Source organism: Glycine soja, chromosome 10, assembly GCF_004193775.1.
Source record: "Glycine soja cultivar W05 chromosome 10, ASM419377v2, whole genome shotgun sequence".
Classification (NCBI taxonomy): Eukaryota; Viridiplantae; Streptophyta; class Magnoliopsida; order Fabales; family Fabaceae; genus Glycine; species Glycine soja.
In genome coordinates this window covers 42,204,547-42,310,922 of record NC_041011.1, presented here as the reverse complement: position 1 = coordinate 42,310,922, position 106,376 = coordinate 42,204,547, and the positions used below count along the sequence as shown (strand labels likewise).

The 106,376-nt window shown below is 31.9% G+C and overlaps 9 protein-coding genes across 12 annotated transcripts; 5 read left to right on the top strand and 4 right to left on the bottom strand.

Annotated features, from left to right (window-relative positions):
* The first annotated feature begins 17,087 nt into the window (after positions 1-17,087).
* Positions 17,088-22,238, top strand: LOC114370293 (transcription factor bHLH155-like). Of its 2 annotated transcripts, none has more exons than XM_028327597.1 (10): positions 17,088-17,434; positions 17,657-17,746; positions 17,923-18,019; positions 18,122-18,163; positions 18,399-18,458; positions 19,341-20,876; positions 21,100-21,201; positions 21,310-21,453; positions 21,564-21,689; positions 21,819-22,238. In XM_028327597.1, the coding sequence occupies exons 1-10, from the start codon at positions 17,319-17,321 to the stop codon at positions 21,939-21,941; spliced, it is 2,436 nt and encodes an 811-aa protein (XP_028183398.1). In that variant the 5' UTR covers positions 17,088-17,318; the 3' UTR covers positions 21,942-22,238. The 2 variants fall into 2 exon arrangements, with proteins under 2 accessions (XP_028183398.1, XP_028183397.1); XM_028327596.1 differs by having other exon boundaries at positions 17,091-17,434; positions 21,298-21,453.
* Positions 22,239-25,413: 3,175 nt separating this feature from the next.
* Positions 25,414-28,144, top strand: LOC114370674 (aluminum-activated malate transporter 10-like). The gene is made up of 6 exons (XM_028328069.1): positions 25,414-25,856; positions 25,980-26,120; positions 26,262-26,534; positions 26,712-26,833; positions 27,048-27,191; positions 27,498-28,144. The coding sequence occupies exons 1-6, from the start codon at positions 25,538-25,540 to the stop codon at positions 27,987-27,989; spliced, it is 1,491 nt and encodes a 496-aa protein (XP_028183870.1). The 5' UTR covers positions 25,414-25,537; the 3' UTR covers positions 27,990-28,144.
* Positions 28,145-35,695: 7,551 nt separating this feature from the next.
* On the top strand, positions 35,696-42,732 carry LOC114371134 (plant UBX domain-containing protein 10-like). The gene is made up of 4 exons (XM_028328562.1): positions 35,696-36,687; positions 41,342-41,512; positions 41,686-41,889; positions 42,237-42,732. Exons 1-4 carry the CDS (start codon positions 35,896-35,898, stop codon positions 42,465-42,467), a joined length of 1,398 nt encoding a protein of 465 aa, XP_028184363.1. The 5' UTR covers positions 35,696-35,895; the 3' UTR covers positions 42,468-42,732.
* Positions 42,733-46,035: 3,303 nt separating this feature from the next.
* LOC114370016 (protein yippee-like At4g27745) lies at positions 46,036-48,054 on the bottom strand. The gene is made up of 3 exons (XM_028327303.1): positions 47,761-48,054; positions 47,507-47,633; positions 46,036-46,392 (listed from the first exon to the last, which is right to left on the bottom strand). Exons 2-3 carry the CDS (start codon positions 47,597-47,599, stop codon positions 46,165-46,167), a joined length of 321 nt encoding a protein of 106 aa, XP_028183104.1. The 5' UTR covers positions 47,600-47,633; positions 47,761-48,054; the 3' UTR covers positions 46,036-46,164.
* Positions 48,055-48,668: 614 nt separating this feature from the next.
* LOC114370015 (mavicyanin-like) lies at positions 48,669-49,691 on the bottom strand. The gene is made up of 2 exons (XM_028327302.1): positions 49,383-49,691; positions 48,669-49,256 (listed from the first exon to the last, which is right to left on the bottom strand). Exons 1-2 carry the CDS (start codon positions 49,573-49,575, stop codon positions 48,862-48,864), a joined length of 588 nt encoding a protein of 195 aa, XP_028183103.1. The 5' UTR covers positions 49,576-49,691; the 3' UTR covers positions 48,669-48,861.
* A 3,027-nt stretch (positions 49,692-52,718) lies between these two features.
* On the bottom strand, positions 52,719-62,722 carry LOC114369332 (serine/threonine-protein kinase BLUS1-like). Of its 3 annotated transcripts, none has more exons than XM_028326545.1 (19): positions 61,880-62,722; positions 61,758-61,802; positions 61,408-61,489; positions 61,211-61,279; positions 60,703-60,873; positions 60,556-60,621; positions 59,205-59,273; positions 59,052-59,114; positions 58,704-58,978; positions 54,858-54,994; positions 54,657-54,751; positions 54,542-54,580; positions 54,391-54,450; positions 54,136-54,228; positions 53,961-54,012; positions 53,818-53,873; positions 53,579-53,643; positions 53,431-53,482; positions 52,719-53,254 (listed from the first exon to the last, which is right to left on the bottom strand). In XM_028326545.1, the coding sequence occupies exons 1-19, from the start codon at positions 62,422-62,424 to the stop codon at positions 53,192-53,194; spliced, it is 2,097 nt and encodes a 698-aa protein (XP_028182346.1). In that variant the 5' UTR covers positions 62,425-62,722; the 3' UTR covers positions 52,719-53,191. The 3 variants fall into 3 exon arrangements, with proteins under 3 accessions (XP_028182346.1, XP_028182344.1, XP_028182345.1); XM_028326543.1 differs by having other exon boundaries at positions 59,052-59,120; positions 61,880-62,721; XM_028326544.1 differs by having other exon boundaries at positions 54,136-54,225; positions 59,052-59,120; positions 61,880-62,721.
* Positions 62,723-74,110: 11,388 nt separating this feature from the next.
* Positions 74,111-77,394, top strand: LOC114370680 (metal-nicotianamine transporter YSL1-like). The gene is made up of 7 exons (XM_028328073.1): positions 74,111-74,234; positions 74,401-74,819; positions 74,936-75,108; positions 75,405-75,499; positions 75,639-75,773; positions 75,867-76,171; positions 76,275-77,394. The coding sequence occupies exons 1-7, from the start codon at positions 74,116-74,118 to the stop codon at positions 77,204-77,206; spliced, it is 2,178 nt and encodes a 725-aa protein (XP_028183874.1). The 5' UTR covers positions 74,111-74,115; the 3' UTR covers positions 77,207-77,394.
* A 191-nt stretch (positions 77,395-77,585) lies between these two features.
* LOC114370681 (protein HLB1-like) lies at positions 77,586-85,629 on the bottom strand. Its single transcript, XM_028328074.1, has 13 exons — positions 85,066-85,629; positions 84,661-84,783; positions 84,304-84,487; positions 81,388-81,471; positions 81,137-81,187; positions 80,905-80,934; positions 80,014-80,076; positions 79,818-79,883; positions 79,577-79,705; positions 79,386-79,421; positions 78,915-79,034; positions 78,585-78,776; positions 77,586-77,881 (listed from the first exon to the last, which is right to left on the bottom strand). Exons 1-13 carry the CDS (start codon positions 85,479-85,481, stop codon positions 77,771-77,773), a joined length of 1,605 nt encoding a protein of 534 aa, XP_028183875.1. The 5' UTR covers positions 85,482-85,629; the 3' UTR covers positions 77,586-77,770.
* A 9,067-nt stretch (positions 85,630-94,696) lies between these two features.
* LOC114371031 (methionine gamma-lyase-like) lies at positions 94,697-97,714 on the top strand. Its single transcript, XM_028328430.1, has 2 exons — positions 94,697-95,585; positions 96,969-97,714. Exons 1-2 carry the CDS (start codon positions 94,835-94,837, stop codon positions 97,544-97,546), a joined length of 1,329 nt encoding a protein of 442 aa, XP_028184231.1. The 5' UTR covers positions 94,697-94,834; the 3' UTR covers positions 97,547-97,714.
* Positions 97,715-106,376: the final 8,662 nt, after the last annotated feature.

The following is a 106,376-nucleotide window of genomic DNA, read 5'->3' as shown; positions in this document are numbered from 1 at the left end:
AATTGAGAAGGAAGAATAACATATACTGTAAGTATATCATTCACCTTCTGTCATGATTCATCAATAGCTTATTTGATCGAAAACTTTAATTGTTTGATAAGAAAATAAATTAAACTTATTGACATAAATTTATTAAAAATTATATCAAATTTATGCACAAAAATATTTATTACTCAACAACTAAAATATATTTAAAAACATATATCATAGTTTATGAAAAATTAAAATTTTATTTATTTTTAACTTCATTTAATTTTTTTTTTAATTTTGATGAGAAAAGGTGCAGAAATTCACAGATATTTATCTTCAGTCAATTTTACGTTTATAAGTAGCAAATATAAGTCTATAACTACTCTCCTATGTTCAGAAAATTTGACATAATTGATTAATAACTAACTTTTAACATACTGATTAAATTTTATTAGATTTCTAATTTTGAATATTTTTTTGGTACAATTCTAATTCTTTGAATATTTTTTTCTAATTTTGAATATGAAAAAATATTAAAAATTGTTCTTTTTTTAAAAAAAAGAATTATGTAAAAATATATTATTTTCATTTCCTGGAAAGAGGGGATAAAGGGATTTGGCTTGTTTTCATTTGATGTTATGTTGAAAGTGATGGCCGTCATTGGTGTGATAGACGTGAAACGCATGTTAGATTCTGACATTGGTTGACGTCTGTAACACAACATAGAGCAGTATTTTATGTTTGTTATATATATATATATATATATATATATATATATATATATATATATATATATATATATATATATATATATATATATTGATTAGTCCGTATCAAAGATTAATAAAAGGAAAAGACATGATCATCCACTCATTTTGGTCGATTGGGTTGGAATAAGGATATAGAAATAAGGGGGGAAAGTGATAATTGATAGATATAATAGATTTTGTGAAGAAAAGGGAAGAAATAAATATAAAAAATAATGAATTTTACTAGTAGTAATGAAAAGATTGAGTGAGGTTGGACGTTAATGCAGGAAACATCAAACGGAACTGTTTTGTGGGGAATAACGGTCTGAAATTGGTGTCACCAGTTGATATTTAAGTATAGGGTAAATTGCTTTTAAAGGATATAACCATATTTTTATTGGTCTGATATTTTTTCGGGTCATATATGATAAAATTTAAGGTATAAAAATGAAAAAAAAAAGATAAAAAAAAAATTGAATATTATTTTGAATAATACTTAAATGAGCAAATCAATATTTATATGAATACATCAAGATTTATATAACTAATAGGAGTAAGTTGTTATATAGTTAGTTACAAGAGTAACTAACTTAACTAAATTAATTAATGCTAATAACACTCGTAATCTATATCTCTAATAGCCTCTCAATAGGAAGGTGTTTAGGAGTGGATAATACAAAAACAAATATATCAAAATACAATGAAATTAAGTAAAGGAAATAAAGTCTAAAAATTGAAATATAACTAAACATGCTGTAAATACATTAACTAAAACAAAAATATAGAAACAAATCAAAATATAGGTGCAGTCATTTTGCATAGTTCCTAGAAGTCTTCAACCAACATCAATTTTCTCATTCTTCTTTCAAGAATCCAAAGCAAACATCAAAGGCCAAAATAAGCAAATCAAAGTTTAACCACCAATCAAAGGTAACAACAAGGTCATTTGGTAGAAGCTCAAATCACCAAAGCTTAACCATCAAGAGCAAAAGCTAAACAATGCTTAACCACTCAAGACAGAAGCAACCAAGGCTTAACCATCCATGACAAAAGCTAAAATAGTATATAACCACCATGGATAAAAGCAAACAAAGGAACAATGCTTAACCACCACCACACATGGCAGAAGCTACAATCATAAAAATAAGCCCAAAGGCTGAAAACAATAAGCCAAAACAGGTCAAATATCAATGAAACAATGAAAATACAAATCACCAAAAAGTCGATGTGCATCTTTCTGAAATAGTGCAAGACTTCAAACAATAGCCAATATATCTTCAAAATCTTCAAAAGCATTTAATCAAACACCTTGTAAGAAAAACTGGGCAATTCTAGACATGGAGAGAACCTCGAGATCTACTAAACTCAAGGGCATCAAATCCGACATCAAGCCTGAGACAACAGTTCCATATGCATACTCGCCAGAAATCCCCACTCACGGAGGAGGACGGTTGACTCACGGTGGCCAAAAATCGCCTCACGACAGCGGAGACAAAAAAAACAAAGGGGTTTTGTTGCGAGCATAAAACGGTGGTTGAAAATCATTGTCACGACAGAGCACGATGGTCAGCAATCGCCTGCATGGCGACGGTGACAAATGTTTAGGAGTTTTGTTACAGAGGTAGTGAGGAACTGATTGGTGGTGATGGTTTCACGAATCGTGACTCAGATTGGCCAGAAATCAGAGAAAAGGAAAAATGTTAGGATTTTGTGTTTTGGAGAAATTTTAGGAAAATGTAATCGAAAATTGAAAAGGAAAATATGAGGAGAAGATGAATAAGGATTGAATGAAGGTAGGTGTTAGCTGAAATCGGTGACTTATGACAAAGGACAGTGGTGGTGACGATGAACAAAGAGGTTGATTGATAGTGGCAACGGAGAGGAAATGGTATTGCTCTGATATCATAATAAAATTCAAGGTATAGAGATGAAAAATAGAAAAAAAGAAAAATTGAATATTATTTTGGATAACATTCAAATGAGCAAATCATTTTTTATATTAATATATTGAACCTTATATAACTAATGTTAGTAAGTTGTTATATAGTTAGTTATAAGAGTAACTAACTTATAACTAACAAATGCTAGTAACACTAGTAATCTATATCTCTAATAATATATGAGGCATTAAATGAACACAACATAAGCTTCGAAAAAAAAGGTTTTCCACTTGCTTGATGAGAGAGATTTGTACAAAGGAAGAAAACCAGAGAAGATCCACATTCTTTAAAATGTGTAATCACATATTGTGATGAACTTTCCTTATTACAAATCCTGTACAATATATTCTTGATTAGCCTATTAAGCCACATTCCAAGCTCATTGCAGTAGGCAAGATAATGCTCTTTTCAATTATTTTTTTAGTATTATGATTTATGATCTTCAGGTTTGCAGAAGTAATTTAAAATAGTGGGAAAACAAGAATCATATGATTATAACAACTTGATTCCTTTGTGGACTGCAAATACTTATACTTCAACAATAATATAATCAGTTCAGGGATAGCAAATACTATATATGTATCTTCCTGATAAATTACTTCCTCGTATATCAATATGAATGGGCATACAGAGGCTTTGCTCTGGCCCATATAATTATCAGCAGCTTCAAGCTAGATAATTGTGACAGAATTTTCTGGTAGCAAATTCTATTGCACAATAATTTTTGAAAGGAAATTTTATGTAGTGTCCGGACAAAAATTTTCATCTCAAATGATTTTTTCTCTTCTTGCAGTTATAGTACTTTATAACGTTATTTACAACCTTTTGTTATTAATTTCTTTCAGTACATTTTATATACAAATTTTATTTAAAAATTCTGTATGCTTTCTATGCTTGTCTTTTAAATTTCTTGATAGTTCCAGCCGAATGTAACTCTATGTGATAGAATTGCTTAAGAATCTATATTTCTTTTTGAGAGAAATTGCTTAATCAATAAAGATCATCTGCGTTTGTTGTTCGTTAATTTAACTCTTTAACTGTTCAGCTAACATCATTCCAAAGAAAAACGCACGCACAATAATAACAAAGGAAAAAAGTATATATAAGTTTAAAAACAATCGAGACAAATTGGTTTTCAATGGTGAACCTTTTATTCTGTTGGAGATTTTGGATACAGCTTGACTGCAAGCAGCGGAGCTTTGCTATGAATCTATGATCTGTTGGATTGACCCTTTCCAGGCAGTAGGAACATGGGCCTCAAAGGTACGAAGACGGTAATTCCTTTCTGCACCTCTATAGTTACTTCATGCACTTTTTAACCTTTCAGAAATGTAATTTAACATTTCCAATTAGTCTTTTTGAAATCTAATCCAAAATGTAAGTTTTTACTTTCCAGAAATACTAATTCAGAATGTAAATTACATTCCGAAAGGAGTGCAGGAAACAAATCTGGAACGGAAAGAAACAAATGCTTACAAAGACTATCACTTAGGAAATCGGGCTTCAATAAATCTCTGTATTAATAATTTTTATTTCTTACAATAATATATAATGCTATTCAGTTTTTTATTTTATGCTAAAAAATATTTCTTAAAGGAAAAATATTTTTCATTACTAGCATATCTTATTAAAGTTGTGTATATATTAAGTTAAATATAAATAAAATATATTTTTCAAAACTATCATTTTAAAATTTACATTTATATAAACTAGAATTATAAAAGATAATTATTTGAATATATTTCTTGATTAGGGGGAGACTAATCAACTAACACACAAAAATATTTACCTTTGCGAACTAGAAATAAAAAAAAATGGACTCGACGAAGAAGAATGCCAGGTTAGCAAAACAATGTTGTCTTTTTGTTGTGTTCAGCGTGTTGTACCATTTGAATTAGCAAAACAATTTCTTTTTTTTAGAAATTAAAGGTTTCATTGGTGGTATTTTGGCCCTTGGTCTTGAAATCCCACTCATGATGTGGCAGCGTATCATAACACCCATCTTCTCCAGTTTTGCCAATGGATTGGCAATTGGAAAGAATTTTGTTGGAATACAACTTGACCCTCACCAATTAAGAGCAACCAAAAGGATAATGGGGCTTGTAATCAATGCTCAATTATTTATCCTTTAGGCGGAAATTCAGAATCATCGATTGACTAAGAACACAGTGAATCCCAGCTGGAAAAGTGATCACACAAATCACAATATTATTGAGTTGACTTTGTAAAGAAGTGAATCCTCAATTAATTCACCAAATGCCAGCATGATCCTAACAAAAATTAGCATCAAACTACATATGTTTTGAGACTCATTAGAGGAGCTTTTATGATTATTATTATACTTGTGTTTTAACAACATTTATCCACCAAGTTAAGTACAGAGCTAATTATAATTAACATAGTTGTACAAGATTAAGCTCTCTCTCTCTCTCCCTTTACCAAGTACAAAAGTTTCAAAACTTTTTTTTTTCTTACAAAAAAAAAAGTTTTAAACCTGTAACTAGGCATGACAATTCTCCCTGCAACTCGGGGATTCCCGCAGGACTACCCCATTTGGGGCCCTGCAGTCGGAAAAAAATTTCCTACGGAGACGGAGATGGGGATGAAAAACTCCCTGCAGTTAATTCAGGGACGAGTACTATGCTTCTCGCCCCACAGGATTCTCGTATCCCCGCGTATATATAATTTTACTTATATACCCTCATAACTTATAATATGTATAATATAAATATAAGGGTTAATATATTATTTTATTAGTAAAAAAATACAAAATAAAATTATCATATATATAAGTAATATCTCACAAGTCACAAAAACACAAACATTATCCAAATCCTAAAACGCCGCATCAAACATTCAGACTTCGTTTCACCATTTCACACTGTCTTCACCCTCTTCACTTCTTCGCTTCTTCATTGTTCATTTCGGCCGTGAACTCGTGAAAGTCTTCGTTGCACCTTTTTCTTCTTTGAGTCACACCGTGCATTTCTGAGTTTCGCAACTTCGAATTGTTCTTTCTCTGTTTTATTTATTTATTTATTTATTTCTGTTGTATTTTCAATTCTTTGTTCTGCTGCTAGCTTATTGTGATGTTTTGGTTTGATTGATTCATTGAGTTTAAAATTTGTAATATAGTAATAAGAGTCAGATCTGTGTATTTACAATTTTATATGACTTATATTTGTAAATTTTGTTACTTGTTGTACAGAAAATGGGTATGCCTATTGATCTATTCGTTAATAGTATTGCTCCATTAGAAACATAACAAGTTTCTAATGATGCACAAAGCAATCCGGTGGAAGAAGCAGAAAATTCTCCAAATATAGAAGAAGTTGAAGATGTTGAAAGAAGTCCAAATAAAAGAGGATTAACTTCCGCTGCTTGGACCCACTTCAAAAGAAAGAAAATAGAGGGAAAATGGAAAACTATATGTAAATATTGTGAAAAGAAACTTGGTGGTGATACAAGATCAAGTATGAAGCATTTGCACGACCACATTAAAACCTATAAGCTTCGAATAGTGAGGGATCCAAAGCAATCAATACTAAAAACTCTTCAACAATCATCATCTTCGGTAGGAGATAGAGGCAAATCTATTTTAGTTGGAAACTATACCTTTAATCAAGATGCTCCTAGGATGGAATTGACAAAAATGATTGCATTGCATGAATACCCTCTTGCTATGGTTGATCACATTGGGTTTCGAAGGTTTTGTAATGTTGTCCAACCTTTAGTTTTATTGTTTTTATTTTATAATACTGTAACATTAATATGTACTTGAATATTTCTTGGATGCTTTTATGCTTGTGTGATTTTATTACTATTATTATTGATTTATTTTGGTATTTTTAGTCATGTTTTAAACTTAGAATTAAACCTTAAATTTATTATTGTTGAAAAATTTACATAAAACAAAAAAATTATATTTTTTTTATAATTTTTGACATTTTTAAATGTAAAACAGGGTCCACCGAGGTTCTCGCTGGGAGCCGAGGAACGGGAATGGGACAAAAAACACCCCACCACAAGAAGCAAAGGATGGGGATGGGGGAGTGGGGGAGTACTCCCCGCCCCCGCCCCGCGCGGGTGCCATACCTACCCATAACACATGTTTCTTGAGCTTCGTATATATCAAATTAAAAAAAAACATTTTTAAATATTTATTTAATTAAATATTCTTAATTTTTATATTTTTGTCAATCAACATCACACAAATAAAATGCTTACAACATCACTAATTAAAAATTTCTTCTATTAGTTAAATGATTTTTTTTATATTTACATAAACTAAGTTGCAATTCTATAACTTTGTAACTTTCTATTATTTCTTATTACTAATTAATTGTTATTGTTTCCCCTCCCGTGTTCTCTTTACTCGTTACAAAAATTAAATTATATGAAAAGATTCATTATTTTTTACATATATGTATTACTTATAAAACATTATTAAAAATACTTGTAATTGTTAGCACCAAGTCTTTAAAATGTTACGTACAGTTACTTAATTATAAAACTTTAATAAATAGTTTTATTACTTAAAAGTTTAGGAAAATAAAACGAGGGTTAATGACTCAATGAAATATATTAAACTATATTTCAAACATATTTGTCTAAGGTATTAGAGATATATAGATAAGTTAATTAGTTTTTTTTGTGAAGAGTAAAAAGTTGATTAGTTTGATACAAAGTATTTAAGTGACTACGTACTCTTGAATATGGTAGTGAAATGTGTTGTGCTGCACAATGATAGTTTGCAATTCATGTAAAGAGAAATTTTAATTTGTAGGTTTTATATCATATTTAACGGTTGTCTATCATAGTTTAATAGTTTTTAATAAATTTGAGTTAATTAAAGTATATGTGTTAAGAAACATGTAATAATGTGTTTAAAAAAGTGTCTAAGAAAATTTATTTATAGCATTTCTTAATATATAATTATATATAGAATAATTGCATTATGTAACATATGTCACGCTGTGCTGGAAAGCTCTATTCTACTTTGCTTTAGGTGTAAAGTTTTTCTACTACTAGGAGGACAATGAAATAGAATATTTCATTAGAATTTGACACGTGTGCAAGTAAATATATTTTTTATTTTGTTAAATGGAATGCCACTCATTCACTTGACAATTGACATCTTACAATGAGTAGAGTAGAATGACATTTATTTTCAGGTTTGCTTGGCAGGAATCACCCGAGTACTCCCCAGCTCAATGCAATTAACTTCTTTTCCAATTTCAACTAATTCTTCAACTCTTTATTTAAATCTATTATTGTTCATGTCATATATTAAAATTAATCTAGCTCTAGTTTCACTAATTTGAATCTAGCAGTAAAAGATACAAAAAGAAAGAAACTAAGCTGCTCAATTGCTTGAATTGAAGTTGAAATAAATTAATCAAACAGAAGAAAAAAAAAAACTATAGCACTTTCACTTTCCTAACATTAAAAAGAACAAAACATTTATCATAATAACTTATTAGAAGGAAGTTGTTTAACCTTGAGCACCGTGGACCGAAAGAGAATAGTTACTTGTTAGGGTGAAACAAACTAGCAACACAACTTTGAAGTTTCTGTGAGCACAACATGGGAAAAGTGACTATGGCGAACCTTAATGTCTCACTTTCTTGGACAACATTATTAACATATAAATCACTAAAGCCTGTGCTTATGTCGTGAAGCAGCTTGGTGGAGTGGACCTGATCGTGTCAGCTTTGGCTCCCACCCCCGTGAAAGTGTGAGATTCTCTTCCCTTTCTCTTTGCATTGCTATTTTTATTGGATGTTTTGTCATACAATAAAATAATTTGTAATTGAAAGTTTACAAAAAAGTTTCAAAAAATAAAAAAAAATATATGTTTTCAATTTCAATATTTTCATGAATTCTTTTTTTTACCTTAAATTTCTTATCATTCAATTTAATCCTTATACTTTTTAAAAAAAAATATTTTTAGTTACTTTACATAGATTATGTTGGCACCATTTTCTATGAGACAAATAAATTATAATAGTCATTCTCCATATAAATTTATGGAAGTAACAATCAATAAACAAACAAAATCAAAAGACGATCCAAGAATAAAGTTGCAACAACAATAAAGAAAAAAATGAAATCCTTAAAAATTATATGTGTTTAGGAAAGACATATTAATAATTTATTCTTTTTTTAAAATAAAAATAATTTTTTATATCATTTGAATCAATTAAAAAAATGCACTCTATTTGCAATGTTACACCTAAGATTTTCAAGTTAAGAAAAATAATTTAAGTAAATAGATTATTGAATGTAATAAATAATTTATATTTTTTATTAAAAAAATAGTATAACTAAACATGAAAATATTTAATTTAAGTTGACGAGTATTTTTAAAAATATTTATGACTAATTAAATATATTTTAGTCATTTCTATGCTATAATAAATTATAATTCATGGATATGAACAAAATTTTCTTCAATAAATTATAATTCATGCATATGAAAAACTTTTTCTTCAATCAAACAAACCCTAAATGTGAATAGATTTTTAAAGTTGAAATATTTAATAATTTTCTTATTTTGAAATATAGAGATAAACTTTTAGAGGAGTGGCGAGTGCAACTCTTCCTTGGTAAATCCATCCAAAAATACCATGATTTTTCAATCTATTTAAGACCCTACCTCAATTAACTTTGCGGATAAAAGATGTTGCCAAACAACAACACTTACAAATTACAATACAAGCATATCCACTTCCAAATTTTCTGAACTTTGAATGAAACCCTTTGAATTATACCCATTTGATTACAGTTTGGTCAAATATTGAGTGCAGTGATTATTAAGGCAAATATTTAAAAATTTTGAATGTATTAAAATAATAGTAATATTCGTACTAAAATTATTTTACCAATATTTCAAACGTTTTAATTATTATTATTATAAACATTATGGTCACGTAAAAATGATTTTGTTATGAAATTATGACATTGTCTCTCGACACTCTACTCCCAGCCTCAAAACCTCACAAATTTGTGTTCTTAAAAAATCCTGGGATAAACTTTCATAAACTAAATATGAAAAAGAAAAAAAATCAACATTATTTTAGAAGATTTAGGTTCATTTAATATAAAATTTGATAATATTAATTTTGAACCATTAAAACGTGTCTTTAAATTAATTTCAATGACATGTTTTTCATTTTAATGTGTGCATGGTGTAAGGAGCTGAGCTGCATTTTTTTTTTGTGTAAAACAAAATATTATTAACATATCCTTATTTATTTGAAAGTTATGGAAAATAAGTCAAAGGAGAGTGTGTTCAGCGTCAACTAACTTCTAAGTTTTTTTTTTTTTTTAACGTATAAGTTTGTCTATATTAACTAAATTTTTTTTTTCTCTTAAGAAAACCAAATTGTTAAATTAGAAGTATTTAATAAATGTATTTATTACTCTAACTCATGGCATAGTTAAATTAGGAGTATAATATTAGAAGATCTTAAATGTTCCAAGGAAAAAAATTATTGAATGTTAATCGGTTGATAACACATTGATATTGTAAGAAAATGACATGAATTCAATTATTACATAAATGTTAAAAAAGTATATACTAATAAATTAGTTTTTTTTTTTCTCTATTATAGTTTCATAATCAATCTTAAGAATTGAAGTTTATAGATATTCTTCAAAGTAATATTAAGAAGTCAAATATGTTAATTATAATAGAGAGAAAAAAACTAATTTATTAGTATATACTTTTTTAACAGTGTTATACTTTACGAAATTATTAGCACAAAATGTACGAAGTAGTGGTTACTTGCGTCTTATTGGTTAACAATTAAATAAAAAGTATTTGACGGAATTAAAGGGATAATCCTTGATTTCACTATTCGTACTTTTCGTGCACAATAGTTTTCGTACTATTCAGCAATTTCATTTTTGTTTTGATAAAATTGATAGAATAAAGATATATCGTTAATATAATTAGATAGAGTCTTTTTTATAAAAAAATATTAATTTTTTTATTTTGATAAAATTGATAGAACAAAGATATATTTTTAATACAATTAAATAGAATTTTTTATTGACAAATATTAATTGTTAATGGTTAGTTTTTAATAAAAATAATCAAATTTATGATATTTTTTCTATCTTTCTTATTCTTTTATCATCAAAATAATATATAAAGTGCTAATAGCACATTAAGACTATCAACAAAGATCCGTTTAAAAAATTTATACACAACCGTAAACCACCAACAAAACATATAAATACAATATTCAATGTTTCAAACAAAGGTGAAGCTATAAACAAGACGATTTATTGAGAGGAATAACAAGCAAACAAGAAAGGAAATTGAACAACGAGAAATACAATCACATGTGCCCCCGTTGGGGTAAAGAGAGAACATGGCACGATAATAAGAAATAACTGATCATAATAGTTTTCTGTCTTATTCCAAGAAAATAGGACCCATTGCCCCTTACTCAAAGGGCAAAGCATTTTGCTTTCCACGCATAGATAAAAACTAAAAGATTATATAGGTAAGCTGCATTATTTGAATTTGACGCATTATCATTCAATTGAGAGACTCAAAACAAATCTATATACTTCCTTCAATTCATATTGTGTAGGACCTTATGTTGAATTGGCTGCAATATCTCCAATATATATAATTCTTTCTTAATTAAGTATTCCCTTTTATTTAAATTTTTAAAGCAAAAGGAGAAAAAATTGTTTTGAATTTTGGAACATGTCTAATAAGGTGTTATTTTTACTTGACAAACATAATTAAATAAAAGAGGACAAAATTTGTACAACATTTTTTTACTCAATTATGTACAATATTTGATGTTATTTATATTTAAAATTGGAGCTTTACATTGATAGTGTGTATTAATTTCTAATATTGACGTCTATTATACAAATTTTAAGTTAAAATTATAATTTTAATAAAATAAAAATAGCACTAATATTATTATACTTAAATTTGGACCATCAGAATATGTGTGAAACTTATTTGTAATTACAAAATTCGCCTGAAACATTGAAGTGCATTAGTTACAATCTCAACGAACAAGCTAGAAAGCTATTTAACAATCACAAAAGAACTTATGCATATAGCTCCTATAAAATTGTATGGTCATAAACCTCTTCCGAATGGCACAGATACGTTAATAGAACTTAAAGTTATGATCAAGCATGAATTGAAAATGTCCTTTGAAAACCGTTCATGTTGCATTTGTTGATTAGTTGGTCGTCATTGATTGAAAATCATAGGGTCATTGAACATATAGCAAGGGCAAAGGAGTTTGTCTTTTCATATGCTCTCCTCAATACAGTAAGAATTTTGTAGCTCCATTTTATTTTTGAGTATATCTAGGAATTGGTTAGGAAATTAAAAAGAAAAACATTTATTATAAAAATTATATGAAAGTGTAAAAAAAGTTATAAATAATATGATTTTATGTATCTTAACAAAAAAAAAATTCATTTTTTAATTTCTTAATCAATATCATAAGAATACTAAAGATACTGATTAATATTTTTCTTTCGGCTCTAGTGTTATGGTGTTTATGTATAAGAAAAGACAAGGAAAACAAAGGAAACCCCACAACAAAGTGATTGCAAAACGCGAAGTTCCTTTACTATTAAGTCTTTATATATAAAAATGGTTTTCTTCGCATCGCTAATGAAAGCCTTCTTTTTTTTAGTGAGCAAAGGCTTATAATTTTGTCCCCTTCAGCCACCACACGCTTTATGGTTGAGTGGCAAGCTACGACATCAAAAGTTCTACTCGTTTTAATAGCTGACCGTAACAAAAATATTTATTATTTATTAATATGTTGGGATCCCTCCTTAATTGGTAGGTTCTAAAAAATTCTAGAACCTTTTAGAAAAGTGTAAAAAAATTTATAACTGGAGAATTCTAGAGTAGTGTATAACTCTCTAGAAACTTATGAAAGAATGTGAAAATCTCATAATATTCGGGAGATGTGTGCAACCTTATGGAAGAATATGAAAGGGAGTAGAATAGTGTAGAAACTCCTAGAATGTGTAGAGCATTCTAGAGAAATAATCTTCACCCTAGGATACAAGTAATCTCCACCATTCATTGTGGAGGTGGAGTAGTATAAATAAGGGTAGGAGCCTTCATTCCTAACCATCAAAGACAAGAGTGAATCCACTCCTTAGAGTGAGAAAACTAGAAAGTTAGAGAACCTCTTTGAGAGAGAAGAGTGAGTCAATTTTATAAACACATCCTTCTTGAGTTCTGACCTTTTGTATATGGGAAGAATCTCCATATTGGAGAATTATAATCGTGTGCTCATAATACTACCTTTAATTATTAAATGTCTATCTTAATTTCACGACGTGAAAAAATCCAAATTTTCCCAACATAATATTAGAATGGTTATTTTATATAGACATCAATGAATTATGAATCTTAATCTTGAATATCAATCAGTAGTGAAGATCTGATATCGATTATTTTGTATATAAAATTTTAATTAATCAAATCATATCAGTTTATGAATATTTTTTCTTTTTTTATGAAATGAATATTTGTTCTAAAATGTTGCATATTTTTATTTAAAATAATCAAAGACATTAGTAAAGATTAATGAATATAATCAAAAGTAGAGGTTTATGATTATAAATATGTGAATGTGGAAACATGTCTAGAAAAAAAGGCATACAATTGTTTTGTGAAATTTTAATGGCAACCAGATTAAAATAAACTTTTTAAATTATAAAAGATGAAAACAAAATTTATTAAGAGTTTAATCGTTATACATTGTAAAGTGTCAATAAATCATAATTCATAAAATCTGTGACTTTCAAGATTGTTAATTAAACATAATTTTTTTAAAGATAGGACATTTTGTAATTCATCCATGATATAAAAGATATTTATACTGTAAGTACAAACCTATTAAATTCATTTACTCAAAAGACAAGGGATAAATAAGTATATTTCCTTTCATATAAAAGTGATTTCAATTTATATTTGTCTAAGTCAATTTATTATTATTATCAGACTAATTGATGTTAGTTTTGTCAAAGGAATAAATTAATGTCATCGTTATTATATTAAAGAACTAAATTTGTATCACATATTTTTAGGAATATAGTAACGTTTAATAAATTCAACCAATAAAAAAAGTATGTTTAAAGAAGTATTATCAACAATTTTTAATAAAAAAATATTTCAAATTAAAATTGAAATAGAAGTTGATGCTTCAAACAGTGCAAACTGCAAAGTTTACACTCGAATGAAAATGAGCACAGTATCGCCACCCGAAGCAAATAATAAAATAATGAGTGGAGCATTTTATTGAAGCAAATAAACAAAGTAATGGAACTATGGAAAATGGAGGCATATTTTTTCGTGAGGAATCAGAAGCCGATCCCTTTTGCCTTGGAACTAGGAACGGACAGTACCTCTGATCCCTGAATCAAGTACGAGTAGTATGTCACCAATATTTTAGCTACAACATTTTTAAATCTTCTTATAAACTTTTTTGTTTCACTACTGTATTATTTTATTTTATATAATAAGTGTTAAATATTTCTCATGTTTCCAAAAAATGGAATGTATATTATTGCAACATTTTATTTAATACTTTTTTCTATAAAATATTAAGAAAATATTCAGAAATATTTATAAGAAAATATAACTTACATAATTATATATAATTAATATTGCTACTCTTCCTGTTCTATTTTTTAAGCATCAGATTTTTTTTTTCATTTTTGTTAAAATAAAATAAAAACAGTTTTAGGTATAATTTTTAAAATATTATAACCGAGTAAAAATAAATATTTCTTACCTTCATAAATGAGAATACAAATTTTCGTATAATTTATTGTGAAATTAGTAAAATTCTTCATTATATATTTAAGGTTTAAATATGTTATTAATCTTTGATAAATTTCTGAATTCTATTTTAGGTTTCTATTTTATTTTTAACTTGTTAATCTTAAAAAATTATTTTATTTTTGGTCTCTAAATTTATTTAGATCGCTCATTGAAAGGTGAAATAAAATTATTTAAATAGTGTTTTATGAAAAAACAAGATAATTTTTTTAAGAGGGACTATAATGATAAAAAATTATTAGAGATTAAAAATAAAATTTGGAAATATATGAAGGAAAAAAATATATTTACCCTTATTTGATCATAAATATATTATTCATAAGAAAAATAAATAATAATAATATAGTTATATTGTTTTTTGGAATTCTATTTTCAAGAGTTTCATTTCTAGAAAATAGTTTAGTTGTGAATAAAACTAGGTTTACGAGCTTGAGCCCACAAATGGCCAGTTTAATTGCAAATAAAATATATATGTTTTTTTCTTTAGGTTTCAAATATATATGTTAGAACTAGTTAAAATTATGGTCTATTTAAATGTAGACTTTTTTGACCGCGTTTGTGTTAACTTACGAGTTTTTTTTTTTAGAGAAAGCTTATGAGTTAATAAGTCAACTACGGGTATAACAAAAAAAGTCAACTACGGGCCTATTATTATTTTTAGAATATTATTTAATGTTTTTGTTTGAATTTGATGTTTGAGTGGTGTAAATGAAATTTTTATATTAAGACAAATTAAAAGAGTAAAAGCAATATATAATTTAAGTTTTAAGTTCAATACGCTTGTGACAATCAAATTAAAGTTCTTACAGTCCAAAATACACGTGTCAACTCGATAGAAGTCCATATTACACGTGTCAATGTCGTCAGTGATGTTTCATAAAAGTTTAGTTATTAAGAAACATATCTTTAAATCCATTATTATATTAATTACGGAAATTAATTACATTAATTAATGAGTTAAAGTTTGAATTTTACAATTTTGACATTTTTGGTAAGCTTAATTACGTCCTTAGGGATGTGTTTATTTAGTCCCTGAACTTTAAAAAAAAATTAACCCCTAAATTTTGATAAATTATTTTTTTTCTCTGATATAATAAATTGATACTTATAATATTTTTAACACTTTGTGGTAATTTTTAAATTATAAACGTAAAACTTGTGTAGACAAATTATTTTTATTTTTTATATTTTAAAATTTAAATTAATCATATATGTAATATCATATTTATATAGAAATTAGTATAAAAACATTTTATATAAAACTTACTTATTAATTCATCATGAAACTTGTGTATGTTATTAAGAGTATATTTGGTTGAGAGGATAAAAATAAAAGAAAGATACTTTTATGTGTAGAAGATATGAGATGCAAATGAAATCCACATTTATTTATTTTCTATTTTTCTCTCTATCAAATACAAACAAGAAGATCATTGTAATTTAAAGAGTGATCTTGAGTTGGAAATCTGACAATGCAATTGTATTCAAATTTTGTAAGAGAATATTATCCTGATTATTTTATCTAGCTAACCCATATAAAATACATTAACCAGAAAGAAAAGTATCATTAGTTATTGTATGGGTTTTAAACATTGAAGCCAACCCGCAGAACAAGAAGTAAAAAAATGCAGAATATGACACATATGTCAGCATTCTTGCTTACAAGTTACACCTAGTATTTTTCTTTTTTGTTGAACAGTTACCCCCACTAATTAGTACTACTGCCAGATGGTATCGGCAGTTCAATCCATGTAACTAGAGCGTGGGGCGCAAGATACTTTATAATACAACAATAACCCCGTAAGACTATTGATTAATTTTGATCTACTCCTATGCATGGCATGAACAACTTTTTCACAATATGATAAGATTCTCAAATTCAATGCTCGTAAATTGCAATTATTCCCTTCCATTAGTATTAATTATGAATAATTATGATATAATCATGAGCATGAAATGAGAAAATATTTCTTCTTATCTAAACTTTCAATTCTACCATACATGCGTATCTGTATGATAAAAATCCAATGATGACCATAGCTCTTCTGCATTTAATTTCAGGATATAATAGTTTTCCATTTTTATTCTCCGGATATTATAATTATAAATTAATACTAGTAAATTAGTAGTATTACAATTTATAGGTTTAAATTCAATAAGAAAAATGATCGATATGATAAATTGGCAAGCCTCATTTGGCCAAGTCTCATAATTCTTTATTAATAAGTTGTTGGATACATCTAAATTTAATCCAATTTATATTACTTGTATGGAGAACAAAACAAATCACCGTATTTATTTATTTTACTTTTTTGGCGGTGAATGCGAATATTTATAATTATGAACAATTATAAGTAGATGACATAAAGAATGAAAGTGAAGTTGTGGGGAATATTTGTAGGCGATGAGTGAGTGGGACCAGTGGTGGGGAAGTTGATGTCGTAAGCTGTGTTGGAAATTGGAAGCTAGGGAAGAGAATAGGCTCAATAGAGTACGGGTTATAGATGTTGGTTTTGTCCCTAAAGAACAACAAATACATTATAGTATTAAACTATTAAATATGTGTCTATATTATGCTCTTAGATTTGATTGAAAGTGAGAATAGGCCAAACCTGACAACATTTTTGTTCAGACTTTGCCTTTCCTTTTCTTCCTGTGTTTGACATTTCTGAGTGAATATTCGCTTTTACTGGCCCTCCCTCCCTCCCTCCCTTCAATTCACCAATTTCTGTTTCTGCTATATAGATTATAGACTATACTTGTTCATGCATCGATAGATAATTATAACCATTTAGTTAGTGGCAAATGACGATGGCAATGACAATGCCTCTTACTCTACGGAATAAGCTCAAGACTCTTTGTACTTGTGGTGATGGCTGGTCTTATGCTATTTTCTGGCGCTTTCATCCACGGAATTCCTTGTAAAGCATTTTTTTTTCTTCTGCTCTTCTCTTTTCTATTATGTTTTCTTTTCTCATTTCCTGTTTGAGGGTACTAAGAAGTAGAAACGTTTCTTCTTCTGTTGACAAAATGCTCCAAAAAACTATTCAACTGTCACATCTTAGTAACGAATGCTTTCACATTTCTCTGTCATTTTGATCTTTCTCACCGTGGATTGCATTGCATGTTTGAAATTCATGTAGGTTGTTGACTGTGGAAGAAGCATACTATGAAGAGCATCTGGGAGAAGAAATTGCCAACATGCATCCGCAGGTCCACCTTCTGGGTGAAGGGTATGCTCAAATTGTTGTTTAGTTTTGTTTTACTTTTTCCAAAACTACATAATTTTTCAGTTTTTCACTAAACCAGTGAGATAAAAGTGGAGATTCATTTCAAATGCAAAACCCAAATGCATGTACTTATCAATGAAAGACAAAGGGCTCTGATACAGTTGCCATGTCCTATCTAGAATTGTAGGTGAAGCCGCTTCCACGGGCAAGCACAGTTGGGTGCACTCAGATGGTCAAACTCATGATTGGAATTTGACTGGCCAAAATATTTGTGAGGTATTGTTTTCAACTGTTGAAATTGTACCATTTATTTCAACTTTCAATTGCTCTTGTTTTTTTGTCCATTTATCACTAAATAATTTTCTTTCTTTTTTGCAGGATGATTCTGAATTTCAGCAACAGTTCTCCTCTGGGATAAAGGTACTACAGGGGAACGAAAATGCATTTTAGTTGAAGTTCCAAGCTTCATATTTTTTTTTCCTCTACCCCTCACTTTCAACATTTCTTCCAAAGGTCAAATATAATTACTTTAGTTGAAGTTACCAAGATTACATGTAATTAGTGTCTTAATACCATATAAAGTATGCTTATTTGATTATCTTTATTCTTCAAAGTCACTGATTTATGTATATTGATAAACATTTCTGCTTTGTAGACTATTGTGGTGGTACCTGTCAAAGCATGGGGAGTGGTACAGTTTGGATCCAGAAAGAAGGTTAGTATCATGAAAGAACATGAATTTGTGATATTATGCATAAATGAGTTTGTGCAGGCAAGTTTTATTATGATAAAACGAGATCTTGGAGGACAATGTGCTCTGGTTTTTGTACTAACTTTGAATTGATAGATGTTGATTTGCCATAAAGGTTTATATTTAATGTGATTTTTATTTTAAACAGCAAGCATGCTCTTGATTGTTTAATATTTTTTATTTGGTGGGCTCTAGTTTAATAGTTAATATTATTATAAATTATTTTTTCAGATACAGAGAATCTTAAATCTTCCCTTATACACTTTATTTAGGTTTAACTATTTAAGCCTTATGAGTCTTGCAATTGTAAACCAAATTAAATCATTCCACAATGTCAAGGCTTGACCTGATTGTCGACTGGCATAAGGTTGTTGAATTCCCGTTAATAAGTGTAGCTCTTTATCTGAAAGACTGGAGAGTAGAAGTTTACACCCATGTCTCATCTGGAAGAGTATTCTTGAATGACAGAGAAATTTAAGACACACTATTATAAAAATAGCATGCCCGTATTGTTACTTATTTCATTCTATGCTCCATGTTTTGAATGCAGAAATATTCTTGTGGAATAGCATTTTCTTAAATATACAAGAGCTTCCAACATTGACATACTATTTAACATTTAGCCACTTATTTGTTAAGTTATGATGCTAGTGACATGCACCATTCACTATATGTTTTCTATTGGTTCAATATTTTATCTGAATAGTGTACCCTATCAATTTTTACTAGCTCACCTTTTGTTATTTTCATCATGGTTGATTATTAATTAATGGTCTTCAATATTTATCTATGCTGATGTATATCTGAGTGCTAATGGATCATATTATAATACTTCCATTATTGCAGATCTTAGAGAAAGTGGAATTTTTGGAGCAAACACAAAGCGTGCTAACAGATATGGATGATGATATGGGTATGTTTGACATGCCGGGAAATTCAGTTTTACCACTAGATTGTGAAAATAATGATTTAAATGGGTTGTGGGATTCCATTTCTTCTGCAAATCCCAACAATTCCTTCCCTTCCCAATATATGACTTATGACAAAGCAATGGTTTCATTGCAAGAAGATTCTTCTTATTTTAGTGACCAATTGAAAGGTACCATGGAAGCTCAAATTGTATTATCAGATAGGGATAGTGCTGATGTGCTTTTGAAGCCTAACTCTTCTACAAACAAATTAATTGCCGAAAACCCCTATTTTGGTGTATGTGGTAGTGAATTATCTTCTTTTAATTTGTTGGAGCAACAATTGGTATCCTGTGTAAGTGCACAAGAAGATGCAGATGCGTGTTTTACAAACCAAAATGATTTTGCTGCCAGCAAACTTCTAGTTCAGGATTCAGCATTGACCTCACTGTGCAGTATGGACAGAGGGTCATTTCAAGGCAAATTACAAAATTCACTGGATAACCAATATCCAACTCAGTCTGGTGTTGTGATAGATGTTGATTTTTCCTCAAGTTCAAATGCATTGCATGGACTCTCTGAGAACTTAGAGCCAGTTGATATGTCAGAAGAAATTTTGAATTTCAGCCCTATGGAAGATCTTTGCCAGTGGTTTGGTCCTTCTCCCGAGGATAGTATCTGCGAAGCAGTAATTGCCTTGGATAACAACTTTTCTGAATCAACAGAATTTAATCCCACTTCCTTTGATCTGGTTGGAAGTAGTTCTTTAAATGATATTTCAGTGACATGCCTAGCAGAGCATAATTCCAACTCAAATGGGAAAGAAGCATCTGTGGTCATGCAAAGCACTGAAAAAGGTCTCTTTGATAGCATGGAATTTGATTTTAGCTATGATCAAGGTGATGAATGGTGGGGGAATATGCTTTCACCAGTGGTGAGTGGTGTTACTGATACTGGCTTCTCTGAATGTGTATCAGAGTTGAATACTACTGATGCATTGACTGGCACCCGGAAGAGATTATTCTCAGAGTTAGGAATTGAAGAGCTTTTGAGGGGTGGAGCAAATTACAATCCTTTTAATAGTTCTGAACTTGAGTATGAGTTATCACCCAATAAGAGCGAGACGGTAGAATCTTCATCAGTGAATAGAAATCCAATACATTTCACCAACTTTCATTGGCCTGGGGCTAGAGCAGACTTGACACAGCGACTTTGTGACTTAGACAACACAAACAATCTTCCAACCAAGAAAGATAAATTCCCAAAATTACAAACAGGCATGTGGATTGATGATAGTCATAGCATTAATATTGGGAAGGCTGTACCAGTGCACCCTCAAAAGCCAGAGGAACCCAGAAAGCCATCCAAGAAGAGGGCTAGGCCGGGGGAGAGTACTCGACCGCGGCCAAAAGATCGTCAGCAGATCCAAGACTGTATCAAAGAGTTGAGACGAATTATCCCCAATGATGGAAAGGTAAATGAAGCTTTAACTGATCTTTGCTAAGAATAAATGGTGATTATTAGAACAACCTAATATTTCCTCTATATATGATGCAAAATTTTCAATTTCATTAAACTTCCACCATTCTGCCTTTGTGATTTGTGACATACATTTATAATCTTAGCTGCATTTTTTTGTTTTTTGTGCTGCAGACTGTTTAGATATTAAAATGACAAATGTTTTCTTGATTTGACAGTGTAGCATTGATTCTTTGTTAGACCGCACCATCAGATACATGCTTTTCTTACAAAGTGTCCTCAAGTATTCAGACAAGCTACAGGAACCAAATGAGCCAAAGGTAAACTGATCAAACTACTTTTCTACAATATTTTCTTTGTAAGAAGAAAATAAACATGTCAGCTCCAGATATGATTGGACTTGCTTGGATGTTAAGCTTATTGAGCAGGCAAAGGAAGTGGTTTTAAAAGACAGTGGTGCGGCGGATAGCAAAAACGGGGGCATTACATGGGCATATGAAGTGGCACACCAAACAATGCTATACCCAGTTATAGTTGAGGACATGAGTCTACCTGGTCAAATGCTTATAGAGGTATGATAGAATTGAGAATGTATGTTACTGTGTTTTATATATCATCTGCCATCCTTCAGTGTTGGGTTTCCATATGCAACATTGAATTCATTGACATTGCTTTCTTGCAGATGCTTTGTGAGGAGCAAGGCTTCTTCCTTGAGATAATTGACAAGATTCAGCGTTTCGGGCTGAATATCTTGAAAGCCAAGATGGAAAGAAGGAAGACCAAACTTTGGGCACGCTTTATTGTTGAGGTAGATCCAATACTTGATTGTAATAACAGAATACAAATAATTAACATTTAAATGATGGCATGTGGTTGCAATTTGGAGTTTTCATTCTCATTTTATAAAAAGTAACACTGGTTTACTTTGTGCAAACAGGCAAACAGACCCGTGACAAGGATAGAGGTGTTTTTGTACCTAATCCATCTTCTACAGGAAACAAACACCTCTGGCATTGATTCTTCTAATAAGCATTGCGATGTTATTGAGGCCAATATTTAGGAAAGAAGAGGATTATCAACCCATTTCCACAGGTCCCAGAAACAGGATCCATGTGTGTACATAGGTGATAATAGGTTAGGATACACTTAGCAAAAATTGTAGGTAATCTGTGTTAGTGATGAAATGAAATCTTAGGTGCAAAGTTATGCATAATGAAATTTCTGAGAATGCAAGAGGTGGTACATCTGCCTGCAAAACATGTTAATGAAGCGAACAAGATAATTCAATTGGTCTATGCTTTAACTCCGCCGGTGTTCACGCTGTTTCATTTAATAATTATAATACTTTAAAAGAATAGAAGATGTCTCGATCTCTTGTTGAAATTGCTTACATGATTGGTTTTTCCTTGTTATTTTGTTGACTTTGACATAGTGGCAGCAGCTTCTTTTCGAATTAACTTAGGAAATTCAAATCTTTATCTTGTCAACTTTGTGTTTCTATGAGCCAAAAGTAGTGATCAATAATGAGCATCCAAATAGGCATATTTGGATTTACTTTTACATCTTCTAGGATTTATTGTTAGATTCCTATGTGTCCATGACATGAAGATGCTAAATAAAATAGTTGGAACGGTATCTCAATTAAGTGCCAAATATAATCAAAATGATTTCCTATTGCTGTCGCACTTAGTTAGATTGATTTACAAATTACAAAAAACCCTTCTCTGCAGAAGTAATGATTGTAAAAGAAAAGGTGGACAAAGGATTACAAAATTAATGATATGGTTCTTGGTGTAGTGGTTAAATCCTTTTACGAAAAAGCTAAACAATATACAATGATGAGATGACGAATCATCCAAACATATCCGAACACATGCATTACGAATTAACTAAAAGAGGCAGCATAGTTGTGTAGCTGCAAGACAACTTTAAATAACTTTGGCCAAGGGTAATGACCAATGTTAGGACTTGTACAAATGCTGACCCAATAAAGCTACTTAGATACTTGGTTTGTCTTTTCACTAAAGAGTGCGGATCCGGGAGTGCTCTACAATGTCATGGACCATGGACCCACATTCATATCAAAATGTTTGAAAGCTTTTAATTAAAATGAAAGTTGTACTCATGACCTAATTCATTCTGTTCCTTCTGTTGAGTTAACTGGGGAATCTAAGCTATATCCTGTTAGATTGTCTTTAAATGCAGCACTAGTTAGAGGGTAATCAACGCACATCCATAGGAAATGCTTTCATCTCGCATATTCAAGGAATCTGGGCAACATGCAATTTATTATTAGATTCACATATGTCTATATAATCTAGATGAAAGTATTTTTGGGTAAACATTATTAAAGTTGATTTTGAATGAAATTGATTATGTAAAATATTTTTTATTAAAATTTATTTTAAAATAATGTAATTTATATTTGAATGTTTTTACTTTTAAAAGTTAATAGCTAGCAAAGTCAGTGTAAGCTTGTTGATCTAATACAAAAGTTGTCTAAATTTATTTCAATTTAAAATCAATTTTTGACCTAAAATCAAATCCTTCACATGTCAAACATGTATCTAAAATTATATCAGGTGATATTTTAATGTAATTCTAAAAAATCTAACGAAAATCACACACACATTTAGAAGATCGAAAACAAATAGTTGTAGTGGTACGTATCTCAATTGTTTTCCTTATAGCAGCAATTATTAGGTATAGCAGCTTGTCTGCTTGCAATACATCTGCAGAAGTTTAAGCTAATTAACAAATGGCGAACAAAAGATCGTACTAATCACAAATTTGGTCCTTGATAGGTGTAGTCTTCGAATCCCTTTAAACTATATATATATATATATATATATATATATATATATATATAGCTAACATGATGTGATATGCATATTCCTCCACATAAACCCGGACGCATGCTTTGTACGAATAGTTAACTAAAGTAGGCAAAGTTATATGTTGCTGCAACTGACAATTTTAAACCCTTGATTAATTAACCAAATTAGGACAGGAAGAAAATATGGTGACTCAAGTACGTTATCTATATATTTATTTATAAATCAACTTTTGATAGTTGGATTGACTTTTCAAAATTAAAAATAGTGCGTGAACACCGAAAAGTAGTTAGATAAGGGCTCTCCCATATATATATATATATATATATATATATATATATATATATATATATGTGTGTGTGTGCGCGCCTGTCATTTCAAAATGCTAAGAGAAGATATATGACCAATATGGAGTCCCCATTGTAAATTCCACAACCCTCATTTGTCTAAAAATGTTTTAAGGTTTTTAAATAGAAGGTCCTACTCATGGCCTAATTCATTCCGTTTTCTTTAATTCTTTTCCTAATTCCTAATTTTATTATCCATATTTAGACAGCAGAAGAATGATCTGATAACCGAGCCACTAAGAATCAGGTGACGGCATATGTGTGCGGTACAACAGGCATGCAATGCTAGACTTGGTGGACCAAGTCACTATGCTACTATGAGATTGCATATATAAGTTGCAACGTATACCCCAGTTTCTCGTTTTAGTTAGGTCAATTGTAAAGGAAAAACATTATGTGAATTAGCGTAAAATATGTGCAAGTGGCTATATAAATTAGGAGTGGAAGTGACACAACAAGTTTATTCGTTTTTAATTCATCTAAATTTGAAAAATGTAATGCATGCATGCCATGTTCGGGGATGGACACCAAAACAATCATTACTAGCTAGATTTTTGTATCACTTTATTTTTGCAATAATATTGAAATATGTGACATATGCATGTACAGTATATGTTTTATTGCCCATTTATAACAAAAGAAAAAGTAAATACATAATTCTCTAAAAGATATACCTTCATGCTTTGAGTTAGAAGTTTTTTTGTTTTCTTTATTTGATACTATTATAATTAGTTAGGACCTTGAACTCTTCAATACTACCTAAAGGTATTTTTATAAATTTTGATTTTTTAAACTAACTTTAAGATTAACTTTTATTCTTAGCTTAATCACATTTAAATCTTCTAGTTCCTCCTCAAGTTAGAAGTTCGGTAATGTAAAAACATTTTCAGTTTTTTTTTTTAATATTAACAAATTAGTTCTGTTGGTATTTTAAAATGGCAATAGAGAAGTTAATTCGACACGTTAAATACACATGAAATGAAAGAATTAGCTTGTTAGTATTCAATCTTTATATTTTGTTTGCATTGACACAACTTGCATTTAAATTACGTGCTTCTGTTTTTCCGCTCTTACGTGCATATTTATATATAGAAGAAGATATGATCATCGATGCATATAATATACCCAACAATTTGAATTGGGAACATTTACCTACTAAAAAGATAGAAGAATACTTGAGTGGGATTTGTGCTGTTGTTACATCAGCTACGTCTCCCTATTTCACTTGAACTAAAAATAAAATGTCTTGTCCTGATCATTAATATTAAAATATCCTCATGTTGAGACATGCGAAGCCTCTCTTTATATAAATACAAGGTTACTTCTCTAGCTCTGCCATAGTTTTGTGTGGCATAAGGAAATTATTTAGGGCCTTATTAGCCACACTAATCTTGGTCTGACAATATTTTCCACCATACAACTTGCTAATTTCATAAACACATAAACAACTTTAGTAGTACTCATTAATCAAGAAGATGGCTCGTGGCAACGATATGGCGAAAGAAGTAGAATGGAGGATCAAGGTAGAAGAAGACGATGACACACTGCAGAAAACAATAGTTGGTTGCATGTGGGCAGTTACAGCAGGTCTGGCTTTGAAGTTGTGCAAGTTTGTGAAGAAAGCATGGGAGGTTGGGGTGAATGACCCAAGAAAATTCATCCATTGCTTGAAAGTAGGGATTGCACTTTCAGCAGTTTCTCTCTTCTACTATTGGAAGCCTTTGTATGATGGAGTTGGAGGAAATGCTATGTGGGCTGTCATGACTGTGGTTGTAGTTTTTGAGTACACAGCCGGTAGGTAGTGCTACATTATATGTATATATAGCTGGCTAGCTAGTTACTATTTTAATTGTAACAATTCATATATGTGACATACGTCCCTCGTAGTAGTTAATTGATGACAATCTCAAATTGCAGGTGCAACTATATGTAAAACTGTTAACAGAATGTGTGGAACTTCCCTTGCTGGATTTCTAGGCATTGGTGTACATTGGGTAGCAAGTAGGGCAGGAGAGCAATGGGAACCCGTAATTGCTGGAGTCTCTGTCTTTCTTTTAGGTATATATAATACTAACAAAATAAAATTTTATGTGCATAAACAAATAATATATATATATATATATATATATATATATATATATATATATATATAATTGAAGATAGTTAAATTAATTGATGCACATGTTTTTGTAAGTTCAGCTTCTGCAGCAACATTCTCCAGATTCATCCCCTCCTTAAAGGCTCGTTTTGATTATGGTATTTTGATATTCATCCTCACATTCAGCTTGGTGTCAATATCGGGTTACCGGGTTGATGAATTGTTGGTCATGGCACAGTACAGAGTGTGCACGATTATAATTGGTAGCATAATGTGCATAATTGTCAGCGTTATCATTCGCCCCATTTGGGCTGGTTTCGAACTCTTTGTTTTAGTCACAGGGAACCTCGACAAACTGGCCAACTCCTTGCGATGTGAGTTTTCTATGTTGATTATTTGCATTTGCTTGCATATTAAAATTGTTATCATATTATTTTAATTTCTTCCACTGTGAGAGAATATAGAAATTCTTGATTTTTCAGCCTCATGCACTACCACTAGGTACGCTATATATATATAAATATATATAATTGTATGAATATGTATTTCAGGTTGTGTGGTTCAGTACTTCGGTGGTAGTGAAGCCTCAGAAGCAGAAAGTGATGAGGTGTCTGATAAAAAATTGCTAGGCTACAAGTGCGTGCTAAGTTCCAAAGCAACAGAAGAAACTATGGTATACTTAGTTATCTAATTAGTGCAATTTATTTTGTGTAGATAGTGTTTACATATCCCATATATATGTGAATAACAAAAGATAAAATAAAATAATCAACGGGAGAGTTATGTGTTCGTGGCGCAAAGCTTAACGAATACAATAAAATCAAAGCAAAATTAAAATTATCATCGTATTTATAGTGTGTGTGACTGAACAATTATCGTTACTGTAGGCAAATTTTGCTAGATGGGAGCCTGCCCATGGCCGCTTCAACTTCCGTCACCCATGGAGGCAATATGTTAAAATTGGGGCATCGATGCGTAGTTGTGCTTCCTGTTTAGATGCTCTTATTGGATGCATAAATTCAGACAACCAGGTATAATACCTGAATTTTTAATCAAATTATATATCAATCAAATCTTAAAAAACTCATGGAAATCTTTTAATATAGTTATTTTAATCTATACCTTCTTTGGTGCAAATCTATTTTTTCATAATGCAATTGATAACCGTGTTGATTAACTTAGATCGCAATGTTAGTAAATTAATACAAATCTTCATGCATATAGAAAAAAGAAAAACCCTCAAATTTGGTATTTCAGTTAGTTATGCACAAATAATACACGTGTATATATATATTCCTGAGCTCATCCAGTTAATGTACTTTGATTAATTTGAGCAGGCTTCGGATGACATGAAGAAGAATATGAGCAGCATCTCCATGAAAGTGGGTGCCAATTGTGCAAGTGTCATAAGAGAGCTAGCAACTACAATAAGGAAAATGAAAAAATCATCTAAACTTGATATTTTGGTTACACAGATGAATAGTGCTGCACAAGAGCTCCGAAGTTTGTTAAATTCTTGTCCATACTTGGTTAACCCACCACATAATTCCAAACGTAGTACACGAACAGAAACAGCTTCACCTGATGATCTAGCTCCAAAAATAGAAATCCCACTTATGGAAATTATTCAGGTTGTAACTGTAGCTTCTTTGCTCATTGAAATTGTGGCTCGTGTGGAAGACATTGTGGAAAATGTTGAAGAACTATCAGATTTGGCTAATTTCCAACCAGAAATGAATGTCAAATCCAAACAACATACATCGGACAGCAAGGTCTCCCCTGACCAACAGAATGATGGGGAACCCGTTAGAACACTCCAAATGGTCTAAAGATATATGAATCTAATATAATATATATGAGATCTATTTTGCATATTCTTTGATCCATGAATATATATGAATAATGTATATGAGATCATTTAGTCTACAGGCCCCTCAACACGTGTAAATTTACCTCCGAAAATCCAAACTTACGCCCCTATTAATTCAGCTTATCAATCATACATGCATGTGTTCCTAATAACTATATCGATGAACGAGAATTTATATTACTAATAGCGAAAATAAAGATATTATCGTATCTGTCTGTCGTTATTATGTTATTGTTAATAAAAAATTTGTTAAATAAATATAAACATATAAAAATACTTAAATAATTGAGTCTGTTTCTCTTCGGATGAATTGCATTTCCAATTCTTTCTCTATTTGTCCTTCTTCTTCTCTCTCTTCTACCAACAAACATTTTCCAGATGCACTCCCTATCTCATGTCAAATTGAAGAGTAGATATCATATTATCACCCTTGTCTGATGCAACAATATAATATTTGTAATCTGGTAAATTGATATGAGACACTATGTTTATGCATAAAATACTTTTCTTTTGGAATCTGTAAACTTTTACAAACTTATTTTATAAAGTGAACTGTTGATAATAATACATAGTTCTCAAGAAAAAAGTTTTATAAAAATGGAACAATAAAAAAATAGTTCTCACATGATTATCATTATTTTCTGTCACTGTGGCAACTTCAACCTCACTCTTGCTCTCTCATGCTACTTTCAAAACCTTCTACAAATTTAACACCCCAAAAATAATAAAAAATATTAAGAAATTATTACAAAAAAGAATTTAGAAAAATTTCGGAGAAAGAGGTTAAAATAAGAAAAACTAATTTGATGGTCTGGAGAGAGGATAGCAAGTAGCAAGTAGCCACCCTTCAATTTACTATGTAACCATTAATCAATGGCTCTAAAACGAATGATGTAAGAGAAAATATAACAAAAATATTCACTAAACATTATTAAATTGATACGTGTAATGATGTAATTGCTAAAAGCACATGTGTCCTTCACCAATTTAAAAATGTTTTCTTTCAATGAGTTAAATTTTACTTGAAAGTATTGTAGATTGAGAAAGATATATAACAATATAGAAATGAAGTGTGCACTGTGCACTGTGCACTGTGCACTGAGAGAGATAATTGAGAGAGAGAAAGAGAAAAAAACAAAACGGAAATAAAAAAATTGGTGATGGGAGATTCATTTTACGGTTAATGAAATAGATAGGCCATGGGGGAGGAGGTTACCAAATCAGAACTGTGGGCAATTGCTTTCATGGGCAGGCCAAAGGATTCTAAAAAAAGGGAATTAATTGTTACCTTTGTAATTTCATTAGTGATCGAAATGGAAAAAGATTTCCAAAAAAAGTGGAGAAAAAATAGTAGAAAATTTTAGATTTGCATGGTTATTTTTTATTTATTAAGGACATAATAACCTTGTAAAAAGAGAGATTAAAAAGTGGTCATCAATCTCCTTTTATCTATTGTTATAGATTATTATTATTTAATAAGCATCACTACTTTTATAACCGGTGTAAATCTTCATTTTACTTGTAAATTCGACATTTCTTTCATAAAACAATATTGGCTCAAGATTAGATACAATTGTTCTAGGATAAATTAAATCTTCATTTAACTTACTTATAAAGTTGATGTTGCTTCTGTAGGGAATATTTTGAAATTGAGAATTGAACCCAAAGAACTTAATTGAAAGAATTTTTATTACCAGTCATTCAATACATGTTTGCATATTAACTAGAAAGCAACCCACTTAGCAAAAATAAAGGCCAATGGTAATAGAAAATAGATAAACTTAAATAGAAAAAGTATCTAAATAGAAAAATATCCCTAAGGACTAGGACATTCCCGGTAACCAATATATTATTCTAAACAGAAGAAGTACTGCATTGAACCCCTTCAATCCCTCCCTTAAACTAAATGTTGTATAACAATTAGTTTATATTAGGAATTTTTCACATACTCCCAACAACTTTCAAAGCATCTGAAAAACTTCAAGCTTTAATGGTTCATTATGTCAGCCACTTGGCCTTGACTTCCACAGTGAACTAACTCAATTGTACCCTCCTTGCTAAGATTCCTTAAAAAATGAAACCTCACGTCAATATGCTTGTTGCGACCATGCATAATAGGACTTTTAGATAGCTTGATGGTTGAGCTATTATCACACATTATAGTTATGCAGCCTTCATGAGATTGTCCCAGCTTCTCTAAAATTCTCTTCATCCAAACTCCTTGACAAGCACAAACTGTTGCAACCACAAACTCAGCTTTTGTGGTGGATAAAGTTACAATAAACTATTTTTTTGAACACCATGAGACAACACCTGAACTCATTAGAAACACATAACCAGACGTGCTCTTCCTATCTTCCACATCTCCGACATAGTCGCTATCTGTAAATGCTAACAGCTCACCATTCCCTCCCTTCTTATAATGAATCCCATAGTTCACAGTTCCTTTTAAGTAATGAAGTGCTCTTTTAGCTACCTACAGATGAGTCTATGAAGGTTTTGCCATAAATCTACTTATGAGACCGGTGGCAAACATCAAGTCAAGTCTTGTGGCAATGAGGTACATTAAACTGCCTACTAACTGCTTATAATATGTTCCATCAACAAAGTTTCTATCTCCTTCTCTACTTATTTTGAAACCTGGAACTATTGGACTGCCCACTGAATTACTTTCCAACATACCAAACCTTCTCAAAATCTCAAGTGCATATTTGTTTTGGCATATATAAATACCATCAGACTTTTGCGGCACTTCAATTCCAAGAAAAAACCTCATTTTCCCAAGTCAAACATATCAAACTCTCTTAACATAGAGTTTTTAAATTCAGACATCATGAATTCACAATTACCAGTGAAAATTAAATCATCAACATAAACACTTACAATGATGATTTTTCCTTTTTTGCTTCTCTTAGTGAACAATATATGCTCGCTGTCGCATCTTTGAAATCCATCACTAATAAAGTGTGCTTTAATTCGACGGAATCAAGCTCGTGGAGCTTGTTTTAGTCCATACAAAGCTTTGTGTAACTTGTAAACCAAATGCTCACTATTTTCTTTTTCGTATCCTCTTGGATGCTCCACATAAACATCTTCACTTAGCTGACCATGGAGGAAAGCCGACTTGACATCTAGTTGAAAAATCCGCCAATTTTTATGCGCAGCTAGAGCAATGATCATCCTTACTGTGTCCATCCTTGCCACCGGTGCAAAAACTTCTGTGTAATTCACTCCATGCTTTTGAGAGTACCCTTTAGCAACCAAACGAACTTTGTATTTATCAATCTTTCCATGCTCATTGTTTTTAGTTTTATAGACCCACTTGACTCCAATTCTTTTGGCCCCAACAGGTAGCTCAGTGAATGTCCATGTTTGGTTCTTCTCTATGGATTTGATTTCATTGTCTATGGCTAATCTCCAATTTGCACTCTTCACAGCTTCTTCAAAACATAATGGGCCAGTTGACACCATTAATTCCATATGAACCTCATCATTAGATAAACCTTCACCACTAACATAATCACCCATCCATGTAGGTGGTTGCCTTTCTAGAGGTTGCCTTAACTCCCTCACTCTCACTTCACTCTCACTAGAAACATCTCCAACTCCTTCATCACAAGTCTCTCCTATCTCTCTGTCATTATTTTCTCCATTTTCATTTTCACTCTCATCCCATTTTATATCTATTGCTATTTGTTTTCCATCCCAATCCCACCGTTTTTCTTCTTCAAAAATCACATCTCTACTCACGACAACTCTCCTAGCAATTGGATCAAATAACTTGTAGCCTTTTGATTCCTCATTAACTCCTAATAGTACACAAGTAAGGCTTTTATTATCAAGTTTAGTCCTCTTTGCTTCTGGAACATGGGCGTGTGCTATGCATCCAAAGACCCGTAAGTGATCAATTGAGGGTTTCACTCCACTCCAAGCCTTCTCTGGTGTTATATCCTTCACTGCCAATGTAGGACACCTATTTAGGACATGGATAGTCCAGTTCACCACTTCAGGCCAAAAGGTTTTTGGAATATTCTTATCAGACAACATGGAGCCATGACTATTCTATTTTTCCTTTCAGTGACGTCGTTCTGTTGCGGAGTAAAAGCAGTGGTTAATTGTCTCTTGATCCCACTTTCTTTGCAAAAATGATTAAACTCATTTGAATTGAATTCTCCTCCTCTATCAGTACGAAGACATTTAATAAACATATCTGCTTCTTTCTCAACCATAGTTTTAAAGTATTTGAAAGAATTTAAAGCCTCCGACTTCTCCACCAAAAAATGTACCCATGTTTTTCTACTGTAATCATCAATGAACAACAGAATATAACTTTTGTTGCTATTAGATGCCGGTGTGCTTGGACACATATATCTGCATGAATAAGTGCTAGCTTCTGAGTTGCTCTCCAGGTACTCTTCTTTGGGATGGATCACGGTGTTGCTTCCCATTGATGCAATCAATGCATGTCATATTTGAGATAGGGAGATGAGGAAGTCCACATACCATATTCTCGGACAACAATGTTCTCAAACCCTTGTAACTCAAATGCCCATACCTCCTATGCCAAAGATGGGGTAAATTTTGAGTTTTTGTGAGAAGGCACTGATCGGATTGTTCTTGAATGGATGCTTGAGATTGAGGCAGCAAAAAAAAAATCCTATTAGCACTCATGTTGGTCTGAATTATCAAGCCTTTTTCTGGATGAAAAATCTTGCACATCCCTTCCTTGATCAAAATAGCCAAACCTCTTTCCTACAACTGTCCTATGCTTAAGAGATTATTGTTTAACTCTGGAACATAGTATACCTCAAGAAAAACAAAGTTAACTCCATTCAACAGTAACTTCACGCTTCCCTTTCCCAGCACATTCATCTTAGTGTTATTTCCCAATTTTATGGAATGCCAAAATTTTTCATCAAGTTGACTGGACATAGTTTGATCACCGCACATATGATTAGAACATCCTGAATCAAGGAGCCACGCATCTTCTCTTTTAGCTTCATACAACTCAACATAGGACATCAAAAGCATTTCTTCTGCTTCATCAACCTCTGCATAATTTGCTTCTTTGTTCTGAGGGCATTCGTATCGAAAATGCCCCAGTTGATGGAATTGGTAACACTCTACAGTTGCTTTGTTGAAGGTTGTTCGACCTCTTCCTCTTCCTCTTCCCCTATAGGCAACACGACCACGACCTCTTCCTCCTTCAATCGACACTTGCAAGACTTGTTCCTGACCTCCATTACGCCTCTGAAATTTCTGTTCATGTACTATTAAAGAGCTTTGTAACTCATCAACAGTAAGAGCATCGATGTCCATCGACACCTCTATAGAACATACAACATAGTTAAAGAGCGTAGAATTTTTTCCACCACTTTAACATCCTACATATCTTCCCCATAGATTCTCATTTTGTTGGCCACCATCATGACCCTGGAGAAGTACTCTGTCACTCCTTCACTAGTCTTCATCTCAAGAATTTCAAATTCGCTATAGAGAGCTTGAAGATGAGCTCTCTTGACCCTTGCATTTCCTTCGAACTTCTTCATGGCATCCCATATTTCTTTAGCAATATTCTTCTTTAGAGTGGTGTCGAGAACAGTTGATCGATTTCCTGGAAAAGATAGTTCTTTACTTTAAGATCCTTCAGCTTCAACTCATTATTCTTCTTCTGTTGTGCTTCTATCTGTGTTGCTCCACTTGCTGGCTCGACATAGCCAGGCTCGATTAGTTCCCAATATTCCTTAGTTCGTAGGAAATTTTCCATTAACATGCTCCAATGGTCATAGTGACCATTAAAGCGTGGAATGGCTAGCTGTACAAAACTTCCTTTTATAGTCATCTTCTCTGCTGCTACAAGAAATTTAAAGATTGCTGCTTTGATGTATCAGGCCTAGTAGGGGCTCTAATACCAGAATGTAGGAAATGTTTTGAAATTGAGAACTGAACACAGAGAACTTAACTGAATGAATGATTTTTTATTAGCAACATCTCTGGCTTAAATAGCCATTCAATCCAAGTTTGCATATTAACTAGAAAGCAACCCACTTAGCAAAAATAAAGGCTAGTGGTAACAAAAAAGATAAACTTAAACAGAAAAATTATCTAAACAGAAAAATATCCCTAAGAACCAAGACATTCCGGTAACCAGCATATTATTCTAAACAGAAAAAGTACTGCATTGAACCCCTTCAACTTCTACGAAATCACCATAATGTAAGTAAAACCAACTTAAGGCATGAAGTCATTGCGATGACAAAATCACCATTATGACTTAATCAGATGAATATATATGATTTCCAATACAAACAAGGACTAGACATGAGACGCGAGATACCTTGTCAACAACCATTATAAATATGAGAATACTTGCTAAATGTAACCAATTATGCTAATTTTAGCTTAAATACATATTGATAAAAAAAAAAGACTTTTATCTCTAATCCTCTTTGATTCTTTATTTTCTCTATTCAATTGAAAAGAAAAAAAGGAGAGTATCAATTGTATATAACAAATTATACTCATTTTAGCACAAATGTAGATTGATACAAAGAGAGTTTTCTCTCTAGGAATCTTAATCTAAATCTCACTTGGAAAAAAATTAGGAATCTTTAAGTTTAATTAATCATAAATTAAGGATTAAAAATATATAGTTCATAATCCTATTATACTCCTTTAAAAAAAATCCTATTATATTATTTATTTTAAATCAAAATCTAGACTAGCTTGTTAAAATGCCTCAATTGTTTTAATTGAAGTTGACAAAATAGATCCAACTCATCCGGTTAGCCCGAGTCTAGTTGGAGAGAAAAAAGTTGTCCCAAATTAAATTGAGCCTATTTGGACTAACCCGATTAGTCCGTTGGATTAGATTAGACTTAAGAAACATAGACTCAAATTTCAGTGGACCTACTTTGGCTCGATATTTTTTTAAATTTTATTTTAATTTTTTAATTTTTATAAATTTAGATTAGAAATATAAAATGAATCAAGTTGGGCCAAACTGATGGACCTATCTAGACTTCAAGAAATAAAACTAGTTTGATCCAATCTAATTTTTCATGTTTGACCGACTTGAACCACCCCTCATGATTTTATCCAATTCTAGTTTTAATTTTGTATGAAATAGAAAAATAAAAAAATTCAGTTATTTTTTATTTTGATGGGAAAAATGAATGAAAGCATTATCCATGTAATAATTTCTTTTTTCATATTTATACAATAGTAATTGAGTCATAATATATAAATGTTTAAGGGGAATATTAATATCTATTCTAGTTGGCATGTATTAACATTTAATATTAACAATTTTGGACTAAAAACTAGAATCTTTTATTTTTTAAAATTTAATTCAAGAATATATATATATATATATATATATATATATATTATTTTAAATATACAATTAACAATACTACAATTAAAACTATATTAAATCAAATTATTGAATCAAAATTGAATCTAAAAGAGTTCTCGAATTTGAGAGTCTTAAATATGTAAATGCGTTGAATAAAAAAGAAATATCAGGTTTGACTGTGCAGAAATATACGTGGTCTAAACCAAAAAATTGAATCTAGAAACAATTAAAGTTATTAGATGATAAAAAAATAAAAATTGATAAAATATATTTTGTTTTATGGATAACAAAATAGATAAAATATTTGCTCTCAAGAAATGGACGGAGTCCGTGAATAATTTTGATGAAAACCGTAGTTGGGTGGAATAAATTTGATAGAGAAGAATGATCGCGAAACTAAGCCCCAAAGAGAGGAGATAAAGCAAAAAGCAAGTGGGACTGCCACGCTAATTGATATCTCTCTCTGCGTTGGTGTGTTGGTGTTTAGGATTTGCATCAACGAAGAAAGATGGGAGATGTAGCAGATAAATTGGCGTATTTCCAAGCGATAACCGGTTTAGAAGATCCAGACCTCTGCACCGAAATCCTCGCTGCACACAATTGGGACCTCGAACTCGCTATATCTACCTTCACCTCTTCTTCAAACCCTTCCTCCACCGACACTCCCCTGCAACCCCACCCTAACGACCATGTTCCCTCCGCATCCAATCCCCAACCCCAACCCCAACACCAACATCCTCCACCGCCTCCCGGTTTGGCTTGGAAACTCATCACCCTACCCGTTTCCGTCATTTCCGGCAGCCTAGGGTTAGTTTCCGGCGCGATCGGCTTGGGCCTTTGGGCCGCGGGAGGCGTCCTCTCCTACTCTCTCGGCCTCGTGGGCCTGGGCTCGCCCTCGGGCTCTGGCTCGGGCTCCTCCTCGGCCCCGTTGGTTTCCGTGACGGCGGCCGCTTCCGAGGCGATGGATTTCGTGGCCGCGTTCGAGAGGGACTATGGCTCCTTTGGGCCCAATTTCGTCGGTGAGGGCTTCATGGACGCGCTTCAGCGGTCCAGGAACTCGTTCAAGCTTCTCTTCGTTTACTTGCATTCCCCCGATCACCCCGATACGCCGTCCTTTTGCCAGAGGACGCTCTGCTCTGAGACCATTGCGGCGTTTGTGAACGAGAATTTCGTGTGCTGGGGTGGCAGCATTCGCGCCAGCGAAGGGTTTAAGATGAGTAACAGCTTGAAGGCTTCTCGCTTCCCCTTCTGCGCCCTCGTCATGGCCGCCACTAATCAGAGGATCGCGCTCCTTCAACAGGTTCATTTTTTTATTTTTTTATTTGCTGAAATTGCTTATTTGTGTTATGTGTATGTCTAAAATTAAACCCTAGGTGAACTGAGTTTTAAGTATAACAATCTCTATTTCATTATTGTCTTGCCTGGTTTTAATTATTGCGAATTTATCGGTTTGGCAAATTGGAGTGAACTGGGCCAACTGAAACATATATGAAATGAAAACTTTCATGTTTACTGCCATAGTTAATCTTTGGTATGTTATAGTTTCTTCCTTGTGCTTTGGCCTTATTTAATTTGTCCCTGCATGATTTATTTAGTGGTGACTATATACCTCATAGTAGCTTTAATAAGCTATGTAAGCTATATTCCCTTTAAGCAGATTGCTGCTGTCATGGCCTTCTCCACTTTTGAAATTTGATTGATATGGATGTACTGTTCTCCCCTTCCACCAGCCTCCATGTCCTCTACTCCTCTCTTCTTGACAACCATCTGCTGTCAACCGTCACACCCCTGCTGTACCCTAGTTCTCTTCTGTTGTTTTTGTTGCAGTGTTTTTAAGTAGCAGCTGTAGTGCTATTGCATTGTGGAATTACCTATGTAGTCAATAGCGGCACTTTAGCAGCTATTCATGGATAGCATTCACATTGTTGCAGGAGGCATAACACAATACCTAGTTGTGATGTGGGTTTATGGTTGTGCCAGGTGTGACTGTGTTTTGCGGTGGGGTCGCGTGTAAGCAATTGCGATGTCAATGTCAGTGAAAAAATTGAAATAGCCCATTTTTTACTGTTTTGATTTCTCTTTAGGGTGTTTTTAATTTGTTAAACCTTTTTGGTTTTGACCCTCTTATTAATGTGTCTCTTCCCTTTTTCATGGTAAGCATTTCACAAAATTGCTCCTGATAATATTTTGTCCCTAGGTGAATGTGAACATTTTCCAAACTGCCCGTAATTTTAAATTAAGTGAATGTGAATGACTTGCTCTTGCTTTTAAGTTCCCACTTCCCTCTCACATGCTTACCTTCCTTTTCAATTTTTTTCGTCAGTTCTCCGCCTATTAAGTGAATATGAATTATATGGTTGATATAAAATTATAAATTATGCATATTGTTTTCTAGACTTTGCAAAAGCAGCCATCCCACTATAGCGTTTTTTGGGGGTGTCCGCTCCGCACTGGTATCCGGCATTGACTATATTGGGAGTTACTTGTATCTGCTATTGTGAGTCTGACTGCTATTGCAGCCGCTATTGGTGTTGTGGTTGCAGTTTCTGCCCTGTATCTTATCAAGAGTCTCCAGCCAATTGGACTTTTGAGTTAATATTATGCCAATTTTTATTCATTTTATTTTCATTTGCATACGACATTTTTTTATACATATATAGTTGATATATATCATTTATTTCAATTGCTAAGCGACTTCTGCTATTTGCCCACTATATGATATAAAGGATTATTGGCTTTCTGCCATTTTCCACATTTCCTTTAGCACTGCAGTTCAGCTTACATATTTTGTCATATAATTTTTTTTCAAATTGTATCAATAATGTCTATTTCTCTCAATTACTCATTATATAAATCTATGCAAATAGTGTTTTAGTATATGGTTTGCCTGAACCAAGATATGTTTTGTTTAGTCTTTCTAGTATCTGTCTTGTATTAGGAAATATAAGATTAGCTCCTCTCGCCCCTTGCAATATGATAATGTTCTTACTTGATATGCCTTGTGTGCTACCCGTTCCAAGTTCAGGTGCACAAGCATATTGACGCAATTCAATGCTACTGGTTGAGTGCCTGAGCATGAAGAAAAATGTTGTCTTTAGGATTTTAGCACTTAATGTGACAATTATATTCATAATCTGTTATGATATGGATAAAAAAAAGCCACTAGGAGGTTTTATCCATAGTTGTCAATAGCGGCTGAGCAGAGCGGAGCGGCCCCCATCCGCGACAGACACCTCTATAGCGGAGCGGTTTCGTTTTGCGGTTGGAGCGGCCGCTATCGCGGTGGCGCTGGGCGGAGCGGCGCAGTTTCTGGAACAGTTTTTCGCGCCGCTACTTCGAAGCCTCCACCTTTTCCTCCTCCTCCTCCTCCTCTGCCACTCTCCGTCCTCCTCCCCCTCACGCGCCAGTGCTCACCATAGTGTAGAAGATGTGTTTTCCAGAGAGGAAGTGGGGGCGGTTGGTGAGGACGACGTCGTTTTTGGTGAAGCATTCTTGGAGTAGTGTTTGGGAGGAGACGACGACGAGGCGGGAGCCGAACCATAGGGACGTCGTCGTACTTGTCGGAGAGGGCTCTGAAGGTGCAATGGAGGGGGCGCTTGAGGTGGTGCCGTGGTGGAGGTTGCTGATTATGGGGAGAGTGATGGACCTGGTGGGAGGTTTTGGAACTTTCAGGAGGGAGAAGCTTTAAAAGGAGAAAGAGAAAAAAGAATAGGAGAGAGTAGGGGGGAAGTGTCCACGCCAGCAAAAAAAATTAATTTTAGCTTTTAGAGGAGAAAGAGAAAAAAGCATAGGAGAGAGAGTAGGGGGAAGCGTACTTACGAGCAAAAAAAAATTAAATTATTTAGGTAACATCTACTGCAAGCTATTCAGCAAAAATAAAATAAAATCTATTGTAAACTTAATTGTCATATGACTTGAGTAAAAATGTTTTGAAAGATAAGATGAGTATACATTTATAAAAAAATAATTAATGTTATATAATTTTATTAATTTCAAATAAAAAATATAATTAGTTTTTAAAAAAATTATTAAAATTTGATATCATAAACAAAAAAATCATTAAAAATAAAAATAAATAAAAAATATTTTAAATAACATAAAATAAAATAAAATAATTTATATTTAAGTACGTTATTTTTTCTTATATATTATTTAGTAGGAAAACTAAAAACTTATATGTAAAAGTTGATGCAAGTGTTACAAACTCAATTTCTCTAAGCATAATTATTTAATTTGTTTTGGAGGGTATTTTATCATTTTCATTAAATTTTTTTACTTTATGTTTTGTAACTTTTGTTTGATTAACTATGTTTTGAGTTATTTTTCTGTTTTTTGAACTTTTATATATATATATATATATATATATATATATATATATATATATATATATATATATATATATATTATTAATTATTTAACATATATAAAAAAACATTAGAATAGCGGTCATCCCGCTATCCGCTATCCCATTTTGGGGGGTCGGCCGCTCCGCTCCGCCGGTATTGACAACTATGGTTTTATCCCAAAAAAATGTTGAGGTTATATTCTTACAGAGTAAAACTCAAGGATTTAACTGTCACTTTTGATGTTGTGTGGCCCTCTTTATTGTCAAAGAAAGGAATGATGATAAGGGGCAAAATAATCTTGCCAGTTGCCCCACACAATATTAAATACAAACAATGACAGTGAAAGAAACATCCTTTGCAGAGTCCTTTTATTGGTGATAACCACTTTCCGTTGTTGTTGCTGGTATGCTATCTGTCTCAATAGATTGAGGTTGTTATGAAGCTGAATAGAATGATCTACATGAATTCCATTTTTTATTATATATTATGGATTCCAGTGCTAGAACAATAGATCACATTAATCACCATGAGAAATACATTCTTAGAACAAGTATCTTTTACTTTATTGTGTAGCAAGAACTGATTTTGGCTAGATGAAGATTCACCCGATGTGTGGAATGAGTTTTTGGTCATTCAGTGCCTTGAAGTAGATAGGTTGATCCATGTAGCTAATCCTGCCTAGTGGGATAAGGATCGGGTGTTATTGTTCCTGCAAAGTTTTTCTTGTTGCTTGACTTGATCCTTTGTCACTAGAAAATATTTTCTTCCTCCAGTTGGTGTGTGAAATACTTGTGCTTAATAATATGAGGAAGCTTTTGATTGGTGATGCCAAATGGTTATGCCACAAGTATCCTCAGGAAATTTGTATAGTTCAATCATCAGAATTGTTAGAATATATGAAAAATATCTCATAACAAAAAAATTATATCTTAGAATATTTTAGAATTTAGAGTAAGTACACTGAATTATGTCTTTATTCAGTAATTAGTAACACTACATAACGAATAATCATCTCCAAGCCCCATACATATAAAACATCATGCACCAACTGCCACACCATTCTATGACTGCCTAAATAACTGCATAAAGACAAAAATATTACATAAAAATAATAATTCAGAACCATAACTACCGAAGACACAAATACTGCACAAACAGTAATACTTCAGGCCTTACAGTCAAAGTCTGCTTCTTGTCCCTTCTCACATAAACTTTCCAATGTCTTTCAGAGTATCTTAGAGTTATGTCTTGGGATTAGTTTCATGATTCTTAGTTTCGCTATTATCTTGTTTCATTATTTAGTTAGAGTTATGATCTAGTATCAGTATAAAAGTTAATTCTTCATGTTTTATATCACATTGTCAGATATCATATCAAATCAAGTCAACATCAATTTTATTGTATTTATCTATTTATTCAGTCTCTTTTATCTCCTTTTCCTCCCTCTATATGGAAAGCCCCATAACTTCAACTAGTAGTTTTTTTTCTATTAAGACTTGTTGCATTCATATTCTTCATTGTCTTGCTAAAATGGTGTGCCCGATATTATAGTTGATAAAGTATTCTGATTATGATGCTTTCATGGTTAATCTATTTTATGTAATGCAGGTCGAAGGTCCAAAATCCAGTGAGGAGCTGCTAGTGACCCTGCAGAGAGTGCTTGAGGAAAGTTCCCCTGTTCTTGTTGCGGCTAGGCTTGATGCAGAAGAAAGAAGAAATAATATGCGCTTAAGGGAGGAGCAAGATGCTGCATACAGGGCTGCACTTGAAGCTGATCAAGTATGCTTTTTGTAGTGTATGGTTATTCTGCTTGTTTCCTATCATTTTTTGTGGTCTCTACTCCATGGCTTGTCCTTTTTTCCTATCTCAACATCCCTTGCAGAGGCCTTTATTCAGAAAGAACTGGCCTGTTACTGTTGCTGTGGATTAATGTTGTACGTATGCATGTCCAGGCTAGGGAACGACAGAGAAGAGAAGAAGAAGAACGTCTTGCAAGGGAAGCTGCTGAAGCTGAGAGAAAGCGCAAGGAAGAGGAGGAGGCTCGGGAAAGAGCAGCACAAGAAGCTGCCGAGAAACAAGCTGCATTAGCTAACATACGTCAAGAGAAAGCTCTGTCTCTTGGTGAAGAACCTGCAAAAGGACCTAATGTTACACAGGTACAGTATCCAAAGATTTAGCTTAGATTTTGTTTCTTATTTAGTGCCTTTACTCTGCTATTGGCATGTTTCATTAGTTGATTTAGTTCGTATATCTGTTCAACTTATATAGTTATACTTGTATTTGAGATCTTAACTTTTAATTCATATTATATAATTGCACTTTTTAAAATTCATAGATGGTGTCACTTATATGCAAGGTCTTTACTTCTAGTCCTGTAATTTTTAAATTGCTTTAGCCTGCATCTTTAGTTTCTCATCTTTTTCAGTTCAGTTTTTGTTTAATTATGTTATAATTTACTTGACATTGTTTTTTTTTTTTTTCACTTCCTGATCAAAATTACTAGGTTTTGGTACGGTTTCCAAATGGTGAACGCAAGGAAAGGAGGTTCAACAGCATAGTGACAATTCAATCTTTATATGACTATGTTGACTCACTTGGATGTTTAGAAGCCGAGAGTTACAGTCTGGTCTCCAATTTTCCTAGGACTGTTTATGGACAAGAGAAGTTGACATTGTCATTGAAGGAAGCTGGATTGCATCCTCAGGCCAGCCTGTTTGTGGAGCTCAGTTCATGAGAGTAAAACTTTGCTTAATATTCTTATGAATACAACATGAGGCCTGAAAATAGGGATTTCTGCGATGTTTCATTCTTCTGTTTAAAAGAATTGACTTGCTGAACAATTATAAACGTTAGATAAATAGGTTGTCATGGTTTATGTAGTTTTGGTTTCTCTTATTTTCAATTCAATCAGTCAAGCAGATAGCGTTACATGGAGACGAGATGATCTAGAATAATATATATAATATACATATTTGGAATTTGGCCGTTCCCTTGATTTGGAAGCTCCTCGTGCTATTTATTTGCATAATTTGTCTCTTCCTATCAAATATGATGATAGAGCATTGGACCAGCTATCGGGCTCACACCATGGGAAGCCCAATGTTGGGAGGTGTATTCTCATAGGTTCTTGCTATTTACACCCCCATTTGAGCTAAGTGCACCCCTAGACCCCCTTCTACCTCCCCACTACTCACTATACCATTGTTTCTAAAAGATGTACACCCTTTTTACTTTTTGGAAATGTATTTTCAGAATTAAATATATCTATTTTGGAAGTATATCTCCAAACCTACAATTTATAATTTTGGAGACACTTTCAAAATGGTATGTTATTCTAGAAAGACATTTTTGGTTATAACGAATCATATTTCAATTAAAGTACTTTAAGAGTTGTTGAAGGTTGAGGCTTGAATTGTTGACATAGACTTGGATTAGAAAATAAATGAATGCATTTAAAGGAAAAAATTAATGTCAAAAGCTTTGTTTTATAATTAAGGTGTATAATAGATGGAGTTAGTCATGAACATACCTTTAAACATAGTGTCACATGAAGGAAAACACAAAAATATTGTATGCTATTGATGAAAATATGGTATTATATAATAAATATATGGTGAAAATAATTTAAAATTAGGATTTAAAGAATAATAAAGATAGAATGAAAATAAGATTTTAGATAGGATTTAAAGAACTCTAATGATATAATAAAAATAAGACTAACAAACATAGATATAAGATAAACATTTATTTTGTCGATATTTTTTTTGTGTTTCTCGTCAATGATCTTAATTCTAAAGTGATATTTTATCAAAAGAAACATATACCTATTCTGGAGGTATATCTCTGGAACTATAAATTATATTTTAAGATATATTCCCAAAAATAGGTATATTTAATTATGGAAATACAACTTTAAGAGAAAAAGGTATAATGGGTAGTTGCGGGTAAAAAGGGGTACAGGGGGTGTACTTATCAAAATGAGGGGTTTAAATAGCAAGATCCATTCTTATATTGATTCTTTTAATACATGTTTTCTAATGTGCTTTTTTATTATTGATCGAAATTCATGAACTCCACTACCTTAGGAATAGGACCACTGCATAGGAGGCGGGATTCATAAATTTAGTGGAGTTGCATGAATTTCAACCAATTATAGTGTGTTGGAAAAAATGTGTAATAGAGTATGTGGTAAGATTTCTCTACCATTGTCTATTATAGTATTTATATTTTATCCCACTCACTCTTTGCCTGTGGGGACTGGAATGGTGTCTGGTTCTGTTGTGTGGATGTTGGTCATAATCCAATACTTAGCTATATCATGCTCTACAAGGATAGAGAGGATAAGTGAAAATTATTGCAAAGAAATGCCACTTGTTTTGTGTACTAAATTTGACCAGGGATATCAAAGTTAAGCATCAAGCTCAGAAAAAAATTCTGAAGCTTATTATAAATTTGATTTTATTCAGAAAGAAAACATCTGTTATATTAAAAATATTTAAAATAAAAATTTATGTCTTTTAAATATTTAAAATCAAGAACATTGGCATTAACTTCTTTTTATACCAAAATGCTTGCCGTCGCATGGCTCTTGGAATCATCAATTCATCATACAAGTTTTATCGTCCTACGTTCTCTTTTTCTCAAGGTTCTTTGTTGGACCTAGTGGTAATTTCAAGATGCCAAAAAGACAACCAAACCAAATGGTGGTGCGTTCAACTGTTGATCGAATCGGCTGAAATGTCGTTGTTCTGTGAAAAAAGTGACATTGTAACTAACTGTAGCACGATATTACATCACATCTATTGATTCGATAAGCTTGCCTATGAGATATGTTTTCATACACAGGATACATATACATTTCACCCACAAAAAAGAGTTTTTTTTACATTTATTTTTAATTTGAAACAGTTTGGTCTAGTTTCTCCATGGAAAAGATGATCGTTGCATCACAAGGTTCCCCAAGCTGGTCCAAGATGCATAAAACAATCTAATATCTATTTACTCCTTTCAACTTGATATTCTGGAGCAATTGCCTAAAGATGTAAAAATCTCCCAAGTCGTCTTCAATTTGGTGTCAAAATATATTTTTTTCGTGAACGGTGTATCAAAATATTGGTCTTTTCAATATACATGGATTATATTCTTCAAATTTCATTTTCCTTTAAAATCAAAATTTTCAATGTTGTTGTTGTTAGGATGGACTTTAAGAAGTCTAAATATATCCTAAAATTAAAATAATTAAAAGATTATATACGTTAAAGTTGATATTTGTATTATTATTTTTAGAGTAAATTATATTTCCAGTTCCTCCTTTTTTTTTAAATTGCATAAGATACCTCTCCTTTTTTGTATCTTACAATAAATCTTTTAATTGTTTAGTTCATATTATATTCAGACTTTTTCTCCTCCTAAACATCACTACACCAATTTAACATAAAGTAGACACATGTTAGTCATATGATTTTTAATGAAATTTTTTTTAAAATATCTTCATCTTCTTCTTATTAATTCCATAAAAGGCATAATATTATTTTCAACCTGAAAAATATTTTAATATTTTCCCTTCTTTTTATTTTTTCTTTTTTCTATAATCAGACGTAAACTCAACTTTTTGTTGAAAGTGAACCCACCTTATTAGTAAGCATGTGTTAACATCCTTTTTTTTTTAATTCAATTTTTTGGTGCGTGTTAAGTCATTTGATTGCTGTGTTTTTGTTAGACGCATTCTCAGCCATGCCTATTGATTGAATAAGATCTTTTACTTCAAATTCTTTTATTTTGTTCTTACATTTGTGTTTTTAACTCTTTTCTTTAAAATATTTATTTTTTATGATTATGTGTTTGATATAATATCTCAATCAAGAACTACATTTTCTTCAAGTGTCAACAACAATAAAATAAGAATGAAATATTAAAAAAAAACTATTAATATCTTAAGAAAGGTCTATTCGCGGAATTAATTGTTAATTTGTTATTAAATATTTAATAAAGAGGGTGCAAATGTAATTTATTCTTATTTTTATTATAAATAATTAGATGTTAACAAATGAATAGATAGTATTCATTGACTAACATCAATTATAGCTATATAAATGTATTCTTCTCGAGAAAAGGAAGGAATGAAAAAATATGAAATTTATCTTGTTTATCTTCTTTATTACTTTCTCTATAGTCTTTAATGGTGTTTATCTTAGGAGTAGAGTAATATAATTTTTTGCTCTCTGACAGCTGCCCAAGTAGAACTCATCACAAGTCATGACCATCCACAATTTATATATAAAAATAAATGAATGATCTTCAAATATCCACACAGAAATTGATAAGAGAATACATAGCAAATAACCAGAATATGAATACACCGTTGTAGAATGGTGAAATGAACATGTAGAATAATAGAATACATGCTATGCAGCAACACACAATAAGAAGCACTACCAATTTTCCCTGGCAATTTTAGCCTTCTCAAGTACATATTTGCCTTCCTTGTACTTCTGTGATTCCTCGTAGGCTCTCTCATACTTCCAGCCAAGCACCTCATGGCAGTCAGAACAGTAGACATCAGCAACAGTGTGGAGACCCGTCATTAGTTCTCTGTCTTCTTTTGGTCCTACAGTAACGTTCATTGCATGAGAAAACAGAAAAGCTCGTCCACTTTTTCCCTGAAATCAAATTCAAATCACCAAGTTCCCCAAATAGTTGTGAAATAGTTTAGTTTAGTAACAAAAGAAAGTTAGCAAATTACCCAGGCCAATTTTCCTTTCTAAATAAAATTAACAAAAATATCCTTGTTACACATTTTGACTTATTATACACAATTTCTTCTATTTCATTAATTTTTTTTTACAAGCTTCTTCGGTTTCTTAAGTACTATACAAACTCAGTTCTATTCCTCATAAAAAAATAATACAAACTTCTTCTATTCACCAAAAAAAAAAAATACAAACTCCCTTCTGTTCAACAAAAAAATAATAATACAAACTCCCTTTTATTCTATATGCATTATAATTAAATCTCTCTACAATGGTTAAAATCTGAAATGATTAATGTTTAAATGATAAAACATTTAATATAAAATTAAAATAATAAAATAAAGTAAATAATAAAAAATTTATTATTGACAGAATTATCAATAACAAGAATTATTTCAAAATTAATGCAATAAAAAATAAATAAAAACTTAATCATATGAGTCATTCATAATTAAATCAATACAATATGATTTAGTTTTTATTATTTATTTCTTAAAAATAATTTTAAAAATTAGTTTTTATTCCACCTTATTTATAATTCATATGATTAAGTTATATTAAATTTTTATCAAAAAAAATTTAAAATATTTTCTAAAATTTTGAATATGAAATAGTTTATTTTATTACTTATTCTTTTATATTACTCTAATGTTATTTTAAAATTTTTCATTTGAGAATTTAATAATTCGACATATTTGTAAATAGAAGGAGTTTTTCCTAATGTTTAACAAATAGAAGGGATTTGTATAGTGAGTCCATTTATGCTAAGAATATTTTTTTTATCAATTTTATACAAAACTAAAGGTTTTCGGGCTTAAAGAGTAACATATTTATAAAATAGAGGTGATTTTGATTTACTCTTATAAAAAATGATGAATTGGAAGTAAACTGAAATTCCTCCGAATTCAATCATATTATATGATAGCAGATTGGTTATCTTGTTTGATCATGATAGAAAGGTAGTAAACAGATAAAATTCAGAACAGAAAATAAAGTTAAAGCTGAGACCGAGAGTAGTGTTCACCTGGAAGGCCTTTGAAATCACATCATCGTGAAGGGCAACATGGTTTCTACAATTAGAGCAACAGTACAATCTGGGTCCTATCACTTCCTCCATCTCAAATACTATAAAATATTGTCTCAACTCAATCCTTTCCAACGAAAAAGACTTTAATCAATAGTGTAATCAGATCATGAACCATGAATATGAACATAGCGTTTTCAGTGTTCAATCAATTATGATTTTCAATTACAACTTGAAATTGAATTTGTATGTACCTGCTCCTTGTAACAGTAGCTGATTGACTCTGCCTTGGCCTTGCCTTCAAGTTCTCCTTTTTAGGGCTCTCTGCGTCCTGAATCACTCAGAATGTGGAATTGCTCTCTCTCTCTCTTACAAGTTAAGCATGCTACTGCTCATGTCGGATTTGATTGCAAAGTTAAAAAGATTTTCTATCACTAAACAGTAGACTGAAAAGTCTCTAGAATTTAAGTGCCACTTTATTTTTAAAAAAAATTAAAATTGGTCGGTTACATAGACTAGTCACTTAACACGTGTAATTTTGTCTATTTAACAGAATAAAATTTTATTTTTTGGTTTATGGATTTAAAGAATAGAAAATAGATAGTCCCTTTTTTTCCTCTGGGTAATCATCTGTTTCCAACTTAGGTAACTAAAATTTTGTCTAGAAATATAAAAGAAGTGATTTAAAAAAAATTTGTTTCATAATGTAGAATAATGAAATCATTATAATCGATGAGTATGAAATGATGTACATCCTTTTTCTTTTTTTTAGCCATGAAATGGTGTACATCTACTCACCTTCAAAAGTAAATTTCATAACTTTAATTGTAAGCTTTTTTTTAATTAAAAAAAAGGAACGAAGATATTTCACCATATTTTTATTCCAATGCCAAAAGGTTAGCTCTGCCAGTTCACAAACACGTTTATAAGAGACAAAATTAATGGTTGTAGTGGCACCACATTTGCCAAATTCCTCCTTAATAAATGAAGAATTGAAGCTGTACTGCGGAAATCTCCAATCACAAAGTATTGCATTGCTGAAAGAATTATAATATAAATATATAATATATAGGTAGGCCCGTGTTCCAAACTTGGGGAAAAAGTAAACTGAAAAAAATAAATCAACATGGAGAATTATTGAGCATTGACAAAAGAATGCAAGAAGAAAAAAAAAACATTGGACATTTTTTAGGATAATCTTATTTGAGTCGGATAGAATGATATAGAATGATGATGAATGACTTTTATACATATGCATATTTAAAACTAACTCAAAATTACTCATTAAGCAAGCTAGAATAATCTTGGGTCGATTGATGTACACTCTCAATGGCAAAGACATGGACATTTTAATTTCACATTAAGGAAGAGAAGAGCGCACATATCACAAATCCAATGATGAGAAGTTGAGATGTTGAAATGAGTTGAGTTGAGGTTGAGGTAGAAGGAGCTACTGGAATATTGCCAAATACTGTGGGATAGGAGGGTGCAGATGCAGGCAATGACGAACTTGGACCAGGTGCTGTATCCATAGTTTCCATTATTCCTTCACCAACAGCTACATGAAGCTTTTGATTTTTTTGGCAATGACCAGGTTCACCACTAGTGAAGAAAAATTGGCCCTTTGATGTAATGTTAAACAAAGTGTTGCCATTGTTCATGTACAATATCGGGTCTTTAATGTTGCAGCTCTTGTATGATTCCTCTGTTACTTGAATCATTGAATCTTGACTTGGTGGGTATAGAAACACTGCGTAGTAAACATATACAATGATCAACATATGAGATCAGATTTGTTCCATTTTTAATTTGTTACTCTAGAAGGGTTAAACGAAATTGAAAACACTATGATGTATAGAAAGTAGTGTAAACTTACAAAGGGAGTCTCCAATTGTGAGATTGTGATATTTGGACCATTTTGTGTAGACTTGTGGATTTTCTGAGGAGGGTATCCCCCAAGCATCTAGATCTCCAACTTTGTATTGGTAGCAAAACACCTTGGCTTGGATTTGGATCCACGTAAGCAAGAGAGACACCAACATTCCGTAGTGACTTGAAAAATTGGCCATCTTGGTTTCCACTCAAAATTGCACTCACATTAATCTTCACTCTTTTCTTTAGATATAGTGGTCTCGCCTAGGAGAACTTCTTATTGGCTCGAGTCTGACTCTGGCCAATGGAGGGTTGATAATGAGATCAGAAAGAAGCCACCTAAAATGTAAATTTACTTGAGTGCCCTCCTCTATAATTTCACAAGCCAAAATTTTGATATTACATATGATTACTAGTATTATAATTCCCTCGTAATACATTTTATTATTAATTAATCTAGTTGTGTTGTCATTCATAGATTTTTTTTCCTAAAGAGACCTAGACCTAAAATGAAAACTGAATTGGTTGGGGAATACTTTTATTAAAAGCACACACACTAAAAAAACTTAGAAAACTGAAAAATTCTGAGCATGAACAATGAAATATGGTTAAAGTCAAAATGAACTTGCAATGAGGCTGACAAGAAGAATATTAATGTGATGGCAAGGAACTTGTGCTGAGTTTAGAGGGTTAAGGGAGGGGAGCAGATCAACTAGACAACTAAATATACAACCCCTGATGTGCACATGGCAAGTGGGCAGTTTATATTTGTTTATTAAGTTTGGAATTTTGGACTTGGGGTGGTCTCTTTTTGTTATCTTAAGAGTATCCGAGTGTGTGTATAATTGTGTCACAATATGCATTATCATGTGCGGCAGGGCAGAAAAACAGCTAGCTTTCTCCAGGCACATCACATGGTGAGCAAAATGGGAAAAGATAAATTGCAAATGGGGCTAATGATATTAGCAACTATGGCAAATTAGAAATTAACAAAGTCAATTCTACAGAAAGCTACTAATAAACACTTTCTAACACATTATTTTCCATATTATACTCTTTGATTATTGATTTTTTTTTTGATAAATACTCTTGATTATTGATTAAAATTTATTTAAAATTATAAAATGATGAATAAAATTTATTAAATAAGTAAGATGCATAAAAAAATGTGATTTTTAATAAAATTTAACTAATAATAAATAGAGTACTATTAGAGAGTCTATTTATATTTACTAGTTTTTGTCGTCCCACATAACACATTGATATATCTAGACACTTTAATTATGGAAGGCTGTGCCAACGTGGGAGTGTACCCCTTACTATCAATCACAATGTTAAACTAGATTGAAGCAGTGAAAGCCTGAGACATGATCTCCAAATCTGAACATAGTAACAATAATAATTTGCCAATATCATATTGTGTGTTAGGCTTACATTATTTGCTCTGAACTTGGAAGAGATTTCGTGCATGTCGTTCTATATGGCAACGAGAGCTGAACTATATATTATCCTTCCTTAAGAAACAACATCCTTATTCAAAACGAGAATTACATGTAAAATTCCCGGCAACATCAACAAGAAATGACCGAGGTAATTTGCTGGAATTTTATTCTGCTGTCGTTGCACCCCAAAAAATAAAGTCAACGTTTATTTTATGGAAAGCATATCATATCAGTCTGCAGTACGGTACTTTGATAAAGTAATAACGTATGCAGTACATTTTAAAGTCATTGCATAGTAATCCAGTAGTAAAGCTTCAACAGATTTTTTTCTTCTGAATAAAGCTTCAACAGATTGAAGCCACCTATTTCGGTAAAAATAGTACGAGGTTTTTCTTGAGAGAGAAATGAATATCTATCTATCAATAAAAATCAAACCTAAAAGTTAATGCTTTACACTGACTCAATTTGATCTTAAAATATGAGGATTAATTGCCATTCTGATTACACTTGGAGTCAATCCGTGTTGACATAGTATATAATATTAATATCATCTACCAAGTTTTCTCAATATTCTCAAGATTGCAACTGATGAATCTAGAATGTGTTTAGCCGGTGATTTCAACTCACTAGTAACTTATTTGATTAATTTCCATTATTTGACTAGAACAGAAGCATTTGATAAACGAATTTATTAATTTGTTATAACACTTGAAGTTACATTCAAACTTTTAGTTTATAATTTATTATATTTTTTTAATTGTTTCGTTAATAAAATTCATGGTTTAACGTTTTCTTTATAATTACGTTATTTATTTTATTAATATATCATTTATACTATTTAATTTTCTTTTCAATAAAATGTGTGATCATTAAACAAAAATAAATAAATTTTTAAAATTAACTAAAATCATAATTATAATTATCTAAAAGTGTATTAAAGGTTATATAATTTTTTTCCATGTCATTTTATATTTATAAACTAATTTTATCAAACATTTTTAATAAAATAATTCACCTGCAAAAAAATAGTTAAAAATTAATTCTTTAATTTTTAACTAATTCTCTAACGAAATTAATCCACTATCTGTATAAACAAAAAATTACTGTCAACTAATTAAAAATTACTTTATAAAAGTTAACGATCTTAAATTACAAGGTAATATATAATGAGATGATAGTACATAACACCTTTACATTCACCAAAAAACACAAAAGCTTTATAGGGTCATGTACTGATATTCTTTAATTTTTTGCTTACTTATCAATTAGTATTAAATTAAAATTCTTTGCTTGCTTATTAATTTAATCATTAAATTAATATTCTTATTAAGCATACGAAATTAATGGTTTTATATAACAATTTAAAAACTAATACTTTATTAAATAAGTTTAACATATAATACATTTTTTTAAAATAAGAGTAAACATGAATTATAAAATTGCATAATTACGAATATCAAATTTAACTAAAATTTAGCATACACCATTGAATTAATATCAAAATATTCAATAATTAAACTAATGAAATTCAATATATGTTCGAAATTATTGCAGAAAATAACTTTACTAGGAATTACTGTTAAATAATTTAATACTCGTTTGAGTTTTTTAAGAAAAATATTTTTTTCAATTATGTTTAACAAATAATCATGATAATTATAAAAGGTATTTTCTTGAATATATAAAAAGACCTCAAGGTTATTTTAACACTTTCATCCCAAACTAGAAGCATATGAAAAAATTCAGAATACAAATATCACATCATGAAATAACTTTTTTTCTTTTTAACTTGAAAATCGGATCCTAAATAAACAATCAATTGTTTATTCTTGACTCGGGTTACATTATTGTTAAATTTGATACCATAACAAGGTAAATTTGAATAGTACGAGAATATCTTACCATGTTGACTCATTTTACCATGTAGAATACAAAAAGCCTATACAAGTTCAAATCCGATATAGTAATAATAATAAAACCAATTCAATGTGTAGGGATGTTATTTCTCCCCCGGGGTAGTCCCCACAACTTTCTTATCAGTTATCACGAGAATTTCGGATTGATCTGCAAACATAGGGCATTGCAGTATGATACAACAGAGAAGCTTATTTACATCTGAATCTTTAAATGAAATAAATAATGAGATTAACTATGACCGATCATCATTTTGCTCATTTGCACTAGCTGGGCTTTATATATAGATCGTCACAAAAGCTTATTGAACACAAGGCTGGATCAGATAACATATATATATGACACTTATCAAGGACTGACTATAAACATCCAAAAAGTAGTTCTCCTCAGAAAAGAGAAAGAATTGGAGTTCAACGTATGATTGATCACTCGCCTGGAGGTTCATAATTATCTGCTTTCATGCAAATTCCTCTCTTTCCCCATTTTGTTCCTGGCTGTAGAGAGCAAGCTGTTGTTGCAACTGTTCAAAGCAATAACCAGATTGATCATTAGTTTTTACAGACACCTTTAAAACTTCAATTTAAATGGATTTCAAGTTGTGGACGTAACACGTATGTAATCCAAGCAAGAAAATAAAATAGCAGAAGAAAAATCCAGCACGGATGATGAAATATAAAAGCTTGTACAGAAACTTACCTGCACGTATCTTAACTTCTCATAAGTCAGTTCCTCGGTCAAATTAATCATCCTGTAAACAGATGACAGAAGATGCAGTCAAACTTTTTGAAGTCAAAGAAAAAGGGTTACTACCAAGAAAGCATTTCACAAATTGATATTAACTAACCGGGATTGGAGTTCTGAAATTCTGCCCAGCAGTAGTTGTTCCCTCTCTGAAACTGCTGTATCAACCTATAAAAGACTCAATGTCAAAAAAAGAACATCAAGCTGATGAAAAATCATAAAATGTTATGCTACAGGTTTGTCACCAAAACAGAGGCGATTGGTTAGCAGAAAATTAACATAGGCAGTAGTTAAAAAAAAAAAGCATGCAAGTGAAGAATAAATCAAACAAAAATTGCTTACACTTCCATTGTTCTCTGAATTGCGAGGTAATGGTGGTAACTTTCCATTCTGAGAAGCTGCAAAAATTTGATTGTATTCATTATTTCATCCAATACTAAGGAAAAAAATCATCAAACGTAATCAATGGAAAATCCATCACTCACTATCAATTGCCTCGGCAGTTTGCAAGCTATTCAACAGATTCATTATAAGATCCTGGAATTAAACAGAACTTTCCAGTATGACTATAAATTGGTAGAAGTTACATTTAAAATGATCAGCTTTCCAGCAGGCACACAGCAAATTATATGTCATTGCTCAAACTTAAACTTCCCTCACCTGTTGAATAGATGTCTGCTGAAAAAGATTGTGAAGATGAGGCACTAGAAGTGATGCAGGAATATTGATATTGGCAGAATCATTGGAAGACTGCTGAAGAGAAATACATGCAATGAAAGACAGACAAGCATTATATATCAAATACAATAATAAATGAAAAATCCTAGATACTCTGTAACCAACCAAAGAATCCAAATATTCACAAAAATGATTTTGAACAAAGTTGGGTTTAGAGCAAATGACAAATGTACAAACCATTTGTTTGAAATCCACCATCCAATCACCAACACTCGCAGATTTCCTCATTGGTGATCCCTATATTTAACGTAAAAGGAAGAGAACATCAAATGAGGGATAAGAAGAAAAATAAATATATAGACAATAATCAATTAGATCATCAACCAACCTGTGAAGATCGGCGTGAAACTGAACTTACAGGAATATCCTATTCCATATGATGAAGTCAGTTGAAGTTGTCGATAGGGACCATTTGATTAATAAGAAAAAACTAAAAAGCATACCTTCACCAGATCTAAATTTTCTGATGTCACTGAAAATCGTCCTTTAATTTGCACTAGATTAGCCTTAGACTTATCATCCAAGGAATCTCTGAATCCTAGCAAGAGTTGGGTGAACAAAATCAAAACCAAGTGTTTAAGAGGCTGGTTGAAAAATACTAAAACTAGCACACAGCCTTACGGTGTACATGATGATTCAAATACCTCCAGAAGATTTGATTGGGGCTGATAAACTATTTGCTGAAGCTCGGTTTGGAAGCATTAATGGACCACTAAAGCTTGGAGCTCGTCGTATATCACGATTACTTTTCTCACCCAATAACTGATTTTCATTCTCAAACCTAAAAAGTAATAAAGCATTACAAATTTTAACAAGCAAATGGTTATGCTGGTGATAACAAGAAAACCTCAATCACCAGGCAGCATAAAGGACAAAACCAGAAAGACACACACAACATTGAATTTATTTATTCAAAATTCAAATTACACTTATACATAAAATATTTATAGACAAATCAAGAAATATAGAAGGCATAAAGAAGATTCTCCAGAAAATACACACTTTACGAAGGTAGACTTTGAACTTACTAGAACTCAATGAAAATAAAATAATCGTGATTGATTGCCATGTTTATAGGTCACCAAAAGTACTTCCTAAATTACAAGCTATGACAGAAGAATGGTACCATTAACCATTGATAAACAATACAATAATTATTTTTCAATTCCACACTATCAGCTGCAATTCCAAATGGAGAATGTACCCAAACCTAGCGCATGTGTGTGGGCACACATGTGCGCTTGTATGTGAAAGAGAGAAAGGAGGGATCAACTTACACTTATGTGAGTTACACTCACTCTTACACCTCTAACTTTTTATTGGACAATATTATCCTAAAATCTATCATTAGATTAAAAGTTCCTATTATATATATTATATTTGCAAACTTTTAGATTAATCCAAAATTATTTAATACCTCATCCGTCATCTGTGCATATTAAAATTAACATAATACTTTTGTAATATGAAATTAAGAATCATAAAATTATCTTCTTAGAATAGTAGTGTTTCACATGATTTAAACATTCATAGAGATGTAATCTAAAAGTAACTATTTACCTATATTTTGAATAGGATGTTTTATGTTATAATAAAAATCATGCAATGAAGTATCAATTGAATTAGAAATTGTATGAAATGTTTTAGACTATATCCATCTCATATGAACTTTTAATTTAACAGTTAGATTGAATAAGTTTATTTTTGGTAAAAAGTTATTGGAGGTGTGGTTTTACAAAATTTGACACCTGAGATTAATTGACATGTGTGTAGTTTCCTTATCTTGTTAGGAAAGTTTTAAGTAGAGCCAGGCCGAGCACTTGAACCTCCAACTTGACTTGAGATTCATTTATTTAAACAAATTAAATTTAAAAACTTGGGTTTGCCTTGTTTTAAAAAAGTTTAAATTACTATTTTGGTTCTCTAATTTGTTTTTTAGATTCAATTTGGTCCACTTATTATTAAAAGGTTCAATAGATCCTGTAATTTTTTAAAATGGTTCAATTAGGTCTCTTTACTTTTAAAATGTTCAATTAGGTCCTTTATTTTTTAAAATGGATTCAATTTGGTCTCATTTTTCTTCCATCTGCTCTGGAAATTTTAGAAGATAGGATCAAATTTGGTTTTCAATGGGACCAAATTGAACTCATTTTTAAAACAAGGGACCTAATCGAAACTTTCAAAAATAAAGGAGCCTAACTGAACCTTTTTTAAAAATTGCAGGACTTAATTGACCCTTCAAATAATAAGAGGACTAAATTGAACCTAAAAAATAAATTAGAGGACCAAAATAGTAATTCAACCTTAAAATATAAACTGAGTTCGCCATCATTAGCTCATTTATAGATTTTTTTCCCCTCTGTACCAAATATCTCTATGAAGCAACTTTTTATGTTTTTTGACATCATTTTCAGTAGGCATATTATGCTGGAAGATGGAGCAGTTCTTGCATGAGTGCAATGCCTATAGGCATAACCAATCAAAAGCTTAGAATAGTTAAATAGTTTCAACACAAACTTTATTATTATTCTAACACATCCGGAGCTTTCAATTGGTTGTGCCTAATAGGCACTATGCTGACACAAGAATCGCTCTAGAAGATGAAGAAAAAAATATGAAGAAAGTGCAAAACGTTTTGAACAATGTAGTAGCAATAAATAAAATTACAATTCTCAAGATGGATTAATAATTTACTAAGTAGTAATATATATTGTTTATGCATTGTCTTATCTAAAATTAAATTATTTTTTTTTGCCATTGATACAAAAAACACACAAGCTATTTATGAGTTTTAAAGTCAATCCTATATATAACAAATCTGAATTGAAAAAAACTTGAGCTTCTTTGTTTAGTTGAACAAACAAGTTTATTTGAACATTTAACAAGTCAAGCTTAAAAAGTTTATGAACAGCTCAACCCATATATTGCCTTACTTATTATCTTTATTCCATACTAATATAAAGGTGAATCACCTTTACAAAACTCTCCATATAAAATATTTTAGCATCATTTAGTTCTACAATCTTTAACGACGACAACAACCAAGCCTTTTCATATTAGGATCGGCTACATGAATCAAACGACAACATAATATTCTATTGTGATTCGTATTAATAGACAAACCATTGACCTCTAAATCCATCTTAATAACGAGTTTGCCTATTGTTTTTCTCGGACTCTTCTACCTCTAACAATAGGGTTACCCTCCATCTAAACTATTTTCCTTACTAGGGCTTCTACAGGTCTTTTCCACACAGGCTCAAACCAAAAAAGAATTTAAAAATGAAATGCTTTCAAAGATATAAACCAATATAACCAACTCATCCTCCACTGATAATACTTTGAGCTAGTCTTGTTAGTAAATGCTCCATCTCTTTAGATATATAATGTAGCAAACTTCTTTTCTTAGGGTATTTATTTTTTAACCTATATATACAGTTTATTTGATGGTATTAGTTTACTGAGAAAACTGGTAACTTCCAAGTGTTACTTTTGTCCTTCAAACTCAGAAACTGATTACCTTGACTTCTTGGACCAACACTTTCAACAAATTTAGCAAGCACAAAAAAGTTCCAAGTCTGAAAAGTCATGGCAAACCAAAAAAAATATCTCAAAATCACAAAATAATTAAGTACCAGGTCGTGGGTCCCATATTTTATATAAAACAACATATTTTCAACACTAACAAACACATCAAAGCCTACTTGTTTTTATCTTTCCTCAACTAAGAGCCTAATTGTACAAGGAACAATGATTACCATGGAAAGGAAATAGCTCCTTGAGTATTAAAACAATATGAAGGCAAGGCCGCAAGGGCATCATATGAGGGGGAATTATTCCCCCTCTGAAAACTCATCTTTTACTCTCTCCAAATTTTGATGGGAAACAGGGTAATGAAGCAGAATAGCTTTAATTTTATTTTGAAAACTACCTCATTTACTATTTTATGCAATAAATTGAGAAGTTACAAAAAGTCATCTTTTATTCTCTCCAAATTTTGAGGGGAAACAGGGTAATGAAGGAGAATAGCTTTAATTTTATTTTGAAAACTACCTCATTTACTATTTTACGCAATAAATTGAGAAGTTCCAAAAAGTTTGGTAGGGTTATGTTGAAATTTTGCACTTATAATTATAACTCTTTAGCTCACTCTTTCGAGGATAAGCTTAGGTAGTGGTAAGGTTGCTGCCTTGAGACCTGAAGATCACAGGTTCAAATCCTAGAAACAGTATATCAGCTTGTGAAGGTAAGGCTGCATACATAATTACATATACCCTCCCCGGACCCCACTAGGTGGGAACCTCATGCACTGGACCACCTTATTCAACTTACACTTCCTTTCATCTTTAGTCATCAAACATAGGGAAGGCAATTGCTTTCCATTCCTTCCCTTCTCTCCCTTTCCTTTTTCATTTCATTCTCTCTGGAACTTCCAACAACAGCCTAATATAAAAACAACAACAAAGATATAATATGCAAATACAATGTACCTTTCAAATGTACGCCCTCTTTCAGATGAAGAATGGCCAAGCACTAAGCCTGGCATCAGGGGTCCACTTTGGGTTTTACCAAGTTTCACTGATTGAGTTTTAACTTTGCTTGTTCCCACATCATTCTCTAAAGTAGATGGTGTTGCTTCAGCAACTGATCCATTTCTTTTCTCACTCTTTGGTATGTCATTACTACCTACTTGTGATGTGAACTCATCTTGTTGCAAGTTATTTGAATTCTTTTTGTCCACAATAAACTGGGAATCAGTTGTGCCCTGTCATGACAAACAACGAAGATTTTAATAGATTATTTTTAAGGCTACGAAAGTTTAGAACAGTTGACCCAACCTTGTAAAAGCTGAAGAATTTGTTTTCATCTTCTTCCCTCATCTCTGCAATATCATCATCGTCCTGCATCTAGTAAAATTGAAGCCATTTGTTCAGATCAAAGAAAGAGAAAAACTAGTCAAGTAAATACAATCTGAAAACACAATAACATACCAATGCCGCTTGTGCTTTCAAATCATCAATATCGAAGTTCCATGCACTAACTCCTCGGTGATATTCACTCTAGAAAGTAAAATAAGTGGATTAGATTTCAATGGTTATAAAAGCAACAAGGCTTCTTATTTCCAGCATGAACATATAGGTGATAATGGTTCACTGAGAAACTTCAAAATGACAGGCTTCCAAAAAGAAAATGGTTATCTCTTTATCTTGCTTGAAAACACCTTTTTGGGACCAATTGCATAAAATCCCTCGCATTTGTAGATACTGGAGTTTTTGGCAGAGCTTTGAATAAACACATGCATTTCAGTAAAGAAAAGCACTTTAATTCATTTGATAATAATTATTTAGATGTTTGGCTAAAACATGATAGGGATTATAAGTTGGGGAGGGGGCAGAAAAACTTTAGTTAAAGAGGTGTAATAAACTGGAGATTTTCCAATAAAGCAGGAAAAAACATTATCTATTCACAGAATTGTTTCTTTATAATAAAGCTTTTTATAGGAATGTTTTTCAAGAAAGCACTTGTCAACAAAGAAAAATTTCACAGCAAGGCCAAATGAGTATGAAATCTTGGTTAGTGTAAATAAGTGTTGAAATTGTAAAAATCGTATTTTAGTCTTGTGTATTGCACAAAATAAATGTTTATATTTATATAATTAAAATTCATAATAAAATAATTAAATAAATAAATTATATTATATTTAAAATTCATAATAAATAAATATCTTTGAACATACAAACTATATTTTCGATTTACAATGAACAATTTAAATTATGATATAAGGTTATTATTAACTACTATAATTTCTTTTAAAAAAACCTATTGAAATTTAATTCAGGGATATAAATAAAAGAGGATAGATTAAAAATGATAGGTGGTTAAGAAGATTAAGTATACAGAAGAAGAAAAAAAGATAAAAGGAGGATAGTTTAAGATGGTTGAAAGAGAAATTTTTTTAGCCAAATGCAGGAGTAGCGTGACAAACGGACATCCAAAGGAGTGATGAAAGAGAATATTGGGAATGCCTAATTAAGAAAGTGAGGAGAGTGAGGGTGTCACTCTCCAAGTTGTGTATTCTAAAATAAGAGTAGATCAACAAATATTGAAGTACGATCGAACAAAGGTCTACCATTTTAAGTATGTAATGCACCCTATCAATCAACAGACTTGAATACGCTCTACAAATCAAGGTTTCAAGTAGAGAAGGAAACCAGTATCAAGGAAACGGGGGGTGGCAAACTTGGATAACATCCATCAGCCATTCATGGAAATGCTCCTTGAAACCATTGACTAGATATATATCACATTATATGACAAATGAAATTTGATTATCAGCCTTACTTGAGATATAGCTTCTTGTTCTGCAGAAGGCATTTTCTTTAGTGCTAGCTCGGCTGCATCTTTATGCTGGAAGGTTTTTGTTATGTCAAGCAAAGCAAAAGTAACAGATTAAGTGAAATTTTAAAACAGGTATGCATGATATCAAACCTGGAGGGATTTTACACGGTTCCACAAAGGCGGTAAATCAGCAAATAATTTCTTTACAGAAAGCTCCGGTGGCTTAGCTTGTTTGAAGAAGGAGTGTTTGAGTAACTTCTCCACAGATGGCCTCTTTGTTTGATCTTTTACCAGGCACATAGCAACCATTTCCTTAAAAGACTGGTCACAACTGGAAATACTTTAATTAGACTGCTACTACTACTACAATCATTATTGTTAATATTATCACTACTGTAAACACAAGCACTGTAACGTCTGTATGTCGTCATTTCTATCACACTAAAAGCTAACGTATTGCTATTATGTATATTAAATTGTTTAATATTTTGTCCGGAATACATGTCTATTAAGCAGAAACATAGGCACTGTCATACTTGTGTGTCTGCATTTAATAAATGTGTCCGTTGCAATTAATTAACCATGATCAATAAACCAAACAAAACCACGAATGCATTCAATAACAATGTATCCGTCTAGGCAGAAAGAACACCCATACCTTGGAGAACTTTCTATCACGATCATAATCAAGCCCCGGAGGAGCATTCTGAATGGTCATCAAAAGAACCTACACCCGAAACAAACAGTGAATCCCTATCTCACCAGCACAACATTACAAATCACAAGAACCTAAGACTCAAAGAACAGCACCATTCTGAAAACAGTGCAGCAAACAGATACACGATTACAGCCTACCTTCATGGGAGGATACTTGGAGAAAGGCGCGTGACCATGAGCCAACTCCAACGCCGTAATCCCAAACGACCAAATATCCGCCCTGTCCAACCCAATCCAAGCAAATCAGAAACCAAGTCCGAATCACACAGGTAAACCGAAGCATTAAGTACGAACTGACAAAACTTAGACGCAAATCCTTAGTAGATGCTTTCAACATTGCTCTTCAATTAGAATCAGAGTTTCACCTCAGTAATCAGTTTATGCATTAAACGTCAACATAGATTACATAGAAAACTCCAATTCTAAATAAAAGCACCAAGAAAATTCGTATCTAAATTTCGTCCAGAACAAAAATACAACAAACTGACTTGAAATTGTAACCGGTTCCAGGTTGCAGCACCTCCGGCGCCATCCTGCGAAAACAATCACATCAAAATCTAATCACAGAAACAGTTAACGGCAACGGAAGCAAGAGAAGGAAGAGAAGTACCAGCACGGAGTTCCGACGAAGGTGTTTCTGGAGCGCTGGCGGTCGCCGGTGTCGAACATGCAAGCGGAAACACCAAAGTCAGCGAGCTTGACCAGGCCGTTATCGTCAAGAAGAATATTCCCGGCCTTAACGTCGCGGTGAATGTGTCCGTGTCGATGGAGATACTCCAACGCCTTGAGAGTCTCCTTGAGGATAGATCCGATGGCGGCCTCTTCGAATCCCTCGGGATACGCAGCCTTCATGAGGTGCAGGCAGGAGCCCTGCGCCATGAATCCCATCACAACCCACAGACTCCGCTCCACGACGAAGGAGCAGAAAGCCCTCACGACGTTGGGGTGCTCGATTAGGCTCATGGTCTGCGCTTCTCTTCTTATGTCGTCCAGATTGCTGTTGCAGCGATCCAGATCCAGGCACTTCACGGCGACCTCTTCGTTGTAAGGGAGGTAGATTGCGCGGTACACGGTGGCGCTGGCGCCGTAACCGACTTCTTCTAGAAGCTTGTAGTCGGCGGGGTTGGCCGAGTAGCTTCTGCTCCCGCTCCCCATTGAGAAAGGAAGACCTCGATTGACCCTCAGCACCAGCTGGCGTTGACCGGCATGGATTGAAGAAGAAGAAGATGGAAGGGTTGGGTTGTGTTTGTGATAATAATAAGTAGATTAGGGTACTAAGAGAAGAGTGTTTGGATTGGGGATGGGTGGGCACACCAACAACAACAACGCCCATCTCTAACGCCTGACATGTTCCTTCTTCCTCTCCCCTCCCCTCCGCTTCCGACTCTTCCAATGGGACCCTCTTTTCCACTCTTTTTTCACTTTCTACTGCCTCCCTCTACTCTCCTATTATATAACCTCCCAACTTTTCACAATAATTCTTTCTTTCTCTCTTTTCCTTCACTTATTCTATATTCCCTTTATTTTACCACTTTTTTTATTATTAACTATCCTTTTCGTTCTAAGGATATTTTTATTTTTTTTTATAATTATATGTTACGTTTAAGTGTAAATTAAAGTGTATTTGTGATTATCAAAATATGAATATACTTGATTTAAAAGAAAATAAAATTTTAAAGAAACTTCATACATATTTTATTTTAGGGGTTTGGAGGAGAGGAGATGGAATTTAGTATGTGTTTAGAATTAAGCCATGTTTAACTTTTATTCACACCCATATTTGTAGTTTCTACATGTATTATTAATTTTGACATGATATTTAGGTTTAACCGTGTGTAAATATTCAAACATGTAGTTAAAATATTTTAGGTTAAAATAAAACTTTTATTTTTTTATTTTTTAATGTGTGATTTTAATCTTTCTATTTTTTAATTGAGATATTTTATCATTTACTTTTAAGAAATATATGGTATTACTTCCCATATTTTTTAACTAAAACATTTTGTTCCCCATTTTTTTAAAAAAAAATTATGATTTTGGTCCTCTTCTGTCTATTTTAAACTTGACTATGCACTTTTTTATTTTTTAATAAATTAAGTTTGTTAGAAATTAAAAAAATATTTATCACATGAACAATAGATAAACATATGTCAATATATATATATATATCAATGGTTGAAATTGTTAGCAAGAACTTTTTAAAAATAAAGTGAAATATCTCAATTAAAAATAAGGAACTAAAATTATAAACTTTTAAAAAGTCAAAAATAAATTGTCTCAATTAAAAAATAAGAAAATTAAAATCACGAATTTTAAAAAAGAAAAGGACAAAAATTACATTCTAACCAATATTTTAAATGTAATCACTAAGATATTCCTAATTATATTTAAAAATTTTATTTAATTTATAATTAATTTAATAGCACTATTAATCACAATTAATAGTGAATAATCTACCAGGAAAACTAAAACAATCAATTTATAAAATTAGGAAATCAAATATTATAATTAAAAATTAAGAAATTAAAATCATAAATTTAAAAACCCAAGAGAAACAAAATTATAATTTATTTTAACATAGTTGTGAGAGTTAACTTACTTTAAGAGTAAGTTTTTACATTTGTTTTTTGTTAACCTTTTATAAAATGTAAAACTTGTAGATCCAACCATAAAATCAGGTGATAAAATTTTGATCATCATACATGTTAAATTATAGATTAATTGAATTATTAATACGTATTTAATCTTATAACTAATTTACTTATATATTTTTTTACAGAAAAAATCTCATATTATATCATTTCAATTAAATGAAAGGTTCAATACAACTTGACATGAAATACAAAAATATGCTAACGAGCATAAAACTTATATATCCTAGCTAGCTCATAGGCAACTTGGTTGGTCTGTCTGCTAGTAAACTTTACTGCAAAGTTTTGAAAAGAACTAATTTTCTGAATACACCTTATAACAATTCCTCCCAACTCTGTTAACATGATCTTTCTTGCAGTGACTCAGTCCACTACATACTTTCAAATTGAAATCAAGCTTAAATATGATATTTGAAATGTTCATAGATTGAACCCAATTTATAGCAGTAATGAGTGCCATTGCCCCGGCTTCTTGAGGTGTTAGTGACCCATAAAACCAGAATGTTGTAGCGGAAAGAAAGCTTCCAAGGTGATTCTGAATCTTCCTGAAATATATAGGCATCGATGTTGCATTCCAGCTGCCCTTCCTCGGGGTGAATTGCATTTAACGTCATGTTTGTCTTTTTCTTTCCCCTAATTAAACTGAAGGTGCAAAAGAAAAAATGCAACACGTATAGCTTAAAACTATTTTTTTTTTTATATTTGTCGGGTATGCTTGCTATAAATAGTATTAATAGCATGACAGATCAATTTTGCCATCCTATGCAATGTAGCCTAAAGAAGTTGTCTTTAGATTTGGTTTTTATGGAACATTGAAGTAAATGGAAATTATAAGAAAAGGAAGAGGCAAAGTAGCTTTTGCTTTCGCTGAATCAGTAATTCATATTATATATTTTAGTTTTAGGAACTTTTCGTGAAAGTATTTTGACAGTGACGTTTTATGAAAATAAAGTATATATATATATATATATATATTTGTGTGTGTATGCATGTTATTTAGTGTAGGATGAAATATTGGAATAGAATCTCTTTTTGTACAAGCTAAACTTTGGTGGTTTGTTTACATGGATTTAATCAACCAAGTGTTTGTAAGAGGAGGTTAGTGTAAAAACTAAGGGAATCCATCTTAGTTTATTACACTGGATATGAATTATTATAATTTTTCTGTTGTTTGAGTTTGGTTCTTATGGGTAAAAGCAAATATTTTAAGAATGTAGAAGCTTGAGAGTATACTTGAGATTTTTAGGACTTATTTATATCATTCTTTTATAAGTTATTGTAGTGATTCTTACCAGATAAAACGTGAGAAAAACCTCCGACTGCAAATCCTGTAATTTGTGCTAAACATTGTTAATGAATTATGGACGTGTTCATATGTTTCGCGGTGACATGGGAGTTGGTGTGGTGTCAATTTTGTGGGCACAAGTCCTCTGAACGAGGTGTAGAACAGTTGCCCCAAACTAATATACTAGCTCAATATTATCATTTATCTTAGCCATAAAATGGCTTAGAAGAATGACAAGTGCCTTATTGTTATATTTGGGGTTCAGCTAACTCATTGTTGATTTATTCTTTCAAAAGGGTTGATGGTATCCTTGTTTGGATGTACACTTTTGTGTGAAGCGAATCAAGTAGCTGATAAGTTAGTTAGTTTTGGTCACTCTTTAGGCAAAGTAGAGTTTTTGAGATTATTTCTTCCTTTTTGTTTAACGTTATTTTAGCGGACGCTTCTTCCACCATGTCTCCTTGTGATTTTTAGTTGTCTTGGGGCTTCTTTCCCCCTTTTATTCACAAAGAAAAAAAGAAGAGTTGAAGAAGTTAACTCAATATTCTTTAATTGTTGCACTTTTGATTAAATGTTTTGTTTTCTAGTAATATCTATTTTTGTTGGGCTTTAATCATGACAAGCCAGTACGTATTGTTAAATTTGATAACATATTCGATAGTATTTTCCACTTTGGTAGTATATTTTTTTTATCGGCACTTTGGTAGTATAGTTGCAAGGATCCCGATGCTCGAGTCAATATTTATAAGAGAAAACTAAGAGTGCAGAAGATTAAGATTACATTCAAGGCCTTAATGGCCTATACTTATATTGTTCTTTCACAGGTTATGATAGTGATCTTTACATAATGACACATGAGAAACACCTATAGGAGTGAATCAAGTTATTTGCGCTATACGTTATTAACAAATTACATACCAAATTATATGCTTCACCTCTAAATCCAAGTTGACGTGAGGTTAATTAGAATTCTTGATTCTTTTAATGTGTTGGGGTCATACTAATCTGCATTGATATTTTCATGTGGGTCAAAGTCCTCTAAATCAGATGCAAACATGTGTGTCCACATACAACAAACTACATAAAATTTCAAACATTTTTAGGATTCTAAAAATAGATTTACTTGTGGTACATAATTGATAAAATTATATATTTTTTAAAGATACGTTTGTTTAAAATAATATTTTTTATTTATTTTAAATTATGAAACATTATTATTTAAACTTTTTTTAAAAAATAAGACATTAAATTTAAGTTAAATTTATTGTGAAGTTATAAGATTGGCTTTATGCTAAAAGGAGAAGAGAAGAAGGAAAAGATTATAGGTTCAATTTTCCCTACTAACAAGCACTAATAATTAACAACTAATATTTTTTTGATAAAAAAATGTTAAATTTTATAATATTTTTTATTTTTAAAATTAAGAAATAAAAAATACCTGTCCATTGTTTTCTTTCAAAATTTCTCTCAAAAATATATTTTTTTATATGTAGAAATCGAAAATGATACTAAAAAATTTATAACAGGCATATTGTTTAACTAACTACATTAAACCCTTTTGATCTCAAACATATTTTAAGAGTGAAGTAGGTCAAAATATATTTAAAAAACATATAAGGACAAATTGAAGCAAATTTAAGTTGATATTTGTATTTTTATTTTGAATTAACTCAGACAATTCCTCTCTCACAAGTCAATGAATAATCAATTGAGGATGATCGAGATTTAGAATTAAACACCTAACCACATGCTTAAGGGAAAAAAGTTATATATCATTCCTACCATATCATGTTGGTTGGTAATTAATTAATGTTATTTCAACTTAATGAAACTCAAACAAGATTATCTCTCCTAAAGTAAATAAATAAATAAATAAAAATAGTTATGCACTGGTGTATCAATAGGGAATCTTGATTCATGAAATAAAATTGGTGGGTAGGCTTTATAGCCCACAGCGAAACCCAGATGAACGGCCCACGATAATAGAGACAACAACAGAGGCAGAATTGAACAAAAAAACGATCGATCTGCAGCAGTTGCATCACCAACCGCTGAACTTCTTGTGGGAATCTATCAGTATCATTATCAATATTTAATGATCCTATGTTGGTTGTTCCTCAGTCGTAAGACACAGCATTTTTACGTAAGGTACATTGCATATCTCCAAACGGTCCAGTTCCCTAAATTGATGAGTTTATTTTGAGAACAAGTTGCCAACAAACTCTTGAAAAGAAATGCAACTTGTGAGGTGTGAAATAATTGATTCTCTTATTTATGAATTCCAAAATTTCCAAGATTGCAACTTGTAATTGGGAAGACAAGACACGGATTGAAAGGAAATGGTAGTATTTTACCAAGTTAAGATAATTTAATTTCGCAATTGTTTATTCACTAGCAGACACAAAACAGACACCACCGTGCATATATATATATATAATCAGGAAAAGAAATAAGGGTCCCCGTGATCTAGAGTAGTCACTCATTTTGGAGCATCCATGCTCTCACTGAAAATAACTCATATCACGGGTTACCATACAATAACTGAAATTGTTTTAATTTTGTATTACTTAATATTTAGTTATTTTTATAACCACAAGTTTGGTGCGTGGCAAGGGAACATTTGTTTCCACTTCCATAGCAGATGATGGGGATGGTGTTGATCTCTGGAGGTGGCATAAGTGTTTCTCTGCTACTGTCATTAATTTGTTTTTTCTTTCTTAATTTCTCGGATGTATTTGCATTATATTACTTGGATTTTGCTGATAATTAAAAAAAAGTTGTATTATATATTTTGAGTTACATTTTTAAGAATATTATAATCAGGAATACTATTTTTTTTATTTTAAAGAATATTTTACAAAATATTTGGTATAGATTTTAACATTTCTAGAAATAATTTTTATAATTTAAAATAATTAAAATGAAAAATAAGAGTAACAAGTGGAAGTTTTAATTAAATTACTAAAAGAATTTTTTTTTTCACATTTTCATGAGAATACAACTTTCTCATTCCTCACCGTTGAAATGAGAATGAAATAAATTATAATATGATTACTTTCTTGAAAATGAACAATATTCGAGATTTTTCTTTTTTAAAAAAAAAAAAAAACTCATAGCAAACTTGAAATAACATAACATTCCTATGTTCACATTTCCGATAGTGAATTTTTAATTCATGAAACACACTCTTAAAGGAGAATCATGCATGTGAGCCAGGGTGGTGGTGTTCGGAATCATGGATGATGAAATCAATGAACATAAGCTCTGTTGCCGTCTAAAATGAGAAGAAAAAAGCAAAACCAACTAAACAAGGATAAATTTGAATTTTCAAAAGTATTATTTCTAATGCATTTGGAGAGCATTTATGTATTTTTGTATTCTACCATGCTTTTCATGTTTAAGGTCGTAGGTTGAAAACATAAACCATTGATCATTGTTTAGCAAAATCATCGTGACAAACGCTTAGAGCATCGATGATGTCGAGGATGATTGGAGCTAGTAGCATAGTAAATAATGTTCCACAAGGAGGAAATATTCAGTTTTTTAGTTGGACAATACTACGACACTTATGGTATATATGTTTAAAGAAACATACAGAATAAAGAGAATACATATAATAATATATTCTCTTTTATTTAGTTAATGAGAAAATGGAAAAAAATATCAATTAGAATTTTTTTTTTCTTTTTCAATTCAAATTTCATATTTGTATCTATTCTTTTATTTTCGTTCTATCTACCCAATATAAGATTACATAACAAGCAAGGACAAAAAAAAAGGAGGTATAACAAGGCAATCTTCTCTTTCATGCATCTCTCGATCTTTTCATTATTTTTTTTTATTAATTATGTAAAATTTACATAAAGCATTTCATTAAATTTTAGTTTAGTCTCTCAAATATTTATATTTTTTAATATTACTTTTTTAAATGAATTTTTCATTTATTAGGTTTTTTTATCAATTTTGCTGACATTTTGGTGTATTCTATATTTTTTTTTTATTTCTTTAAACGCAATATACTACGTGTCATCTTCCTTCTTCTTCTTTTCAAATTTCTTTGGATCCCTATTGAAGTAGACCGGCTATTATAGAGCTATCTAATATTAAGGAATTTTATTTTAAACCACTGCATCGGATCTAACACTTACATGTTACACTGACATATTTTTCTTTCTTTCTTATTTTTTTTTATAAAAAAATAGAATGATTAAAAGCTTCCAATATTATTAAACAAAACGTGAATGACAGGTTGAAGTTGATAGCGAAGATTTACCTAAAGGTTACCATACATGCCCAAACTACAAATAATTTTAGTTAGTCTCAATTACTCTAACAATCCCTAGACAACAAAGGATCCGTTGAAGAGGGTTGTCCACAAAGCAAGATTTTAGTGGAGTCAAAGAGAACCAAACTTACATGCATGAGAAGGATAAGAGTTAATTTCAAATACTAATCACTCATGTCAACCCACATTGTACTTTACATGCATATTGAATAGAAATAAATAAGTTATTTGTATTTGTATTACAGATTACTTAATGTGTAACTATATTATGGTGGTGCAACGTGATAATGAGTTTGGAGCGGTGTGAAGGTTCATGGCTCACATTGATACATGTGACTTGGTGGGTGGTTAGGTGGCATCGCGGCGGTAGGTTTGGTGCAATGTGGAGGTGGCCTTGGGTGTTTGTGATGATGTTTGGGTGTGACTGTAGTGTTGGGTGGAGGTGGGGTGTGGTGGTGATGAAGGTTTGGGGGGAGAAGTAACTACGGTTTTGCTTGGGAAAGGAAGGGTAAAAAAGGGGATATCAGGAATTTTGGGAGTGCACCAAGAAAAAATATGGGATGCATTAAATAACTGTTATGACGAAGCTGACATGCGGATTTGTTATGGCCCAATAAACTTGGATAAGCCCACTAATATATTTCGAAGGCTAGTAGCCTAAAAACCTTATTGCTCCTGCACCACTAATATATTTCGTCTTTCAAGTTTGAAGTTTCAAGTTTCAGGTTTCAGCCACATCAAATAATGTCCAATGTGAATATACTAGTGTATGGCAACTCTGCAAGCTCAGACTCCTCTTGCTTGACTTGTGATCTGACATATTATGATGAATTTCAGCCAATACCCAAGAACCTTATTGCTTGACTTAAACTCTTTGTTTGATTGACCTAAAGAGAAAAGAACTATAATGGATGGACAGAAAATAACTTGTTATTCATTTCTTCTACATATAGTTTGAAATTGGCAGATAAAAGTAGGAAAGAATAGTTTCATACAGGACCTACATACGTTTTTGTTCTGTCCAACTTTGAATAAATGGAAACGGAGGGGAAGGAATTATTTTTAAAAGAAAGACAAAAAATAATTATACTTATATTACAGTTCATTCTTTATTTAATATATATATATATATATATATATATATATATATATATATTCTTTTAATTTTTGCAAGACTAAACAAGAAAAAATATATATTTTTCCTTTGGTTTTTTCTAATCAACCAAGTAACTTAAAATATCATTTCATTTTTCAGTCTTATTTTTTCCTTTTTGTTTTCTTTCCTAAATCAAACATATCCTAAGTAATCATACTTTATATATAGATTTGTTTTGAATTATTTTTCCTCACCAATTATGCTTATATCTAAACCAATCATTTACCATCCTCTAATTATTAAAGCTCACATATAAAGGCTGTCTGACATCAGGCTTTGTTTTGCAACCCTTATTTGACATTCTATGCATTGCATGACTAAATTAATATATTTTATATTTATCGTCTATCCCTTTATTTTTAAACAAAACTAGTAGAATATTGATAAATATATCACTTAGTTATCCTTTTCTTATAATTAATTAGTAGTAGTAGTTAGTAGAGGACGACCCTACTATGCTAATCTTCTACTTCTGAATTCACACGGGAAAGAAACAGGAATTTTGTAGGGTTCCAAAAAGACAGAGACAATCAATGTCAAAGTCAGGTATTGGCAAAAGTGTACGAATCAGGCACATGTCGACCACACTCCACACTAGCTAAGGTAGGATTTTGTGCTACGTGTCAGTGTCGTGTGTCAGTTGATAATGGCAGTGACCGAGCCATTAACCACTAGATTCAATTCAAGTATCCACTACGGAGAGCTACCTAGTGTGGTCATCACAAATGAATAATACTTTCTCAACATTAGATGCTCACTCTACAGCTATAGCCAGCCACAAATTGATAATATGCATTGATGCCAACATATAAGTATATGTAAAAACCACCCCTTATTAGTATTATTATTACCTTCCCTTCCTCTATGACTCTATGTACAATTAGAATTTGTGCACGATGTGATGTCTGGAATATTTCAAACCTAACTAGTGCCCATATTCAACGGTCCTAATGATGCAAGTTAACCACCATCATCATCATCTTCAGATGGTATGCAGAAAATTTTACCATATATATTTTCAGCACCTTATTCATCACACTTGCATTATTAACATGAAAGATGAAATCAGCACACATGACAATTGTAACATCTTTACTGCTGAAGTACATGAATTATATAGTACTGTATATATAGTCTATATATAAGATATACATATCAATCAACAAATCAATTAGCAAAAAGAAAAAAAAAAAAAAAGAAGGAAAAAAGGCATCGATCCAAGTTTATCTCTATGCTTCCATCATTTTCAAACTCGTGCTGATTGTTGACAGCCCAACCCATCCACTAACAGCTGCAATCAATGTATTTCAATGGCTTACCTTACTCCCCTCATGGGAAGAGAATCTTTGCCATGGCCACTAGAATATTTGTGTTATCGGAACTTTATATATGCGAGGGCAAACCTGGAAAAAGGGTGCATGAGTCAATAGAGAAGGTTAGCTAGTCAAACCAAATGGAAGTTAAAAAAGTTTTGCTGATTCTACCCCCACAGTCACTGTTGCCAGTGCATCAAATTCATTACTAGATTGTGCGTGTGCCTATTGTGTATATATTCTGATTCTGAACGCATATTGCTTTTATTTGGACAGTGATATTCATTCACTCACTCAGATGAACCTTCTGATTTTTCAAAGTGCTATCTGTCGTAGTTGGGGGCGTATCTGTGAAAAGTAAATCTTCAACAGTAAAAAGTGTAGCCATTCATATAGTTTATAAATATATAGCGCTGTCTGGTTAACTATTACTCTATTAGATTCAATTATTCGTTTCAAGTTTGATTTTTTTTTTTACTATATATGCGTTTGTTAGTGGATATATATAGTGAGAACTGTAAATGTGTATGCATGTTTATTGTAATCGAACACAGATGACAAGAATCTTATGAATGGAGAGTATAACACATTTTAATTATTATTATATATAACACCAAATCTTTTTTGTTATAGTAAGGAAGTTTTAAATTTTTATTGCTATTTATTTTGTTTTAAACAATCACAATTACTTGATCATTTAACAAGTCTCATTTAAGACCAAAGAGTGTCTAAAAGAATCATACCCCTTATCTTGAAATAACATTTTGTTACTTGTGCATTCTGAATGCTTCTTACTCAAGTAATAATTGTATTGATACAATTTTTATTTTTTTTTTATAAAATGTTATACAACAAAAAGAAAAATAAGAGGAAAATAGAGTGTGTGTGTGTGTAAAAGAGATAAAATGATTAATATAATAGAGAGATAGAAAAAGAATGTTGTGGAAAATGTTGCATATTATTGTATGAATAAATAATCTCAAAATAATAATTGTAGTTAATTGTCATCGATCTGCACTATGATTGGAAGACACACTGTTGGTTTTAAAAAGTACGCAATGATTATTATTTTTTTTAGTGTTTTAAATTCGATATTTGTTGATACGATTTTTCAGAAAACTAGAAGCCACCATAACCAAATGATAGACCAACCAATTTAACTGAAACTTGCTATATAAAACATCCACGGAATTAAACTCATTATTTTTTAACCGTGCGACATACGGGATAAATAGAGAGTTTAAATGTATTTATTTAATTTTCACTTTTTTATTTAACTGTAAAAACTAGCATAGATTTCTACCAAAGAATGTGTTATCTTTTACTTGATTTTTTTGGTATATAATTTGATCTCACAATTTTATTTTAAGTGTATATACTTAATGTAATTATCTAAGTGTGAAAATAGACATAAATAATTATTAAAGAATGTGACAAATTTTACTTAATTTTATTTTTTTATCCAATGAATATCACAATTTTATCTTAAATGTAATTGTTTCTATTTAATGAAAATGAACTATTGAACAATGTCTACTAAGAATATTTTTAAAATATGCAAAATCACAACAAAAATAATATATCAAACATAATATAAATTTTACTATTCATCCCAATGTGATTGCCCAAGTGTGCAAATAGGCATAGACAATTGACAAAAAATTTTAAGGTTACAAACATCTAATTTTCTAATAATTAACTAAACAATAATCTTACATTCAGTCAATATTTAATTCCCACATAGGGGTAGGAAACATTTATTCTCATGGGATAAAAATTTCTTTCATGAATAAAAATACACAGATATTCTCTTTCTACCCACTATTACACTCCCCTTATCCCTTTACTTATGTTCTCTAATTTTTATTTAGTGTCAATCTCTTGAATTTTAAAGTAGTGAGAGAGATTGTAATTGTTATGGGATGGAGACGGAAATGGAAGGAAAAAAATAAATATAATTATGTTTTTTCCTTTATTTGATTGAAGAGAAAATAAAAAGAAGACAAGAAGAATAGTTGACTTCTGAAAACAAATTTTAATTTTTTTCCCTTTAATTTAAATTTCATTTTTTTCTTTCCTTGTTCATTTTCTTTCCCTTCTACCAAGGATTAATATTCGTCCCATCCCAGTTAGTATTAGTTAACACTGATCAATATATGTACCCCACATCAATCCATACAGTAGCTGTGCCTTTAAGAAAGCATATCTTAATAACTTTCATGCTTCATCCAATTGGCCAGGAAAAGTCTAAAGGAGAAAGAACAAATAAACTAAGGTGAGATAGTAATAGTATATTATTATTATTATTCCATTTTTCAATATATCTATGCATGAACATCACAATTAATAAACACGGCATTAATATCAACCAGACAATATCTATTTTGGTGGGCTTGAGTTGAGTTTTCTCTGATATGTACAAAATTTGTGTTACTTATTAGGCCATATAGCTGCTACTACAGATATAGAGAGATCATGATCTCCCCATCAAGTGGCCTTAACATGGAAGAAGAGAAAAAACAAGAAATAGTTGAAAGAGATCAGGACTTGGAGGATCAGCTACCTGCTGCTGCTGCTGAAGTCCATGAGTCTCAGCCATGGACAGAACAGATAACAGTGAGAGGAATATTTGTGAGCATGATTATTGGAATCACATTCAGCATAATAGTGATGAAGCTCAACCTCACAACTGGAATGGTTCCTAACTGTAATGTCTCTGCTGCACTCCTAGCCTTTGTGTTTGTCCGAACCTGGACCAAACTGCTTCACAAGGCTGGCTTTGTAGCCAAGCCCTTCAGCCGCCAAGAGAACACCATCATACAAACTTGTGCGGTTGCATGCTATAGCATTGCTGTTGGAGGTTAGAGGATCTTTTTGAAAATATGTCTTCTTTATATTACTTAATGAAGGTTTACTCTTTGTATTTTAATTTTTTTTTGTTTTCTAGAGTTTGATCTATGTATGTGTATATGGCAGGAGGATTTGCTTCGTATCTGTTGGGATTAAACAGGACGACTTATGAGTTGTCAGGAGTTGGAAACGAGGGTAATAATCCAGGTGCTATTAAAGAACCTGGATTTGGTTGGATGACTGGCTTCCTTTTTGTGGTTTGCTTTGTTGGTCTCTTTGTCTTGATTCCACTCAGAAAGGTATACTTTACATATCTTTTTTTTTTTTTGTTTTTGCATACTTTTGTTTTGGATGTCTATTATGCTGCACATCTTTCTGTGACTTGTAATATTGGATGCATATATGTAATCACTCATCAACAATATGGGACCCTGATGTTTTATTTTTCTCTTACTAAATTTTCCATTACGTTTGTGGTGTGTGCCTATTGCCTGACTTGCCAAGAGTATTGAAGTTCAGTTTGAGTTGCATGTGATGAGAACTCACACAAGACTCCAAATACCTCTCTGGCTTACTGCATTTTTTTCTGCTGCAGATCATGATAGTTGACCTCAAATTAACTTATCCAAGTGGCTTGGCAACAGCAGTTCTCATCAATGGTTTCCATACACAGGGAGACAAAATGGCCAAGTACAGTCCACTTGTCTTTTATTCATCAGCTTTCACTTGTTGCAATTTATAGATACAATTAAGAGTTATATATATTATGATATATTTTTATCAACAAAAAGGCTACTTATTAATAATAATGTTTTTTATAATATTGCAGGAAGCAAGTACGGGGGTTCACGAAGTATTTTTGTATCAGTTTCTTATGGGGTTTATTCAAGTGGTTCTTCTCAGGGATAGAGGACTGTGGATTCGAACAGTTCCCTACCTTTGGATTGCAAGCTTGGAAGCAAACGTATGATTCTCAGCATATTTATTAATTGCTTCGGAATGGAGGCTTCCATCCAAACTAGTATTACTGATCTTAATGTTTGAATTTACTTTGCAGATTCTACTTCGATTTTAGTACGACTTTTGTGGGAGCAGGAATGATTTGCTCCCATCCTGTGAACTGTTCTTTGCTCCTTGGAGCTGTGCTCTCTTTTGGGGTCATGTATCCGCTCATTGATCGGCTTAAAGGAGACTGGTTCCCAGACAACTTAGAAGAAACTAACATGAAGGGCTTATACGGTTATAAGGTTTTTGTTTCAATTGCTCTAATCCTCGGTGATGGCATATACAATTTCACCAAGATTCTAATTTCTACAGTCTTCAATGTTCATGAAAGAATGAGGAGCAAGAATAATAAAAATGGTATGAGCAGTCACATTCACACACTCAAGTTTGCTTCTTTTTTATTTTTCAGTAATAAAAATATATGATATCTAATGTTGAGGTCGTTTTCTTACTGCAACAGTAGCAGCTGCTGTTCGGCACGAGAATCCTTCCGAGGACCATAAACAAACTGATGAATTTCTGAGGGAGAACATTCCCATGCGGATTGGAGTCATTGGATACGCTGTTTTCACACTCATTTCCATAATTATAATCCCACGCATGTTTCCTCAGCTGAAATGGTACTACGTGGTGGTAGCTTATATATTTGCTCCATCCCTGGCATTCTGCAATGCTTTTGGAGCAGGTCTCACAGACATAAACATGGCATATAATTATGGGAAAGTTGCACTCTTTACTCTGGCAGCTGTTACAGGAAAAGAAAATGGTGTGGTGGCTGGACTTGTGGGTTGTGGTCTCATTAAATCCGTGATCTCAGTGTCTTGCATTCTGATGCAAGATTTCAAAACTGCACATTACACACGTACCTCTCCCAGAGCAATGTTCATATGCCAAGTAATCGGCATTGCAATGGGTTGTGTGACAGCTCCTCTCAGCTTCTTCCTATACTACAAGGCATTTGATGTGGGAAACCCGCATGGGGAATTCAAAGCTCCATATGCGTTAATTTACAGAAACATGGCAATCATAGGGGTCCAAGGTTTCTCAGCATTGCCCCTGCATTGTTTAAAGCTATGCTTTGGGTTCTTTGCTTTTGCCATAGGCGTAAACATGATAAGAGATTTTGCACCCCAAAAGATTGGGAAATGGATGCCATTACCAATGGTCATGGCCGTACCGTTTCTAGTTGGGGCATACTTTGCAATCGATATGTTCATAGGTACTGTGGTTGTGTTTGCGTGGCAGAAGCTTGACTCCAAGAAGGCAGAGTTGATGGTTCCAGCAGCTGCCTCTGGACTAATTTGTGGGGAAGGACTATGGACTCTACCAGCTGCGATTCTAGCTCTTGCAAGAATTAAACCTCCTATCTGCATGAAATTCGTTCCTACCTAGAGCTTCACCGACGACAGAGCAAACAATGCTATAGGAATTATTAGTTACTGCACCCTTCTTTTTTTGGTAAACGCTAGTACATCGGAGCACATCAAACGTTATCCAAATGCTTTACAGAAGAGTCACTGTCACCCCCATACAATTTGTAACATAAAATTTGACAAAAATAAGATATGATTTTGGAGTTACTCTTGCAGGTACCCCTCCCGCAAAAAAAAATAATAATAATAATAATGAAAGCCAATTGAGCAGAGGATCAAACAACGAAAATAGGCTTGAACCACAAGAGAAATTTATACAATTGCAAGTGTGGTGGACAGGCACCAACATACATTGATTCAAATTTCAGTTCCCAAAATTCTGCAACTCTTGTAAAATATATATTGGTAACAATTAGAATGTTCAACAAACTGGTCAATGAGTAAACCAAGATTTTTCAATGGTATTGTAATTATTCCATACATTACTCAATATTATACACAAGTTCGCGAAGTGAAAAAGGCTGGATAATGAGTTCTTGCTAAAAATGGCATATCAAATTGGTGATACAATTAAAACTTATATTCATCCTGTTATTATACCAGCCAGTACATCACTTTTGCCTCGCACATAAATTGTGTAAACTAGACGAATTGCATCCAGCCAGCCATCCAATGATTCCCAAGAGTCAGCAACCTTGATGAAGCAAGAAGTAAAAATGAAGATTAGAGCTGCATTTTCAAAACCTAAAGAGATTCTTGTGTTTCTAGATTGAGATGAAATCACATTTCCATCAACCCTTGGAAAATTAATTAAAATTGGATTTGGGAGAACAATTTTTAAAATACATTAGTGGTGAGTGGGGTTATTTGGTAAACACTGAAACACATGAATGGACTTTGCCTTTCTATGCAAATGCACAGAGAGACCTAACGGAAGCACGGAGGTTATGCCCCCTAGGTGCTGTGTAGGCTTTTTCAAGACAGAATGAACAACAATAGTGCAGGATTCAAGTAATTGCCTTCTGCATTTAAACCTCATAATCTCATGACATAATCAGATACACTATCAACACAACAAGCCAACACAAAAAAATAAAAAAACTTCCAGTTGTCAGAAGATAACATGGTTGACTAAGAAATAAAACAAAAACTATAGTTAAAAGAAATTGTAGGGACAATCAAGCATGCGGAAGTGGTAATTTCATTATTAAATGTCGGTGTCATGATTACTTCATCATGAAAAGATCATGGCTTTGCCAGTCCAAAATTGCTCTATCTTGTCTTCAATCAAAATTGATTTTGTCCAATTGATTAAACAATGTTTGATAAGTGCGGAGGAAGGAAGCAATAAATTTGTGCAATATGGATAAACTCAGATCAATGAAATTGTTGCTTACCAAGTAAACTGATCCATAACTTGTATCTATGCAGAGGCCTGCACCAGGTGGTAAGGTAAGATCAGCACATGCTGATACAGAAGTAATATCTGCTATATCTACTTTGATAGTCTTCTTATCCCCACTCACTGCATCTACTGATCTGCCTGAGAGATTTTGAGGTGGTACTTGTTTATGTTCTCCTCTGGGTATCTGAACCAAGGGAGGAATGCAAGTCATTTAATCATAAATTAGCAATTATGACACTAGATCAGAGAGGTTATGCAATGATTTTAAAACTGAATGTGACTTTGCCTATTAAAACATTTCAACTTGTCAGCCACATCTTACCTGCTGAAGCTTTTCATGATCCAAAAAGAAGTCTGATCCTTTCCAGTCATTATGAGGTGCAATAGATGCCCCCACAGGAGGTGCGGTTAAATATCCAACTTTAAGGTGTGGTAATGGTAGCTGTGAAAATTGAGTTCAGTTTAAGTTAGTATATAAATGCACGATTCCATCAACTAACAGTCCATTGGCATAGTAATGAAACAGCAAATAACGGATGACATATATCAATTCAAGTAGAAGCCAAAGTTAACTTCTAATAAAAAGAAGATAGGTTGACTCACTATAAGTACTACTTAAGGGGAGGAAATCCAATACAACAGCATGGTTACTTAATGTGAAACAAAATTCAGAAACCTTGAAAGTGCAAATTATTTTAAAGTCATTTAAATGATAAATTGTGTTGCAAATTGCAATGTGGATCCTGGTGAAAAGCCTACTACTCTAACATAATTCAGAATAATGTGTACTCACCATAGAACGCACCAACCGCAAGGCACTGCTATAAACCTGTTACATACACCAAATTAATAATAATAATGGGCTAATTGCATGATTAAAATTGGAGGAAGAAATTACCTAGATTAAAAATCCTTTCTAATCCAAAAAATGCATAAAGCCAATAAATATGTTCAAGGCAAGACAAATAGACTGTGGCTTCTTACTGAATAATTTGGTTTCAATGCATGGGCAGCAGCAATGTATATTGCAGACTGGCTGTATAATTCATTTGGTGAAACTTCTTGAGCACTCACTGATCCCCCAGTTCTTAAAGTGTCCTCAGCTAATCCATACTGCAAAGGAATTTAGTGAGTCAATTATATACTCTTAATACTGTTACATACATGTCAATACAAGACACCATAGCATAATGTGACATTGTGTAAAATGAAGAAGAAATATGACCAGAACAGTTCCAAGATTGTAAATTGCCCGATGGAAATCAAATTGCAACTGTATGGCAGCGCGAAACTGCATCAAAATCAAAGCATATGGAAAAGTCAAAAGTGGAAGTGGAAATGAGTTAATACTCAGAGAACATAGTTGATGTAAAACACTTGTGTGCCACTTCTATCTGATTCCCTCCAAATATTTTTGTTACCTTGCTGATAGCAGTTCTCACAATCTTTTGCTTTTCTCGAGCTGGAACAATGGTACTGAGTTCCTAAAATGGAAACCAATTTTTTAGCAAAAAAAAAACGACAAAAAAATTAATTGAGAATTTCCAATATAGAAAAGTATGAATTCTATAACAGTATTAAATACAATGTTTACAAAATAACTCTCAAGGTATAGGGAAATGTTTTCTGAAGAAGAGAAGAGAGTTGGGTAATATTAGCAAAAAAAACAAAGGAAACAGGTACATATTGTCGTTCCAATGGTTTGAAGGTTTTATCCCTTTCTTTTTTTTAATCTATGGAAGCTTTTGAGATAATCTTGCCCGTGACATGCTTTTTTCGCCAAAATGTACATTAGAGGTTCCAAAGCCAAATAAAAGAGGAGGAAACCATGCACAGCCAAACTAAAATTAAGTTTAATCTTTTCTGACATGGATTAATGATTCAACTGTGCTAATGCTAGGTCATTTTGCAGCACACGGATGCTACAGTACAGCATTGAACGAGCTAGAAGTGCTATACCATGTTTCAGTTTAGATTATTAATTATAACACTTGAAAAGTTATTTATGACTGCACGTTTGGATGAGATTTATTCACAAGAGCCCAAAGTGCTTTTGGTATAAAGAAATCTTTTAGGTGAAGTAAAAAGATCCAGGTCTTGCAGAAAGATGAAAAATGGCCTTTTAAAAAGTATTTTATTTAATGAACTTCTCCTAAAGTTCTATTTTGATTCCCAAATATACATACATATCAATGAGGGGGGAGAACCCAAACATGCACTTAGAAGCATGTAACCATAAAAATACACTTTTCCTTTTAATTGCAGTTTGTGTGTAGTAGTGAAATGCTTGAATACTGGCAAGTTAAATATACCTGAAGAGCAAGTCCCCAGTTATTGAGCGCCTGTAATAGATTCCATGAGTCAGTAACAAGGGCTCAATATGCAATGATCATGCTTGTGAAGAAAATCAAAAGAGTTGGAACAGAAAGTGTACAGAATAAAGCAAATATTTATCTAAGGAAATAAGAAAGGCTGTTTCAAAATCATGCTCCAACATTTGTAAGAAATTGCAAGTCAAACTTTTATGAATTAATTGAGAAGAACCTGAGGACTGTTCCAGTTAAGTTGAACTGCTTTTTCATAGTTGCTTGTGGCCTGGGAAAAAAAAGGTTAAATTTAACAAAAATTAGATTGTGTGATGATAAGCCTCTCTCTATCAACCAACAATTGACAACTATAACCAAAAATGTGAAAAGTTCTTCCATTCAAGTTCAGTATGAATTCAGTTCTTTATCAAGTATTATCCAGAAGATGCATGAAACCATTAATAAAAGGCAGCATTTATTTTTAATGACCTGCTTCCATAGTTCTTCAGCTTCCTTTGTGCGGCCACGCATCTTTGCTCGATCAGAAATTGCTATAGCCCAATTGTAGAAAGCCTGAATAGAATCAAATGTGGGGGGGAAAAATAAAAACTAAAGACTCTCATTTTGTGTATAAAAACACAAACATACATAAAAGCAAATACGAATAATTTTGAGCTTTCCTACTATATCAATAGACTTTGGGGACAGGACTACTCAAGAAGTATCATCACATTATGGACGGCATTCTTACAGATAGATTGGCTATCAACACTGCAGTGATTGCCAGATAGCAGAGGTGACTACTGCCCCCAAGGTAAGGATACTTATATTTGGTAAAGCATGCCTGGTTATAAAATGTAGCTAAAACAAGGGAATTGTGGGATTACATGGCCAGGAAATTCCAAAATCCAAAGGAATGAGCTGAAAAATAAAATGGTAACAAATTATGAATAAACTAATGTATGAACAACATAATTTTTTTTTTAACAAGGAGCTCAAAGGGTGATACTAAACACAGTTCTAGGAGTGTAGAATAGAACACATACTGCAGAACTTTGAGGATCTGCACCACTCAATGCCAAAAGGTCCTAATTTCCTCTCACAAATGACAAGATGATCTCTCTCTCTCAACCACCCCTCTTATTTATAGTCAATATGCCTTGTTTAAACTATTTCAGCACACTAACCTAACCAATTGACTCATAATGTAACTAACAACTTACTAAGTACTAACTACTGGCAGCTGAAAGAAGCCCACACCATTTTTCCAATTGTTTGAAGCATCATGACCAAGCCAACCAGACCACTGCAGCCCAAAATTAACTTTCACTTCTCCTGCGTCAAACACAAATATGTGAGCGCTCTCATGCTTCTCTAGTGCTCTGTTTGTTTCTGTATTTTTAGCCATGAAACAGAGCATCATCACCACTGCTCTACTTGTAATGAGATCTCCTGGCTCCCTGGTGAACTGCACTGCTGCACATGATGGAAGTTCCTGGGTTGTAATAAGAAAACTTTTGTCTTGGTACTCACTGTCCTTAGTGGGTCGGGTTTGGCTCATTAAATTCAGAAATTTATTATCTCCTGCTTTGTCAGTCACTCCCCTTTGTCGTCCTCTCCTTGCAAAGACCTCGATCCAGTGGTTTTGATGATGGCAGCTTGGTTAATATGGTATACCTTGTTTTAGCTCTATTTGTGGTTATCTTACAAACTGTGTCATTATTCTGGAATTGACAGACAGTGCCCACCTTACAAGTGTCGCAATCAAACCGTGGAGACTGGGTTAGCCCACATGAGAGACAGAGATCCATCTTTGACGGTGACCCATCCTGCTCCATGGAAGAACACGAATCTGCTGGCTTTTGTGGTGATCTCTTAACTGGACAACCTGAGATACCAAGTTTTGTAGCCATGGGAGAACGGTGCTTCATATTCACCCATAATGGTCAACCCCTCCATGTCCCCAACAACCACTTTCTCCAATAACCTGTGGCTCTTCTCCTTTTGTGCCTTGTAACTCACTGGCAAAATTAGATTTACCTTCAACCAATCTGCCTCAGTCAATCTGTGTATTTTCACCTTCAATTTTTTCAAATCCTGACTCATTATGATGTTCTCTCCTATCTTTTGCACTGAAGCATTTTTTTTTAAAATTTCTTTTGTTTCTTCATGTATAGGAAGCAGTCCTTTACACCTTTGCTCCCATCCTGTGATGACATTAGTTTGGATTTTATCTTTGTTTCTGCTTCCACCATATCAGCGATCCCTCCATCCTTTAAGACTACCTCTTCCCCTCTATTTTTTATGCTCCTAAGATTCTACTCCATCTTTCAAGACTTCAGGTACCCTCTGGTTTCTTCCTTTCAAGGACCTTTACCTTCTCTTCTGTATTTTTTCACCAACAATTCTCATTCTTCCATGAGTTCCCTACTGAAAGTCTGAAATTTGCTATCTCTATCCTCATTTCTTCAAGAATGTTAAGAAAGTGTTTCTTCATTCTTGCCAAACTTGAAGAGACCCTAGACCCTCCTATCTACAGTTCTACACTACCCATAGCTCGAAGATCAGAGCTCTCGTATTCATATCAGTTGAAAGAAACCCAATATCTTTACTACAAAGAATAGGGAAGAAAGAACTCCCCAATTTATAGACTAGAACACACACACTGCAGAACTTAGAGGATCTGGCGATCTGCACCTCCCTGTGCAACCAAATTGCCCCAATTTCCTCTCACAAATGATAATATGATCTCTCTCTCAACCTCCCTCTTATTTATAGACAGCATGCCTTGATCAAACTATTTCAAGTTTCATCCCACTAGCCTAATTGACTCAACAATATAACTAACTAATGGGTATCTATCACTGACTCAGTACAGTTCTGTTAGATATTCAGTCCATACATTAGCAATTAGTTAGAACTTAGAACAGACTCAACAAATTTATCAACAATTAGTTAGATCAGAACAGTGAATTGTGTATCTAAAGAATAGGTGTGCAATAAATAAGTGAGTCTCTTGAATACCCCGGAATGAGAGAGACAGAATGTTTAATAGCTCAGGTTCACATTTTAATTAGTCAGAATGTTTAATGTGCAATAAATAATTGGTTCTCTTATTAGTCAGGTTCACATTTTTAATTAACCAAAAGGACTGAAACTCATTCAATAAATTATATGAGCTTAAGAATTTTATTACTTGGCTCAGCTTGTTAATAGCTCATATAATATAACTTCTACAGATGTGTGTGCATGCCCATTTAAATTTTTTTATGCCGAGTCGCCTTGACTGCTCTTACCAAGCCCAAGTATTCTAATGTTGAACTCATTTGCACCCTATCCAGATCCTACCTAAAAATTTGCTACCCATTAATCGAAAACATCATAAAGAAGGATATCCTTACGTACATCATGCAGTGTGGGACAAAGACGAGTGGCCTCATCATACTTCTTACAAGCCTCCTCAAGCAAAGCATCTTTAGAGGGTGAAGTGGAATCTGGAATAACATTATCTGCACTTTCCTGGAGTACCAATGCCCAATTGTACAATGCATCATAATCTTCAGGGTTCCTCTCAATTGCAGTAGCATATCTAGAAAATCCAAATAAGAAGTTATAAGTTTGAATAAATATCGACAAGACCAGGACCCTGCCATTGAACTCCTACTAATTGCAAAAGATTACAAAGCAGATTGCAGATTGCAGGTTTGCAAGAAGTTTTCGGTGTAAGCGATTCCCAGTAGCAAATAAAAGTGGCCATGTTACCTCCTGGCAGCGAATGTAAGAATCCTCTGTCGGGAACGGCCTTCATCGTCAACACCTACAACGCTATTTATCAAATCCATTGCAGCGTTGTTCTGGTCTGCCTGGTGTTGCTGTTGTTCTGGGCTGAAAATTTTCGAAACACTACAATGTAAGCCGCAGTTCATGCGTCCACAAGAGGAAGACACTCTCAAACTCAAAGTCAAAGCATTAAATCAGTATCACTTCGATTTACCATAGCTAAATAAAAAGAAATGCACAAACAGGAGCTAAAATTAAAACAATTCCACAATTAAATATTTTACAAGCCATTTGCGATCTACAATTTCTGAAGTTGAATCAAGAAGAAAATCGAACGCATTGTCGTTTTTTCGTTTTCTTGATTCAATTAGGAAAAGGAGCAGCAACCTGTAGGGGGAGTTGGCATCTTCTTTCTCCGGTTCGGAACCAGTTTTCAATCCATTCAGCAATTCTCTCATGGTGAACGTTCGGCTTCCTTCGTCTTTTCGGAGCTTCGGAGTGGGAGAAGGATTCGCGTTCGCCTCATTGGAATGGATTGTCGTTTCTCTGAGATCTGCGTCGTTTACCACGGGATCAGCTTCTGATCCCGATTTCGGCTCCAATGGTGCTTGCGTTTGCTCTGTTGGCACTGGCTCAGATTCTGGCTGCGGATTTGGTTCTAGTTCGGGCACGGATTCCGATTTCGGTTCCAAATGTGGTTGCGTTTGCTCGGTTGGCTCTGGTTTCGTTTCTGGCTGCGGCTGCGGCTCCGGTTCTGGTTCGGGCGCTGGTTCGTGTCCGTTCTGAGATTCCGGTTCGGGCATTTCGGAGTGTTAGGGTTTTAGAGAGAGTGAAACAGAAGATTGAAGACAGAGGAGAGTTTTACTCCGATCCGAGTCGAAGAGAAGGGAACTGCGGGGGTACTGAACCAAGGAGAAACGGTAAACGGAGAGCACCAACTTTAATTAGTACAATTTTCTTTTTCTTTTTTTTATCACTTTTATTAAAGGATAGGAAAACAAGGAAAAAGTATATGACTAGAGGTGTAATAATAAATTACACAAAAAAAATTGTAAAAATTTGCTATAAAAATAAGTTAATTTATTTAAGGGTTAATTGTGGTTTTTTCATAAATTTTTGGATAAAATATAATTTCCGTCCCTTATATTTTAAATTCATAATTTTAGTTTTGTTATTTTTTAATTAAAATATTTTGTCTCTCATTTTTTTAAAAATATGTGATTTTAATTTTTTTTTCAATTTTAGACTTGACTATTTATTTTTTAATCGGTAAACAATTTTTTTAATATTTGTGTCCCTCTGTTTGTTTTCTTTGTTAATAACTTTAATTTTTTATTATTATGTAACACCTTTAACTAATAAAGTAATAATTATGTGGATAGTTGAATAATAGACATATAAACCATTACTCATTACTTTCCTGTTCGAAATGCTCAGATGTTAGGGCTTGGAAGCACTCTAGTCATGGTAACTTTGTTCTTCTGCGAGCTGCATATGAGGTGATTAGTAATCAATCCCTTTGTATTCTAGTTTATTTAAATTTGTTACTGAACGGAAGGGACCAGAGAGGGTTAAATGTTTTATATGGAAGCTTTGTCATGAATGCATTATGACTAATGTTAGGAGGATGAGAATGAATTTAACTAATAGCAATTTATGTCCTGCTTGTGATTTCCACGAAGAGGCTCTCCTTCGCCGGTTTCGAGATTGTTACCATGCTAGTTGGGTGTGGCAATTTTTTATTCAAAGGAATAATGGTGTGGACTTTTATTCCATTACTGATTGGAAGACATGGCTGCAAACTAATTTGACTATGACTCACCTTGTTCATGAGATGAATTGTTCTTTGCTATTTGGAGGGATGCTAGATTTTATGTGGTGGAGGCGGAATAGGATCATTGGACTGTTCTGGAGACTATTCAGAAAGCTTGCAATTTGGCTCGTGCATATCAAGTTGTTGTATCTATTTATAAGCCTCTTAGTGCTTCGAACCTGGTTCATATGAGTTTAACAGATGATATCAAATGGGTATGTCCTAATGTAGGGGAAATTGCGCTGAACTGAGATGGTGCTGTTGCTGACGGAGGGATAAGTCTGCTTGTGGAGGGGTGATCTTGGACACTAATGGAGCTTGCAAGATTAAAAACTGATAACAAGCTTTGATAAAATAAAATAAAATAAAAACTGATAACAAACTAATTAAAAATTAAAGAGAAAAACATACCCCTCAAAGACTTTGCAAGTATAATGATTATCTACTTTAAAAAAAAATGATCATCTACTAAAATATGTCATGGTTTTGCTATTTACACCATCCCCTCCTTTAGAACTGGTGTACTTAATAAATTGAGAGTGTATATCGCAACAGCCCATATGTTGACCTAATAAGACTCAACTCCTTTCTGTCCAAATGTCACAAAAATAACAAAATCAATACAATTAAATCCATATTTTGGAGACAATGGTCACAAACAATAGAAGCATGGACATAAGGCCCATGCTATTGACATCTCGCTTTTCTTTTTTCTCACCCCACTTTATGAAATTCATATTCTACCCTTGTCTTCACACCCCTCTCCGGCTCTGCTCCCCTCTCTCTATTCTCGAGGCGTATAGTATAGGCATCTCCTCGACCCCATCCACTAGTCTTCTTCAAACATCTTCTCACTTTTTTTCTTCTACAAAGCATTGTTCATCTTTATTATCTATTATCTTTTTCATGAGTTTTTGCTCCTTTATTGCTTCTTCTACTAAAGCATTCTGTTTTTTCACATGTTGTTAATCTGATGACTAATTTCTGTTATATCAAGATGCATAATGGGATCCATTAAGTATTTTGGCAAAATGTTCAACAGATTTTTATCAAAACAATTAAAGAAGTTGGATGGTGCGAAAATAAAAAATGAGATTTCAATAGTATGGACCTGATCATAAGGATGAGACAAACCGAACTGATTAAACAAAGTAAGGTAAGATGTTGCTTCCTCCTAGGGGTGGGAATAGGCCAAGTCAGGCTAAAGTCTGAGCCTAACATACGATGAATCTTTGAGGCTTGAGTCTGGCCTATAGCCTATCAAAGACTTTTATTTATTTTGGTCCGGCCTCACTTTTTTAAAAGTCTGACTTGACCTGATAGTCTTTTTAAAAGTCTTCTTCACAATAAATATTTAATATTTTATGGAGTAGAAACGTAATAGAAAAGTTAAAAAAAAGGAAAGTGAATCAAAATAATGAGGAATATAAAAAGACATATGACTCACATCTAAATTGTAATTAAAATCCTTGATTATAGGAATAGAATAATCAAAGTCTGATAGTTTTAAAAAAAAAAATTAATTGTATTAAAAAATAATATTATATATTGATATCCAAAAAATAATATATATATATATATATATATATATATATATATATATATACCGATCTATCAGGCTTATAAGACTTTTTAATAAGCTTAAGTCTGATCCATTTAATTTAATAGGCTTTTAAAAAAGTCTGAACCTAACCTTTTAATTAAATAGGTCAGTTCACGCAGCTTTATGTAGGTCAGGTCATAAGTCCCTGTAGGCCGGCCTGACCTATTCCCATCCCTACTTCCTCCACTCTCACTATTATTTAAGAGTGTGCAAAATGTTTTAGCCGAATTGGGCACGTGATTTCTTATATTTTGATGGCCTGTTCATTTTGCATCCCCAACAAAGTGTGGTGAGGAATCCGTGTGGGAACTTGATGAGGAATAAACTTGCATGAATCACGACGAATCCGTGTCATAATTTAATGACCAAACATTTAATGGCACCAAATTTAATAATTAAACCAACCACCAATTAAATTTAAAATTATAGGCTTGATTTGTCTCACGAGGCTTTTATTTCAATAGTTGGATGACTTAGATCAGTGAATTCGGCAATAACATGTGCAAAGTTGCAGAGTTGTTTTTTTTCTCATTCTCTTTCTTATTTTTGTAGGGACTAGACAGCATTTTCTGGTCACCTTTTGCTAGTCATCATGGTTTCCTTACAAATTAGTACAATTTTTAGTTACTTCTTCACAATTTGCTAATTTGCTTGGGTTTAAGCATGATTATGATAACTTCTTCACAATTTATACGATAGTCTTCTGCTGGTTTAAGTTCTATTTATCCTGTCTAAAGAATCAAACTCATTATCTAAATTTTGTAACCAAAGTTATTTTAAACATGTATTTTAATCACGTTTAGAAAATCTAAAATAACATCATCAACATTCAAAATAAACGGCCAGGTGTGAAATTTGTAATGGAAATTAGCAACTAAAACATGCAATTTAATCACGTTTAACAATTTAAAACTAAAATCATCAACATTTAAAATAAATGGACACTACCTTCTTTGAGACCCTTTTAACTACAACTACCACTCCACTTTCGTACTCTCTTTTCCATTTTTTGTTTTGGGTAAAAATTAAAAGATATCCTTTATCAATTAAAGATATCCTTCTTTGAGACCCTTTTGACTAAAGCTATGACAACTAACATTTTTTGTTTTGTCAGTGAGACATTTCAGCACGAAAACGAAAAATAATCTAGAATATGAATGAACAATGATAAACGTGTTTTTCTCCCTCCCCTGTGTTTTTATAAAGAACATTATCCAAACTTACGTAAAAAGAAAATGTTAGTTGCAGTTTGAATTATTATATAAAAAAAAAAACACATTTACTCACATGATACAAATGCATATTATATCCAAATAAGTAATGGTAAACGTGCACTCTATTTTTCAGATATATTATAGATGAAAAAGGAGACCAATAAAGAGAAAAATAAATAAAAGTGATATATATATATATATATAGGCCCGGCCAAGAACAAAGCAACTAAAGTTTAGGTTTTACGTTCATCAACCAAAAAAATATTTGTTATTAATATATATGAAGTAATATATTGATAAAAAAAAATATTAAATACTTTATAAAAAGGTTCATATATTTAAAGAAAAAAAATAAAAATTTATTTTACATCTGGTTTATTGTTAGACGGGCCACTCACATATCCGAGTAATAAACAATTTGTTTTTGTTCTCTCTCAATTCTCTCATTCTCTTGAAAAAAAAAATTAAGAAAAAACCAACCCAATTGCTTTTTGTCGGTCACATCTGCTAGCGTGTCCACTTACATTCATAAATATGAATTATAGCAATATATTATCAAAAGACCATTGTTTATTTTTATTTTTTTAAGAAGTCATTGTTTATTATATAAACAAGCATCTTAACTTTTTATTATTATTTATTTTAAATAATTTATGTACAAATCATAAAATAAATGTATCTAACCTTCAAATTAAAAGTATGAAAATGTCAAAATTATATATATATATATATATATGAAATGTTTAATATAATTTCCTAAATAAGAAAATATGAAAGGTAAAAACTATGATTCTGATAAATAAAAATAAAATACTCTTATAATATCAATCCATTGAAATCCTATTGATTTGAACAGCATATTCCACATGCGGGATATATATTTAAGGAAATAATTTTTTATATGGAGTTAATTAATTATGGTTATAACTAGAAAATGTTAAAGCAAATAAATTATTGACAAAACTTAATAAGTTTTTTAATTTTTTAATTTTTCATTCCTCCCCCCATGCACCACCTACTACTAGGAAGTTTTTCTCCAAGAGTCTTCAGCATTGGATCACCCCCTTTCTCCCTATGCTTCCTCCCCCGATGCCCCAATTGCCTCCTAACGATGCCAAAAGGAAGAGCTGAGAGAGGAGGGTGTTCTTCCTCTTAAGGACAACTGAGAGTGGCACACTCTCTAACCCCTCAACAATGTCATTTCGAACTTTGCATGAGTGTATTTCTCTTATTTGCTTAACGGTGGCCTCTGAGTAAAAATAAATAAACCAGAAGCAAAGCATTACAAAAAAAAAAAAGCCTTTCAGCAGTGTCTCTCAGTTGATGCCAATGTGATGAAAGGGGAAGAGGTATTAGTAATTTTTTAAATTTTAAAATAATAATAAATATAGTAGCAATTTCATATCACCATTATTTAAATACAAAAAATTGACTCAATTATGAAAGATTTCATTACATTCATAAATATAAATATTTTATTTAGTAAGAATATCGTATTCAATTCCCATCAAATAAGATTAATCTTTGTTTGGAAAGATTGAAATACACTTGTAATTTTTGACCTTGTATCAAATCATCACTATTTTTAAATTTTATTTTTGAATATTACAGAGGAGTTTTGAACTGTCACTATTTTAAAAAATATTGTTTTCTAAAATTATACCTATTTTAATTTAATATATATATATATATGAAAATTATTTTTATTGGAAACAAACTTAATCCAATGATTAATTGTCAATTTATGGATTTTTTTTAACAAATTAAAGAAATCTGAAATAATATCATTCAATATAATATGATATGATTATACAATTAAAATTAATATGATTTATTTATTTATTATCAAGCTCTAGAAAAGTCTGGACATGTAAGGCCGAAACTGCTGATTTACAGGTGCATATGCATCCAAAAGGCCACGTATATATACAGAGTACATAGACATTCATCAAAAGACAAACTCAAAGCGCGGGCCTTACTTTTCCAAGTAATGAGAATATGCGTTAAATATTATTTTTTTAAGATTTAATATTATTAATATGAGGGAAAATAACAACACTTTATTTTCAACAATTTTTTTTTATTATTTATTGAATCTTATTAAAAATTTATAAATTTAGTGAATCTCATATTTCATTTAACGAGTCTCTCAAGATTAAGAAAACAGATTCACTAAAATTTAAAATTTTAATTAATAATAAAAATATTTTTAGAGAAAGTGTTGTTATACCACCTTTTATTATTTTTTAACATATTTTTCTTTCTATTTTCTCTTAATTTTTTTTTAGATTATTTGTCATATTTATCAAAAAAAATAATCACATGTATCTTCTCGGGGGCAATCCAATTTAGATATATGTTAATTATTTTCTTTAACTTTCCCTTCGATATTAATGATAATGGATGTAATTCTATCAAAACAAAATCAGTTACGCAAAAAACGTTCTACAAAGTATTGTCATAGAATACTTGTAATTTGTGTTTGGGAAATCTTCAAATCACATTTTAAGACTACCGGATTCTAAATTGAAAATTAAGCATGCTGTTAATCCAATCAATGTATGTATAAGCCAAAAAAGTTTCTATAGAGGGAAATGATTACAACATTTATACAATTCTGAAATCATCATCTTATTTTTATTTTTTTTGAGGAAAAAAATCATCTTATTTTTTAAAAAATAAATAAAAATGTTGAAATTTATATTTTTTTATCATTTTAATGTTTTTATAAAAAAAAATCACACATCATTATTTTACAGTTCAGCTATAATTTATAGAATAATTCATGTAGCATATTTTATTAAAAAAAACACCATGAAAATCTAAAAATAATTATTTGAGTTTTATTATTGTATGTCCATGCATGTCTACCACAAAATAATTCTCTGATTACTTCGTTCCTTTAAGATAAGATCAAAAGTTCATTATGGTTCCGAATGATAAAAAGGACAAGAAATTAAGATGCCATTAAAGATAATGTATAATAATAGTTTGGTTAACGAGTGTTTTTTTAAACAGATTAACCAGTGTTTTAAACATTTTTTTTTGTATAAGATGTTTTAAACATATTTAATACTCCAGTTAAATGTTTTTGTTTATAATATAGTAAGTTTTCTCTATTTTACTTAATATCCCTACTTTAATTTATTTCATTATTCTTTAGTAATGTCATATAAAAGATTAATTCTTACGCGCTTATTTCCTTGTTTATACAGCCTACACCTAAAAATTGGCAACGAATAGAGTTTGATTAAAATATTTTTTTTACCAGAAGTTTGATTAAAATATCTGAACTTATTTAGTTTATAAGGAATGCTAGCAACACACATTTTAACAAACTCTTACTAATACACAACCATTAGTGAAATTTATTAAATTACAACACATATATACTATCAATTGAAATTACACAAAAACACATATATGTTAAATTATTAAAATGTAGTTTGGAACGACATTAAGTCCCTTACTCCTTATGCAAACTAATATATGTTTGCTCTAGATCTAAAGTCATTGTGTCGTAGTTATTCTCTCTATTTTTTTTTTCTTTTCTTATAGTTCCATGTTCTTTGCTCCATTTGCCAGAAATCCACCTATCCTTGTTCTCGTTCTAAGTAACAATGTATCTCTAATGGGAGTGTTGCAATGTTGTAACAACGCAGGCCTTATCCTTGTCCTCCCTGTCGGTTGTCATTAGTTATCTCATTTTGGAACTATGTTCATATCGTTATATGGTGATGTTTAAATGATTTAAGAATGATTTTTAATTCAATGGTGTATCAATTTGTTAATTAATATTTTTTTATTGATTTATTAATTTTATATTTAAGTAAAGTTGGATAGTAGGTGTAGGTAAATAGATACGCAATATTAAGATGAGAATTAAAATTGTTACTTTTGCAAATATGAAACTAAGTATACATGTTTTTTCTTCAATTTCATGTATAGGAATTTTATTTTATTTTTAGAAAACATAACATAGTGCATTTCATTCATAATAAGGTAGAAAATACAATGAAGAATACAATTGGGAACATAATGGCCAACATAAGACTTAGATGTTCTAACTAGTGTATGAGCGACTTGATTGATTTAACTCTGTACAAAACTCACCCTAGAGTCTAGAATAAATGAAAATGAATTTTTACATTTGGATAATATGAAATGAAACACAGGGTAACCAATGCAGGAACCATTTATTGAATCAACCACTGTCTTACAATCTATCAAGTTTGCCTTGCAATCTAGTTGAAAGATGATGTTCTCCAATCCCATTTGTGTCGTCCAAGAGAGTGCATGAAATAGTCCCATTGCCTCGTGTATAGGAAGTTAGGAACCAATAATATAATACCTAACTTTGAAGTAACTTAAACCTTACTTTACCCATTCTAGTCCATAAAACCAAATCAGCCCAATCCGTTTACTAAAATGCAAGTTGACAGTTCTTGAAAAAACGCACCGGATTGACCAGTTTACCCACCTCACTGTTAAACGTACACGTATTTGATTTTGATACTCGTTACTTAATTTGATCCTAATATCAAAGTTAAGCCCTATATATGGTTGAAGTCAATATATACGTACGACAACCGTGTTAAGTATAGGTGACGTATGGTACATGGACGTAGATGTTTGTTTCTCCGCCCATCGCATCATGTTCTCCCTCGTATATTGTTTGAACTTCATTTTCTTGTAATTAAAAAACAAATTTATAAACATGTTTAAGTTCTTAGAGAAAAATATTAATAGAGAAATATAATACAGTTTTAAAAATCAACTTAAGAGCGATAATTTTGGAATTAAAGACATAAAAATAAAGTTTATATATCTCGATGATACTATATATGAGACTAACTGGAAGTTTGGAACTATATAATAATTAATAGAAAAATAAAAACAATAAATGATAGTTGTTTTAAAGTCTGCTAATGCTCACGCCAGAATGAGGTGTCTAACGGAGCAATATGGCGTGAAAGGATTAAGCTGAAATTGAGGTCCATGTCCTCGTTTGCAATTATATTCCCAACAATTATGCATAGAAATTAACATTCAAAACGAGTTTGTCCAACAAGTATACTAGTACAACTTAGATAAGATGATCTCCACTTAAAATTTTGAATCTATCCTCTCCGTTAAGAAAGTCTACCAATTAGAAACCTACTTGCTAAACTTTTTTTTTATTTTAAAAAAGAAAACTAATTTAAAACAATATACTTTTCTAAAAGATATATTTATTTATTTACATTTTGTCGTTAAGATAATACTCGTCACGTGGCAATAAGGACGAGGTGTCCCACTGTCCTTGCAGCAAAGAACGTGGAGGATGAAGCTGAAATGACTTAAAACAATTAATTTATCAATCAATCCTCAAACAATTATAAATACAAGTTATGATCAAAACGAATTTGTACATAGAAAACAAGAGCTTCCGTGGCAGTGGTAGTTGCCAAACTAGTAGCAAGAAGTAAGTCACGTTTTTCTCCGTTTTCATTCATCACAATATTAAAGCTTTTAGTTTCCTTCAGTATGGGGGACACTTACGTTTTGGCCACACCGAAGCGCAACCGTTCCGATGACGTGGACGGCGGCGAGGCGAAGAAGCTGCTGTTGCAGCAGGGCGAGGCGGACCCGGCGGCGGCGCTGGCGAGCGCGCGGCACGAGTTCGGGGAGCACGGCGGGGTGAACATGTCGATCGAGGCGTCGGCGACGTTCACGGTGATGGAGCCGGAGACGATGCGGCGCATGTTCGCCGGAGAACTCGGCCCCGACCGCGACTTCTTCATCTACAGCCGCCACTTCAACCCGACGGTGCTGAGCCTCAGTCGCCTCATGGCCGCCCTCGAAGGCACCGAGGCCGCCTACTGCACCGCCAGCGGCATGTCCGCCATCTCCGCCGTCCTCCTCCAGCTCTGCAGCCACGGCGAACACGTGGTCGCCTCCAGAACTCTCTACGGTGGGACCCACGCGCTCCTCTCACACTTTCTCCCGCGCACGTGCGGAATATCCACTAGCTTCGTGGAGGTGACGGATCTTGACATGGTTGATGCTGCCATAGTAGAAGGGAAAACAAAAGTGCTTTACTTCGAATCTGTTTCCAACCCCACCCTTACGGTTGCGAACATACCTGAACTGTGCCACATGGCACACCGGAAGGGAGTGACGGTGGTGGTGGACAACACGTTCGCGCCCATGGTGCTTTCGCCAGCGCGTCTTGGTGCTGATGTTGTCGTTCACAGTATCTCCAAGTTCATCAGCGGTGGGGCCGATATCATTGCAGGTATCTTTGTCGTCTTTCCTAACTCTTTCTCTCGCTATTCATTAATTAAGCATTTAATAGTACCAAGAGAATATTAATGATAATCTTAATTGTACTAATTAACATGTCTTGAAGAAGCATGCATTTATCATTTGTCGTGTTATTATTTATGTTTACTGAAATTTTCTTTAAAATTAAATAATGACTAAGATATTACTTTCTTTGACGAGTCACGAATACACAAACGACAACTCTTCAAGTTTATCATGATAATGATATCTATCCATCTCACATGTTGAAGCATCAGTAACAGGACATCGATAGTTACTGTCAATTTTTTTTATATTTTATACAGTAGGAAGGGGGAATGTACACTTCGTGAGAGAGAAATAAAAAAATGAACGTCTTTTTCAATTACAGTTTTGACATGATTATTTGTTTGGACTCGAACCGATCTTGGTGAAAGATATATAGACTTCAGTTCATCTGATTTGCTAACTTAATGTTTAAATTTTAATTTAACCAGTCCTAAACACTGATTAGCATTTTCCATATTATAATAATTAGGATGAAAAGAAGATTCCGAAAGATCCTTAACCCTTCACCAAACAATGACAGAATGACACGACCCTGTGAAAATAAATCTTTTAAGAACAAGTTTAATGCAAACTCGACTTTCTTTTCCGGCGGCGTTGGAATAATTGTACTGGAGCAATTAAACTTGATTTTGCAGTCTTGTTTTTTTAAAAGTTCTTATAAAGAAGTTTGTTAAAATATGATCTAAGCAGTCTACTCCAATGTTTTTCCTAAGAAAAAGCATCATAATATTTTATTTAAAATGTAACGTGTGAGTCTAGAATTAATAAATTTTTTTAATTTTCGCTTATATCAGTTACATGTTCAAATTAAATGACAATAATAAAAAAGAGTGATATATTATTTTATCTACTTCGAAATGTGTAAATAGGTGTCCAACCAATTAAATTTATTATTATTTAGGCAACCAATGAAAAGAATATTATCGTTTTCTTATATTGTTGTTGTAACTGCTCTTTTGCATTATTAGTCAATTAAAAATTATTTTTAATATAATTTTAAAATAAGTATTACAAGATTTCTAGAATTAAACAGTATTTTATATTTTTTTTACTTCATTAAATTTAATTTAATTTTTAAAAGTATATAATCATTTTCTAACCGAATAATATGAAGCAAAACTAGCCAATTTCCCCAGGAATGATGATCTGAGTACCACTATCACGTGAACAATCGTATTCGTCTTTCGTTTACGTGGACACGTGTTATTTTGCTTTTGGGAGGATTCTCTTTTCCTGAAAAAACTTAGCTTTATTAAAGCAATGTATTTAGTTGGTAGAAGGAAAAAATGACATAATTGAAGTACAGGAGCGGTGTGCGGACCCGCAAGACTGGTGAACGCAATGATGGATCTGCAACAAGGGTCACTAATGCTGCTGGGTCCAACAATGAATGCGAAAGTGGCATTCGAACTCTCGGAGAGAATACCGCACCTAGGGCTAAGAATGAAGGAGCATAGCAACCGCGCACTAGAGTTCGCAACGAGGCTCAAAAGGCTAGGAATGAGGGTAATATACCCGGGCCTGGAGGAGCACCCACAGCACCAGCTTCTGAAATCAATGCACAACAAGGACTATGGCTACGGCGGGCTCATGTGCGTGGACATGGAAACGGAGGAGAGGGCCAACCGCTTCATGAGCCACTTGCAGAACTACGGCCAGTTCGGCTTCATGGCTGTGAGCTTGGGCTACTACGAGACCCTCATGTCCTGCTCCGGCAGCAGCACCAGCAGTGAACTCAGCACTGAGGAGAAGGAGCTCGCCGGAATCTCGCCGGGGCTCGTGAGGATGTCGATTGGGTACATTGGAACCTTGGAGCAGAAGTGGAGCCAGCTCCAAAAGGCGCTCACTAGACTAAACGACTCTGGATACAACAAGATCGCTTGAATTGCTTTTCTCATCATGCACATGCACATGCACCCTCGTCTTCTTCCTGCTCCCATAATGTTATGTTATCTATAATAATAATTTATGCTCATCTTTATGTCTTGTCTTGCTACTCGATCGTGTCTCCTGTATCATGGATATGAATATGAATTGCCTGTTTCTTTTCAAGTTCCATGGTGTTTATTTCCCTTGTGACACAATAAGCCTCATATGCTTCTACCTAAAGCTAAAACAAACTGAAAAATTATATACTTTAATTTATATATAAAGCCAAATAACCTAATTTATCAAGATTAAAAATAATTAATTTGTCTTAAGTTTATAATTTTTTTAAAATTATCATTTTCATTAATATTCTTTTCTTTTTTAATAAAGAGTATTTTCAGTATAAAATTCATTAACGAAAAAAATATTATAAATTAAATCTTATAAAAAATACAAACACAATTTTAAATTTAAATCATATTTCTAATATTTTTTACATTTTAATATAATTTTATTTTCTTTTACTTTCTTAATCAGTGTCACTCTTACATGATACTACTAATTTGCATTTGTATTCCGTTATTAAGCTTTTTCCCTGCATTATCAGTTAATACTAATGAATAATAACATTTTCTGGAGAGTTCATCTTTTTGGGGAGCGCGGGAGATGGAGGTTTTCCAAAGTCCAAACTAAGGATGCTCATAATCTATCCTATTTCAATAATCCCATTCAACTTGAAATTGATTTTAACGGCTGGGTTCATATCTTAGAAATTAACCTAGTGTGATTTGAAGATATTTCTAAATCTCTTATTATTTTATAATTTATACGCCCTTTTAGTAATAATGTATTAACTCATATTAATAATAAAGATTTATTGACTTTATGAATAATATTTTACATAACACAGTATTATTTTTATATCAATTATTTTTGTTTATAAATATATATATATATATGTGTGTGTGTGTGTGTTCGTTTTAGTTTCACACTTCTTAAATTAATTGAACAATTTATACGTGATTTTAAAACTATAGTATATTATATTAACAAATCAGATTAATTAATTTCTATTCTATATGTTCTCGAATTTTGACTAAGTTAAATTTAAATTCAAATATATAATTCTACAAGAAAATTTAATCATATTGAGACTAGTTCTAGGAGGACGTACTAAGTCAAACGTGGCAATCTTTCTTCGGCATGCAATAGACTTTTATTCTTGAGTCTGGATACTTTTCTTCAGGTCCAAACTCACAAGCCCACTTTCTACAAGGCACTTGCTAAGTACACTCATTCCCCCCTTTTATATTTTAATTGCCCATTGTACTCTTTTTTTCTTAAAAAGATACATCCCTTGAAAATCTGTTCTTTTCTTCTTTTCAAAAATGTTTTTCCTGAATAATACACTTATTTTGGAAATGTGTTTCCAGACCTATGTATCATAATTCCATAAATACATTTTTAAAATAGGTATATATTATTCTAAAAAGTTAATCTCAATATTAGAAAATAAACTCTTATCTTATATCTTATATTTGTTAGTCTTATTTTTATTTATCATTAATAATTTTTAAATTCTATCTAAAATTTTATTTTTATCTTCCTTCCTTCCGTTGTTTAAATCTAAAGATGATGATACATACATGAAAAGTGCATACTTTCTACAATTTGAACAAAAATAAATAGAATGTATTTTCTATTTCACTTATACTTTCTAAGTATACCCCATTGTCCCTTTTTGTTTAATTTCCCAATATATCCATTTTCCTTAAAGAGATACACCCATTGGAAAACTTTTTTCTTTCCCAAAAAATTATTTCTAGAATAATATATACTTATTCTCAAAATGTATTTTTAGAAATATATTTTCAAAATAAGTATACATTATTCTAGAGAGACATTTTTTATATTAGAAAGTAAATGTTTATCTTACACCCCAAATTTGTTGTCATATTTTCATCATATTAGTGATCTTTAAATCTTATCTTATTTTTATCTTATTTTTATTATTTTTTAGACCATAATTGTGTATCTCATACTCATTATATAATAATGTATACTTAAGTGACACTCATTTCATGGCATGCCTCATCTTTATTATTCTTATTCTTATTACTTTTATTATCATTGTTGTTTATTTATACCCTAACTTTACTAAATTTTTATAATTTAGTAAACTAGCTTAATAGTTTTTTCTAACAACTTTCAAGTAATTTTTCAATTTATTTTTTCAAATACAACCTTATATGAATATGTTTAACAAGTATTTTAAATAAGTTTCCAATTTTTACTAGTTACAAAGTGTAGAGTTTCAAGCCAAAAAATAAGGTGCATACACATTGAGAATTGAATTTTTTTATCATTAAGGTTTAGGCAGTTTATATGCAAAGTGAAAAATTACATTTTATTATATGAACCTTAGTTAAATGAATACATTAAAAGTTGTTTTTTTTTCAACTTTCAAGAGAGCTTATTTATTATATTTATTATAATTTTTGACAATCCTCACTATAAATAGAGAAGAGATTTAGTGAAGAAACACAACACATGAAGAAAGAGGGTGTGAGAAAAGAAATTGTGAACCAAAATCATTTTATCGAGAAAAAAGTGTCTTTGTGTGAAAGTGTTATCATTTCTTGTAACCATTGAGTGGGATACTCGGGTTTGTAAAGTGATACACTATTTTTGATGAGTTACAATCTTGTAATCATTTTTGTGATAATAAAATATTTTTTGAGACGATTCTGTGGACGTAGGCAAGAGGTGTCGAACCAGGTTAAATTTTTGTATTTGTTATTATTTTTCTACGATATAATCTTTGTTGTGTTTTTATGATCTTTTGTGGGTGTGAATAATCTTATTTGTGAGAACATTGATTACTCAACATAAAGCTATTTTTTAAAAAAAATAAATTAAAATCTTAAAATATTAAGCTTTTGAATTCTAATTATCAATATATGGCTTAATTTTCTCGTTTTCATTTTAGTCATTTATTATGAGATATTTTTTTACGGAATGTGAGATTTCTTTTTAATACACGACGTGTGATGTTCCCAATAAAATCTATAAACCTAGTATCACCGTTTCAAGATTAACTAGATTCTTTAAAAAGAAAAAAAAAATAACTAGATGAGTTAACTTAATTTATTTATTTTTCAATGCGAGTCAACTTAATTGATACTACTACAATAGATAGATAGGAGGTATAAATATTTTATCACATGGTCTCACACCTACATGTACCTAACTCTTCAAATAATTATCAAAAGTATAATTTATTTAGAAAATTAATGCCGTTCAATTGATTTAATCTAAAGGTAGCACACTAGACACGTGAAGACCACGCTTAATATTCAAAAGAGAAAGAGCACCAATAGTATACAAATCACTTTTACTGCCAAAAGTATTATTTTGGCAAATAAATATCTAAGTGAGAAGTAGGATTGTTAATTTTATCCCTACTCATACGTCTTTATCTTAATTTGTCTAGATTACCGTATTTGCCAAGCACGGGCTGGATTAAATTTAAGGATAAATCAAGTCAATCAACACATTTGTTTTTTTCTTCAATAAAATAATAATACATTACAAACAAACAAGCTAGTGGGTACGCATCAACAAATCCTTTAAGCATTTGTTAGCATTCATTTACTTGTTTATTTAGAAAAAAGTATATTAGTATGTTATAAGGACGGATCTAAGAATGCACCAAAAGGAAAAAAAATTAGACAATTCTATGAATATCTAATTTTCAATATATAATTATTTAATGAACAATGAATTTCATAAAAATATTTATTATTAATTTCATTATAAAATTAGATATAAGATTAATCACTACTAAAAAAATTAAGCAAATCTCTCTCTCTCTCTCTCTCTCTCTCTCTATATATATATATATATAGTCTCGAGGGAGGGGGCCGGGGTCAAGGGCCCAAGGCCCATGCTTGCCGGCCTTAAATTTATTCTGAGTAAGTTACACATTTGATATATATTTGAGTAACCTTAGCTATAACTTGTTAATTTCATCCTAGAATCAGAATGGCATGTAACTTGCCAGAGCGGGAATCTCCATTTCACCCTCCGAGAGTGTAACCTATGCGAGGACTGCCTCCCCCAGTTGGAGTGTGCCCAAAAGTGGTACTTTCATATACCAACAATACACAATTTTAATTTATATTTTCTTATGATATTTTTATAAATAAAATACTATTTAAAAGCTAAATATATGATATTAAAATCAGAAAATATTTAATATATTTAATCTAGTAAATTAAAATTTAGTAAAAATATGTTACTGAGATTTATAATTATTTTATTCCGATTGATTTTTGTTTCACAATTTGTTTCTAAGAGCTTCCTCCTCTTATAACTCATGACTAAAATCATTACCAAACGGTTTGGAGAATTTTTGGTATAAAAGTCTTTCTTGTATCTTAATTATAACATTAAAAAAGGTTGATTCTAACTACTAAATGATACCATGCATAACGTGTTATGGAAGTTGTGATAAGGAAATGTAGAAGAATAGAAACAGTACACATGAATCACACTGGTCATGAAAAGCCAAACCGCTAACAACCACATGCACAAATTATTGACCAAGTTTCAATTAGAATAGTAAAACCACCTAGGCTAGTGACATTGCTTGAGGCTCCAGCTAAGAACTTCACCTCTTGTTTTAATGTCCATGCTTGTGATTTGTACAAAGAAAAAAATAAACTCAGCAAGGGACCATATGCAATGCATCGCAATTCGCAATATAGTAATTAAAAAAGTCAACATTCATTTGTACTCAACGAAGAAGTCACCAATGAAGGCGCGAAACCTCGTAGTAGCATCTTCCTTAGCATTGGAAAGGAAAAATCTTAATAGTAAGTTAAGGGAAATGAAATTGAAGGACCATGATTTCTGTGTTGTTAAATTCTTAAGTATGACATGAGTCTACGTGGGGTTTTTTTTTTTTTTTTCTTGTGAAAGGAAGGTATTCTTGTAATTGAAAATCATGTGATCAATCTATGAGACGATAAAAATTATTGAAATAAGTTTTGTCTTGTTAAATAAAATTATTTTATGACAGACTTAAGGAAATTAATCATCTAGAACCTGTGTTGGTTAGTGAGTCTGAGTGGTTTTGTTTCTCTGGGAGTTCTACCAAATTCTTGAAAGGAGTAATCACATGACTATATAATACAAGGCATGCACCTCATTAAGCGAGACACGTATGGTTTGTGCTTTGGTCGTGGAGTTCCGAAGCCTGGTGCTGGTAGTGTTGGATCATGTGGGGGTGGTTTGACTTATTTTCTGTCAAATTAAAGATCTGCAGAGACAGTTTGCTGGTATGCTCTCGTTGACCTTTTGCTTCTTAAAAACCTCTCAATTAATGCTCCCACGATTCAGATAGAAACTCCTTGGCCTATTCTCTATACGCTCCCACTGTCGCTTTCCTCAAAATTAAGCATAAGCTTAGTTGCAATTTTTTTGTCTCCATTACAAAATGTACTGTAAGGGATCCACTGAGTAGTGGGTCTTGGCCAACCGAACATGCACCAAGCACACACGTCCATAATGGGTGTTACTCGGTATTCATTGATCGATATTATTATAAGGTAGCTAGACGATTGCAGAACAGAAGGTAAGTTCTGTATTAATCTCACTACATACATCTCGGGCTCTTACTTTATCATCGGAATTCCTTTTTATATCTCACACCTTTGACGGAGCTCACAATACTGAGAAGGAATATATCAATAGATTGGACGAGTGAAGAACTCAATAAGAACACTTAACATTACCGATTTTGCTCTTATACACAGAAAAACCATCAGAATTAATGAAAAAATCGTCCAAAAATTGTAGCAATTGTGTTGGTATGAAGGAAAAATCACCACCAATGTCTTAATTGTTGAAGGTTTTCTACCTCAAGGCAAAATTCGTTATTTTTGTAAATGGGAGGATAAAATTTGATAATAAAAATTGGGAACAAAATTTGTATAAAGGAAATCGACTTCCATTATTGAATAATCATTATCACTTTTGCTTTTATTGTAACAAGATTCTGTTTTTACTTCGAAAAAGAAGCGTGTATCAATAATTATGATTTTCTGGATGAAAAATTCCTCAATCATGTTCATTCACACAAATTATTTTTTATGATAAGAAGTAGGGATGGAAATGAGTCGAGTAGCTTCTCAAGGGTTTATGGCTCGGCCTATTTAAAGTTCAGCTCAGCTTGTTGACTATGAAGGCCAAGTTCAAACTTTTTAAAAAAAAATTTTAGATAAAAAGGCAAAAGCCAAACTATAAAAAAGCTTGTTAAGTTTGACATGCCGGCTTGTTTAAGTAATAATAATAATAATAATAATAACTATTATCTATACCATTTTTACGACATTATGAATTGAAAGGATGAAGTGACATAAAGTGCTTAGAGAGTTCACTTGCATGTGAAAAATTTTAAAAAAGAAAAAAACCTCAAGTTAAAAGGATAATGCGACCAGATTAATACTTTCAAAGAAAAGAATGTTTTGTAAAAATATTTTCAGATAATTTAAATATTTTTATTTGACTATATTAGTATAAATCATCTCTAATCCATATATTTTTTAATTATGTTCTCTTTTTTCATTTTCTTTTAATATACTTTGTGTTTTAATAACTTGAATTCAATATGATTTTGTTCATCAATTATTTTTGGATTTGTACGTTACTTATACGAAAATTTTTATAAGTTTATTTTTTTAGTTAGTATTTCACTAGGTTTTAAAATAATTAATTGGTTAAAGACCAGACTTTTAAACAAGCTCGTAGACCAAACCAGACTTTTATGTAAGCCGAGCCGAGCCTTAAAAAAAAAACTTATAATAGATAATGAGTCAAGCTCAAACCTTACGTATTCAACCCAAGTCGAGCTAAAACCTAGTAAAGCTTGGCTTGACCCGACTCATTTCCACTCCTGGTAAGAAGACATGCTTTTTTGGCATAATTTTTTTCTTAGCCGAAGCAAGAAATCATTTAGGATTAATTATGTTTTTGGTCCTAAACTTTTTTGCAAAGGCAGAAAAAAAATTAAAGAACTAAAAATAAAAATGAAAAAAAAAGTTAAAACACTAAAAACATAAATAAAAATTTCAAGGAAAAATGTTGCTATGAGAAGATTTTACCAAATAATACTTCTAATTTGAAAACCATGTGGAGGTTTAACTTATTATATACTCAAACATTATTATCTTAGTTAATTAATATCTATCAATTAGAATACTGTGAATTATTTTCATTTTTTTAGAAAATGAATATCATTTTCATAATTAATACTATTAATAATTTAAAATTTAATAATTAGACAATATCAATTCAAAAAAAAACTTAACAACTTTTTGACTTTGCTAGCTGCCTAGGAATTAACGAAGTACGTAGTCCACGTACATGCATCAATCTCCATCTAAAAGAGGACGTGTGGAATTACTACTAAACTATATAAGATAGTGAAAATTGGCCAGTGTTAAATAATATACTTATAATCGTGTATTTGGAACTCACATTACTCACAGATTAATCATATTTGTTTGACCATTTTGTGGCAAATACTTAAGGGTTGATAAAATGGGTTGTGGTCTGATTCATCTAGTTTGTCAATTGTCATTCAGCTGTCAAAGAAACAGTTTGGATCAATTTGTTAAATTATAAGAAGTAGGATGAAAATTAAGAAAATGAACTAATAATTCGTCAACAATAATAAAAATAATTAACTTAATTAATAACATTAAATTTGTTTTAAATTCAAATATTTTTTCAAAAGTACATTAATAATCCTTTATTAAAATATTTTTAGATCTTATTAACTAGAATCGTTAAGAGTACTTATTAAGGAATTAAAAGATAAAAGTATTTATTTGGAAACATATTAAAAAATATTTTCTTCCTCACATTATAATTGTCTTTTTGCATTATTTTTTATAGACGAAAAACAAGTGATTGGATGAAACTGATTAATGTATTGAAATCAAGATTAAATCGTTCGAATATTACCCAAATTCAATCATTGACGAAAATAAGTCTTAATCAAACTTTACATATAATCCAAGACAAATTTCAGGATAGTTAGAATCTTTTTTCCTTGATAAATTGGAGGGTTAAAACAAAAAAATATAGACAAAGAAAAACTAATAAATGAATGAGAGTGAATAATTTTTTATAAAATTAATCTTATCATGGTTAATTCTTTTTTAGTTTTGTTGTCATCAAAGCAAATTGAAAAACCTAAAGTAAAAATTATTTTGAGGCTTATTTTTTCTTTTAATATGACTATTATAATGAGATAGAAAGAATATAGGAGAACAAATTTTCATACATTCTAATAAAATAACTTTTCCTTCTTTTTTTTTATAAGAGAGTACATTTGCCATATTTTTTTATTTAGTTTTAGTTCTTTTAATCTCTCTCATCGTTAATATATTTATTCTTTTAATATTTGCATCTGAATGATGAAATTAAGATTTCCCAAATGTTTTTATACAAAACAAAGTTATACTCTTAAAAAAGCTTTAGATATTAATGTCTTTGACTTACTATTTATTGAACTTGGAAAATTATTCATAATTAAGAATATATTTATGAAAAAAAAATAATTAATCTATAAGACATTTTAGATTAAGTCTTATAAAAAAATAAGTCAAACTTATAATTTGAGTCTCATAAAAAATGGAAGGAATAACAAATTTTCTCATCTTAGTTTGCATGTTAACGTGTCGAACAAAATATTTAAAAAAAGAAAAAAAAATTAAAAAATAAGAGAAGTATCAAAGTTTTAGACTTAAATATGATAAATTTATTTGTGTTTTAT

Coding starts and splice junctions, on each gene's coding strand:
- LOC114370293 (XM_028327596.1), top strand. CDS start 17,319: ATGACGATGGCAATGACAATGCCTCTTACTCTACGGAATAAGCTCAAG. Junction 17,435..17,656: donor TTTCATCCACGGAATTCCTT/GTAAAGCATTTT, acceptor AAATTCATGTAG/GTTGTTGACTGTGGAAGAAG. Junction 18,459..19,340: donor AGTTTGGATCCAGAAAGAAG/GTTAGTATCATG, acceptor CCATTATTGCAG/ATCTTAGAGAAAGTGGAATT.
- LOC114370674 (XM_028328069.1), top strand. CDS start 25,538: ATGGCTCGTGGCAACGATATGGCGAAAGAAGTAGAATGGAGGATCAAG. Junction 26,535..26,711: donor ACTGGCCAACTCCTTGCGAT/GTGAGTTTTCTA, acceptor TATGTATTTCAG/GTTGTGTGGTTCAGTACTTC. Junction 27,192..27,497: donor GCATAAATTCAGACAACCAG/GTATAATACCTG, acceptor TAATTTGAGCAG/GCTTCGGATGACATGAAGAA.
- LOC114371134 (XM_028328562.1), top strand. CDS start 35,896: ATGGGAGATGTAGCAGATAAATTGGCGTATTTCCAAGCGATAACCGGT. Junction 41,513..41,685: donor CTGCACTTGAAGCTGATCAA/GTATGCTTTTTG, acceptor ATGCATGTCCAG/GCTAGGGAACGACAGAGAAG. Junction 41,890..42,236: donor AAGGACCTAATGTTACACAG/GTACAGTATCCA, acceptor CAAAATTACTAG/GTTTTGGTACGGTTTCCAAA.
- LOC114370016 (XM_028327303.1), bottom strand. CDS start 47,599: ATGGAGGAAGTGATAGGACCCAGATTGTACTGTTGCTCTAATTGTAGA. Junction 46,393..47,506: donor TGATTTCAAAGGCCTTCCAG/GTGAACACTACT, acceptor ATTTGATTTCAG/GGAAAAAGTGGACGAGCTTT.
- LOC114370015 (XM_028327302.1), bottom strand. CDS start 49,575: ATGGCCAATTTTTCAAGTCACTACGGAATGTTGGTGTCTCTCTTGCTT. Junction 49,257..49,382: donor CACAATTGGAGACTCCCTTT/GTAAGTTTACAC, acceptor TTTACTACGCAG/TGTTTCTATACCCACCAAGT.
- LOC114369332 (XM_028326543.1), bottom strand. CDS start 62,424: ATGGGGAGCGGGAGCAGAAGCTACTCGGCCAACCCCGCCGACTACAAG. Junction 54,752..54,857: donor CCCAATCAAATCTTCTGGAG/GTATTTGAATCA, acceptor AACTCTTGCTAG/GATTCAGAGATTCCTTGGAT. Junction 53,644..53,817: donor ATTCAGAGAACAATGGAAGT/GTAAGCAATTTT, acceptor AGTCTTTTATAG/GTTGATACAGCAGTTTCAGA.
- LOC114370680 (XM_028328073.1), top strand. CDS start 74,116: ATGTACCCCACATCAATCCATACAGTAGCTGTGCCTTTAAGAAAGCAT. Junction 75,774..75,866: donor TTGCAAGCTTGGAAGCAAAC/GTATGATTCTCA, acceptor TTTACTTTGCAG/ATTCTACTTCGATTTTAGTA. Junction 76,172..76,274: donor GAGCAAGAATAATAAAAATG/GTATGAGCAGTC, acceptor TTACTGCAACAG/TAGCAGCTGCTGTTCGGCAC.
- LOC114370681 (XM_028328074.1), bottom strand. CDS start 85,481: ATGCCCGAACCGGAATCTCAGAACGGACACGAACCAGCGCCCGAACCA. Junction 84,488..84,660: donor CTTACATTCGCTGCCAGGAG/GTAACATGGCCA, acceptor TGGATTTTCTAG/ATATGCTACTGCAATTGAGA. Junction 79,035..79,385: donor TGCGGTTGGTGCGTTCTATG/GTGAGTACACAT, acceptor CAATTTTCACAG/CTACCATTACCACACCTTAA.
- LOC114371031 (XM_028328430.1), top strand. CDS start 94,835: ATGGGGGACACTTACGTTTTGGCCACACCGAAGCGCAACCGTTCCGAT. Junction 95,586..96,968: donor TGGGGCCGATATCATTGCAG/GTATCTTTGTCG, acceptor ATTGAAGTACAG/GAGCGGTGTGCGGACCCGCA.